At 37.7% G+C, this 135,515-nt stretch overlaps 1 protein-coding gene across 3 annotated transcripts; it reads left to right on the forward strand.

Annotated features, from left to right (window-relative positions):
* Positions 1 to 644: 644 nt before the first annotated feature.
* Positions 645 to 121,581, forward strand: edil3a (EGF-like repeats and discoidin I-like domains 3a). Of its 3 annotated transcripts, none has more exons than XM_052556954.1 (5): positions 645 to 1,214; positions 57,341 to 57,367; positions 68,369 to 68,497; positions 110,466 to 110,579; positions 121,373 to 121,581. In XM_052556954.1, exons 1-5 carry the CDS (start codon positions 1,151 to 1,153, stop codon positions 121,564 to 121,566), a joined length of 528 nt encoding a protein of 175 aa, XP_052412914.1. In that variant the 5' UTR covers positions 645 to 1,150; the 3' UTR covers positions 121,567 to 121,581. The 3 variants fall into 3 exon arrangements, with proteins under 3 accessions (XP_052412914.1, XP_052412915.1, XP_052412913.1); XM_052556953.1 differs by having other exon boundaries at positions 649 to 1,214; positions 57,338 to 57,367; XM_052556955.1 differs by lacking the exon at positions 57,341 to 57,367 and having other exon boundaries at positions 647 to 1,214.
* Positions 121,582 to 135,515: the final 13,934 nt, after the last annotated feature.

The raw sequence follows: 135,515 nt of genomic DNA on the forward strand, positions 1-135,515 counted from the left end.
CACACACACACACATTTGGGAATCATATATTTGGAACCAAAGAGTTTTATTGACCATTGACATTTTTGTTGACCATTGACCTGAAAAAAGAGACTCTTTTATGTTTCAAAGAAGAAAATAAGTCATACTGGTTTGGGATGCCATGAGGTTGAAAAAGTATGACCCTTGTTTTGGATAATAAATAAATAAATACATAAAAAATAAAAAACCTACTGGAAGAAAACATAATTCTTGAGCTCTGCTTTTATGTTTTTGAGACGTTAGCCTCCACATGTATTTCCAGTTATGTGTTATGGTTTAAATTAAGACATTTATTGTTTGTTTGCCCATTATACTTTGAAATTAAACTCTTTGAAATGAAATGGGCTTGGGTCGTAGTGAGGGTTACAATACCATTAAATAAATGCAGCAAATCCAAGAAAATCCATGTTTTTAAGTATTGCAACACAACTCAACCAGGAAGTGAAGGTGGGTTGTAGTACTCGTGCCTTATTTTAATGTGTAGCATAATTTGTAAATATGGGAAGATCACGTCAAAGTTTTGGATAAATAGCGCACGTTAACAACAAATTGTAACAGCCATCCCCCGTCTCCCCAAAAGGGCCATCCCACTATCTCACCTACTAGAGAGAGAGGAGAGAGTGTAATAAATCTGTGAACGGAAGGGAGGTCAGGACAGTTAAGCCGCTGTACCTGTTCTACATCAGAGCAAAAAGCGCGTCTTTCCCGGGGAGAAGTCAAATCCACAGACAGTGCCCCACCCATTTGGATTTTGCCGTTCGTTCCGTGTATTGCAGGCTCCAGGGCTGCTGGGGAGGAGCGAGGCTCGTCTTTATCAGTAAGACAGCGCCGCTGCTTGAGCGCTACACTGACCGTCTGCCGCGCGCAATCACCGTTTGATCGGGACCCGCGCGGAGTCTCTCCGTTATCTCGCCGCGCGCCACTGCAGCAGAAGGGCAAGAGTAACTCCTGAGAGGATCACTTGTTTAATCTCCGCTGACCCTTCCTGGGAGAAAAAAAACACGGACTTAACTGACACCTGTCCTGGGAGATACTTAGTCGAAGACCTTTTCGTGTACCTCAGAAGTTTTAACCGTCTGTACCGTTCAACGTTTGTAACCTTGGAACTCGTTGCTGCTGTTCGGTGAGGATGGGACCGTTGCTTGTCTCCATCGCCCTCTGCGTGCACCTCGCTGTCCCGCATCTCGTCAAAGGTGAGTGGCAGAGCGCAGAATCTCTGTTTTTGTGTATTATGTTGTTTAACTTTCAATTCCAGAAGAACAGGGAGACAATAAGAAATGTTATAATTCAGCACGTCAAGGAACGACGTCTCAAGGAATGATGGAAGTCTCGTTTACAACAAAATGTTTGTTGTGCGTCTCAACATGTCCTAGAATTAACCTCAGAACGCACGACTAGTTGAAAGCAACTATATTTGAGCACAAGTCAGTTGCAGATTTTTTGAAATGCCATTCATTATAGCTCATGCTGTTTTTACTGGACAAGTGAAGGTAAGGGAGACATTATTTACCGGCTATCCCATTGACAAGCTGCTACGGCTTTCCTGATCGTACTCCCACGGTTTTTTATATCTATGGCAAGCTGTTGTAACATTCAAACCGTACAAAACAACAAGTATCGCTTTTATTGTACTATTTATTAGGATTTATTTTCTAATAGTGAATCTTATGTATTTCTTTTTTAACGTTCACCAACTATTCCTTAGGAACTAGTACTTATAGCCTGTCAACAGTGGCTAAATTAGTAGATACTATTCATTCTGCTTAATTTTTTATGCTTATCTACATATTAGTACTTCATTTCAGTCAGTCAATTAATATTTCAAACAACCAAACAGTCAATCCACTTTTTTCAAAGAGCACAAATAAACACATCAATAGTTGCCCAAAGTGGTTATTAATTTCCTGCAAGTCAATTTCAAAATGTTTTTTTTTTTATTTTATGTAATGAGACTTTAGTTGGCCTATGCAAATACTAGCATGCCTTGAAGAAAGTCTGCCAAATGCATAACTGTAAATGTAAAACTGAAATATGCTAGTCACTGTCATACATTCATTGTTATTATCTGATGAATATATATATATATATATATATATATATATATATATATATATATATATATATATATACTTATAAAAGCTAAAAAAGGATACTTGTCTATAATGGGTTGCTTAAAAGTAGGGGTGCACCAATATGAAATTTTACAACCGATATTGATATCTTATTAATCAGAATGATATTAATATATAGCATTAATCATAATAATATTATTATTTCTTGCTGTAAACTACACAGGAAACCCTCTCATTTGATACATTAAAGGTTAAAATGAACAACAACGTTGTTTATATTTTCAAATATAAAAATACTCAAAACCATTTGTATGCATCTCAATTGCACATAAGGTCTATGTGTTAGATTTATTCAAATAGACGAGTGTGTTAGAGAGGATGGGCACTGGATGAGCCAGGGCTGGCGGCGTGTGATGGGGCACACCTGTTGGGAATGGAGCCTCATCATTGCTGCTGTTTAAAAAGCCCAATGCGTCTCTGTTTCACTGGTGTCCTCGTGGGTCCAGGAAGGGATTCCCACGCCACCAGAGACGTGAGCTGAAGGACGCGTGGTCTGGATGAGAACCGCACCCATTTTTACACGGCCATCAGGCCAGGATGCCAAGCCATCTATCTCCGTCAAGTGCCGCGGCCAGTGTGAGGGATGAAGCCACTAGAAGAAGCCGGTGCAACGGACCCGCAGAGGGGAGCGCGTGCGGCCGCCGGACTCCGCCCCTTACCTGGACCCTTCCTCCATGAACACTGCACGATCCATACGGACCCTTCAGCACGACGAGGACACCAGATTTCCTGTTGTTTTGGACACTCATCCACTTTGAACACTTTTATTCCCTCTTTTGCTTTATTTTCTGTTAATAAAAGCCTCTCCGAGGCTTGACGCCATGCCCACTGTGTCTGTCATTTGCTCCTATATGTATATATATATATATATATGTTTGTGTGTGTGTGTGTGTGTGTGTGTGTGTGTGTGTATGTATGTATATTGCTCTTTTGATGATTTTGATTCCTTCCATTGTCCTCATTTGTAAGTCACTTTGGATAAAAGTGTCTGCTAAATGACTTAATATAAATGTAATAATTAGTAATAATTAAGTAATAATCAATCTTATAATATATTTTGGTATTGTACTGTATCTTTTAACTTAACTTCATTCATGTTTATGTCATGCTATAGCTTGTATTAAAGTGGAGGAAACTCACGCTCTACGCTGACACTTAAACTGAAGCTGCTAAAATGTGATCTGTCTTGCCACATTTAAAAGAGGCAAAATGGTTTTGCTGTTTGAATTTTGTGTTAAAATGTTCAGGATTTGAAAGTTGAGACTTTATTTCTTATCAGAAAAAACAAAGCTTAAAGCCCATTGTGATAATCTGATTAGAGGTGCTTTACAAAAAAATAAAAATAAACCTAAGTAGTGGTTGACCAATTTTTTTTTTTTTTTCTTTTTCTTTTTTTGGACCGCACATGCCGATATCTTGGAAAGAACTTATAATTGTATATTTTTATTAATATTTAGGAAATTTGAAATCATTTGAAAATGGAAAAAGGAAGTACACGGTAACCAGCAGATCACTCAGAAGTTTGTGTGCATTGGGGATGAATATGACAGTGGACCAATGCATAAAGCGCAGCATAATTTGAAATCATTAATTTATTGTTTAAAGCATTCAATTTGCAAGGACTGAAAATCAGGCAGAGAACACATGATCATGCAGCATGATCATGCAGGTCACATGCACACTTCACAATATTCCACAACTGGATTTGACTAAGTTTGCAAGGTTTGTAAAATTAAATGTTCGTTAGCCATTCAAAGATTTGTTTAAATGATGTAAATGTGTATTTGTTGAATGATGACAGAAAATTAGAAAGTATTATAATGTTTGCCTTTCTATTACTAATATTATAAAGCAATCATTATAATACTTTTTGTATACATTTCAATTCCTTTGTTTGACAGTTCTATCAGATTATTAGATAGACTTCTATCCTTATTAGACAGAACCGTTAATGACGATGCTGAACAAGAGGGGGAATGTGAGCAGTGTGCGCTCAGGCAACACCACTCTCCTTTTGATAGACAGGAAATAACTGGCCTTGATCATAAGCTGTTTTTAAACAATTGCTTGATGGCTGATAGCGTTGATAATATTTTTTTTTTTTTTTTTTCTGCCAATAATGATTTTTGGTCAATATATTGGTGCATCCCTACTTTAATTTTTTTTTTAAAAAGACAATAATGTTAAAATAGCTTGCCACATTACATCAGTATTTTGAGAAATAGGAGGGGACTGATCAGTTCTCATGCTGAACCGATCCATTTACTGCAGCTCAGTGGATGTTTCTCCCCTTTTGATCTTCAGTCTCTGCCAATGTTTTCTTCTATAGTAGAAATGCGAGTGATGCACATCCGTTTGGATTCAAATACATTGTCACTGTGAGAGTGGACAGGTTTCCTGTCTAATTCTTTTCATAGGGATATTTACATCAACTGGATTTTTATGTTCAACATTGTTCACAGAGCAGCCAGAAGTGCTGGACAACATCTTAAAGGGGTCATCAGATGTCCATTTTCCACAAGTTGATATGATTATTTAGGGTCTTAATAAAAAGTCTGTAATATAGTTTGGTTAAAATTTCTCAATGGTAGGGTAAAACAACACCCTTTTTAACAGTCAAGAAACAGCTCTTTTCAGAGCAAGCAATTTTGTAACATTTTCCTTTAAATGTTAATGAGCTCTGCTGACCCCGCCCCTCTCTTCAGAGCGGCTCTCTGAGGGACTATTTACTTAAATGAAACATTCATTCATCGTGAAACTTGTTAATTAACACATTATTATGAAAGACGATTTGTGATTCATTAAAAACCCCTATCTATACTCAATTCTTCTGTTGGTAAAGCTGGATTACGAATGATTCGCGTGAACATAGACATATTTAGGTAGATCGGGGGAACATTCCCTTCAAAAACGGATATAAACCAGTGCTTCCTCAGCGGCTCAGATGTGGAGAGTAAATGACGACTGCTATGTTCACTATTACATCAAACAACAGAACACCTCAATCCATGGGCATCGCTAGTCCATTTTTAATGTGACTAAATGACTACTCAGCCCCCCTAAAAGTTTGTGATTAGTTCCATAAACTGTAGATGAATTTGTGATCGCCAGTCCAGTCTGTGCTGAAACGCCACAAACTATCATGCGGAGGGGCCTTTCTGATTGACGTCACACGGACAGGCATCTGAGATCGGCTCGATTTGAGAAAAGGGAAACGGTTTAACGAGATAAAAAATAATAATAATAATACTAAAATACACTGTGTGGATATTTATCAAATTTCAGATTTTTCATTTTCACATTTTCATTTATATTACCCACATTTCAGTTCAAACAACTTGTTAAAGTGCATGTACTGTAGCATCCAATGACCCGTTTAAAGATAATGTAAAAAAAAAAATTGTATTGATGTAAAATTTGGCTTAGCCACTGTGACGTATGTTTAACTTAATTTGCACACTATTTTGGATTCTTCAGTGGTGATAAAAAAAAAAAAAAAAATTCTGATTCCTATGCAGTAAAACCCCCAGTCTTATCATGTATTTGGGATAAATGTAGACACACAGTGTATTCTAATGGGAGACTGACCCAGAAGAAAATCTTATTTCTCATAAGTTGCTCTTTCATAGCTTCTCAGATCTCTTTCATATATTTCTCAGATAATTTTAAGAGTTTGATGAGAAATGAATATGAGTTCATATCAGAACTCAGACTTTGATTGCAGACTTTAGTTTCTTGGCAAATCTGAGCACAGTCTCAGACATTGAGATTTCTTCTAAAACCCTGGAGGAGACTTGCTTGAGATTACTGGGGTTGTTTCCTTCTTGAGAAAAACATGAGAAGCTAAATTCTTGAATTTGCTCTCTATTTAATCTCTTTGCAGTCCAGAAGAAACAGTTCTTATGTGTTTTTTTGCTCCCTGAGGGGATGAACCTGTTTTCTGAAAGTGTCTCCTTGAGGCTGCAAGAGCACTGAAGTATATAGCAATGATGGAGCATCATGCAAGTGTTCCTCAAAGGCAGATGCTATCGCTTTCAAAGCTTGGATGCCACTCAGAAGAATGAAGCATAGATGCATCAGTCCAAATTTTCTTCAGCTGACAGTTTTGTTCCTGAATATGAGAGCAGTCCAAAATATGATGAAATAATATATGAAAACAGGCCGCATGCTTGTACCCTTGTTTGTAGCTTCCCAGTCTTCTCAGCTTCACAGGTCTGTGATTTTAAATGTGCTTCCAGTCTATCTGTGCTAGGAGCTATAATTGTAACTGAGCATGGCCTCAGAGCCTCCTGGTGTCAACTCTGCTTCTGCAGCTTGGAGCTACAGCCTCCTCCTTGAATAATGGATTCTTAGCTACAATACCTCAGGGTGCACTTGTTCCTTGGCTTGAAGTGGGAGTGAAATCATCAGTGGCAGTTCTTCAATTAATCACAGCACATTCAGACGTCACACATTCGACATGCTTCAAGGTGTGATTTGGTGGCATGCCTCGCATTGAGTCACATTTCCTTTGTTTCTTACAACAGCAGTTAAGAACTTCAGAGAGTTTCTTTTCTATTAGAGTTAAAGGACGTATGGCAAAGTAAAGGCATAGTCCACTCAGGAAATTAACATTTAGTCATAATTTACTTACCCAGATGTGATTCCATACCTGTATGACTTTCTACTGTGGAACTTATAAGAAAATATTTTGAAGAACATTGGTAACCAAACAGTTTTGGTTCCCATTGGCCAAGATTACATTTGAATACAATGGGAACCAAAACTCAACATACTTCAAAATATAATATTTTGGCATGATGTGAGTAAATGATGAAATTATTTTCTTTTGTTATTATTATCATTATTATTATTTGGGTGAACTTTTAAATCAGTGTTTTTTTTTTTTGTTTGTGTTAAAATATTTGCTATCACAGTTTAATGTAGGTTAACATCCAGTGGTGGAACATTTGCGGTCCAGTGTTTATGTTATGGAAACGTATATAATTTGTGGTCTAACATTTATAGAAGAGTATGAAATGTCTTCCATTATATCATATTTCTTCCATTGTTTGTGGGACTGTGTGGGAGATTTCAGAGGCTGCTTTCATTGATGCATGTGTCTGTCGGGGGGCAATTACAAGCAAACACCCTATTCTCAATGTCAGAGGCCACAGCTGCTAGCTTGAGCGAATCGATGATCTTTCAACATCCCTCACCCGGAAAAGGCTCGTTGCGCATCGTCTCATGCCATTTTGCAATGTATCAGAATGCTGTGTGGCTGATAAAAAGGCATTTTGTTTGTTAAGCTATACCGACGGTCTCAGACAGACCATGAAATAACAGATGCTGATGACAGGGGGCATGTTGCTGTATATTCTGTGGTGTGTGTTGTTTTTTTTTTAGGTTTATATATGTGGACACCTTTATACTTGGGGTCACTGGATTGAAATCAGTTTTTTGCTCAACTACTGGATGGTATCCTGTTTCGGCTAAAATGTTTATTAGTGAGAAAGCATTTCAAATAAGAAATGAAGTCACATTGTGAGAGAAGAAGTCAAAAGAATTGTAAAGCTGCAATAATGAAAAATACACGTGCAGTTACAAAAACTAGCTGCAATTCCATGAAATATATTAGTATTTTAAGATATAGTCACAATTATAGTAATCATAGTTAATGGAAGCAAATGCATATGTGAACTAAAGTTGCATCTTGTGAGATGTAAAATAAGAACTAGAGCCTACATTTGCAAGTTGCGGTTCAAAGAAATAGTCACACAGATATAATGTGAGATATAATGTCATATTTTGAAACATAAAATCACAGTTACAGGAGGAAAAAAAACACAATGATGTGAAATAAAGCTGCAGTTGTTATATATAAAGTGACAATCATGAGACATTCCCATTTCTAAGAAAATCACATTGCGAGAAAGTACGTGGCAATTTGGAGAATGAAAGTCGCAGTTGCAGGAAATCATCATTGTTATGTGAAACAAATCCAGTTATGTGAAATAAAGTTGCAATTGTGAGATGTAAAATTATTGCAGCAGCAACTAATGTTACAGTTCCTGGAATTGCACTTGTGATCTATAAGTCCTTTTTTGAGAGATAAATTCACAATCGAGGATAACCATTTCAGTGATGTCAAATAAAGTTGCTGCTGTAAGATGTAAATTAACAATTATGCAAAATTTTGAGTCAGATTTGTTAGAAATTAAGACTCAATTATAAAGAAATAAAGATGCAGTTTTGAAATTGAATGTCACATTTATCAATATTTTCTTTACTCTAAGGTGGAAATGGTCTTCCACACCTCATTGTAGAGTAAAAGTGATGTTTAGGGTTGGCTCATCGCAATGTTTTTAGGGACAGAAAAATTGTCTAGACATCCTTTACTTATGTGTATATTCTTGTGTGTATTTTGTACTGTAAGTAGTGTATCTCTGCACTATAGTACAGACTTCAAAAGCTTTATATATCAATATTTATTGCATTATATTTTCTGCTTTGTATTGGGCACTCTATCCATGACAGTGTAACTATTTTATCCCAGCTTGAGGACAGGAGTGTGTTTGACAGGGGACCCATGTTGAGAGTGTGAGACAAATTTGTTCTGGTTGGATGAGCCTGTGGGCCCTTAAGCTCCAGTAGTTCAGGTCTTTATCCCGCACACATGAACTGTGCTGTCAGCATCAGCTGGCCACTTCATTAGAACGCCTTCCCAGCGTGAGTCCTGCATGCTGTATTTATTGTGTGACATTTGCGATTACATTGTGGAAAAATTCAAAGCAAGCAACTTAGAGAAACAATCCACTGTAGGCTCTCTGTCTGATGAGGAGACCATAAGCTGTATGAAAAATAAATAAAATTGATTTGCTTATTAAATAGGCCCAGTTAAGATGCAAAACACATTCAGATTCCTTGTTAAAAATGTCAATGTGACCACAGCATTTTCCTAGAGCGAGCTTGCAGAGAAAAATGCTGAGTTAATTGTGATTTTAAATGGCCATGTGTGCTTTTTTATGATGGAGTGCCAGTTTGATTGTTTTCTTAGTTAAGTTTTGTCATTCATTCAATTTTTTATTATTTTATTTTTACCATCACTTTCACTTTCTCTTTAATGAGTGAACAGAGGCCATTCCTTTCTAGATCATTGGTTCGGATAGGCTCACAGATCACAATTAATCATGAATGGGGCAACATGGCTGCTCTGGTGAAACAGAACTCAATCTCTCCATAATGACCTTCCATTCTTATGAGGTGTCATTGAACTTTACTCACTGCTCTTCTTTTCCTGTATGCTGGGATGTAATTGTGGTCATCAGTGTCTGGACTGTGCTCATGCAATCCTGCTAATAATAAAAGATGGATTCATTTTTCACTTGTTTTGACAGACTTATGGCACCATTGGCGTTTGCTGATGAGCAAGACTTGACCTGTATTATCTCATGGTAGGGCACATCCATCGCAGGAATACAATCATGCTAAACTGTGTAAAGAATATTAAGGGGTATTAAGCATTTGGCTCTTTAGCATGGCCTTTTTAGCCCTTTCTCTATTGATGATAGCCTTATTCGGAATATCCTATATAATCGAAATATTGTATAAATACAGTTTTTCTCAGTAACTGTAACTGATTACAAAATAAATATAATAAATTTACAGTCACTGATAAAAAAAAATGTATAATTAAATTACAGTTTATTGTGATAGATGCCAGTGTTTCCTCTCATTTAAAGATTTGATTTCAAGAACATTATTAATATTATTAATTATATTATTAAACTATTTCATGTTTTTTAAAAAGAAGCTGAAAAGAAAAAAATAGGTGCAAAAGTCTGATTTTGTGGTGACTTTAAAATTAAATTATTATAATCTTAAAGGGATAGTTCACCCAAAAATGAAAATTTGATGTTTATCTGCTTAAAACCCCAGGGCATCCAAGATGTTGAAGATTATATGTTTGTCAGTGTGGCACTGAGGATCTGCAAATCATTCGCCGCCGTCATTGTGTGGCACCACATCAGCTAAAGACTGTCTACATTGGACGCAACAAAGCGACCGCTGAAAATCATTTGAAATTTGTGTCAGCACGACATAAATAGAGTGCAGCAGCAGTTTACTGTCAGGGACATGTGGTGTCATGCCGCGCTGCATCCATGTAGACAGCATCACTGATTATAATGAGTTCTATTGACTGATCTATATATAATGAATCTATATTATAGATAAGTGGTTCGATAGTATTTTGTCGCGCCACTCGCATCTGGTGTAGACTCGGTGTTATCCTTATAAGGATTCACGCTTCAGGCACACCCGCGAACTCCAATCCCAACATGCAACCCCATATTTATATATACTGTAACAGTAGAATAATGGTTATTGTCAGTTTCAGCTTGTTTTATATACACACACGCAAGATAAAGATGAAAAGGGCAAACAAAAATAAATACAAAAATCTAACTACATTCTTCTGAGGAGCTGGTATTCAGATGAAAGGGTATGTTAACAGATGTAACGTCTAAGTTTTATAGACCTCCTTTTAGAATTTGAGGAATTTGGGAATGCAATGTTACGGTATGCCTGAGGGGCTATCATCAAATGCCAGAGATTTTAGCATTTTCTCAATAATGGTGACTATGCAAGATGCCCAGAGCTGTGGTTCTTATTGCCTGTGGGGCATTTTGGACTTGGCGGTTTGCATCTGAAGGAGAGATTTCAATGGGGTACTCTTTGTCGCTATGTCTTGCCTTGAGAAAATACAGTGAAAAGGAAGATTGATTGGTGCAGATAAACTTTTTTTATCACCTTTTACTAAATTACAATGAAATATGAGCTTTTTTTTTGTCTGATTTAGGGAGTAAAACATAGCTCTATGTGAAATGCTTATACATCTACCGTTGTAGAATGAGTTATACTGATTCATTGTGTAGCCTACAATAATTGATCTTTGTTGATAACAACCCCTGTGCAAACCTCACCTGCACCCTGCAACTATGAAAAATATAATTAAAGTGGTTAAAAGAGAACTTTGCAATTGTCACTATTTTAAGGGAACTTGTTTGTTTTCTTCTTATGGTCCTTAATTTTCAACGATCTACACTGGAACCTGTGGTTGTGGGAGTTTGGGTAAGTGTGAGTAAGGACCTTGTAGGTAAAAATAAATTATTATGCATCAGACTAATTTATTTTCGGTTCCTTTTGTCATATTTTGTTGGTCTTTTTGACCTATAGTGGGTGTAGTGTGTTATCACCACCTGTGAATGAAAGGACATTCATAATGAGTGATGAATTAGTATAGCAGATGGCAGGAAGTCAGAATGAATAAAGATGATGCCACTCCAAGCAAATAACCCTCTTTCTCTCTAAGGGAAGCAAATCATCCTCTTTTGGAACATTCTATATCTACCTCTCATGGCATCTGTTAACAAGGACCACTGCAGTACATTTACCGGTGTGGCTAAGACTGATGGGATAGAGGGTGGATTGAATCTGGATTGCTGCATACTTAAACAGTTTATTTAAAGCTGTGCTAAAATTACATGTGTAGCAAGTTCTCCTCTTGTTCCCCTAGGTCCATAGCTCTTTAAAGTCATTGGTTTAAAGACTAAAGTTGATTAAAGTTGGCCTTCCAAAGAGATTTTTATTCTCAGATCTGACATCAGCGATTGATACTTATATTTGATTTATTTGAAATGCATGTAGAATATAAAAGTGCACTGCTTCTATGCAAGTACAGCGTTAGTGCATTAGACATCAGGGTTGTGTGCCTTTCAGAACTTAACTGAGAATGCTTTTTGAAATTCCTACGATTTTTAAGACTTTTAATGCTGATTCAAACCGTTCTCATGAGAAACGTGACAATTTTAGTTGCTGGTAAAAATCTTTGTACAGTAAAATTTGTACAGCATATTTTGTTTGTGTATGATGTGTATAAAAATTAAACCTAACCCTTAATGGGGTGTAAGCAGATTGTATGCAAGTGTAAAAATAGATCATACAAATGCATATTAATTTGCTACTGAACACCAAAACATTCAATAGTTGCCATGATAGAGTGTTGGTTGATTTGACAAAGCCTTATTTGAAAGTTCTGAGAAAGTAGAACACGCTTTGAAGGTTTATAAAACTTTTTAGTTGATATATTTCATTATATTTTAAGATATTAACATGCGTTACCTGTTTTATATTTCTTTGAATTGCAGCTCAGCATAATTCTCTCCTTTTCCTTCCATTTCGGCTTCCTGTGGTCTGCGGCCAGTCTAATTCAACACCACACAAGGTAGTGCCACACAAAGGATTATGAATTAAGAAAGAAAGTGCTCACACAGTGCAGTTTCCAATCAGTTAAATGGAGTATTGAGATGGATGTAGTAAAAAGCACAATAACTTAAACATGGATTGCGATTACAGAGACACAAATGTGTCAAATTCTTCAATGTAAACACCATCTATGTCAGGTGCTGGATGTGGATGGGGGAGGAATTAAGAAGGACCTAAACATCAGAGACCATACAGTTATTTCATGTCTAGCCAGGTGCCTCATTAGCAAGTTATTTGGATGTAAACTCAGACTCTTGGCTAGTCTTTGTGCAATACTGGGAGTGGGTGGATTGTTTGGAAATTATTGGCTGAACTCCGGCTGCAATTCTTCTGGGTTATTTCATTTTTTTTTCTTCTTCTAATTAGATTAGCTCCATCACTCAAACGTCTCAAAAGGGTCTAGACAGACTGTAAGATCTGTCCAAATTCTGCACTGACTGCATCTACACACTCTTCTGTACAGACATGCTGTGCTTGGCAGTCGTGATCTCTATAGTACAGCATATTCCACAATTACTTCTGGGTATTCACCATCTTTCTCGCCTCCGCGGGGCCATGAATTACATTATTCAGCCTCTTTACTGACATGAGGTGTAATAAGATTCAGATGCAGGTATCAGTGTCATTTGTCTGGATCCGAGCGAACTGCATTGAATGAAGGCTCCCCAATTACTCTCAGGACAAGGCTGATGCCATGGCTTGTTTATTGATTATCAGAAGATGGAGGTTTAATTTGATACTTAGATGCAAACCTTCAGCCGATTCTATTCCTCATGCACAACCATTTAGTTTAACTTGCTGTCTGTCTGATCTTGAGGCTTACGTCTCCAGTCGTTGGCACGATGCGCTATGACTTTCATCGCCGTATTCTCTGCTCCCAGAAACCCGGTGTTCACAGCATGCCATTGTTAGGCACATTAAGTACATTAACCACAGTCGATATCTGAGGATTTGTCTCTCTTCGCTTGGTTCTGTTCTCAGCGACATCATCTCATGCTCAGTTCCCAGCAATTGCTTTCACCCGACTAGTTCTGATTTAATTTGACGTGTGAAGACCCTTGAATATATGTGCGCCTCTGTCAGGGTCCAGGGGAGAATCATGTATCAAGCGTGTGAATGCATGTGTGTGTTGCCCGTAGTTTTAGCTTTTATTGTGCATGTGTGTTGTTCATTAGCATTCCAGTGAATTTTGTGTGTGTCTACTGTGTGTGCTAAGCAAGTGGATGTGTTTTCTCATAATGAGGTGCTATGTGTGCCATACTCAAAAAGCTTTGAAAGCTAACCCAGAAATGTCATCACAAAAATAAGGGCTTCTTCAAAAGCCAGTGAAGCTTTTTTAGAAACTTCTGCAGCACTTTGTATGACACCATGACTCTCCCAGCACACCTACTCATGTCGAACCTACATGCTCATGCTATGGTTTATTGAAAGTCATAAATCTGATTGGAAGTGCATGTTTCATTAGCAGTTGTATTGGGGGATGAAGCCTCACAGTAAGGGAAACTTATATTCTGATATATTTTGATTTTGTTCTCTAGCTGAAGTCCTTCAAATCCATAGATACACATATCTATGTAAATAAAATGTATTACAATGCCTTCGAAAAAAAAAAAAAAAAATAAGGTTATACAATTACAACTATACAATTAAATTAAAACAATTCTGCTTATTTTTTAAAATTATTATTATATAAAGCCACTGTACTTGTTTACAAGAAATACAAGAAGTTTACAAGAAATAACAATGTTACTGCTTTATGTGGACTATGAGGTGCATTAAGAAAACAAAAAAAATTATAGGTAAACAGGACTGAAGGACTGACTGAATTTTTATTTTAATGCCATTTGCAATCAAAATGTCATTTTATGTCAAATTATGCAAAAAATCTGAATAGTTGATTTGATTTAGGATGCATAAATTCTAGCTATGAAATTAGCTTTAGCAAGACTAAGTTTTTTTTTTCGAAATGCAATTAACAGCTACATTTCTAGAATTCTGCAAACACTTTGGCTTGTTGGAAATTATATTGTAGTAGAAGTTTTCATTACTTTCAGAAAAGAATAATGCAAAAATAGGCAGAGTTTGTCTTTGATTGTTAGGCATTGTCAGTGGACTAATGAAATAATCCAGTGTGAAATATATGGTTCAAGAGAGTTCATTTTCTAAATCCACGGGGGCCAAAAGTGTCCATAGCTGAAGAAACACCATATTACAAAAAGTTCTTTTAAATAATATTCCACTGGCTCAGCCATGAGGACCATAGGTCATGCTGTCACTTGTCATATCATGCATTACAACACCAAACAAATGTTTGAGAATTTTAAGAAGGTTCATTTCGGGTAATCATCGAGACTGGCGCAAACACATCCCCCAAGACCAGAGCAGAGAGTTTGTGAAGAGTTGTCCAACTGTTAGACATTACAGCTCAACCATTCTCTGTCACGCTATCAGTCTCTGTTTCCTGGGTGTCCCCTAGTGAGCGCACTTCTCCTTAGGCACTTCACCATAGGCACTTTAATTCCGCTTGTCTGGTCATGTCGTCACAGTAATTGCACTCCAATTAAATCGCACAGGTGTTGACTATCCTTAGTCATTAGTCTCCCTATATAGAGCTGTCTTTCTCTGTCGTCTTTATGGAGTCCTTACCCTATGTGTGAGTTGTGCTTGTCTTGTGAGTCTTCTCGTTACCTTCTTGTTCATCCGCATTCTTATCCGTTTCATCCGGTTCCCTTTTGTTTGGTTTGTCTCTCTAGACAGTTTTATTTTGTATTTACCTGTTTGTGCAATAAACCTCACCTGCAATTGGATCCTACCTTCTCCTTGTGTTTTTCCCATAACCCAACCGTCACAGAAGGACTCCATCATGCCTAGATCCAGCGGTGTGAGATTTCGAATCTGTTCCCCAGCCACCATGGAGGAACGGAGGGGGAGATTCCGGAACTTAACCACCCTTCATCAAAAGGGAAGCGAGGTGGGTGGCCTGGCGCAAGTGTTTTGGACTTTGGCAGTCGGGTTAGGTTACAATGATGCAGCACTAAAAGATTTGTTTAATAATTGCCTGGATGATCCTTTACCTCAATGGGAGATGAAGGGGTTAGAGATCCTGGACTTTTGGGGGTTTACCAAATACCTGCACCATCGTGCTCAGTGGGATGCAACAACCACACCTGAGTTTCCAGACAAGACTGCCACCTGCCCAGCGCCACAGCACAAGATGGCCACCAGCCTAGCACCACAGCACAGGATGGTCACCAGCCCAGAGCCACAGCTTAAGATGGACGACTCAACGCCTGAGTCTCCAGACAAGGTGCCGCCGACTCGCCATCGTGGAGGACGGAGGAGGAGGAGACAGGCGTCGACCGTCCCTCAAGGCCTGGAGAAAGTCCCAGAGGCCGAGGCTGTTCCCGATGCGGTGCCCGATGCTGTTCCAGAGGCAGTTGCCGAGGCGGTGCCCGATGCCGAGGCGGTGCCCGATGCCGAGGCGGTGCCCGATGCCGAGGCGGTGCCCGAGGTGGTGCCCAATGCCGAGGCGGTGCCCGATGCAGTTCCCGAGGCGGTGCCCGAGGCTGTTCCCGATGCCGAGGCGGTGCCCGAGGTGGTGCCCAATGCCGAGGCGGTGCCCGATGCAGTTCCCGAGGCGGTGCCCGATGCAGTTCCCGAGGCGGTGCCCGATGCCGAGGCGGTGCCCGATGCCGAGGCGGTGCCCGAGGCTGTTCCCGAGGCCGATGCCGATGCTGTTCCCGATGCAGTTCCCGAGGCGGTGCCCGATGCAGTTCCCGAGGCGGTGCCCGATGCAGTTCCCGAGGCGGTGCCCGATGCAGTTCCCGAGGCGGTGCCCGATGCCGAGGCGGTTCCCGAGGCCGATGCTGTTGCCGATGCTGTTCCAGAGGCCGATGCGGTGCCCGATGCCGAGGCGGAGGCCGATGCTGTTCCCGAGGCCGATGCTGTTCCCGAGGCCGATGCGGTGCCCGATGCCGATGCTGTTCCCGAGGCCGATGCTGTTCCCGAGGCCGATGCTGTTCCCGAGGCCGAGGCGGAGGCCGATGCCGTTCCCGAGGCCGATGCCGTTCCCGAGGCCGATGCCGTTCCCGAGGCCGATGCCGTTCCCGAGGCCGATGCCGTTCCCGAGGCCGATGCTGTTCCCGAGGCGGTGCCCAAGGCCGAGGCGGTGTCCGATGCTTTTCCGGAGGCCGAGGCGGGGCCCGAAGCCGATGCTGTTCCCGAGGCCGATGCTGTTGCCGATGCTGTTCCAGAGGCCGATGCGGTGCCCGATGCCGAGGCGGAGCCCGATGCTGTTCCAGAGGCCGAGGCGGAGGCCGATGCTGTTCCCGAGGCCGATGCTGTTCCCGAGGCCGATGCTGTTCCCGAGGCGGTGCCCAATGCAGTTCCCGAGGCGGTGCCCGATGCAGTTCCCGAGGCGGTGCCCGATGCAGTTCCCGAGGCGGTGCCCGATGCCGAGGCGGTGCCCGAGGCCGATGCTGTTCCCAAGGCCGAGGCTGTTGCCGATGCTGTTCCAGAGGCCGATGCGGTGCCCGATGCCGAGGCGGAGCCCGATGCTGTTCCAGAGGCCGATGCGGTGCCCGATGCCAAGGCGGAGCCCGATGCTGTTCCAGAGGCCGAGGCGGAGGCCGATGCTGTTCCCGAGGCCGATGCGGTGCCCGATGCCGAGGCGGAGCCCGATGCTGTTCCAGAGGCCGAGGCGGAGGCCGATGCTGTTCCCGAGGCCGATGCTGTTCCCGAGGCGGTGCCCGATGCTGTTCCCGAGGCCGATGCCGTTCCCGAGGCCGATGCTGTTCCCGAGGCGGTGCCCAAGGCCGAGGCGGTGTCCGATGCTTTTCCGGAGGCCGAGGCGGGGCCCGAAGCCGAGGCGGTGTCCGTTGCGGTTCCGGAGACCGAGGCGGGGTCCGCAACCGTTCCCGATGCGGTGCCGGAGGCCGTTCCCGATGCAGTGCCCGAGACCGCTTCGCCCTGGGGGACTCCGACGGTGACCATGAGGACGTGGTGGTCATCCGCTCCGCCCTGGGAGACTCCGACGGTGACCATGAGGACGTGGTGGTCATCCGCTCCGCCCTGGGGGACTCCGGCGGTGACCAAGAGGACGTGGTGGTCATCCGCTCCGCCCGGGGGGACTTCGGCCGCGACCACGTGGAGGTGGTGGCCTTCCGCTCTGCCCTGGGGGGGCTTCTGCTTTGACCACATGGGTGTGAGGGCCCTCTGTTCCGCCCGGGTGGGCATCACCTAATGTCCTCCATTTACCAATGTTTTTGTTTTCATTTGTTTTTTGTTTTTTCTATTTTCCTCCGTTGGACCTGGCCCTCCGTCCCTCCCCTCTTTCCTTCCGCCGGTCCACCACCCTCCTGGACTCCTTGTTTTGTGTTACACCTTCCTGTCTCTGCCTTTCCATCACGTCTGGTTGTTCCGTCTCTTTTCTTCCATTTTACCTGGTTGTCCTGTCTTTGTCTCTCCTTTTCACCTGGTTGTTTGTCTCTGTTTTCTGACCCTCCGTCCCTCCCCCTAGTCCGCCTCCGCTTCACCTCCCTCCTACCTCTTTTTCTGTTGGGTTTTCCGGGGTTTCAGGTGGAGCATCTGGTAGCTGCTCCGTAGGGGAGGGGGTAATGTCACGCTATCAGTCTCTGTTTCCTGGGTGTCCCCTAGTGAGCGCACTTCTCCTTAGGCACTTCACCATAGGCACTTTAATTCCGCTTGTCTGGTCATGTCGTCACAGTAATTGCACTCCAATTAAATCGCACAGGTGTTGACTATCCTTAGTCATTAGTCTCCCTATATAGAGCTGTCTTTCTCTGTCGTCTTTATGGAGTCCTTACCCTATGTGTGAGTTGTGCTTGTCTTGTGAGTCTTCTCGTTACCTTCTTGTTCATCCGCATTCTTATCCGTTTCATCCGGTTCCCTTTTGTTTGGTTTGTCTCTCTAGACAGTTTTATTTTGTATTTACCTGTTTGTGCAATAAACCTCACCTGCAATTGGATCCTACCTTCTCCTTGTGTTTTTCCCATAACCCAACCGTCACATTCTCATGAGCCGAGACTATGACATTCTGTGAAACCACAAGCACTTCTAAAAACAGACTCGAGTGGATGGAGTGGGATAGTTTGGAGTCTTTTGTCTCCACTGTTGTCCAGATGGGTTTGACACAGTGCGTAATTGGATGGAAGGTTACAGCCTCGTGCACCAGCTCATGATAATTAGAGAAATGCTTGATATTCAGACAAGTTCTAGGAGCTTGCTGGAGGCAATTGGCAGCGTTTCCTTTTGAAGTATGAACAGGTATTTAGAAAACACCTGTTTCCTGCTGGAGACTGAAACATTTCTCAGTTTTGCAACAAGCGGTGTGGTGTGTTTGTACATTACTCTATATAAATACATTTGTGTTCGAACAAACTAAATATCCTCATGCAAATACATTTAAATGAGTCTAAATCTAAAACTACAAATTTTTGTAATATTTCTTGAGATGTTTACCAGTAGATTATGCAGCATTAATCGAGGTTATCGCAATTTTTATCTAAACTGTCTAAAAATAAGAAAGGGTGTTTGTATAGTAATATAGAGAGTAATCTTATGTGGCTGAGAGAAAAATAATCTGATCTTCCAAGAAATTATTTATTCAGAGGGTTTTCCAAAGGTTGCATTTAGGTCAGTGCTTTTAATGCTGAATTGCGTGTTTAATTGATCATGAATCTGTTTGTGGCACTGAATTGTGGATAATTAATTCTTGGTTATTGGAAACTTTCAGCTATGATAGCTCATTATGAATTCAGGTGATAGAAACTCAATGCACTGGCCTTGTTGGAAGCAATATGATGTTATTAAACTCATTATTTATGAAACATTTTGGTCCATCCGCACCCGCTTTCTCTCTTCTGTATTGCCGCTGAGGTTTTAGAATGACTGGAATGTTTTGGCCGATTTCACCTCGACTACATTTCCATATCCTCTCTCTTTCATTTGCTTAATTAAATGAATAAATATGCATTCAGTTTTGCAACCAGTTTACAACTCACCGTTGTTTTCATTTTTCTCAAAAGGCTACTGCATAAATAATCAAGAGTATCATTTCTACCATGCATTTTATTAATCATACTGTGGGTTTTATGTGAGTGCATGTGTTGTGGTGTGCATTTGCATGTATGAACACTGGTGAATAGGTGAAAACGAGAACCGGTTATAATTCAGTATTGGAATGATGTTTAGTTCTATTAATCTCTCTAAAAAATGCAGTCTTCCGCAGATTGTTATTGTTAACTAAAACCGTTTTTCATAGTTGAAATAAATAATAAAACTTAAGTTTAAATTGATATAAGTTAAGACTTTTTAGAGTTTAACTGAAATACTGTAAGAATAAATAAAATCTCAAAAAAAATATTTAGCTAAATAAAAAAATAGATAAAAAACCTAACAAAAATTACACAAGCAAAACAAATTGACTAAAATTTAAACTGAAAGTAAAAATAAAACTCAAAGTTAATTCAAATAAAAATAAAATAAAATAGCTAATTCAATGAGCTAATTCAAATAGCTGGCCTTGTTCAGACTGTCCGCCCAAATCCGATTTAGTGCATATTCGGATGGAATCTTTTTTGAATAACTGTCTACACAGTGTATCGCAGTTGTTAATATCTGATTTGTGTGTCCATAACCGCTCTCTCATTTTACTGAATGTGCGTTGTTTACAATGGCAATGCAGTTGCGTGTTATTGACTACGCTAAAAACAACAATGACATCAATAGACCAACGCTACATTTGCGTCATCGAAGGGTAACGCCCCTTTTTGGGGGGAAACAAACGGATTCCTGATACAGAACTCGCTCCAGGGACCTTTTGTTTTTCATTGTTTCTGATGTGTACAGGCCTGTCAGACACAATTACAAACAGATATTGTATAATATTTATATTGTTTAGTCCTAGCCTGCGAATATTTCAAACTTAAAATCAGTTAACAGCCAAGGTAGCATGCCTAATGAGAGCTAACGTTAATCACGTAGCTACTAGCTGCTTCGTATTTCTAACTACAACAAAACTGTCAATAGTTTAAATCAAGTGAAATATGATCCAAGTAAACCACCGACTCCTCTTGACATGGCCTCATCATCTAGTTTATCATACTGTGAGTGTGTTAATGACAAAAATAGGCTACTTGGTGATTCCACGAGATAATGGCAACGTTAGATGTCCATATTTGGCCACTGCGTGGGGTTATTAATCCAGTTTTCGACAATTTCAAAGGGAAACCTCTGTAAACACCGTATCCAGTAGCTTCTTTAAATACCTCTCACGGTCCTCGGCCCGCAAAGAAATGGTGTATGTTTCTGCCATTTTTGCTATCAAGAAATTAGAGCGAGTTCTGTATCAGGGGAATCCGTTTGTTTTCCCCTAAAATGGGGCGTTAACCTTCGATGACGCAAAAGTAGTGTTGGTCTATACTGTTTACAAGCAGATATTGTCTTACGACATAACATGTTGCCGGTGCACTGGATTATTATTATTATTATTATTATTATTATTATTATTTATTATTATTATTATTATTATTATTATTATTATTATTATTATTATTATTATGGATTTAGTCTTATGAGGCAGTATCAGAGACGCAGGAAGCTGAAATGTGAAACTTTTTTTGTTGCTGCCATTTCCGCTGGTTTCAACACTCAAAGAGGTGAGTATACTAACAGTATATTATCTTTTCCCAATTGACTTACTGTTCGCATCAACACACGCTTATTTCTGCAAAGACATTTATTATGTTTTCTACAAAAACTTTTGACGTGTTTACATTTTACATGGCATGAGAAGATTCGCTGAATCCGATCTGAGTTGTCAGACTGAAACGGATTTCCAAGAATGCAATTTGAATAGGATTCCAAACCACATAAAAATGTAGCTCGAAATGGATTTGCAAAAATTTGATTTCAGGTAGTTTGTTGCCGAATTTCAATCTGATTTGCACATACATTGGATTTGGGTTGACAGTCTAAACAAGGCTTAATAGTATAGAAGTAATACTAAAATAACACTTTTACAATATTTATTTAAAAGTGTCACAGCACCATGACTGAATATAATGCATTGTTATCGTACAATGTGAATGGAGTTGCACTATTTTTTCTCCCTAAAAATACTAAAAGAATCATTAATGGAACAGTCAATAAACTGTTGTGATGAATCTGATCTAGAATCAAGTTCAAAGATTCCCATACCTCTTCTCAAAATCATCAGAAATTATCTGGTGGATTGTGCCAGTCGATTGTGTATTTTGAACATTGGGTATTACTGTAGGTTGTCTTAACTGAAGGCAATATATTTCTGTGTAATTCCTCTCTGCTGTTCAATGGTTTTAAAAATTGTTACTGATGATTCTGGGAAAGAACCCACAATGCATGGCGGTACTTTCAGACACTAGCTAATCGGTAACCACCACAGACATTCTTCAGATATGAGTTTATGTGTTTGTGTAGGTGGGTGAGTGGGTTGATGGTTTCGAATGAATAAGCGAGTCCAGTAGCTTCTTTCCAGTGATGGTTTTGTATGGCAGGGTCAGACTGGAAGAGCTGGAAAATGCTAGCTTTGTGAAATTTAAACTAAAAAACCTTCATAGACAAAACAGACAAAGAACTGAATGCTTGTGTGCTGAACAAGGACCCTAATGGGATAGCAGTGTTTAATAAAGCAGGTGCCTAGAACAATATTCTCCCATTTGTTCATTTTGTTTAGTAACATTTGAAAATTAGCAACATCTGCAGAAAGGAATGCATTCCCCTGTAATGCTCTGACTAATTTAAAGCAGACATTGTTTTCGCTGTTATTCCTTCAGGAGTACTGTATTACAAAGATGTGGTCAGAAGTTGTTAACCCTGTGTGATCTGAACGAGTTATTGGTAACATTTACATATGTTTGTCTTATTTTGCAGTTTGTGTGTATGTTTTTCTGTACACTCTGCCTCCCTAGAAATTATTCATTTTGTGTGTGGAATAATGGGAAAAATACCAATTTATAAGCCAACTGCAGAATCCATTTGACAGATATAAAGAGGGTACATTGCTCATTACATTTAGTAGACAGCTTATATTTTCATTCTGGTAGATATATGCTAGTATTGATAAGTATGCAAAATAAACTGCACTTGGCATTCTGGACTGGTGCTTGTCATCAGTGTATCTAATCATTTTCATCAAGAGACTTTAAACTGATTATTTTGATTGAATGTGTTTAAGTGTGATTGACAGTGGTGTATAAAGTACCTGAAAACCATACTTAAGTAAAAGTACAGATACCAGAAAATGACTTTGGTAGACGTTGAAGTCACCTTTTAGAATATTACTTCATTAAAGTATCTTAAATGTATTGAACTGAAGTACTGTAAGTATTGAAAGAACAAGTAAATGCAAAATGGAAAAGAAGCAAATAAATATAGGCCCTATATTTATATTGTATTTTGGGGTCAGAATAAGAAGCACTTCATCTGGTACTTAATGTCTTTCATTCCAACTTAAGAAAACATTTCTGGAATATGGATCTGAAATAGCATTAAGATGTATTCACATAGTGTATGTATGTCAAAGTGGACTTGGATGCATTTAACCTGCAATAACAAATGCATAAAAAGGCCTAATGTTTTGTTTTTAACATACAATGTTGAATACTTATATTTAAAATATTTTAAAACATAAAAAATTCAAAATGTAAAATTAAAACCGCCAGTAAGAGGAAGCAAGTGACTGTTAATTAAGAGATTCACTGAGATTCAACCGATTCATAAACAAAACAGTTGTCTGTGTTAATGAGTGAATCACTGAATCATTTATTCAACTGATTCATGCAAAAACCTAATTCAAAAACCTAAGTAAACACTGTCCATTTCTCAGAGACGCAAAACAGTGCTGTGATCTTTGTTAGGAACTACTTTTGATAGCAAAATTGAGCAAAAACAAGCAACATTATGTTTAAAATGTAAGTCACTTATTGCTTTACTGAACTTGTATAAAATTATTATTAAATGTGTTCATGCTGATATCTGTAGAAAAATAGTACTCTTTGTGTGATATAGATTAAGTTAACTAAGTTAAATTATATAAATATAAAAAGCATAACAAAGCATTTTTGCTGTCTACAATTTAAAATGAATGAAAATTTGTCAAACCTGATTTCCTGCAGTCTGTGTTCTTCTGACTATTTTGTAATAAGTAACAAATATGCTTCAGGGAAATGTATCGGAGTAAAAGTATACATTTTAATTAGGAAATGGAGTGAAGTAAATGCAAAAGTTGGCTGAGATGTAAAAACTCAAGTAAAGTACAATATAGTCTAATTAAAATAATATTCTAATTCAAATATACACTTTAGCACACATTTTAGTGAACTGGATTGTGCATTGAGCAAATGTGGTTTGCAAATTGCATTATTTTGTGGTCACATTTGCGTTGTTTCCTGATTTAGATAGATATTCATATATAATACAATAAACGAATCAGCTTCTGAAACAACACAGACCGCATGTGTACATAAATGATGCTTTAAGCTGCTGTAATTCATTCTTAGTGACTTTCCCCAAGAGTGTAAAAAATCATTTTGGAAATAAAAAGCCCTGCACAATTGAGAGTTAGTTTCCACAACTTCAATCATTTCAGTTCAAATGCAGAAATTATGTGGCCTTGATTTACCAGACCAAGGGAGCACATTAATCAAACTTGGTCACAAATCAGCAAATTATGGCCAAGTACAGTAAAATACTTAAAATGTTGAAATTTTAATCACAGTTTTGAATAAATGTGTAAATATGAGTCATGATCAAATTATTTCCCCACATCATGTGCAAGGCTTCATAGAAAAAAAATATGTTGACATAAACATAATATTGACTCATAGGGCCCTATCTTGCACCCAGCGCAATTGTCTTTGTACACAGACGCATGTGTCATTCCTATTTTGCACCCGCGCAAAGCGCGCTTTTCCCTCCACAGAAGCACGTCGCTAAACTAGTGAATGAACTTGCGCTCCCTGGGCGGTTCAGCGCAAAAAAGGAGGCGTGTTCCGGCGCAAACAATCCCTGGTGCTATTTTGCTGTTCCATTAAACAATTGCGCCACTGACCAGAAAAAACCTAGTCTAAAGTCAGTGGCGCGTTGTTCATTATGCTATTTTAAGGGCGCATGCTTGACCATAATGTATAGCGTGCACAACGCGCATACACTTTGCTCATGTAATCTACACAGATGCAACAGTTATTTTTGCAAATCATAAATTGTTACACTAAAAAAATATTAACACATGAGATGACGGAAATCATTGTGGTGTGACACGAAGATGTGAAAAAAATAGGTATAAATCTAGCTTACAAATTATTCAGGCTAATTATTCTCCCATCCCCATACAACACAACTTCTCTGTCTTTCACTTCTCTTACAAGAACATCAGTCTCCTCGGCTGTGAACCGCTCCGGGCGTGCGCCTGGTAAATACGCCATAATAATAGCAATCCATAATGGAACTTGCACACCTGCTTTTAAAGGGAATGTTGGATGACGCTCTGATTGGTTTATTTCACGTTACGCCCAAACCACACCTATGAATAATGAAGCTACTTCAGACCAACCCATTTTAGATTTGCGCCGGGCGCAAGAGCCATTTACCCCGCCGGGAAAATAGCAACAGCGCCGAGACCCGCCCACAAAGTTACTTGCTCTTCGCGCTTTGACACTTGCGTTTCAGATCGTTAAAATAGGGCCCATATTGTTTCAATGCACTCTTTTATAGTATTTGCATACATTTATTGAGCTTTTAAGAGCATTTGATACTTATTAAACTATTATATGATCCAACTGTAAATTTCTGTTTGTTTGGATTGTCACACTAAATCCACAGCCAAGTGAGGCATTCACAGATATTAAACAGTGCTTTTCTCAGAAAGGTAGGAATTATTCAAAAGCATGTTCTGTGTTGCCACCTGGCTGCGGTATGAGTTTTTCTCAGCCTTCAAGGTAGTGAAACATCAACCCGTATGGATACAGCTTTAATAAGAACACAGTGACTCATAAAACACAAATCTGTTGTCTTCAGCTTGTGACAAATCTCTGTGTGAGCATGAGTGTTTGTTTGCGCGAATCCATGTGTTTTGAGCGAGTGGCGCCGTTTGATCTCCACTTCGCTCATTGATTGAAACCATGTGAGCACCGCACTCATGGAAGCCTACCATTAGGATCCACGTTTCCCTGCCCTATGATTTCCAAGCACACTCCCCTTAACATCAACAAAGCAGGGCGTCTTGTAAAGCTTGCACATGTTTCGGCTCAGAATTCACACTGCTGCTTTGCACAAACTGTGAAATGGACGAGGCCTCATCTGCTAACCAGTTTTTCACAGTAGCACGTGCCTGCTGGTGGACGCGGTGGGTGGTTGACAAGGGGGGAAAAGTTGGCGGGAGCTCTCGCTGCATCTGTGACATCGATCAGCTTGGCATACCGTCCAGCATAGGAAGGAAGAGTCATCATCAAAAGCTACATCTGTGACAGGCGGCCCTTACGGACTCGGCCAAAAAGGATTTATGGGATGAGGTGGGGGGGATGCTGAAGTAGTTCTTATGGATGGGTGACCTAGTTGAACAGGTTATACTTCTTCGAGAAGAAATATACGAGCCACACAAGAGCTCTGAAAAGCTGTGTGAGTTAAGACAAGCACATGAATAATTTGTTATAACTATATATATATATATATATATATATATATATATATATATATATATTTTTTTTTTTTTTTTTTTTTATGTTTTTGAAAGATCTCTTATACTCACCAAGGCTGCATTTCTTTAATAAAAAATACAGTAAAAACAATCATATTGTGAAATATGTTTACTATTTAAAGGTGCAATATTTGAAAACGCCTTTCACTACAGTGTCACATGGAGTCCCTAAACACACTTGTAGCCAATCAGCAGTAAGAAGGCGTGTCTTGTAATGATAGAGAGAAGAGAAAGCTCTTTTTGAGTGCACAGGATGGATATTAGCAAATCGATTATAGATAGAGAGATGGAAGATGAAAAACTATGAAAATATCAGAGAAACAAAACATTAAAAAGAAGGGTTATGATCAGGCAAGCGGTAGGACCCGAGTAAATATCATATGTTTAAATAATATAAAATGTAATTGCAAGGCTAAATTGTCAGTGGCCATTTCTCCAGTCTTCGGTGTCACATGGCCATCCAGAATCATTCTGATATGCTGATTTGGTGCTCAGGAATAATTGATCATTATTATCAGTATTAAACAGAATTCCTTTGGTGAAGTTCAAAAGAACAGCATCTATTTGAAATATAGAGACCTTTCTAACATGTAAATGCCATTACTGCCATTTGTTTTATTTATTTAATGTGTCCTGCTACATAAACTTACTAATTTATTTTACAGCACATATGTTATCATAAATTTGTAATAAATTGTAAATTATTTTTAGGTTCCTACTTTGTGAGTTTGTGTTTAAAAAGTTGGAGTAAAATACACCGATAAAGCAACAGTTAAACACCTACAGCCCTTTATTTGCTGTTCAGTATCTTCCATTAGTGCTAAAATATTTCTACCTTTATCAGTGAGTGAAAAAGAGAGAAATATGAAATACCTTTGTGAGTCTATTTTATTCTGAATTACCCCTCCAAAAATTCCAGTTTCATTTGGAAATACTTGAATACAGAAGAAGAAGAAAAATAAAGCTTTTAAGTGATTGCATGGTGTCTTGAAGTAAAGTGGGACAAAACAGAAAGTGCAGGCCCTGCAACTGGCTGCTTCAGCTCACTTACTTCCTCTATCATCTCAAATGAAGTGTTCTTGCTGGTGTAAGTGCAGAAATTTCTCTAATCTTGGTTTTCCGTGGCGAAATCATAATCATTAATCATCTCAATCATTATCATGACAGCCAGTTCCACTCAAACAGACCTTCAGGCATTGCTCTGCAAGGTTCCTACTCTCTTTTCCTGGAGTATATGTGAAAAATAAATCGACTCATCTTTAGCAAACCCTCATAGTGACCTGATGTACAGTCTTGTTCAAAATAATAGCAGTACAATGTGACTAACCAGAATAATCAAGGTTTTTAGTATATTTTTTATTGCTACGTGGCAAACAAGTTACCAGTAGGTTCAGTAGATTGTCAGAAAACAAACAAGACCCAGCATTCATGATATGCTCGCTCTTAAGGCTGTGCAATTGGGCAATTAGTTGAAAGGGGTGTGTTCAAAAAAATAGCAGTGTCTACCTTTGACTGTACAAACTCAAAACTATTTTGTACAAACATTTTTTTTTCTGGGATTTAGCAATCCTGTGAATCACTAACTCAATATTTAGTTGTATGACCACAGTTTTTTAAAACTGCTTGACATCTGTGTGGCATGGAGTCAACCAACTTGTGGCACCTCTCAGCTGTTATTCCACTCCATGATTCTTTAACAACATTCCACAATTCATTCACATTTCTTGGTTTTGCTTCAGAAACAGCATTTTTGATATCACCCCACAAGTTCTCAATTGGATTAAGGTCTGGAGATTGGGCTGGCCACTCCATAACATTAATTTTGTTGGTTTGGAACCAAGACTTTGCCCGTTTACTAGTGTGTTTTGGGTCATTGTCTTGTTGAAACAACCATTTCAAGGGCATGTCCTCTTCAGCATAGGGCAACATGACCTCTTCAAGTATTTTAACATATGCAAACTGATCCATGATCCCTGGTATGCGATAAATAGGCCCAACACCATAGTAGGAGAAACATGCCCATATCATGATGCTTGCACCTCCATGCTTCACTGTCTTCACTGTGTACTGTGGCTTGAATTCAGAGTTTGGGGGTCGTCTCACAAACTGCCTGTGGCCCTTGGACCCAAAAAGAACAATTTTACTCTCATCAGTCCACAAAATGTTCCTCCATTTCTCTTTAGGCCAGTTGATGTGTTCTTTGGCAAATTGTAACCTCTTCTGCACATGCCTTTTTTTTAACAGAGGGACTTTGCGGGGGATTCTTGAAAATAGATTAGCTTCACACAGACGTCTTCTAACTGTCACAGTACTTACAGGTAACTCCAGACTGTCTTTGATCATCCTGGAGGTGATCATTGGCTGAGCCTTTGCCATTCTGGTTATTCTTCTATCCATTTTGATGGTTGTCTTCCGTTTTCTTCCACGTCTCTCTGGTTTTGCTCTCCATTTTAAGGCATTGGAGATCATTTTAGCTGAACAGCCTATCATTTTTTGCACCTCTTTATAGGTTTTCCCCTCTCTAATCAACTTTTTAATCAAAGTACGCTGTTCTTCTGAACAATGTCTTGAATGACCCATTTTCCTCAGCTTTCAAATGCATGTTCAACAAGTGTTGGCTTCATCCTTAAATAGGGGCCACCTGATTCACACCTGTTTCTTCACAAAATTGATGACCTCAGTAATTGAATGCCACACTGCTATTTTTTTGAACACACCCCTTTCAACTAATTCAACTAATTGCCCAATTGCACAGCCTTAAGAGCGTGCATATCATGAATGCTGGGTCTCATTTGTTTTCTGACAATCTACTGAACCTACTGGTAACTTGTTTGCCACGTAGCAATAAAAAAATATACGAAAAACCTTGATTATTCTGGTTAGTCACATTGTACTGCTATTATTTTGAACAAGACTGTATATGACTCTTATTTGTCACTATGACAGTATTGGTACAGTATTTGCAGCATTTCCCTGAGCACTTGACTTGCATTTGTACGTGTGCTGATAACTGCCACATATGCAATATGTCGACTTTGACAGTGTCTGCTTAACGTATATATGATAATAAACCTTAATGTTAATATGTTGTATTAACTGAGATGTAGAGAAGGATGGCCAATGGCAAATATAATGCAGATATATGATGTAATTCAATTTAATGATAGTACTCTATATGAGACGACACTAAATTGCCACAAATTAAAAAAATAAAAGTAATATCATTAAATATTATGAATACAGTAAGCTATGCCCTATATAACATTATACATTTTGAGGTTAGTAAGATATTTGTAAAATAAATTCATACTTTTATTCAGCAAGGATGTGTTAAGAATTTATTTTTCAAGTAGATGTTGTTCTTTTAAAATTTCTATTCATCAAAGAATCCTGAAAAAAAGTATCATGGTTTCCACAAAACAAACAAATATGCAGCACAACAGTTTCTAACACTGAGAAGAAATGTTCCTTGAGCACCAAATCAGCATATTAGGATAATTTCTGAAGAATCAGGGACACTGAAGACTGGAGTAATGGCTGCTTAACTAAAATTCAGCTTCACAGGAATAAATTACACTTTAAAATATTTTCAAATAGAAATTAGTTATTTTAAATAGCGAAAATATTTCACAATATTACTGTATTTAGATCAAATAAATGCAGCCTTGGTGAGCATAAGAGACTACAAAGTCCAAACTTTTGTACAGTAGGGTATACACAAATTATAATCTCTAATTTTACTTGAACTACTGTATATCACTCTATCATGGTATTTATATGCATTTCATATGCATCATTCATTTATATTTATGATTATGTCATGAACCGAATTCACCAGTCACTGGAGTATAAAACTATTTAGTGTTTTCCTCATATTAAAAAGTAAGATTAAAATCTTTCTATACGTTTTTATTATTTTGCTTGGAGTTCACAACATGGACATTGTTTTAGCATAACAGAGTTGGATTATAAGGCCAGACAAAAGATATGTCAACAAAAATGTCAAAAAAGACACCAGGACTGACGGTTAGCCATCTTAACAGTTTAAAAAGTTATGAAAAGTATGACCTACTTCACTAAAAGATTCCAGGTTGTATTACACCTTGAGCATGTGGGTGGAATGATGTAGGCTTTGGTTAAGGCAATGCAAATCTTCAACATGACTACAGATGTCTGTCTTTGTCAGATGTAGGAGTTTATTCAGACTGACACAACTTGTGTTTCATGGGATATGTGAAACATTTCAATCAAGTTTTAAAAAATGTTTGCTTCTGCCCTTTGAGAAGTGTTCCCTTTTCCTAGCTAGTGGTCTCTTTTTATGTACTCTCCACTGTTCCGCTGAAGTTGACTTTCCAGTTGTTTAGAAGCTGTTTTCATTATCTACACATCAGCAGAGCAGGTCCCTCTCTCATCATTTTGAAGACTTGCACACTACAAAATGAAAATGTCCTTCTTACTAACAGATTGCAAAGTTTGAAGATGCAGCCAGAGTACAGACAGGAGTTTTTGACAGCTCATTTTTGGATAGGCATCTCACACGATGTACCATGATCTGTCTTAAAAATATTTTTCCAGACAGTCTGGAACTGTTTGCCATTTTTAGAAGTGGTCCCTGCACAGACTGGCCCTTGTGTGGATTAAAGCACTCACTCGGTCGGTTTATGGGCAAGCTTACTCACACAGAGTCTTTGGAGAAACAAGAGAAAGCATCCTCGAGGGACCTGTGGGATGTACCAAATCATATTTTCAGATGTGGATTTTCATAATGGAAAGGATGTTTGTATTTGAACTCCACTGGTTGTGGGTGAAACCACCCACCACACATAAACTGAGGCCGGTCAAGGTCGAACTGTGGGTGGGAATGACATCTTTGCAGGTCTCGAACGTCATGCTCTTTAATCTTTGTTCTTCAAGCCATCACAGGCTCAAATCATGTTTCATCTCCTTGTTTTGAGTTCAGTTGCATACAAATTCACAGTCAGGAGACCATTCATAGAGTCCCTCAGGGGCCCTTAGTCTTCAAAGACTCTCGTGCTTTCTTCACTCGCTGGGATCAGCTCTCCAGACAGTGTCTGTGTCTTTCAAGGCTAAATGTCTTGCCTTTTCGTCTGCTCTACCTGCTATGAGTCTCACTTTGGTAATTTGCATCTTGCTCTTTTTTTCTTCCTCTTCTTGGGTTTTCTTGTTTAGTCTTCACTCTCTGAGCTCTTTATCTCCTGGTGTCGGCTTGTTATAATGGCAGCTGCTTCTAGCACAATTGTCTTGCAGTCTGTGTGTGTGTGTGTGTGTGTGTGTTTATCCTCTGTCTTTTTGGCCACCAGAAGCAAATTCCCCCCAGCCATTATATCCAATTAGCAAGAGGCTTTATTTTCTTCTTTGCCCAATAAGGATTTAAATGGCATTAGAATGCACATTCTGTTGTCTCTCTTTTATGTTTGGAATTCAGGAAAACTAAAGGCATTTCTCAGGACTCTTTACATTACATGTTGATTTCAGTGTGTTATTTGTATGATTACCAAGATTTGTGTGATGTTTGTTTCAAGAGTACCCGCTGTTTGGAGTCATCATCAGTTGACGTTCCTTTTATCAACTGCTGTTTGTTATATAAGTACTGCATTCAATGCCAAAACACATAGTCATATTAAAGAAAATCATGTGAAAGTGTCTGCATGCATTATCAATATTGCAAATGCCCCAACCGACCAATTAGAATCCAGCATTACAAAGTGTTGTGTAATGTACTGTTTTACTTAACGGGCAGCTAAATATGACTTATCTGCATGTTAATTCAGCATTTATTTACTCATTACAAAATACTTAAGTTTATAAATATTTAAAGGACATCTCACTCAACAATGTTAATTTTGTTATCACTTGAATGTTGTTCCAAATCTATATGACTTACTCTTTAGAAAAAATACTTTCAGTGCTATTTTTTTCCCATTCAGTCAAAGTCAATGGGGTCCAGTGCTGTTGTTTGGATTCTTCAAACTCATGTGTCCATGCTCTTGTGTTTTGTTGCATAGTTTAGTTAAAGTGCTAAATTCATTTTCTTTTTCATTTTAACTGTTTACAACAAATTTAAGAATAATTTACTGCAACAAATACTGCTGCAGGGAATGTGTTCAAATTGTTAATATGTTAGTGACTTTCAAATTTCTTGAGCGGTAAGCTATTCAATTTAAAGCTCTTCAGCATGCTTTGCACTTTCACTGCAAAAGCAAAAAGGCCAATCCCAAAACTCCAATCCAGCAAGAGTTCATGCTCAATATTCAAATGCACATGGAGGATACACAGTTGGTCTCACTGACTCACTCTGCTGAACAATGCGTCCCCCATTAAATGACTGCTAACCTACACAGTTCCACTTAAACTCTATATGATTTATGTGCTGTGCAGAGCTGGGAGTCTGTGGAAGAAGGATGTCCTATGAAAACCGCTGCTCGCAACATGCAACTGACTGCGTGTTTTCCATAGGTTAGTTTTAAATTGACTGGTACTCTTTTGGTGTCCTAGTTTCTCTCCATCTAAAACTCTCTGAAATGAGAATTTTCGGCAGCAAATAGGTTATATATTTAGCACATGTGAATTTACACCGGCTTTTCTCAGTGCCGAGATGAGAATGTGGGTGTTTGCAATTTGCATGTCATTTAAATTAATGCATCTACAGTGTAATAAAGTGTGCATTTTCTGAGGCAGATGGTTCTGTTCTGCTGTTGAGTCACTGGTAAGTCATCAGACAGGACTCAGACTGATTCCCTAGCATCCAAATAAGCTACTTTTAGGTGTTGAATGTTTCCTAAGCCTCTTTTCCACTCTAAAGCCTCTTTTCAAACGGAACCCTTGTAAAGAATGAAGGTGCTTGGCTCACAGAGTATCGATGCCTACATTTGGGAGTTTTAGCCAGATTTTGCCTAAACCCAGATGTGGATGGTAACTTACATGAAAAAAACCATGGAAATGATGTTTCTTTTTGCTATCCTGTTAATGGCATGAGCAAATACAGCATATGGTGAGTAAAGGTCAAACACTCTCAGTACAAAATTCTCATAAATTCACTCAACACTCCTGAGAAATTCTCTGAAAGAGTGTTAACAGGATCTTCCCTGGCTCAGTTACCAGTCTTGAATTATGAAAGACTATACTGAGACTATAAGCAATATAACACTTAGAACTCTTTCATAACTAACCACTGTCATTTAATGTTAAGCTTTCAGTTTTTATGAACTATAGTAATCGGAATAAGAATTGTTTAAAACAATATACAGGTCATATATCACTGGAAATATCTCAACTAGCATACAACAAGCAAATTGCGCTATATATAGGCACATTATCAGTTATTGGCTAGTCAGAGAGTATATGAATCAGTTGATATAGGAATACATTTGGAATACATTTGTTGTCATTGAATTGTTAAAGGGGTTATATGACATAACTGCGTAAACATAAAACCATGTCTGCATTTGTGATCGGAGAAAATGCTATTGTACACTGCTCAAAACTCACAATTGAATCATCAGTGGCAAATCCTTTAAATATGAAAACATACTTACAGACTGTGAGTCAGAAGCACCAGAAAGGTTTGAACTGCCCACTTTATAGAAGTAGCCTTTGTGCACAGAACCATTGTAGGCTATGATTTAAGAAACAGTCCATGTGCTCTGTAAAATGTGCTGCACACATCTGAATATTTCGGTTGGACTGTTCTGGAACAGTGTTGTAAATACAACCACTGATTTCTAGTTGCGTTCTCTTTTGGAAGGCTAAACGAAGTAGCTTCACCTTCAAAACTAAACACACAACGTCTCCATGACATGGTGGCTGCAACAGTGAGAATAAAAGTTATGCCTTCTTTCTTTGTGAATATTTGGGTGGAAATATTGCAAATCTTCCCACATCTTGACGTAGACATGTGGTAGCGTGTTAGAACGAGGTGTTTTAGAAAAGCGTGGTTGACTCAAAACATTTAAAAATAATATTTCTTTGTATTTGAGACTTTAGTCTTTGCAAATGTACAGATCTTGTTTATGCACCAATAGCTTGTAACACTCCACAAAGAAAGAAAAAAATTAAATCGCATCATATGACTCATTTAAGAAAACAGATAATTGAATGACATGTTGAATGTAATTTTATCAAATCAAAAAATCTATTATTTTTATACTCTACAAATTGTTGTGATAATTAGCTTTTAGTGTTTTATTTGACTTTTTACTATTTTTCATTTGTAACTTGATATACTGATCAGGGGTGCGTTTCCTAAAAAGATTGTAAGCTACCTATGGTCAATAATTAACTTGATCACTTGCCAACCATAGTTCCTATACCCGCACCTTTGTAAGTTACGTATTATTTAGGCTTTGATTACTACTGAGCTACAGAAATGTTTAACATTTCAGCATTTACATTTATGTTAATCCCCATATATATATATATATATATATATATATATATATATATATATATATATATATATATATATATATTAGGGGTGTAACGATACGCGTATTCGTATTGAACCGTTCGGTACGACGCTTTCGGTTCGGTACGCGGTACGCATTATGTATACCGAACGGTTCGTTGGAGTAATTAATTATATTTGAAAAAAAAAAAAAAAGAGAGAGAGAGAAATATAATGATATGCGTTCAACAAGGTAGCCCAATAACCCAAACAACGTAACAGGCAACGCCCCTGACACTCCCGAAGAAGAAAAAAACACCATCTTATATGTTTATGTTAGGCTACTCAGCAGGCGCTCGCTCACTCAGTACGCGCTGAAGGCTCGTTGCAAAATAGCCAATGCGTTTAACAGACTAGAAATGAGAAGATCCTCCAATAACCAACAGGTCTGGTGTTTGGGTGCACTTTGGATTCCCTTTAAGCTATAATGGTGATGGCAAGAGAGTGGTGGATAAAAAAACAACGGTATGTCGCATCTGCAGCGGGAATAATAAAAAAAAAAAAAACACCAGCGGGGATATATGCGTCAGTACTATCTGGGAAAAGACGAAAAAAAGGAGAAACATGCACGCAGCAAACTATCCCTGCAGCATTTAGAAACTATAGCTTACAGGGAATCCAACCCAAACACCAGACCTGTTGGTTATTTTAGGATCTTATATTTCTGGTCTGTTAAAGGCATTCGACATTTTGCAACGAGCCTTCAGCGCGTGCTGAGTGAGCGAGCGCCTTAGGGGCCGTTCACATATCGTGCCTAAAAACGCATGGAAAACGCTAAGCGCGTCTTTCTCCTCCTTTCCAAAGCGCTTGGGCAGAAGCGCTCATGAGGCGTCTGTCTTTGCTAAGCAACAATGACGTGCTCTCTCCATGAGACGCGGAAATTTCAGCGAAGGATAAATGGATTTGCAGCTCTAAAAATCGCTTGCAGTAGCTCTGCTACTAAATTTATTTCAAAATTGCAATCCATATACAACTATGATCAGCTGATCCTTCATCTTGGCTGAGCTCTCAACGTTGTTACGGGAAAGGATGAAGCTGATTGGTTAGTTCTTGTCACATGACCCGCGGTGCGCTTGCGGCATTCTGAAAAGTTGAGATGTTTTTACATTTTGCTGTATCTAAAACGTATCGAACCGAACCGAACCGAACCGTGACATCAGTGTATCGTATCGAACCGAACCGTGAATTTTGTGAACCGTTACACCCCTAATATATATATATATATATATATATATATATATATATATATATATATATATATATATATATATACATATATTATATTTGTGAATATTGTGTGGCTTCTTAATTCTAGGGCTAATCCTTTAAATAATAAGCATATGTTTATTAGCAGACTTTTTTCAGTCTGGCCTTGTTGAATCACACTCTACCTTTCCTCCTCTGCAAATAACCAGTTTCTCTTCTTTTTCTGAACTGTTGCATGTGTGCCAGTCTGTTCCATCCAGTGGTCCATGTTTTATTTACACACATGAACACTCACACATGCAGCTCAGCAAGCTATAAAAAAGGCTGTGAAGTTGCCCTTTTGCTGGCCCATATGTTCACAATATGCCACCACTGTGATGGTCTAAACTCAACTGCTGGTGTTAGCTAATGGAATTAGTCACTATTTCCCATGTACTGTATAATGGCACACACAGAAACTGAACTCAACCCTAATGGCCAAATACCACACAAAATGATTTAATGAGGACTGCTGAGATATTAATAAGAGCTAAATCACCTACTGTCAATCTATATATTTAATATATACACACACACAAACACACACACGCAGACATGTATATGTACAAATTATTGTAGATATTATTTTGTCTCACAGAAACATTTGACTCTCAATAGTTTGTTGAGATGGGATGCATATGCAAATTTAGTTACAAAGAATAACATTTGTCAATTCAGTGGTGCAGATAATTTTTCAGTTCTGCTTGGTTCAGTAGGTAACACTGTTTCATTTTGCTTTCGGAGTGTTTAACTTGAGGTAGTTCCATGCGAAAGATGAAAAGGCAGAGCATAATAGAGGATGGCAATTTTGTAGTCACACCAGTTCTGCCTTAAACAGACTATTGCTCCACTGACAGGTAAAACAGTTGCAGGTGACCTAGAGTCCTAGATTATTATGTAATGTTTAATTTGACAGTAAATATCCCAATACTTCAAGCTTAAAAGTCCCTTGAAGTGCCTTAAAACAAGCAGTGTTATTCTAGGGCGGGAAATATCGAGCAACCCCGCCCCCTTTTTAAAATAGCCAATAGCGTTTTGATTGTCTGCTCAGGCCAGAGACATTGAGCGCAGTGAAGTCATTTTTGACAGCCACAGTCTAATAGATTACCCCCTAGATTCAATATGAAACTCTTAGTAAAACAAAATAGTGGCCATAATCATGCAGAGGCTGTGTAGTTGTAAAAGTTTTTTTAAAAGCCCAAGTCACGCATATGATCCTCTCCATGCAATCACCTCTCTGGACTGGAGCCAAAGTCCGGATGTGCGCTGTCGCAGTTAGCTTGAAACAACGTGAAAGAATTCTTCATTTGCACCAAATGAAAGCATATTTACACTGTCTGAATCGTTCTCTGTCACCTACACTGTGCACTACGAGGCATTCACTGTACAGGAAATACTACACTGTGAACAAGTGACTGATCTCAGCCGGAGCTTCAGCATCTATAGTAAGTGCAGGAAGCGGGCACTTTGGATTCTAAAGAGCATTTGATTGGTCAGAAGATTTGATGAGAAGATAAAATATGATGTGACGTCAAAAAATTTGTTGAGCCATTTTGGAGGAAGAGATGAACTGCAAGCTTTGAATGCTTATATCTTCTAAATGCAAATTTTGTTAATGTTTTGGGGCACACTGTCTTATAGATAACCTTAAGACCCCAAACTTTAATTTTGATTTAATGTGGATTTTAAGTATGGAAGTCTGTCTCTTTATGATGTGGCTTTTATGGCATTATGTGTGGTTGTGGTTAAACATCTGGGCTGGTATCAGAAATGCTGCAGTTTTAAACCTCACAAGGGTGTTTCAAGATCTTCCATGATTATGCTATTGAGCAAGAACATTTGTCCTGATTGTCTGTCCCTGTAACATGTTCTATAGTCGCTTTGGATAAATGACAAACTTACTGTAATACTCTGATTATGATAAACTTCATTATTAGTTACAAGCCATTGATTTATTCATTCAAAGCCTATTAAATCAAAACTAACAAGAAGGCAAAGGATTCAGCTGTTCCACGAGTTTCTTTTGAATGTTCCTTATGAAAACCTCAAACAGCCACTAATTCTGGCTTTAAAGTTAAGCCATGCATGAAAACGCAACAGCACAGCATTATGAGGGTTTGTGATGTGCTCAGTGCCCTTTTAAATGCTTAGGTAGTGCAATTTGGATCTCTGAGTGTGTGGAGCTGTGCGTGCCAAAGCACTGATCTAAAGAGTAACGTCCCGCTGATAAGCAATAGGTATTTGGCAGGACATTTGAAAACAGATGTGGAAAGCAAGCTGATTAAAATCAAAAGGTGCCGATAGCCATATGTTGCTTTGGGTAATGTGCCTAAGACATGGCATAAATGAACATTGTCTGAACAATAAAGATTTCCTTTGTGCATCGAGGTGGGCTGAAACAGTCAATTAACATTGAGTTGTTGCCTTTTATTTAGAGTGAAGATCCCCAACAGATTTCACAGTATGCTGTTTATTTTGCAACTTTTATGTTAGTAAATAAAGGCCTTTATTAAACTGCACTTTTTCTCTTTCGTAAAGAATACTTTGAAGGAGATATTGTGTACCCTACAAGGTATTAAATATTATCCACATGAGATATGGGAGGCTCGCAGAGCATGTTTTTGCAAGCCCTGTATACCCCCAAGTCACCACATTGGTGTGTGTTATTGTCCGTGACTTCTATAGTCGTTCATTTTCTGCTGAACAGGCAGAAAACAAAAATTAGAATAAACTTGAACTCAAAGGAATACTGTGGCACTGAAATACCTAGATTGAAAAGCAGTTAATGATTCATGTTTTTGTTGCATTTATTCATGGGCTTAGCTCCATTGTGGGTACGGCTGTGTGTGTGCCTGAGGGAGGGAGCAATGTAATAGTGATTAGTGTACATTGTTTAACTGCTGTTGTTTGAAGAATGCATATCTTACTGTAAATACTGAGAATTTCAGGCAATGCCTGCAAGGTTATACGGTGGCCACTGGCTTAATGTATCAAATCAAAAGATACATTTAAATGTAGTTCATACATTGGTATTTTGGGGTGTGAAACCATAATGCCCTGATATCCTAATGAGAAAAGGAAATCTTGAAAATCCTGAAAGAAAGTTATATTGGTATATTGGGTGGTGTGTATATAATTTTATATACTCCTATATTTCATTGACAAATATACTGTACTGTATATAGCTTTACAGGCTAAACCTATTAGTGCATACAATCAGCTTTTGTATACTTTTTCCGGTGATCAAGTCCTGTACACACCATTCTGTCTCTAATAGTATCCAGCTGTTGTCTTATAGAGACGTAATGATGTGTAAGAGGAAGAGAGCAGAAGCGGTCAGCGCTCTGAACCCCTATGCTGTTAATGTTCTACAGAGACATTTTCATCTTTCGAGTGAAGAGTTATTGGAAATAATGTATTGTGCAAGAGACAAAGGTACTACTTATGAAACAGTACAAATCATTCTGTAATGATTTTCAGGCATCTTTCTGTCAAGGTCAGTTGGAACTAGCCTTAAGCTTAAGGCGTCTGTCAGATCTGATTATTTGCTCTCCAGAAAGGTTCTTCTCATTATTGTATCCCTCTTCAGAAGAAGTGTTGCCGTTTGATGTAATTTTCACATTAGTGTATAGAGTATGTAATCCCGACTGTGATGTTATGTAGGTGTAGCATTTAATCCCGATATCCCCTATGTTCTAACCGCCTTCTATCCAACTGTATATCATTTTAATTCTCAAACAATGTCTTAAATGTTACACTGATAAAGGACTAAGCCTAATTGTATTTATCTGTTTGATATTGGATGTATTTACATCTGTTTGACCTCCTGCTACTTCAGTTTTTTCAAGTGTGTGAACAGGTGTATTTTTTTTTAATTAACCTCTTTTTATGAGGACATAGAAGTACAGTATGGGAGCTTGTTTCTGCCATGAGACAGAGAGAGAGAGAAAGAGAGAGATGAATGCGTATTTAGCAGATAATTTTATCCAGAGCCGCTTAGTGTACTTTCAAAGTATATGTTTTATCAGTATATGATTCATTGGGAACCAAGCAGACAACCTTAAAAGCATCATGCTCTACCAGCTGCAGAAAAAAATAAAGTTACTTAAATGGAATGGCTCGATGTCTGTGTCTGCATTAGACAAAGACACTCTCAGAATGAATACACCCCCTGAAGCTGGTGTTTAGTGGGAGGTGACAGGCCTGTCATTCGGAATGCCACTGTGCTAAATGCAGATTAGATCCATTACCCAAATCTGCTCTGACCTTGTCACAATCTGTTGGAAGAGAGATGTGGATGCTGTGTCTGTGACTTCCACAGCACTCAAAATTGCATGCCGCTTTCACACATACACCATGTGCTCATTTAAATTATGATCATTTAGTAATTAACTTTGTCAAGTGATGAGTGCTCTAAGGAGTCTACTTGGAAACTGCATGAAGTTTTCAGATTCATCTTCTTGTGATTCTATAAATTTTCTAAAGAATAATTATTACCTACAAAGCTCTGCTGGAAGGGTATTAGTACATTAGAGGATATTTCCAATTCTGCCTTAAAAGTTATTCATTAAGCCTTTAAAAATATATCATAATGACAGATAGCTCATGATTAGAGAAACTGACTAGTTAAGCAAGGTTTATTTATGTCTTTTATTATTATTATTGTTATTATTATTCTTACAGTTCAAATGTTTGAAGCTGGATAAGATTTATTTATGTTTTGGTGTGCCTATTATTAACATATTGGATGTTTATTAGTGCTTATAAAGCACATATACAATACCTAAAATTAACAACTACCTTACTAAATATCAATAATCAGCAAATTAGGAGTCAGTTGAGGCAAAAGTCATAGTTAATGGTTTTTTATTGATAGCAAGAAGTGGACCTTAAAGTCTGACCATTTGTTGTATGTTTTTATATTTTTGAAAGAAGACTCTTGTGCTTACCAAGGCTGCTTTTATATATTATTTAAATAGGGCATGGGCGATGGTAAAATGAAACTTTTAGCAGCCATTACTCTAGTCTTCAGTGTGACACTATGCTTCAGAAAACATTCTAATATGCTGAAAACATTTTGGTTACGTATGGTAACCCTCGTTACCTGAACGAGGGAACGGCGATGTCACATTATTGACTGATGAACTGGGATATCACTTTGATAGACCAATCTTCTTTGAGTGTAAACTAAACGAGCCAATGTACATTGGCATGCAATTATTGCATCCAGCTGCCTCTGAGTATAATAAGGCAACAGGTGCAATGCATTCCAGGTTTTTGCTGAGGAGCCAAGCCGGTAACCTGGCGTCTCAGCTATGGTACAGCAACCGTGGCAACGGGACATGACAACTCTGTTCCATCCTTCAGGGAACAAGGGTTACCATACAAAACCGAAATGTTTTCTTTTGGTCTGTCACTTGACATCACGTCAGTGATGTAGGCCGGGGACGCGCCGGTGCTCAGAACAAGTAGTTCCACTCACCATTGTCAAAGCACTACCTCACTGTGTGAGACTGGATAACAATGGGGAGATGTACTGGTTCCACTGGGAACAGGGATGCTGTGGAAGCCCCATCCTTTCCTGAAGGAGTTTTTGGAAGATAATACACATATAGTATCCGTTTAGGTGTATATGGAGAAATCGGAGTTGATTGTAACTCTCTTGGAAAGACAGAAGTCTGCTGGGGAAACACGGGCTCTAAGGCTATACTGTGGACTATACACATAGTTGAGAAAGAATTGTACCACATTGATTTTTTTTTTTTTTTATATATATATAACAATACATGAAATCAGTCCCGAAGCAATCTAGAAAAGTAATGGGTTGAAAGTCACATGTCTCATGAGTTTCTATTTCAAATCTGAAGAAGATACCATGAAAAATTAGATTCCTGCAACCATTTTTCTGAGACTATGTCTAATTATTCATATAGACGGTGTTCACATTGATAGCTGTGATTACACCGTAATAGCATGCTGATTTGCACTCAAACATATGGTAATCATGCAGATACAGAGACATTCAACATAAAACACACTCACACATATATGAAAAATGTTGAAAAATAAAGTCATGCCTCCATCAGATGACAGGTGCGTCACAGTGTGCATCACATATTTTATTTTTCCAGTCAGTAGATCCTTCCTCAGAGGAATCAGCCTCAGAGCAATTGGATTGTCTCAAGGAGCACTAGTTCGGGAGCCAGGTCAGTCAAACAAACAGGTCTACCTAAACGGTGCTTGCCTCAAGGTCAGTAGTGGTACAAAGATTTGATAATTTCTGGGTCATGACCACCCTCGTGCATGTCCTTCAGTGCCTTGGCCTGGTGCACCTGCAGTAATGCTGTAGTGTGTAAGAGGTCTGCAGCATCACAGGCCAGACGAGTACCTACAGACCAGGGAGGGGAGGCACGGGTTGCCCTGCTGAGTGGAGGCGGTATTAGGACACAACTGCATCACAACTGAACTCTCCACCAGAGGGACATTGTATACCCCCTCGCTGCACCACCGTTAATGGCGGTGAGGGAGGAGAAACCATCAGGCTGGTTTCTGTCAGTAAAAGCTGCCATCCACAACCTGGTGAACTCCTTATGCACTTCCGGAAAGAAAGTCACAGAGGTGTGGCACTGAGAACCAGTGCGAGCCATCCCAACACACTATTCATCCAACCTTGAAGACTCGGGACATGGTGGATTTTTCTACTCGAGCCCTACCTTCTCAATGGCCCAGGAAAGCATAGCTGACATTTCTGGATCTTATTCAGGCATTGCCACAAACCACGAGGACGGCAGCACAGCATTTATCTTCCTCAGAGAGCTCTCTCTCCAATGCTGATATCGACACCTAGTCAGGAGGAGGTCCACTGGATATCACTGGTACACTCGTTGAAGAGGGCTCAGCACATTCTGCTCCACTTGATTGGAGGTGCTGGAGGAGTTGTGGGCCCCCGAGGGTTGGTTCCCTGAGGGGTTTGTCACCGCTGTAAAACTCAAACTGCCCATGGAGGTAGCCTGCCCAGTCATTTGAGACAACGATCGTGACCATTACCCGGTGCCAAGTAATGACCACACCCAGAAATTCACGGGTGAAATGGCATCCTTGTAAGGACAATCCACCGTCTTTACAACGATGCACCCATTTATTGCTCTTTTAGAGAAATTGTTTTTTTTTAGGGAAATAATCTTTTATGTGCTTGGGCGCACAGGGAAATGGCTTCTTGCAGCACAACAGGGGGTAGTGCAACCTGAAGTGCACAACCCACTCAACACAGGAATGACCACGGCTGAAGAGCAATACCAAAATCTTCCAAGAGCGCATTGAACTCGTATGCTCACTTAAGACACTTGGATGGAGCAGAACGATGTTGTGGTCGGCTCTGAAGCGAAAAGCTGGTAGGCATTGCACCTGCTGCCTTATTATATGCACTCTGTGATCAGAGGCAGCTGGATGCAATAATTGCATGCCAATATGCATTCGCTCATTTAGTTTACGCTCAAAGTAGATTGGTTTATAAAAGCGATATCCCAATTAGCTGGTCAACGACGTAATGTCGAGAGTGACCGACTGAAAGGGAACATATGTTCGTTGGAAAGTTATTTTTTTTTTGTTAATTCTGTAATGAATTGAAAGTATAAAAAAACATCATTTATTTCTAATATAAATAACAATATAAATGTCTTCACTTTCAGCTTTGATCAACTTATTGCGTTGTTGCTGCATAAAAATATGAATTTCATTTTTAAAAAAAATTGTGTGTATATATATCTATATATATATATATATATATATATATATATATATATATATATATATATATATATATATATATATATATAAATATATATATATATACATACACTTTCACACAGTCTTCTGATATATATTTTAGTTTTAATGTTTTGGTCAAGCTTTAATTTGGGGAACAGTTCTCACAATTAACTATTAACTACATATTTTGCCTCAATAAACTCCTAATTTGCTGTTGTTAAGTTTAAGTATGGGGTGGGTTAAGGGATGTAAAATATGCAAATGCAGAATAAGGCATTTATATGTACTTTATATATACTAATAAACAATCAATATGCTAGCAATACATGCCGGTAAGCAACTAGTTAACAGTGAGAATTAGCCTCAAAGTGCTTTTGCACATTTTGATTGTATACATATTGAGTGAATTGCTTCTTTAAACAAATTATTTCTCTACTGGTAAAAACAGTTATTGTTTTAATAGTTTGATTTTATATGTAACTTCCCTCTATTCTTGACTGTAGTTCTGTCTCCCATTCGACTTTTTTTATTTTTTATATCTGACATGAGGCAACAGCTCTCTTTTATATTCCATAAGGATACAGAAGCCCTCAAATCATCAGTTAACCTAAACCCTCCCCAAGCTTCCCTTTAGCTTCCCTACAGAATTATCGAACACACCTGGAATTTATATAACTTATTTGTTCTATTGCTTGAGTACCTGACCCGAGTAAAGGCTTTTATTTCTGGCTTAGGCTTGATCTTTTGATATACAATAGATTTTCAGCAATAAACCTGTGTTTTGCTGGTCACACAGTGCTTTCCTAAAACTGTCTGAAACTAATGCTTTACATTCAAAGCAGTCTGTAATGGATACAATATATATATATATATATATATATATATATATATATATATATATATATATATATATATATATATATATATATATATATATATATATATATATATATATATCTTGACTTTTAATGGACCATAACCAATAACAATTCATCAGTGTTCCCTTAAACCTTTGCAGTTCCTCTGTGCTTGTCACGCTCCCCTATCTTCAGCATGCACCTTTAGGGTGGTATCAGCCTTGTGCTTTCTGTACCTGTTATATTATATTTGGATATTACTTTTCGCAGGATTTCAGTAAGATTAAGTCAATCCGCCCCATGGCTTTGCCTTATCACCCCTGGCCTGGATTATCTACATGAGTAGGGACTGCTCTGTAATAAACCACCATCATGTTTCATTTCATCTTTCCTTTTCTAGAGTTAGATTCAAAGTACATGAAATTAGAAAAGTGTTTTGTGTTTATTTCTTTATTTTTAACAAGAGTCAAATAATTGGCCTGTGTGATTTTTTTTTTTAGACCTTTTGCACTGTCATTCTTTTAATAAAGTTCTTGGGTGGATCAATCACTGATATTGTGTGTTTTTGTTGATTCATGATGCCAAGCATCTGACATTTGTTTGGGAAAATATTTGATTAATTTCCTTCTAAAATGAGCTGGCATGGGTGAGAAATTGGTTTATAGGGAGATGAAAGGGTTTGTGGGAAATCTGAACGGCTCTTTTCCATTCCATAAATCTGTCAGTGCTTTAGAATCACTGTTGCAGGAGTGGACACTCCTTAAACTGTAGAAGAGCTGAACACATGTTGAGAACAAACTCTTGAAAACAATACCAAACTAACTCATGCACACACACACAAACACACACACACACGTTTCCATCCGTAATGCCAAACAGCTGTTGCAGGGATCAGATTATCCAGATGGAAACTCGTAGGGTGAAGAACGGTTTTTGAAGCATTTATTGGATTTTAGTACTTTCATTGGAATTAACATGTTACCATGAGAAACAAACTAAATACCCATAATACTGCGTTTATTTAGCATAATAGTCAGTGGTATTCCATTGAAGTTCTTAGAGTTCGGCCATAAATTCCTTCAAAAAAGACTGGGTGGAGAAGAAACATAGCTTGTCACCTTCAGCTTACAAATATGTCTTTATAAAATTAATTTATTATTTTTTATTTATTTATTTAAACAAAATTAAGATATTTTTAATTAAAAATAACTCAAAATAATTTTGATATGTACACTGTACAACAAGTCGCAAATGAACTTAATCACTGTCTGCTGAATGCATTTGGTTTTGTTGCAGTTTTGCACAGAAAGAGCTCTAAATATGTCAAGGTGCACAGCCATTTAATCAAAATCAGTCTGAAAGCTGTATTAAAATGATTGGCGGGGGCTAACCTGGCATTCATGCCAACAGTTGAAAATACATGCCATTCAAGGTCAGTATGGTCTGTGTAGACATTCTGAAAAAGGCTAATTCAAAAAAAGTGTAATCTATATTTTGAAATGATGTGAAAGAACTGTTATTTAATCCCTAGTAATGTATTATGATCTGTCGCAGACCATGTATTATAGTACTATGACTCATGGCACTCATTCAAACCCCTGTAATTAACTGTCTGTCCATTACAGAAGTATATGATATCTACTATTGACACACATCCACTTCAGAGAATGTGCTTTTGAACTAATAAAATCCTCATTGGCATTGATTAAATTTGCCTGTGGCTGTGTTTTCTAACTAGCTCTTTAGAAATTATCCTTTAAGAATGTGTTTCATAGTTGTAGCATCAGATTGTGAGAAAGGAGTGCTTTACAAAACGATAAACATTATAAAGATAACACTCAGTCTCTGGCGTGATGGCTTATTGCTGAAATAATGTCCATGTCTGGCTTTGTAATTTAAAGATTATGTGTATGTGTGCAAATGTACCATTCATGTGCACTGCTGTTCAAATGTATGGGATTTACATTTTAATGTTTTGTACACTGTAGATATTTGATAAATGTATTTCAAAAATCTGAGAAACATACACGCAACAAACTATCCCCGCAGCATTTAGACCGACATTTCCAACTGATTCAAACAGGGCAAAAGACATCACCGCGGCGATCGGTAGGCTTCATTTACGTTATAGCCGCGGATATGAGACCGTACTATTTACCATTCATTCTGTCATTACCATTATAGCTTACAGGGAATCCAAAGTGCACTCAAATACCAGACCTGTTGGTTATTGGAGGATCTTCTATTTCTGGTCTGTTAAATGCATTAGACATTTCGCAACGAGCCTTCAGCGCGTGCTGAGTGAGCGAGCGCCTTAGGGGCCGTTCACATATCGTGCCTAAAAACGCGTGGAAAACGCTAGCCGCGCCGCTTTCTCCTCCTTTCCAAAGCGCTCGGGCAGAAGCGCTCATGAGGCGTCTGTCTTTGCTAAGCAACAATGACGTGCTCTCTTCATGAGATGCGGAAATTTCAGCAAAGGATAATTGGATTTGCAGCTCTTAAAATCGCTTGCAGTAGCTCTGCTACTAAATTTATTTCAAAGTTGCAATCCATATACAACTATGATCAGCTGTTCCTTCATTTTGGCTGAGCTTTCAATGTTGTTACGGGAAAGGATGAAGCTGATTGGTTAGTTCATGACCCGCGGTGCGCTTGCGGCATTCTGAAAAGTTGAGATGTTTTTACATTTTGCTATATCTAAAACGTACCGAACCGAACCGTGACATCAGTGTATCGTATCGAACCGAACCGTGAATTTTGTGAACCGTTACACCCCTAATATATATATATATATATATATATATATATATATATATATATACTGTATATATATATATATATATATATATATATATATATCTTGCACACACACACATACACACACACACTTTTAACAAAACCCCACCCATTCACTCAACAAATAAAATAAGAATATGGTGACATGCCAATCAGCTACTCAACTCAAACCACCTGCAAAGGTTTCCTGAGCTTTCAAAATTGAAAATTGAAAATTGATTCACCCCCAGTTTGGTTCACTAGGCTACACAATCATGGGGAAGACTGATGATCTGCAGTTGTCCAGAAGAAAATCATTGACACCCTTCACAAAGAGGGTAAGCCTCAAACCTTCATTGCCAAAGAAGCTGGCTGTTCACAGAGTGCTGTATCTAAACATGTTAACGGAAAGTTGAGTGGAAGGAAACAGTGTGGCAGAAAAAGTTGCACAACCAACCGAGAGAACCGCAGCCTTGTGATTATTGTCAACCAAAATCGATTCAAGAACTTGAGCGAACTTCACAAGGAATGGACTGAGGCTGGGGTCAAGGCATGAAGAGCCACCACACACAGACGTGTCAAGGAACTTGCTGAACCACAGACAACGTCAGAGGCGTCTTACCTGGGCTAAGGAGAAGAAGAAATGGACTGTTGCCATTAGTCCAAAGTCCTCTTTTCAGATGAGAGCAAGTTTTGTATTTGATTTGGAAACCAGTGTCCTAGAGTCTGGAGGAAGGGTGGAGAAGCTCATAGCCCAAGTTGCTTGAAGTCCAGTGTTAAGTCTCCACAGTCTATAGTGATTTGGGATGCAATATCATCTGCTGGTGTTGGTACATTGTGTTTTTTGAAAACTTCATGCTTCTTTCTGCTGACCAGCTTTTTGAAGATGCTGATTTCAGTACCTTGCAGGTTTTGGCACCTGCCCACACTGCAAAAAGCACCAAAAATTGGTTAAATGACCAAGGTTTTGGTGTGCTTGACTGGCCAGCAAACTAGACCTGAACCTGGATTGTCAAGAGAAAAATTAGAAACAAGAGACCAAAAAAAATGCAGATGAGCTGAAGGTCACTGTCAAAGAAACCTGGGCTTCCATAACACCTCATCAGTGCCACAAACTGATCACCTCCGAATTAAGGCAGTAATAAACCATCTGACGTCTAAGGGTGTTTTTGGGGCCTGGATAAGTATTGTCATGCCCTGACATTTGTGCTTTTTTCAGTTATTTATAGAAATCTAATGGCTAAAGTCTAATATCACTGTAGTCAGCACAAACTGGGCTATAATAATATGTGAGCAGCTTGTATGTACATGATTTTGTTTTTGAGAAAAAAAAAAAAAATGTTATGCATGGTTATTGAAAAACTAAAAATTTTAAATCACATGAATAAGGCCATAAAACACATACAGAACATTGCTTCCCGGGACTTTTGAGAACTGGAGCTTGTAGCCTAGAATTTTTCTTTCTAAATTATCTGAAAATCATCTTGTTTACTCACTCACAGAAAACAAAATATTGATTTAAATTTTCTAAGACACTTTTTGTTGGTAAAAGTCATATGCGAGTAGGTGTCAACTATCATGAATATCATTGTGATTCAAGCTGCGTGCTTCAGTGAAACATTAGCATTCAGGGCGGGAGCATGGTCGCATTAGACGACAATGAAGGGAGATGTCAAAAATGGACATGGTGCTGTTTTCATATGGATTACTTTATCACAAAATATTTGTTTTTGGGGGCACTTGTTTAGTTTAAAAGTAGACATGTCAAGCTTTCTATAGATATCTCTCTCATGTCTCTTTGTTGAGTATTTACTGAGTTACAGTTCATTTTAATGACACATGTCTAAATGAAGCATATCTAAATTATGTTTTTATTGGTCTTATGAAGTATTCTAATTTGTTGACAGTTGAGCCCAGTGAACCAAATTGAGAGACCATTTTGAAGGCTCAGGAAACCTTTGCAGGTATTTGCCTTTTATCCTGTCTGAAAGAATGAAAAGACAGAGCTGAACGCGGAGCGATTCGACCAATCAGATGAAAGCAGCGTGTCAGCTCCGCCCACATGTGCGAATGAAATATTGAAGCCATAAACCGAAATTATCAAAACGTACACAGACCAACTGTCTGTAATACATTTTCATTTTAATTTTGCAACTTATAAAGAGTTAAAATTTTTAGAATTCAATTAATTATCAGAATTATTAGAATTCATTTTACATATTAAAACTAGTGTGTGAAATAGCAAATGAAAATTATGTAATTTAATTTTCATTTAGCACCAAAGTTGCACAAATGTATTGTAAAATGTAAATGTAAATACAGAAATGCATTGCCATTTTACATATTGCATTTTCATTTTGCATATTACATTCCATATTGAATATTGCTACCCATATGCTTCCATACTTATATTGTTTGTTTCTCTGTGATGTTAATTACTTTACACAAAATTCCAATGTTACAAAACAGGAGTCTAATAACTGGCGGTTGCCATAAGAACACATCTTGTTTATGTGCAGTTTTGTATAGATCTACATCCATGTTCAGTTTCTGCCATTCAGGAGTAGCTCTCTATGACCTCCTCTGCTTTCATCTTTTCAATGAAGTGTTTCGCTGACATTTTTAATTAAGGGGATGATATAAACACTTTTCTCTTGCTAAATCCTAAAAAAAGTCACTTTGAAAAGCAAGGTTATTCTCTCGACAGTAGCATGCGTGTGATAAAAATAATGACGGCTGCTAACAGCCATTTTGGCTAACTACCATTTTACAGTAATTATATAATAGCTCAGATTTTAAATTCTTTCTTAGACCCCAGGGATCTACAGCAGGCTGTGTAAAAAGCTGATGGTCAGATTTTATTTTCAGAATAAGCACTGTTTATCAGGCATTAAATATAGCTGAATTAAAAGGCAGAATTAGCTTTTATGTGTCTTACAATGGTTACACAGAATTAATCAAAGTGTCAGAAGGACAGGGCGGAACAGATACTACACATCAGTTCCAGCACTAATTGAATGAGTCTGTGATGTCTGGCAGCAATGTCTTTCTTCCTGTAATCAGTTTAGCGAGTCTGTGTTCGAGACTGTGTGGTGCCACCATTTGGCTCAGATGCTGTTTGAGCTGCATCAGGAGAAGATGCTGCAAAATTCTTTACCCAGATGTAAAAGATGATCCAACGTCTGCTGATTTATATGAGTGTGTATGTGATGAATTAAAAATAAATTAATAATGTTACTAAATACAGTATGTTGCGTTTAAATGTTGGATGTGATGATACCAAAAGATTTGGATCTGTGTTTGGTTGTGCCCCTGTTTAGGGCTGTGCGATTTCTAAATTGCTTTATATAGCGTGATTTTCCGTGGCCCCAGCCTCCCGCAGTATGTTAACTGAACCAATCAGGATGCAGCGTGCCTAAATGGAGTGCGAGAACAGAGCAGACTGGGCATATGTCTAACTCCAGGTTCACACACTGTCTGTGATGCGTAGCCTTTTTTTTTTTTCAAGCCCATGTTAACGGATCAGGTGCGAAAAGATTTAATATGATCTGAGCACGCGAATCTGGTTTTGTTAACGGAGCAAAGAAAATCTGCATGCGAGCGGATAGATTCGCGCTCGCGCATGATTTTAATGTGCTTTCGCCTTACAATAATGTGCTCTCTTTGCTGCTTCTGAAACGCGTACACATAACTCACTGTTTACGCACTGCAGACGGAGTACGTATGAACCTAGGGCAATAAATATATTGGGCAAAACATATAACACCTGAGGCACCGCTACAGTGAGCTCTATGACCAATGCATGGCAAAAAAAATATAATTAAATAAATCCCTGAACAGGAGTTTTATTTTATTTTTTATTATTATTTTTTGCCATATGTCTAGACATTTTGTTTGACATCTTTACTTAGTGATTATTTTGACTTATGTCTGTTCTAGAGACATGTTACAACATTTTGATGAAGCTCTCATTAGTTTTCTTTTGGAAATATGTTTCAAATTGATACTGAGTGCATTTATGACTGTAAAGCAATTGCTGTAAAGCAAATCACAAAATTGTACAAAAAAATCGTTATAGGTTTGTTTTGACGAGCATAAAGGCCTATGCATTTATTTATTTATGAAGAGAACAGATGAACAGAGACTATGCTTCACTTGTGTTCAACACAACACCCTGCAGTGACACAAGGCCACTAAAAACAACAATTTGTTAGGGCCGGGTAAAACAAAAAACAAGAACAAAAAAAAGATTTTTCTATTTTAATAGATTCTCATTTTTATATTGATTCTTAAATCCCAATCAATGCTGTTTTCAGTTGATGAATGAGCAGTAAATATAGTGTACCTCCAATCCAATAAATCCCAATAGGCTTTTAAGTTTTATGCATTGTTCATTTTGATATTAAACCATGTCACCGATTTCAAATTCTGTCCATTATATAAGGAAATTCAAGCAATAAATACCATTTTGGCACTCTTTAATATGGTGTGAGAGATCACTGTAGTGCCTTGGATCAAGCAAAGCGGCAGCACAAGATGCAAGTGAATTGATCATCTTTTTCACTTTACTACTAGTAGGTACTCACATGTGCATAGTCAAATGCTTAGAAAAAGACTAGTGACAGGCCGATGATCCTGCGCTCTGCAGCCTCACTGGAGCGCATTTACCAACAAATGGACATTGTTGGGATTTACAGTTACAAATAACAATAGATCACCCTCAGTGTATTCTGACGGATGGCCTTCAGATTTTTTCGTCACTGCAAAAAATAATTGCAGAAATTATGGTTAATGTGAGCCCTGTTTGAGACTGAACACAATTGTGACACACACACACACGCACACAACTCAATAGCCTTGTTTTTCATGTTTGGGGCTCCAGGCCAAATCCCCAGTGTACAGCAGTATGTTTCAGAGAGCAGATAACTTAAAACTCAAACAAGGTTCTAGAAACCATACCCAGCAGAAAGAGGGGGAGCAAGAAAGTGGGAAGATGTAGCTTGGGGACTGGCCCTTTCATGTCTGTGAGCTGTCATTATGCTCTGTAAGAGAAAGATAGAGCGGCAAAACACTAGAAAACCACAACAAGATACAGTTCACAGTGGGTGGAGTCAAGAGCTTGTGTGATGTTGTACTTTTGTTCTTGCAGCTCTTTATAACACTACAATACTGTTTTATGGCTATAAATGGTGTAAATAGTTAAAGCAGTGTGTGTTCTTGTGTCTTGAAATTGTTTTATTAACATACAGTAAAAGGCGTGTTTTTACTTGCCAGAAAAAGCTGTGTTTGGCACGCAAAAGTTTGTGTTGTGTCTGCGCATGTCTTTGTAGTTAAACTTCTGTCTTGGCTCAGATAATGATTCTTATGAATGTTATAGAGGAGCAGACATTGGCACTCACCCGAGTAGCTGTGCTGTCGCTGGGTTAGAGCATCCAACTCTCTGTCTTCAGCTTGTTTACATGGACTATTGGGGCTGTGACATTTTCAACATAGTGCCACATCTGTATGAAAATACCAAAGGAAATGAAGTTCAATATCAAATTGATATAGATTTTGTACATATTATTGGAATTGACATGAGAGTACACAGGACAGGAAATGAACTTTTACAGGAAATAACCTTTGTATGTGCTCCACAGCTTGGCATATGTGTCCTACTGTATGTGTATATGGTATGCACTACATCATAGACACATGAAAATAATTTATATTTTGATATATAAGGTCAGTTTATAAACAGCTTGTGCTTGCCATCATATATATACATGTATATAATAATTTATTTTGTGTGAGTGTGTGTGTGTATATATATATATATATATATATATATATATATATATATATACACATACACTCACCTAAAGGATTATCAGGAACATCTGTTCAATTTCTCATTAATGCAATTATTTAATCAACCAATCACATGGCAGTTGCTCCAAACTGAATATCAGAATGGGAAAGAAAGGTGATTTAAGCAATTGTGAGCATGGCATTGTTGTTGGTGCCAGACAGGCCGCTCTGAGTATTTCACAATGTGCTCAGTTACTGGGATTTTCACACACAACCATTTCTAGGGTTTACAAAGAATGGTGTGAAAAGGGAAAAACATCCAGTATGCGGCAGTCCTGTGGGCGAAAATGCCTTGTTGATGCTAGAGGTCAGAGGAGAATGGGCTGACTGATTCAAGCTGATAGAAGAGCAACTTTGACTGAAATAACCACTCGTTACAAACGAGTAATGCAGCAAAACATTTGTGAAATCACAACACGCACAACCTTGAGGCGGATGGGCTATAACAGCAGAAGACCCCACCTTGTACCACTCATCTCCACACAAGCTCACCAAAATTGGACAGTTGAAGACTGGAAAAATGTTGCCTGGTCTGATGGGTCTCGATTTCTGTGGAGACATTCAGATGGTAGAGTCAGAATTTGGTTTCTTGAACATGACAATGAGTTCACTGTACTAAAATGGCCCCCAGTCACCAGATCTCAACCCAATAGAGCAGGGATAGGCAACTCCAGTCCTGGAGGGCCACTATCCTGCAGAGTTTAGCTCCAACCCTAATTAAACACACATGAACAAGGCAATCAGTGTTTTCGGGATTACTAGATTGATGCAGGCAGGTGAGTTTTCATGAGGGTTGAAGCTAAACTCTGCAGGATAGTGGCCCTCCAGGACCGGAGTTGCCTATCCCTGCAATAGAGCATCTTTGGGATGTGGTGGAGCGGGAGATTCGTGCCCTGGATGTGCATCCCACAAATCTCCATCAACTGCAAGATGCTATCCTATCAATATGGGCCAACATTTCTAAAGAATGCTTTCAGCACCTTATTGAATCAGAGCCACGTAGAATTAAAGCAGTTCTGAAGGCAAAAGGGGGTCAAACACAGTACTAATATGGTGTTCCTAATAATCATTTAGGTGAGTGTGTGTGTGTGTGTGTGTGTGTATATATATATATATATATATATATATATATATTAGTGCTGTCAAATGATTAATCAAAATTAATCGCATTCAAAATACAAGTTTTTGTTTGCATATGCGTGTCTACTTTTGTATATTTATTAAGTATATATAAATACACACACATACAGTATATATTTTGAAAATAATTACATGTATTTACATGTATTATATTTATCTTAATCAATAAACATAACATTTTTTCTTTAATATATACATGTACGTTTGTGTATATATGTTTACATAATACATGTACACTGTACTCTCACACATTTATTATGTAAACAAAAACTTTTATTTTGGATGCGATTAATCACGAACACTGTGCCACTGAACCAGTGTTTTTTATTTTATTTTATTATTTATTAAAATGTTTTTTTTTTTTTTTTTTTTTTTCTGGGTGCTTATTCTGAATAGGCCCTTGAACAAACCAGTTAGATGTCTAATGGTACAGAACATTAAGGTTCCTTTAAAGAGAGTTAACCTCCATTTGCTACCAACAACACAAAAACCCAAACAATTCATCATAAACAGCCAATGAGGATAACCTAACCTCAGTTCTGATACCATCAGGACCCATGATAGGCTCCTTTCACAAGGAGATGAATAGGATGAAGATGAAGAGTGAAAGAGAAGAAAAATGAAAGGGTGCCGGGAGTCTTCCTGCTGTAACGTGATCAGGTTGATGGAGGTCGATGATAATGGCTGGAGACGGGCTGGGTTCATCCTTGCCTTTAAGGCCCACAGCACAGCGATTAACAGTCAAACACATGCATGCTCAGCCGGATAATCTGAGAGCTGCTGCTGAATGATAAATACAGGCTGGGCTCCGGCTGAGTGGTCGGCAGGGTCAGACGCAACAGCAACGTTTAGATATTGTATTAAAACTTGCCCTATGAGACTGTCCTAATTCCAAAGAGCCCGACCTTCAGGCGATTACGAGAACGGTCATCGGCTACATTCACACAGCAGCAGCAGTCAGCCGGCCCCATTGGAAGAGAACTAAAATGAGTAATGAGTATGAAAGGAAATGACAATCGCATTATATTCCTCTAATATTCTGCATGTTTTAAGATGCTTCAAATGGATTTTGAGAGTGAGCTCAGTTGATGTGTGCTGTATGAACAGAATGGCAACTAACTGTCCCAGTGTCATGTCACTGATATACGTATGAAATAGGTATGTGCTTCCCGGGGTATTCTTTTGGTCAGTCACTGATGTATAAGGCCCGTCAGCCTTTTATCGGGTTATGAAAAATGGAAATATCATATCTAAATATATATCCTTCTGGACCACAAAACCAGTCATAAGTAGCACAGGTATATTTGTAACAATAGCCAACAATACTGTATGGGTCAAAATTATAGATTTTTTAATTCCAAAAATCATTAGGATTTTAAAGGGGGGGGGGGGGGGGGGGGTGAAATGCTCGTTTTCACTCAATATCCTGTTAATCTTGAGTACCTATAGAGTAGTACTGTATCCTTCATAACTCCAAAAAGTCTTTAGTTTTATTATATTCATAAGAGAAAGATAGTCTGTACCGATTTTTCCCGGAAAAACACGACCGGCTGGAGGGGTGACGTGTGGGCGGAGCTAAAGAATCACAAGCGCCAGTTGGCTTTTGCGTTGCATGTGGAAGCTGTGACATTATCGTGAGGGAAAAACCATCATCCAAAACAAACCATGGCTAACAGTCAGATTCAGCCATTTATTTATGATCCAGAATCAGATCCAGAGGCTGAAACTGAACGAGAGCAGCAGCAGCAACGACTCGCTCCGAGCGGGGCTCGAACCGGGGTCTCCGGCATGGGAGGGGACGCACTAACAAGGAGGCAGAGATATTTTAAGCAGTTTTACTCACCGCCTGCAGTTCCAAGACACGATCATGACCCTTTTTCGTTGGGATTGCATCATCCTTAAGAAATAAACGATACGCAAATCTGTCGTCAAACTGGGCCTTGTTTGTAAAAAAAGCATCTTCGAAATGCAGGGAACAAACAAAAACACTTGCACAACTCCGTTGATGCTCTGTAAAAATAAACTCCATCCACTGGTCCCTTAATGCTGTTTTTTTTTGGTAATCTGTGCAGGGTTGTCTTGCCCTGGCAACCAAAAACACACTTCTTTTGTGACTTTTCGCGACGCTCTCGCTCTGATCAGTGAATCGCTCTGATCAGTGATTGTCTGTGCTCAGCCTCTCAGTGCTCTGCTATACGGGAGCACGCGCTCTTCCGGCAGACGTGCCCTCAGGACCCATATAAGGAAATTCTGCTCCATCTAACATCACACAGAGCCATACTCGAAAAAAAACTTTCCGAAACTTGTGACAAACCGGAAGGAGTATTTTGGGAACAAAAATACTCCTTCAAACGTACAACTTAATTTTTGAAACTTTGTCCATGTTTAGCATGGGAATCCAACTCTTTAACAGTGTAAAAAACTGAGTATGCATGAAATAGCATTTCACCCCCCCTTTAAGTAAGGATCATGTTCCATGAAGATATTTTGTAAATTTCCTACGGCAAATATATCAAAATGTAACTTTTGATTAGTAATATCCATTGCTAAGTCAACTTTGATGGCAATCTATCTATCTATCTATCTATCTATCTATCTATCTATCTATCTATATATATATATATATATATATATATATATATATATATATATATATATATATATATATATATATATATACTATTATTATTATTATTGCACTTTCTGATTATAGATTGTCAAATATTTGTATCTTAGACAAATATTGTCCTATCGTATCCAAACCATATATCAATGATATATACTTACAAAAAAAAACTGTGGTTCAGGGTCACATACACTGCTGTCAGTCCCAAACACTGACTGTGTGTATGTATCCAATGTAGTGTGTGGGATAAAGAACAACATGGCTGTCTTTCGTTGTTTTAATAATTTCTTTATGAACAGCAAATAGCTTTTGTGTTACAAGAGAGGCTATGTGAAAGAGGATTGACCACGTCTCTCTCTTTCTCTCCTTCCTCCCCTCCAATTCCTTCACAACCCTCTATAGCAGCAGATGGTGAGGATCCGACTTCAGCAGGTGGGATATATCTAGATATGGTAATTGTTGTGCTCCCCTCATTTGGCTCATGTATCTCTCTTTGTTGCCCTTCTTTCTACTGTTGTCAGTTTAGGCATGTGTGACCTTCCCTGCATGAAATTGGCACGTCTGTTTTAGAGCTCTTCCCTCACCTGTTTCTTCACACCTTCTCAAGATCTCCTCTGATGTCACATCGTTCTTGCTGTGTTATTCTGTCTTCTCACCATGACGTTGATGCATAGAGCATCTCGAAACCTGCTGCAGAAACCCTCCTGCTTATGATATATCACCCAGTCTCTTTCCAAATATTGCTATTCTGATCGCTCGCTCACAAACGAATTTGGTTGCCGCCACTGGTGATGCATTTTTTCACTTTTTATCAATTTTGATAGCTTTGCACATTTGCTACTGTGCATACACACACATGGTAATATACGCCGTTTTTTTTTCTCCACCTCCTCTCAATCTCCTTGGCTTCTCAGTATCACACCCATTGATCCCTCTCATCGCACATGGTCAGCACTCACTCTCAAACCCACTGATCTCTGTGAGCAAAGCTGCTTTGAACTGTGCTCAGACTCTTCTCTCCTGCCTCGTTGTTTTATCGGGTTCCAAGCTTTCAATAAAATGCTCCAGCCCTTCTTTCTTTATGTTCACGGGTGTTCATCTCATATTGCGGACAAGATACACATCTGTTGCTGTCTGTCACCTGCTTCAGATGGACTTTTGTGTAATTTTAGATTTTTGCGAAATTCATCACGATTAAGATTCTCTTTTATAGCTGTTAAGGTTTGAACACATTTATTATTATTTAGCAAATTTTGCAGGCAACATCTAATCATCAATATGAATCTACACAGTCGCAAATTTCACATAAGATTTTCCAACACAGATTTTCCATCAAATCCTTGTTGGTAGCATGGATTATTTTCTCTAATAACCACACACACACACACACACACACACACACACACATATATATATATATATATATATATATATATATATATATATATATATATATATATATATATATATACACGCACACACACACCCTACTTATACACACACACACATTTTGTTTCTGTGAATTGTGGGGACTTTCCATAGTCTTCTATTTGTCATGGTGTGCCTATGGTGAGGAGAGAAGAATGAGGAATGAGGAAAACGCAAAATCTTTATTGGCATGGAGGAATCACATGTAGGACACAGGATCTACGTTTTAAGAAGCCATGAGGAACTAAGAAATGGTAACACTTAAAATACACAAGACATGACAATGGGATGACAAGAAACACCTGGGGACAAAAAACAATAGGAACAGGAAATAGGAATGAGTAAATATGGTCAAGGAGAGAGAAACTAGGACATGGGGAACATTACAAGACAGAAATGGAGTTTGACATTATACAGGCGAATCCACGCGACACATAACATCCAACTGGGGGGGAAGGTTGGCATTCCCATGGTAGATCAGGCAGTTCAGGGCACCATGGTGGACCAGGTAGTTCAGGGCGCCATGGCGGATCAGGCAGACTAGGAAGCCATGGCAGAGCAGGGAACTCAGGAGGCCATGACGGAGCAGACAGTTTAAGAGTACATGGCATCATAGGGAGCTCGGGGAGCCATGGCAGATCAGGGAACTCAGGGTGCCTGGCCTCAGCACTCAGCCCGGCCTCCCGGACATCAAGGAATCACATGTAGGACACGGGATCGACGTTTAAGACAGCACAAGGAACTAAGAAAAGGAAACAAGACATGACGAGGGGATGAAGAGAAACACCTGGGATCAATAAACATAATAGGAACCGGAAAAAGAAATGACCAAATATGGTCATGCAGGAAGAAACTAGGACAAAGGGAACAAAGAACTGGGGAACAAAGCAAGACTGACACTATTACTTTTATACTGACCAAACAATATTTTGTATCCCCTAACCCTAAACATAACACTTACAGAAAAACTGTTTGCAATGGTACACTTTCAGATAAACATCCTTTACTATTTTTTTTTATGTATTTTTTTTTCCCAGAAAAAAAAGTACAGGTTTTACTATCTTTGTGGGGACATTTGGTCCCCAAGTTGTAGCATAAACAAGTACACACATACACGCACTGGGAAACACTGTTCACTAAAAAAAGGCTTTTGAAATTATGTTGTCAAACTGACTTTCTTAAATATGTTTTGACATATTCAAAGAGTGTGCATGCATCTTCATTTGAGTCTCTGCAAGTGGACCATAATCAGAAAATAAATCCACAGAGCGGATGAATTTAAGATTGTTGTTTGGTATAGTTTTGATGTGTTTCAGCTATAAAGCTCACATATAATCTGGAATTATTTTGGATGATTTAATTTTCTACAATCCACAAGGGTTAGAGCAATGACGTCAGTGGGCATGGAGCATTTGCAGCATTGATTTGAGATTTATGACCTATATTGAAGCCTAAATTATATATTTCATAGTGTTGGTACATGAAGAAATGTTCCTTCATGAGTGTTTGTGTGTGTGCATTTTCATTGGTATACCATACGTCCGGTGTGACACTTGAATCAGTAGCTCCTGCAGTATACTGTTCAGTCAAGACCCCCAGACTGTCAGTTAAATAGCATAGTACATGTTTGATATGATTATATAGATTAAATGAGATCAAAAGCACTATTAAATAGGTAATCATGGATCTGATGTGTACATTTTATATGCAGCTGTAGAACATTCATCGTAGCCCAAACTGCCTTTATTAGTGTAGTTGCTATGGAGGAGTGTGTTGCATGAATAATACACTTTCTTCTTCCTCCTGGGGAGTTTGAGTGATGGAGCGGGTAAATGCAGCAAACATTAGTATGCCATTATATAACTAAAGGTGGGACTGAGTTCACTGGCCAATATTATGACCCCTTCATCATACACTGACATGCTAAAAGCCCTCTTTTTAAATGCCCTGCTTTTGGCCCGAGCACCACTTTTGTAATCTGAGAAACATTATTTCAATTTGCTCTGCAGTGTGTTTCAACTTTGAAATGGAAAGAGGTGGCTTCTGTTCTTGTGCAGGTCCTGTTATACCTGGTAATTGTTAGCATCAAACGGCTGGCAATAATTTGATGGCTTTACTTTAAACATGGCCTTTGGAAAGGCCCAGCATGTACAAGCTCATAATAAAGAGAAGCAGGTTACCAGCACAGTGTATGTTCTTAAAGAAAAAAAAAAAAAATCTGGAGACTGTACTGACTGGAGAACATTTGACAGACATGTTGATCTGTATTATAAAACATTCATAAATATTTCTACTTAAAAATAAACATTAGCTGGCTCTTGAAAACTCTTTTATTTGAAATATAAAGCATACACCTCAGGTAACTTTTACATTTACATTTACTCTTAAAATGAGCTTTATTTTTGCTTGTGTGAACACAAACTCTTTTTTTTTTTTACCTCTCAGTATAATGAACATAGCATAAACTTATGTCTTATCTTCAAACAATTTATATACAATCAGGTAGATCAATATTTACTAAATAGAAACTGTATGATTGCTTGTATTATTGCAGAATGTCAATTCTATTATTGCCAAACTCTAATCTGATAAATGAGACTAGAAGGCATGAAGATATTAAGATATTACAAAGCTGCTTTGAGACAGTGTATTGTTACAGATCTATACAAAAATTTAACTGGACATATCTGACTTATTTATTCGTGAGTTGTGATATTCCTTCAGAAATGCAATTATGTCTTGCTAAAGGATTACAAAATAAGCACCCAAATTGGTTGGTCTATCCAAAGTAAACTGTTGCAGGAGTTTTCATTTGGCCACGTCTGTTCTTATCAGCCCTGCATTCTTGGATGGATGTGAGTTGACAGGAGAGAATCTCTAGGCTGTTCTTCTCCTGCCAGACTGCTATCATGGTGACATTTCCATGACATTTCCTGCCTTGCTTTTACACCCTCACCTTCCATATCCAAAAGACTTTCCAAGGTGAGCTTGAACTAACTTCGGCTGCCCTAAGAGATTATGCTCCCTTGGCATAGAGCTGGATGGCCACAGGTTTATTTATTTTGCCTCTGTTCTGTTTTTTACATTAGCTTGTTGTTGCATCTGTTCAGTTTAGTCCGCATGTCTTGTCATATATCGTGCATGGCGGGATTTAGAGAGGGCTCTTAAAGCCAGTGCTTTTCACTGCCAGCCACAGTTCATAGTGGGAGTGGTGAGTGTACTGGGCAGTAGACGCTGGTAGGAGGCTGATACTGCACTCCCCATAAAGAATGAAGACAGAATTAGGCCACGTACGAGCTGTGTAAGCTCTTACCCTGCAAACTCTGCGAGCTGAACATCTCTTTTAATGTGCCTGCATAGGCATTAATGCGAAAGGTATGGTTATACTGTGGTACAGTGATTCTCGATTAAAGACACAGTGCTCTAAATCACAGAATACCGACACTGCTTCCAACTGAGGGCAGGTGAAATGTGTTCATTTAACTTTTGAAGATTAAAGACACAAGAAACTTAGTGTCTTGTTACCCAAATTATCAGTACATTCTTTTTATTATTATTATTATTGGAGCATTGTGGAATGTGTTTGTCTGTCATCTGTCTTCCTGCCTGCTGTTCTTTGTTCTATCGTTCTTTCTTTCTAATGTTCTATCATTCTATATATCTAGCATTCTCTTTGTAGCCATTATACTTTTTTTTTCTCAAAAACTTTCAAACAAGACTTTGTAAAGCCACTTGATTGTTGAATTATTATTAAAAAAAGCTACATTAATATTCATTTATTTAAATTTAAATTAATATAATTTAGAATTTATTGTATTAAAATCCAAATAGCATGTCAGCATCCTAATTTCTAAATGTAAATTCACGTTGTAAATGGTTATTTTATATGAATTCTAAATTAAATTCTGAATGGCATGTAGCCTTGCAACATACTTTGCAGTTGAAAGGTGAAGCGCAGACAACTTTTTAAATTTCAATACATTTTAATTCTATACAAATTCTATACATCATAGCACATTGTGTCAAAAGCTGAACTGATATTCGCTGAAGACCTTAGTAGTTGGTTTGTCTTCCTGCTTTAAACACAGCAGTGCTTCATCTCTTTCAAATTAATTAGAAATTAGTGTATATTATTATTCCAAAAAATTTGTATGCACCATGAAGTATGAAAGTATGAATGTAATGATGTTATCAATATTGTGATATCCCAATAGCAAAACTGTCTCTATATTATCATGGTCACATGACAATATGAAACGATAGGTCTTCTGGGCGAAAAAAAAAAGTTTTTCAAATTTCAAATAAATTTCAAATTTTAAAATTCTTAGTCTAACATAAGGTCTTTTAAAGTTGTGTTTTGGGCCATTATGCTTTGGCACAGTATCCGTCAAATGAAATAAAACCTAATGCAAATGGCTTAAAGGGATAATTTGATGTTTATCTGCTTACCCCGAGGGCCTCCAAAATCTAGGTGACTTTGTTTCTTCAGTAGAACACAAACTTAGATTTTTAGCTTATACTGTTGCAGTCTATCAGTCTTATAATGTAAGTGAATGGGAATCACAGCTAAATCATACAATAAAACAAAACCAAATTAAACCCTGTGGCTCATGATGATACATTGACGTGTAAAGACACAAAATGATCGGTCTGTGAAAGAAACTGAACAGTATTTATTAAAATTTTTACCTCTGATTCACGCAATGTCCGACCTGTTAGAACTCTCCTAAGCACGTCCTATTGTGCGGGTTTTTAGCAGCAGGCCCATGAGGTGTCATCGTCTTCTTCTTGCTTTATGGAGGATCACAGACCTAACTCTCAAGTGGACCATTGACACTCCTATTTGAGATTGCAGATAGAGTGTCAACGGCCCATTTAAGAGACAGGTGACGGTGATGCACATAAGTCTGGTGGGTAGCTGTTTGTTTCATTGTGAAAGCCAAACTACGTTGTTTGGCATTCCAAAAGAGGATGATATCCGCTTCTCCTGATCCGTGATGGTCGCTGAGGAAATACATCAACTTCACACTGTAGATAGCCTTTCACCGTGGATGAAGCGGATTCCAGCCTGGAGTTGTCACATGTGGTTGTCACAAGCACCCAGCTGCTCCTTCTTTGAATCCGAAGCTGTTCCTAACTCTTGCCCTCGTCTGTTACTCACTTTTTTCAAGGAAAGTGGCGCTTCTGTATTTAAAGAATTTGCCACTGATGATTCAAATGTGAGTTTAGAGCAGTGTAGAGTAGGCTTGTTGTTTGTCATTTCTACAGTCACAAATGCAGACATGGTTTTGTGTTAACATGGCGCGATGCACAACACAACGTGTTTATTATCAGTAATTACCGTATTTTTCGGACTATAAGTCGCACCTGAGTATAAGTTGCATCAGTCCAAAAATACGTCATGTTGAGGAAAAAAACATGTATAAGTCGCATTGGACTATAAGTCACACTGGACGATAAGTCGTGTTTATTTAGAACCAAGAACCAAGAGAAAACATTACCGTCTACAGCCGCGAGAGGGTGCTCTATGCTGCTCAATGTAGACTACAGGAGCAATAAGCAGAACAAGAGTGCCCTCTTGTGGCTGGAGACGGTAATGTTTTCTCTTGGTTCATTTCTGTATGAAATGTCGCACCTCATTTTCAAGTTGCACCTGACTATAAGTCGCTATAAGACTGTAAGACTATAAGTCAATTCACTGACTTTTTGCTCACTCAAGTTTTCTTACCTAAGAGCATGGGTTGGATCTTTTAATTTTGAACTCTCAAAGTGCGTTAGATAGAATTTAAATTTAAAATAAATACTTTTTTTTTCAATTCTTCATTTGTCTTATTTTAAATATTGCAAAAAATGTTGTATTGTGGACTTCATATCATGATAATATCGTATTGTATATATATGAAAGAAAAGACATTTGTGTAAACTAAAAGCATAATTTCAGATGGAACAAGTAGAAGCTTCAGTAGACACAAGAACATCTGATTGTCTGTACAAAGAGTCATCCAAAAAAATATATCAATAAAGGAATTATGTAATAATGATTAGTGATTTGTAAATAGTGCAGACTTTTGTATTGATTTTATAATGGATTTTTTTTTTTTTTTTTTTTTTTTTTTAAGTTTAAAGCTTTTATTTCCGAGCTCAAATAGAAAATCTCAGTTTTTCAGAGTGTGCTCAGTCTGCCAGACCTCACTGTTTAAGTGAATACCTCGCTATAGTGGAAATATATGTATTCTGCAGTCCCCAGACTCTTAAGATACATACTGTACATTGTATCTTAAGTATCTGCCCTCAATGTTTCACTACGCTTGTGCTGTGCTGTGCTTGATTTTAGCTTACAGGAAGTCTGATTTGAGCTCCAGCTGCTCGCTTACCTCTCTACCTCCCAAACGCTCAGCCCAATCTGCTCATGATAACTTAGACACCTAGAGGCTGTCTGAGCCCCTCTCACCTCCATCACCTTCACCTGGAGATCATTTGAGGGAGCAGTAATTAAAACACCTACATTACTTCCTCTGCATGCCAAAGTACAATTATCCAGTGGGATGTTTGTTATATATGATGCTCTATATATGGCGCTGTATGTAATTATCACAGACAGATTGCTTTATTTAGAGACTGCTTTATTTGCATGGACTTCGCTAAAAGTCAAATATAGGGGATTCAATCGATGGCTAAAAGGTTTGTTCAGTGAAAACCCGCAAAGGTTCAGACGGCAAAACTGTAATTATTATAATCCAGCCAAGTGATCACCATATCTCCATATTAATGCATTACGATTTCCATACCATTCAAGTGACATTACCCACAATCTGCATAAATGAATACATTAGGGAGTGTAATGCATTTGGGCTGCTTACCTGTCTCACTTCAATGGCGTTTGAGTTGATTCGTATAAGCGAGAGACTAAAATGAATTCACTTTGGGGAATTTAGTGGGGAGCGTCCATCAGAGAGTGATTAATTGCACAGGAAACATTGGACGATTTGATGTGTTTAACCGCCGCTGAGGTTTTACTATTCTGCATTGGAACGGGGCTCTTCTGATAGATTGGCTTCCATTGTGACTTGTCGGAAAATCGGGATGCGTGCGCCAGCCAACATCAATTACTTTCCTACCACAATCAAACCGCCCAACAACGGCTGACATTCTTGGTGAACCCCCTGACTTGCGCCACAAAAGGGAACAGCACAGAGCACAAAGCTTTGTTTCATCGGCCACAATGCCTGGCAATGTCTCTCAGGAACGTGTGCAAATGTGGCATACGTCCCCCACCCTCCTTCCTTTCTCCCGCTCCCGCTCCCTTTTCTCCTTCTCATACTGTCTCCCTCCTTCCCTGTCTCGCTATCCCCTCTTCTGACTTCCATCTCTCTGGAGATAGAGAGGGGGCTGTCACAAAGCTTTGTGCGGTTATAGATCGTCATGTCAGAATGCAGGCATAGCTGTCACCCTCTCCTTCAGGATGCAGAGGGCTTTTAATAGAGTTCTGGCAAGGTTATTACATGGTGTGTCCCTTTAATTAGCTACTAGTCTCATTATAGCTGAGATGCAGCACTGGAATTCACAAATGTTGATAGAGTTACCCTCTGTGGCACATTTCTCCAAGGTTTTAATTTAGTTTTAATTTATTTCATTTTAGTTATTTTTGCACTTCAAGTTAAATTAAATAGATACAATTTTAATAATAATATAATTAATATATAAATTGAAGTATTGCCTTGATAGCTAGCTGAGCTGTGTTTAATATGCCGATTTGGTGCTCATAAGAAACATTTTTTATTGATTGATTTTATTATTTATATTATTACTAATGTTGAAATAATGCATAATGCTTTTTTCTGAAAACCATGGAGCCTTTTTTATATTTTGTTGAATAGAAAATTCAAATATAGTATGAAAAATATGATTAAATTATTTTTAAACAAATTGGGAGATTATTGAGGCAAAGGTTGTAGTTAATGGTGTGTTAATAGTGAGAATTGGACCTTAAAGTAATGCGTGATGAATAACGGTATTGACATCTATCAATCAATCAAACAACCATGCAATCAATCTTACTGACCGCAGGTTTTTTTTTTTTTTTTACAGTAGTGTTTCCCTCAAAGATCATACTGTCGCATAATCAAAAATTTTCAAGACTCTCATCCAGAGTTGTTCTGCTTAGGACCAAAATTGAATTTGTGTCTTTTGAAATTTACATTTAGTCTGTCTTTGCACTTAAGAGCACATTGATCATGTGTCGCTACATCTCTCTACTCCGCCCATGCTCTCCTGTAGAACTTGCTGCTGATATTTTGAAAGATTAAACTGACTGCCCTGCAATTTCATCAAGAAACGTTTGACAGCATGCAACCCGATGCAGGCACTCTAATGTTTTAAACATCAGTATTGTATTGATAGGCCATGAGATATGGGCCCTCCGGGGGGTTCTTATGAGGTTCACTTGCTTGCAAATGCAGGATTTGGGAAGACTAAGAGATTAGAAACTACTCAGAACTACTAGAACAATCAGTCCAGTGCTTGAATGTTGTTTTAAAAGCTTTTAGTGGAATCAGCATTTTGATTGGTCATTCATGACTTCACAACAGTTTCATTATTTATTTATTTTTTCAGGGCAACAGATGAAATAAAAGTGGATTTTCCATTTGTTCATTTGGAGCAGAGAGACTCAGACCATTAGGAGCCAATATATGAAAACATACAATAGAGTGTTTTTTAACAATATTGTTTAATTAATATAAAACATACAGAAATATTGCCAAATATTTTATTAACATGCATACTAATATGAAAAAAAAATCAAGTAAGCACAACTGTTTTCAATATTGATGATAATAATAATTAATGTTTCTTGTGCACCAAATCAGTATATTAGAATGATCTCTGAAGGATCATGTGACACCGAATACTGGATTAATGATGAAAATTAAACTTTGCATCACAGGAATAATTTTAATTAAATAAATGTAACCTTAACGAGCATAAGATATGTCTTTAATTTTTTAAATTATAAAAAATAAAAATAAAAAAAATTACAGATCCCAAACTTTTGAACGGTAGTATAAATTTATATATTAATAGATAAATATTTCCGAATTACGAAATATTACACAAATACAGTTCAAGTTAAACAACACAGAATTATTTGAATTGAGATTTGAATGTAATTGCACAGAAACAATCTAAATAGACAGTGTAGCTTTTTAAATCCTCTCAGAATATTTACTTATATTAAATCAAGAATTTTTACTCTAAAAAGCCTGCAATCACTTCATATTCTACAGTGTGAAAGATAGATAAAAAACCAGAACCAGTGAAACCAGAATGAGTTAGAGACCATTTTCCTTCCAAATCGCATTACAACAATAGTACATATGCCAGATATGCCAGTTACATAACATATGCCATATGTGCCATACCTTTATTGAATCCATCTTTCACAAAAATGTAATTAAACTTGCATCCTATCAAAGAGCATTGCTCCCATAACCTTACTTTGACCTTTACTCATCTACTAATTTCTGCTGCAAATTAACTCTTTGACTGATTATAACGATTGAGTTAAATGCCAGCACTTGTGCGTGCTCTTTCTTTCAGTCTCTGTCTTTTTCTCTCTCTCTCTCTGTCTGTGTGTTGACACAGTGCCAGGAAAGGTAATACGGTGCCCATGATATCATTTATCCCTCAAGCTGCCCCATGGTGACCTCAGCAAGTGATGCTTATACTTACATTTCTCTCTTTCTCACTGCGACTCTGTCTTGTTTGATTCTTTCCTTATGTGTGCTCAGTCATTTATCTTTTTTCCCCCTCTGTATGTCACAGCAGTTGTTACTTGAACCACTGTAGACAGAGATGCAAGCGCTTACACTGCAGGCCAATTTATAAACTGCTGATGTCTGTTTCTAACACATCTGTTTATCTAACCCATCACGTGGGTTGTGAACACTCACATGCATCAAAAACACTTCAGTTCGCTTGTTCATTTCTGTTTTGTCTGAATTACAGGACCCTGCCATCCAAACCCTTGTCACAATGGAGGCACCTGTGAAATCAGTGAAACATTCAGGGGTGACACATTCATTGGATACGTCTGCAAGTGCCCATCAGGCTTCAACGGAATCCACTGCCAACACAGTAAGTTCATATACTGACTGCATAGCACTGTTTCTGCTTAATTTTAATTAGGGATGGGATGTAAAATGAGTGCTATAGTTGCATTCATTTGAAACACATTCATTTGTACACATGAATGCATTTTATGTAAATGTATTCAATTTCAGATGGATCTGAAACCAGCCTAATAGTGTGTTTACTCTGCAGAGAATGTGTTTAATCTATATTAGGGCCGGGTGATATGATGATATTAACGTATATCGACAATGTTTCAGAAGTACTGTGATGTCAATGTCAACAATATCAACATTATCGAGAGAAAAAAAAAAAGTTGTATGTATATTTATGTAAATATTTTACATTAGCATCATAGTCACCATACAGGTCTTTTTGCATACAATAATGAAATATTTAGTAGGAGAGTTAGGAATCGAAAAGCTATTCCAATTACAATTTAAAAAGATTAAACTGCAAGAAGATGAAAAAGAACTCACTCCTGAATACCGTATTTTCCTCACTATACGGCGCAACAGATTATAAGGCGCACCTTCAATGAATGACCTATTTTAGAACTGTTTTCATGTATAGGGTGCACCGGATTATAAGGCACATAAAATAGAAGATACTGCAGTTAAATGTTTGACTGAGTTTGCGTTATGCATCCACTAGATTGTGGATCCACTAAAGGGATTGTCAACATTTTGACAGAGCGCCTTGATCCATATATAAGGCGCTCCTGTATATCGTTTTTTTTGATAAAATTAAAGGATTTTAAGTGCATCTTATGTTGCGGAAAATACAGTAGGTTAGGTTCTGTTTCGGTTCCGAAAACGGTTATGGTTCGACACGTCACCAAGCGCTGTGAGCAGCCATGCACCGGTGTTCTGACGATTCAGAATTTCCTGTAAAGGACTTATTTAACTTTGAAGCACATGCTGATTGATGGACTAGCATTACTCAACATTACGTACTACATTCCAGCAACACTACATTCAATGAAGGTAAAATTGTAAAAAAAAAAAAAAAACATAATACAAACCCAATTCCAAAAAAGTTGGGACACTGTACAATTTGTGAATAAAAACAGGATGCAATAATGTGGATGTTTCAAGTTTATTATGGTTGTGTAACTGGACAGACAATAGTAATTAAGACTCACAACACAGATTGAGACTGACAACACACAGAGCGCTTGCTGAAATGGCACAAGGCTAATGCCGGCACTGCTTTTAAGCTTTTACATGCTTTTAAGCTTCCTGGTGGATGACGTCATCTTCCTATGACGTCTTGCCTTTCCATTGGGCTTATAACACATGTGATTCAGAGTGTGGTCATGGAGAGGGCATTCCCCATAGCTTTCGAAGCAACTAGAGTTCCTGAAGAGGAACCACAAGAATGACAGGTGTATATTGTCGGGTCTCGGGGCTAATCACCTGCCTTTTGTGTGTGTTTGGGTCTCTTGTCAGCTCACCGCGTCTACCTGTTTGAGTTTTCCCCGCCCTCCTTGTTTCAGTGTTGTGAACCCTAATTAATCACCACCTGTTTTCTATGTTCTTCTAATTTTTTCCCCTTATCAGTCCCCGTGTTTCTCTGTCTATTGTCAGACTGTTGTTACTCGTATCAATATCTCCGATCTTCTAGCTATTCTTGGCACTCACCTTTGTCGTGTCTTGTCCTCAGGCTCCAGTGTGTTTAGCTGTTTTCTCTGCCCCCTGTTCCCCAGCGCAGAGCTCTTGGAAGCTTCAGTGTCATCCCTCCGGTCTCAGTGGTCGTACAAATAACTGTGGAACGTTACTCATCGGTTTGATTCATCTGCTTCGACTATTCTTCCAGTCACTACGAGTAATCCTGTGAACGTGACTCATCTGATCTGCCTCCTCTGCTTTAAATAAAGCCTTGCGTAAACCCGCATCTGAATCCTGCCCATTTTCTCCTGACAGAACAGTCTGACCAGATCATGGATTCAGCGGGATCTGATCCACTCCGCTCGGCTCTCGTGCAGCATGGAGTTTTGTTAGGACAGCATGCCACCCAGCTCAACACCACCGCGCAGGATGTGGACGCTCTCAGTGCCCGAGTCTCCGAGCTCCTCACACGGGTGGACGACCTTCAGCGAGAGGCTACAAACCGGGGGTCCATTCTTCACACCGGTATGGCCCACGAGTCCGAACCTCATGCCAACAATCCGCCGGTCTATGATGGCGATCCTAACGCCTGTCAAGCGTTTCTCTCCCAGTGCTCGCTGGTGTTTTCTCTGCAGCCCCGGCATTACGCAAATGAGGAAGCCAAGGTAGCGTACGTCCTTACACTTCTTTCGGGCCGTGCCCGCGAATGGGGAATTGCCGTATGGAGATCGCGGGCTCCCTGTTGTGCTACCTTCACTGATTTTAGTCGAGAGATGGCAAAGTTATTTGATCGCTCAGCTCAGGGAGACGAGGCGGCGGCCCAGTTGTCGCGTTTGACTCAGGGGAGGAGCTCTGTCACGGATTACGCCATCCAGTTCCAGACTTTAGCGGCGGCGTGTGGCTGGAATGAGAGCGCGCTGCGCGCTCGTTTTCTTGAGGGGTTAGATTTTCACATTTCTGATGAACTTGCGGCCATAGAGCTCCCGCGGGAATTGGATAATCTCATTAATCTCGCGCTCCGTATTGAGGGCCGTCTCAGCCGCCGCCGCAAACAACAGCAAGCGCCCGCCCCGTGGCGCCACCTAGAGTCCTCTTCAGCTAGTTCTGCCGGCCGACAGCCCTCGGAGGAGGAGCCCATGCAGTTGGGTCGTTTACGGCTTACACCACAACAGAAGCAGGAGCGTCTGTCATCGGGGGCGTGTCTATACTGCGGCAGGGGAGGACACTTCGCCCTTCACTGTCCGTTAAAAGCCAGGGTCCACCAGTGAGGCGGAGAGTCCTGGTGGGCACGGTTCTTAATTCAAGCTCTCCCGCAGCACGGACTCAGCTGCCGTTCCAACTCTCTTTCCAGAGTCGATCTCACACTGGGCTCGCCCTTGTGGATTCAGGGGCTGAGGGGAACTTCCTCGATGCTGCTTCTGCTCAACGTTGGAAAATACCGCTTATTCCTCTGGTTAGTCCCGTATCAGCATGGTCTTTAGCTGGCCGTCCCCTCACCACCATCACTCACATCACCCCCAAGATAAGCCTTCATATTGCTGATAGCCATAGCGAGCTGATTGAACTGTTTATTATTGATTCCCCTAAGGCTCCTTTAATCCTGGGGCATCCATGGTTACATAAACACAACCCACACATTGACTGGGTCAACAATGCTGTTTTAGCCTGGAGTCAGTCTTGTCACGTGTCATGTTTGGGTGCTGTTTTTCCTCCTGTCTCTGTGTCTTGTGTTCCTCAGGAGGATCCCTCTGACCTGTCCGGTGTCCCCGCGAAGTACCATGATCTTCGGGCGGTCTTCAGTAAGGCCCGGGCCACCTCGCTACCCCCGCATCGCCCCTACGACTGTGCCATTGATCTTCTCCCGGGCGCTTCTCCGCCTAAGGGTCGGTTATACTCCCTTTCGGGTCCTGAGAGAGAGGCCATGGACAAGTATATACGTGAGTCACTCCAAGCTGGGCTCATCCGCCATTCCTCCTCTCCTGCTGGTGCAGGTTTTTTCTTTGTTCAGAAGAAGGACGGCTCCCTGCGCCCCTGTATTGATTACAGAGGTTTGAATGACATTACTATTAAGAACAGGTACCCCCTACCTTTAATGTCTTCTGCTTTTGAATTATTACAGGGAGCTCGGGTCTTCACCAAGTTAGACCTGCGCAACGCCTACCACTTGGTGCGCATTCGGGAGGGGGATGAGTGGAAGACGGCATTTAACACCCCTTCGGGACACTATGAGTACTTGGTTCTTCCGTTTGGTCTTACCAATGCTCCAGCCGTTTTCCAGGGACTCGTCAATAGCGTGTTGGGTGACATGATCAATCAATTTGTCTTCGTGTATTTGGATGATATCTTGATTTTCTCCTCTTCTCTCCAATTACACACCCAGCATGTCAGACGGGTTCTCCAGCGGTTGTTAGAGAATCAGTTGTTTGTCAAGGCGGAGAAGTGCGAATTCCACGCTGAGTCTGTTACGTTCCTTGGCCACATTATTTCTACGGAGGGGATCAAGCCAGATCCCGCTAAGATTGAAGCTGTTGCCCAGTGGCCGGTTCCTGACTCCCGGAAGGCTCTGCAGCGATTCCTGGGTTTCGCCAACTTCTAGCGGCGATTCATCAGAAATTTTGGTCAGATTGCTGCACCGCTCACAGCCCTAACTTCAACTAAGGTGTCCTTCAGATGGAACAGAGAAGCGCAGGTAGCCTTTGACATTTTAAAGTCCCGTTTTGTCTCTGCACCTGTTCTGTTGGTTCCAGATCCTGAGGCCCAGTTCATTGTTGAGGTTGATGCTTCGGACGTCGGGGTTGGCGCAGTTCTATCTCAGCGTTCCCTCCACGATGGGAAGCTCCACCCTTGTGCATTCTTCTCTCGTCGTCTCAGCCCTGCAGAACGTAACTATGACATCGGCAATAGAGAACTGTTGGCGGTACGATTGGCATCACTGGTTGGAGGGGTCAGTGCAGCCCTTCTTGGTCTGGACGGATTACAAGAACCTGGAATACATCCGTTCAGCCAAGAGGCTGAGCTCGCGCCAGGCCCGTTGGGCACTCTTCTTTGCCAGGTTCAACTTCACCCTCTCGTACCGGCCGGGATCTAAGAACACCAAACCCGACGCCCTCTCTCGTCTGTTCGGTGCTCCAGGGGGGGAGGTTGCGGCCGAGGCCATCCTTCCTGAGGGGGTGGTGGTCGGGGCTCTTTCATGGGGTATCGAGCAGCGAGTTGAGGAGGCCGGTCGAGGGGTGCAAGTGCCAGGGGAGTGTCCGGCGGGCAGGTTGCCGGTGCCGGCTGCGCTGCGCTCTGAGGTCCTTGAGTGGGGTCACTCATCAAGGTTAGTCTACCATCCAGGGATTCGGAGGACGTTGTCTGCCATCCGACAGCGTTTCTGGTGGCCTACTATGGCCGCAGATGTTAGACAGTTTGTGTTGGCCTGCCCCACATGTGCCCAAAGTAAGCCGGTCAATCGCCCTCCTGATGGTCTGCTAAACCCTCTCCCTATCCCTTCCCGCCCTTGGTCACACATTGCCCTTGATTTCGTCTCAGGGCTTCCTCCGTCGAAGGGTAACACTGTTGTTCTCACAGTGGTGGATCGCTTTTCCAAAGCGGTTCACTTCATCCCCCTGCCCAAGCTGCCCTCCGCCCGGGAGACCGCCCAACTGGTGGTGGACCACGTCTTCCGTCTCCATGGGTTTCCGGTGGATGTGGTTTCTGATAGGGGTCCCCAGTTTGTCTCCCGGTTCTGGAGGGAATTTTGTAGACAGATTGGGGCCTCTGCTAGTCTGTCTTCAGGGTTTCATCCCCAGACCAATGGGCAGTGTGAGCGGGCCAACCAGGATCTAGGAAGAATGCTCCGCTGTCTAGCGTCCAACAATCCGAGTTCCTGGTGCCAGCAGCTCTCCTGGGCAGAGTACGCTCATAACACGCTTCCGGTGGCCGCGTCAGGTATGTCCCCCTTTGAGTGTTCTGTTGGTTATAACCCACCTCTGTTCCCGTCACAGGAACCCGACGCAGCGGTTCCATCCGCCCTGGCTTTCGTCCAGCGCTGCCGTCGCACCTGGGAGAAAGTCAGGAGGATTCTGGTCCAAGCCTCTGGCCGAACCAAGACCGCAGCTGATCGTCGCCGGTCCTCTCCTCCTGCCTATGTGTGTGGTCAGCGGGTTTGGCTTTCTACCAAGGATCTGCCTCTCCGGGCGCCTTCTCGTAAGCTGGCACCCAGATTCATTGGGCCATTCCGCATCACCAAGGTGGTTAGTCCGGTGGCGATCAGGCTCAAGCTCCCTCCCACTTTTGGTCGGGTTCATCCGGTGTTTCATGTTTCCAGGGTCAAGCCGGTGTTCTCTTCCCCCCTTAATCCTGCTTGTAGTCGTCCCACCCCCCCGCCCCGTCGTCTTGTGGATGGATCTCCTACCTATACGGTTAAGAGATTACTCGATGAGCGGCGCCGCGGCAGGGGGTTTCAGTATCTTGTGGACTGGGAGGGGTATGGTCCAGAGGAGAGGTGCTGGGTGCCGTCCCGGGACATTCTGGACCACTCGTTGATTGAGGACTTCCGGGCGGCATCGAGGTAGGCCCCTTCCTAGAGCGTAAGGTGACGCTCCTGGGAGGGGGGGTACTGTCGGGTCTCGGGGCTAATCACCTGCCTTTTGTGTGTGTTTGGGTCTCTTGTCAGCTCACCGCGTCTACCTGTTTGAGTTTTCCCCGCCCTCCTTGTTTCAGTGTTGTGAACCCTAATTACTCACCACCTGTTTTCTATGTTCTTCTAATTTTTTCCCCTTATCAGTCCCCGTGTTTCTCTGTCTATTGTCAGACTGTTGTTACTCGTATCAATAGCTCCGATCTTCTAGCTATTCTTGGCACTCACCTTTGTCGTGTCTTGTCCTCAGGCTCCAGTGTGTTTAGCTGTTTTCTCTGCCCCCTGTTCCCCAGCGCAGAGCTCTTGGAAGCTTCAGTGTCATCCCTCCGGTCTCAGTGGTCGTACAAATAACTGTGGAACGTTACTCATCGGTTTGATTCATCTGCTTCGACTATTCTTCCAGTCACTACGAGTAATCCTGTGAACGTGACTCATCTGATCTGCCTCCTCTGCTTTAAATAAAGCCTTGCGTAAACCCGCATCTGAATCCTGCCCATTTTCTCCTGACATATATATATTTAAAAGACACAAACAGCGCACATTTGAGTGTAATATTTTTACAGATTTTTTCAAACCAATATAATAATATAATATAATTGTTTAATTAAGCTGAAATGTAGAACTATAAATTCTGAATTTATTTGCAACATAACTATAAAGTTTTGATGTTTTCTGATCAAGACTTAGCTTTCTCAGCTCGGCCTCGCACGCATTCGGAGTTTCAGCAGCCCAACACTGAATTATATTCTGGGCTTGACGTTTTTACTCAAAATTCTTTTTAATCCTTCCATGATTTTAATCATAGGCCTACATAATGAATATCAAATACATTACAGCTTGATTGCAAGTTTGAAAACAATGCTGCAGTTGTTACAATTAAGGAAATCAAACTTACCATCATGAAATGTGTCTACACAGGCGATAATGCCAAAAAGAAAGAGAAACACCAGAAAATAGGCATATTTTATTTAAGACATTATTATATGTCATCAAATTCTTGTACTGTATTTTTCGGACTATAAGTCGCACCTGAGTATAAGTCGCATCAGTCCAAAAATACGTCATGATGATGAAAAAAACATATATAAGTCGCACTGGACTATAAGTCACATTTATTTAGAACCAAGAACCAATAGAAAACATTACCAACTACAGCTGCGAGAGGGCGCTCTATGTCTTCAGTGTAGACAACAGGAGCAATGAGCAGCATAGAGCACTCAGGGCTGTAGACGGTAATGTTTTCTATTGGTTCATTTCTCTTGGTTCATTTCTCTCGGTTCATGTCAAATTAATTTTGATAAAGTCGCACCTACTACAAGTCGCAGGACCAGCCAAACTATGAAAAAAAGTGTGACTTATAGTCTGGAAAATACGTTATTTATCATTATTACAATCACCGCCAGAATGTCCAACTTCACCATGATGAATTTAAAATTGAGTTCTATTATTAATTTGTCCTTCTCACAAAACTGAATTAATTTCAAAAACAAATTTTATTAAGGGGGAATTATTAAACACCAAAATAACAGCAAAGCTAATGTTTTCTGTTAGTTTAAGCACAAAATAAGAAAAGTAAAACCAAACTTTGTGGCAATAATTAAGAACAAACTGAACATGATGTGTGTTTATGATGCATGTCAGCAATTTTGTCTTGGCGGGGGCGGGGCGAGGTGGAGGTGGGGTTTAGGTAGACAATATTCTTTGCGACATTCTTAGATTTCTTGCGTAACTCCCATTGTTAGTCTAGATATTTTTTTGTTTGTTTTTTTCAGCACATGGTCGATGTATACACACAATGGGCTCTGTGTATAAGATGGTGCCGGTGAGCTTCAGCGATGCGAGTGTATGCATCTGGTCTTGCGATGCTCACATTTACTATAAGGGAAACTTACATACAAAACTTGGCTAGATGTATATAATCAATTACTTTTTAATTTAACAGTGGATAGTGGTATATCAAAGACATGGGGAAACATTCTCCCTACATTTTTTGCGTACTTCTGTGTTGAAATTCATCAAGATACAACGCGGAGATTGCTTTATTTTTCTGTTGATAATGTGGTCAGCGACGCATAGAGATGTCTGATAAAGCATGTTTTATTAACTTTATTTGATAACATAATTTATAACTGTAACTGTACAATTAAACGTAATGTAATTATGATAGGTTTGCATTCATGTGTTTTTATCAATGTTTATTTGTTTTGTGGAAGATCTGCAGCATAAATCATTATCTGACTGACATAAATCATTATCCGAGCAGCGCAGGTATATTGTTATTCGTTTGCATTAATTATCAGATAAAACAGATATCAAAATAAGTCATGTATTAGTTAATTGTGTAAAATAATAAAATATGTTGTGAAAATAATGATGAAAAAAACTGATGTATGTGCACAATTGAGAAATGGATACTGATTAAGATAAATCACAGCCCACGCCTCTCAAGGTAAATATTTCATTAAAAAAATCAATGTAATACAAACTTTTTTGAGAAATAAGTAATTTGTACATTTACATAATTGGTAAGATAAAAATACATTATGTGGCTGTGTATACACACCATGAGTTCAACTTTAATTTTGTGAACAGTACTGTATCAAATTCATTCACCAGACCCAAACATACACAAGTTTCAAATCCACTGGCTCAGTTAACATTTATAGTATAGTAATAATAGCATTGTATACCTTATTTGCATTTGAAGTGATATTATAAATCCTGTAAACATATAGAAGGTAATATTTGGATTTATCCGGTTCTCAGCACTGACGTTTAGCACAAACGGAAATATCTATGCACACACTCGCAAGACCGGAAATCCAAGATGGTGATGATATGCAACTAGCCCATTACAGTTGGAAAGATGATAGCTTTCTTCTTGAATGCCCAAAATAAATATACAGGTCAATTTAGAAACTTTTGTTAATATGGCTACAATGAAAATATCTTTACTGAAATACTTCAATCAATCACCTTTATTTATATAGTGCTTTAAACAAAATACATTGCGTCAAAGCACTGAACAACATTCATTTGAAAAACAGTGTGTCAATAATGCAAAATGATAGTTAAAAGCAGTTCATAATTGAATTCAGTTATGTCATCCCAGTTCAGTTTAAATAGTGTCTGTGCATTTATTTGCAATCAAGTCAATGATATCGCTGTAGATGAAGTGTCCCCAACTAAGCAAGCCAGAGGCGACAGCGGCAAGGAACCAAAACTCCATCAGTGACAGAATGGAGAAAAAAACCTTGGGAGAAACCAGGCTCAGTTGGGGGGCCAGTTCTCCTCTGACCAGACGAAACCAGTAGTTCAATTCCAGGCTGCATCAAAGTCAGATTGTGCAGAAGAATCATCTGTTTCCTGTGGTCTTGTCCTGGTGGTCCTCTGAGACAAGGTCTTTACAGGGGATCTGTATCTGGGGCTCTAGTTGTCCTGGTCTCCGCTGTCTTTCAGGGCAGTAGAGGTCCTTTCTAGGTGCTGATCCACCATCATGTCTGGATACGTACTGGATCCGGGTGACTGCAGTGACCTTCTGGTCTGGATACAGACTGGATCTGGTGGCCACGGTGACCTCGGTACAAGAGAGAAACAGACAAATATTAGCGTAGATGACATTCTTCTAATGATGTAGAAGGTACATGTTATGTGAAGTGTTTCCAGGTTCCGGTTTACCTAATTAATGCAGCCTAAAAATCCTTTAACGGATTTGGATATTAAAAGCATATTAGTATGTTATGTGTATGCCAGGTTAAAGAGATGGGTATTTAATCTAGATTTAAACTGCAAGAGTGTGTCTGCCTCCCGAACAATGTTAGGTAGGTTATTCCAGAGTTTAGGCTCCAGATAGGAAAAGGACCTGCCGCCTGCAGTTGATTTTGATATTCTAGGTATTATCAAATTGCCTGAGTTTTGAGAACGTAGCGGACGTAGAGGAGTATAATGTAAAAGGAGCTCATTCAAATACTGAGGTGCTAAACCATTCAGGGCTTTATAAGTAATAAGCAATATTTTAAAATCTATACGATGTTTGATAGGGAGCCAGTGCAGCGATGACAGGACCGGGCTAATATGGTCATGCTTCCTGGTTCTAGTAAGAACTCTTGCTGCTGCATTTTGGACTAGCTGTAGTTTGTTTACTAAGCGTGCAGAACAACCACCAAATAAAGCATTACAATAATCTAACCTTGAAGTCATAAATGCATGGATTAACATTTCTGCATTTGACATTGAGAGCATAGGCTGTAATTTAGATACATTTTTGAGATGGAAAAATGCAGTTTTTTCTGAATTTAGCAGTAAGAAATTACTCGTCATCCAATTTTTTATATCGACTATGCATTCCATTAGTTTTTCAAATAGGTGTGTTTCACCGGGCAGCGAAGAAATATAGAGCTGAGTATCATCAGCATAAGAGTGAAAGCTAACACCATTTTTCCTGATGATATCTCCCAAGGGTAACATATAAAGCGTGAAGAGTAGCGACCCTAGTACTGAGCGTTGAGGTACTCCATACTGCACTTGTGATCGATATGATACATCTTCATTCACTGCTACAAATTGATGGCGGTCATATAAGTATGATTTAAACCATGCTAATGCACTTCCACTGATGCCAACAAAGTGTTCAAGTCTATGCAAAAAGAATGATGTGGTCAATTGTGTCAAACGCAGCGCTAAGATCCAATAAAACTAATAGAGAGATACACCCACGATCAGATGATAAGAGCAGATCATTTGTAACTCTAAGGAGAGCAGTCTCTGTACTATGATATGGTCTAAATCCTGACTGGAAATCCTCACATATACCATTTTTCTCTAAGGAATATAATTGTGAGGATACCACCTTTTCTAGTATCTTGGACAGAAAAGGGAGATTCGAGATTGGTCTATAATTAATTATTTATTTGGGGTCAAGTTGTGTTTTTTTTTTTTATGAGAGGCTAAATAACAGCCAGTTTGAAGGTTTTGGGGACATATCCTAATGACAATGAGGAATTAATAATAGTCAAAAGAGGACCTATGACTTCTGGAAGTACCTCTTTTAGGAACTTAGATGGTATAGGGTCTAACATACATGTTGTTGGTTTAGATGATTTAACAAGTTTATACAATTCTTCCTCTCCCATGGTAGAGAATGAGTGGAACTGTTCCTCAGGGGGTCTATAGTGCACTGTCTGATGCGATACTGTAGCTGACGGCTGAATGGCTGCAATTTTATCTCTAATATATCGATTTTAGAAGTAAAGTAGTTCATAAAGTCATTACTGCTGTGGTGTTGGGAAATGTCAACACTTGTTGAGGCTTTATTTTTCGTTAATTTAGCAACTGTATTGAATAAATACCTGGGGTTATGTTTGTTTTCTTCTAAAAGAGAAGAAAAGTAATCAGATCTAGCAGTTTTTAAATACTTATTGTATATGTAACTGCAAAGCATCCAAAATATACAGTAAGCAATACAGCACACACTCTAGCACGATGCATTTATTTTTTTATCACTCATGTCATGACAAATGTCATTTCCTGCATCACAAAAATTGGTTGCTTTTATTTATGTTCCTCATTTCTTGGAAGCATTTCTGAACTTTTTGCTGCTTTCAATTCTGTTTCTGGCACAAGAGAGTTACTCAGCTCCCATAGGAAATAATTAAAAATGCCTGCTCTGTAAACTCTCTGTAAGTGTATAGGGATTTTCTTAAGCCTCAATAAAATTGCTATTTAGGGTTTATATATATATATATATATATATATATATATATATATATATATATATATACCAATTCATCACCTCAACAAATTAGAATACTTCATAAAAAAAAAAAAAAAAAAAGTTTAGTGTTTATTGTTGGCCTTCTGGAAAGTATGTTAATTTACTTTACATGTACTCAATACTTGGTAGGGGTTCCTCCTGCTTTAATTACTGCCTCAATTCAGCGTGGCATGGAGGTGATCAGTTTGTGGCACTGCTGAGATGGTATGGAAGCCCGGTTCCTCTTCAGGAACTCAAGCTGCGTCGAACACACTTTGGGGAACGCGTTTAGCGTGAGTGACTCTGAATATCATATCCAATCTGTCTTATAGAAGAGCGTGACGTCACGGGCGGGGTGACGTAAGCGTCCAGGAAGCTATAAAGGCATAAGCCGCACAGCTGGCTTCAGCAATAGTCAAAGAGCAAAGCTAAGACGAGACATCCGAAAGGCGAATCCTGCTACAAGCCAATGTGGACGCTTCGATCCCGGAGGACTCTCTCCAGGGGGAGTCTTCGCCAGTTTTCCTTGTGGTGTCGGTCCCGCTTTCGCTGAGTGGCGCCTGCACTCGCTGGGTTCGCAGATAAGACCTGCTGGAGGGTATGGAGATGGGCGTGTCCCTATCTCCTACCTCACCCGCCAGATCTGCCCGATCTCCGGGTGCGGAAGCCCGAGTGTTGCGGTCCCCCCCCCCCCCCCGAGACAAACAGTTACACAAGCATTAGTTCCACAAGCATATTATGCCTAACTGTATAATGAGCAGCATTAATGAAGAGCGCAGATCGCGCAGTCAGCTCTCTTGAAAAAATAAGGGGGCTGACTGTGCTTCTCGCATATCATTCTCGAGGTTCGGAAGCACGTGCAGCGGTTCCTTCCCCATCTGTGAACTTGCAGCTGCAGCTACTTACATCATTTTCAGTTTTAATGTAAATCTTACCATATCCAGACCGTCTTTACTCGTCTAATTGTTTGTTTGCATTAAATTCCTTGGAATATAATGACATTTATCTCACTCTGAGAAATTATATATACTGGAGCAGCTCTCTCAGTCTATAGTCAGAGTGTTGCTGCCCGCGCTCCCCCTGCGTCGGGACCGGAAGCTTAAGCAACACTCTGAACCAGGGTTTTCACAGCCTTAGGCGGGTTTGCAGTCACGCAGTGCAGTATTGCAGTGTTCCAGGGCGCAGCAATCCCTAGCGAGCATCGTTCTCAGTATTTTCCGCCCTTGCGCATAGCGGGGCTGAGACGCTCGCTGCCCCTGCGGGGGGCCTCTTACACTAGAGGTCAGTCTTGAGAGACTGATTCCCTTAGTAGATTATTTAGCAGCGTGGAAACTACTGGCAAATGTATCTCAATGGGTCCTGCATACAGTAGATAAAGGCTACCGTATTCAGTTCGGCTCTGCAACGCCGATATTCAACGGGGTCATTCTGACGATAGTTGGCCCCAGGCAGGGTCTGGTTATGGAACAGGAAGTGAAAACCCTATTAGAGAAGGAAGCCATCGAGGTGGCCCCTCCTCAAGACAGGGAGTCCGGGTTCTACAGCCGGTATTTCACAGTTCCAAAGAAGGATGGGGGGTTGCGTCCGATTATAGACTTGAGGGTCTTAAATCGTTCAGTTATGAGATTGAAGTTCAAAATGCTCACGATCAAGCATGTTGTAGGTCAGATCAGGTCCGAGGAATGGTCTGTCACAATAGATCTCAAAGATGCATACTTCCACATATCCATCCTTCCACAACACAGGAAGTTTCTGAGATTCGCTTTCGGGGGGCAAAGCCTAACAATATCGAGTACTTCCCTTCGGCCTTGCACTCTCACCCCGCACGTTCACAAAATGTGTAGACTCGGTTCTGGATCCCCTGCGCATGCAGGGCATCCGCATTCTCAACTATATCGATGATTGGTTGATCTTAGCTCAGTCAGAGCAGGTTGCGGCTCGGCATCAAGATGTCATTCTCGCACATATGGGGGTTCTGGGTTTGAGACTGAACGCCAAGAAGAGTGTACTTTCTCCGGTTCAGAGAACCACCTATCTAGGCATAGTATGGGATTCAACGCGATGCAGGCACGATTGTCCTCTGCTCGTATCGAGTCGATCCTCATCTCAGTCGAGAGAGTCAGAGAAGGCCAGTCACTTACTGTCAAACAATTTCAGAGATTGTTGGGTCTGATGGCAGCTGTGTCCAACGTGATACCTCTTGGCCTGCTGTACATGAGACCCCTACAGTGGTGGCTCAAGACCAAGGGATTTTCCCCGAGGGGCAATCTACTTCGCACTATCAAGGTCACGTGGCGCTGCCTCCGTGCCTTAGACATGTGGAATAAACCTTGGTTTTTGAATCAGGAGCTCCTTGTCACCGTGTAATACTAGCGACGGACACATCTCTCACCGGCTCTCATCGCTTACGTCACCCCGCCCGTGACGTCACGCTCTTCTGTAAGACAGATTGGATATGATATTCAGAGTCGCTCACGCTAAACGTGTTCCCCAAAGCTTGTTCGACACAGCATCTCTATCCCTCGAGGAATTAGGGTTACATACGTAACCTAGAGACGGTTTCTTTGACAGTGGCCTTCAGCTTATCTGCATTGTTTGGTCTCTTGTTTCTCATCTTTCTCTTGACAATAGCCCATAGATTATCTATGGGGTTCAGGTCTAGTGAGTTTGCTGGCCATTCAAGTAGACCAACATCATGGTCATTTAGCCAACTTTTGGTTATTTTGGGAGTGTTGGTAGGTGCAAATCCTGCTGGAAAATGAAATCAACATCTTAAAAAAGCTGGTCAGCAGAAGGAAGCATGAAGTGCTCCAAGATTTATTTTTAAACGGGCACAGTGACTTTGGTTTTCAAAAAATACAATGGACCAACACCGGCAGGTGACATTGCACCTCCAAATCACCATAGACTGTGGAAACTTAATACTGGACTTCAAGCAAATTGGGCTATGAGCTTCTCCACCCTTCCTCTAGACTCTAGGCCCTAGGTTTCCAAATGAAATCCAAAAACTTGCTATCATCTGGAAAAAGGACTTTAGACCAATGGCAACAGTCCATTTCTTCTTCTCCTTAGCCCAGGTAAGATGCCTCTGATGTTGTCTGTGGTACAGGAGTGGCTTAACAAGAGGAATACAACTACTGTAGCCAAATTCCTTGACACTTCTGTGTGTGGTGGCTCTTTATGCCTTGACCCCAGCCTCAGTGCATTCCTTGTGAAGTTCTTTAAAATTCTTGAATCCAGTTTGCTTGACAATCCTCATAAGGCTGCGGTTCTCTTGGTTGGTTGTGCATCTTTTTCTTCCACACTTTTTCATTCCACTCAACATTCTGTTAACATTCTTTAATACAGCACTCTGCAAACAATCTTGTGAAGGATGTCAAATGATTGCCAGAGACCATTTTAAAGGCTCAGGAAACCTTTGCAGGTGTTTTGAGTTGATTAGCTGATTGGCATGTCACCGTATTATAATTTGTTGAAATAATGAATTGGCGGGTTTTTGTTAAATGTGAGTAAAAATCATCACAATTAAAAGAACCAAAGACTTAGACTACTTGAGTCTGTGTGCATTGAATTTATTTAATACATGAATTTCACAATTTGAGTTGAATTACTGAAATAAATGAACTTTTCCACGAAATTCTCATTTATTGAGAAGCACCTGTATATAACATCATCATCTTAATCTTTATTGTTATTATTATTATTATTATTATTATTATTATTATTGTTGTTGTTGTTTACTTTTTATTATTTAATGTTAATTTGATCCATTTTGCTTGGGATTATATACAGTATTTCATTTTTCTTGCTAGTTTTTCTCCTTCCAAATATGCATACTTCCCTATACAAAATTCACATTATTCAGAAATACACCTTACTACTACATCCAGTGGGCACTTTTCTAGTCCATGATGTTATGGATAAGTTTTAAATGTCAGTGTTTTAGTAGCTACTTATTATGCGATGTCAGCTTTAAATATTTTCCAATATAATTAATCAGTATTTTGTTGGTAGTATCATATTAAAAGAATAGCAAATACATTTAGCTGTTGGTGTTTTTTTTTTTTTTCGTTGCTGTTGTTTTTTTTTTTTTTTTAGTTTATTTTACAACCCTAAAGTAATTTATGCTTGTATTTATATGCACTCAAATGCAAGTGAACACACTTTGCTTTTTGCTGTGATTATAGCACACAGAGACAGATGTTATTGCCTGATTCATTTTTACTTTTTTATTATTTTCCTCCTCTGCTGAACATATGGTCATAAGCAGTCTGATCTTTTGCCACTCCAGCAGAAAAAGGCAGAAAAATCAACATTTATTCTTGCATAATAAGTGTGTGTATGATTGTGTGTGGATACAAGCTGGAGGATAAACCAGAGATGAAAGGGGATTTGAATATAAGCTCCTTAACTGTTCTACCACTGCAACTCAGTCTCTCTCTCACTTTAATCTTAAAATTATCTCAGTAATAATTGTTTAACCCATGGGGTTCCTTTCTATTGTCTCTTGTACTTTCCAATCAATTGGCATATGTGAGATTTTGTAGTTTTACTGTAATGCACGAAAAACATTAAATGCTGTAGTATCATTGAGATATAACTATTTATCAATTATTTTTCATTCATTCATTCATTCATTTATTCATATATTCCTTTTTATTATTTTTTTTGTTGTTTTAGTACATGATGTTAAACTAAATGAAAATTATAACTGTTGCTTGTGGATGGGTTTCACAAAATAGAGGTAACAAAAATTATTTGTTATATGTCAGTGTTGTGATTTGGTATTAGCTGAAATAAAATGTCCCAGCAGTTGCATTTCCAGCAGGCTTACTAATAAAACGTTTGATTGTAGATGCTAGATTTAAAGATTTTTTTTGTTGGCATGCTTAATAATTACACTGTTGGGATTTTCCTGAAATAAAAAAGCGACTTAATAAGACACTGCATGAGCAGTGAATTTTCACTGATTTTAGCCTGGTGTCCACTCAATAGTGTTCAAGTGTTCATAAAAATTCAGGTCAATAATAATGATGCTTTTCTATTTTGCAGATAATTATATTTAATTGGAATCATAAGTTCAATTGTAAAATCCCTCATCCTGAGTGTCACAATAAAACAGTAAGTGTTTCAATAGAAGTGCAAACTTCATGCCATTTCCAGTGATTGCTTTATACAGTGGTGCCATCCTAGAAAATAATAGCTGTTCACTGTGCCTTCTCAAATTTTCAGAATTAGCTGGATAAAGAGCACCCGTCGTCATGTAACATTTTGGTCAGTATTGGTTTTGGGAACATTTTGGTAGGTATTAGAAGACAGCTATGAATGTTGCTTTCAGATTCTGTAAAAGTAATTATTGTGTGTGTGTGTGTGTGTGTGTGTATATAGGTATATATATATATATACAAACACTTATAAAGCACACATTAGTACCTTATTCTGTATTTTATTTTATGTCCCCTAATTCTACCTTACTAACTACTAATAGGCACTAAATTAAGAGTTTATTGAGGAAAAAAAAGAACATAGTTATTAGTTATAAGTTATATAAGTTAATAGTTATTAGTTATAGTTATAATTTAATAGATTATAGTAGTAATAAGAATCAGAATGAAATAGAATGTGTGAAATAGAGAGAGATAAAAAAAACTGTTAAAGCTCCTAGCAATGTGACTTTTAATGACTTTCAGATCAGCAAGACACTGATGTGAATGAAGTATTATGACTTAAACTTGAAAAGTTTAAACTTTCTATTCCTGAAGAAGCTTGAACTGGACTACATTGTTATTGCAATAAAGCAGGATGCAAGCATTGGCTATAGCATGCTTTTGGATGAGGCTTGTGATACTGATAATGGCAGATGGGGCACAGGTGAGGGGATGGTGGTGGCCAAGAATGGGCAGGTCTGAGCAGAAGCTTGTAAACATTGGTATGGGTGGAGAAAAGGAATACAAATAGATTAGTACTCTAGGAAAGGATGATTAAAATAGTAGGGGAAATCGGAAACAGTAAACTGATGCATGCAACCTCATTTCAAACTGTTTCTCCAGTGCCAAACCCATGCGTCAAAATACAATAACAATTTACTTGACCAAACGTGGCTGTTTGACATTTTAGTATAATTGATGGATTGTTGAGACCTGTGGCTCATTTATTTTACATAATGTTGTAGATGCTTGAAATCTACCAGGTTTTGTGTGTTTACAAGATGTCCCTTGTGCACAGTCATAAACATTCTTCAAAAGATGCAAACATTTCTTCAAAAGTAGATGGTATGACTTATCAAAGGCAGTTTTGAAAGTTTCATGTCATCAGCCTTGTGTGATTAGCTTCAGTTAAGCTGAGTAAAGCTCAGCACTGTCAGTATATTTGTTAAATCTCAAAACAACGGAAGGTCTATAATGGCATTCAATTTCTTTTGCGCTCGCTGAAATGGATTGGCACATATACAGTATCTAAAGACGTTAGGTAACCAAATCTAGTGTCTGGGTAATTCCTGCAATTAAATGATAAAAGGAAAGTGATAATAGAGCCCCAAGAATGACAGCTTAGTGGGCTTTGTTGCAGCCATGTGCAGGCTTTGTAATTGCTGACAGGCTTAATAGGACTGATAAAATTGAGTTAGAGGGATTTTATCAGCAAGAATAAACCTTGTGCTGAATGTTGTCCCTTTGTTACACATGGAAATGATTTTGGAATCAGCATGGAAATGGGAAAAGCACTGTCAGTGAAGCACAAAACGGAAAGAAATCTATATTACCTCACGCTAATTGGCCAACAGACAAAACCTGAACAGATGCAAATCTTTTCCCTTAAAATACATTTTGTCACTGCCCTGTGTTTTAGTGGTCACTCTGCTCTGTTCTCAAGGAAATGTATTTGATTTTACTTTGACACATACAATATCATTCCAAGCAACAATTAGCACTAATCCAGTGTATATAGAATGCTATTATAAAGAAAAAGATACAATCAGTGTGTATAACTGAAATATAGCGCAAGTTCTGGATCCTGCTTAGTTTTATTTTGTTTTTAACTTTCTGAAAGTTGTGCTCTTTAATAGAAAAGCTGTTTGTGAAAAGTCTATGGATTTGTATTTTAATTCCATTAATTCCCTTGGATGTGTAAATTAAATAACATTCCCAGTCTAATGAAATTAGCAAAATGATCACAATTAAAGCAAACCAGCACAGGTACATTCACAATTCTTTGTTAAACATCTTCTTTTTTTGTACTCCATCTTCATTATATTCTGTTGATGCTCAAAATGATCTCAGACATTGTTAGTGGTCTAGTAATGTGACTTCATTTTCCCAGCATGTCACAGGTATTTTCAGCCTACATCTAAATGCATGGCTCAATTGAACTGTGAGCTTCAAGAACAATTTCACAGCTGTGTGCATTATCTTTAGCATGGCCTGCCAATGCAACCTTGCTATTTAGAGCAGTCAGAGCCAACATTACTGGACAAAGAAGATAATAATGCCTGTTTCATAAGCATTATTATGAATAGACATTTTGAGGTCGGATTCAATTACTGGATGGCACCTACAATATGCCGGTCATTATCACAAAATAAATCCTGAAGGGGTTTATTAAAATAGTTAGCACTACATGGTTGTGTTAGTCATTTAATCTTGGATAAGGGGTGTTCTTAGGCTCAGTGAGCAGCGGATAAACTTTAGAGATAATGTCTCGCTCATTACACGGCTACATGCCAAATAAAAAAAAATCAACATGAAAAATTTATTGAATTAATTTTAATTGATTTTCATACACTCTCAGAAAACAACAACAACAATCTTATGACTATTCTCATTTTTTTTATTTTGTATTTATTTATTTTTTTACATTAAGTGTGGTAACTTATTTACTTAATATTAAATACAGTAACTTTTCATTCACTTCTGCTGCCAACTAATTTCAAAGGATTAAATAACGTGAAACAAGACTATACTTTAAAACCTTGCAGTCAATATAATTTTTGTAATTGTTTAACCATTTTATATTTATCCTTTATTCATTGATCTTCAGCGGCAGTGACTAGATCCCTGCACAGGCCTAGCCCGGCCCTGACCCAGCCCATGTCCGATGGCTTATCAGAATTACCGACCTGAGCCTGTCTTTTTCCCCCTTCTACCAAATCAGCTTATACTACTGTTTCAACTATTAATATAGTTAAAGGGTTGGTTCATCCAAAAATGAAAATTATGTAATTAATGACTCACCCTCATGTTGTTTCATCTTCGGAACACAGTTTAAAATATTTAAGATTTAGTCCGAGAGATCTCAGTCCCTCCATTGAAGCTGTACAGTATACTATCCATGTCCAGAAAGGTAATAAAAACATAATCAAATTAGTCCATGTGACATCAGAGGGGTCAGATAGAATTTTTTGAAGCATCGAAAATACATTTTGGTCCAGAAATAACATAATAACATATAATATTACCTTTCTGGACATGGGCAGTATACCTTGTCCAGAAATAGTACATACATTTTCAATGGATGAACAGAAAGCTCTCGGACTAAATCTAAAATATCTTAAACTGTGTTCCGAAGATGTACCGGAGGTCTTACTGGTTTTGAATGGCATGAGGGTGAGTCATTAAGGTTTTTTTTTTTTTTTCATATAAGTAACGACCAAGCGGCTTTTATTTGTGTGCACTTACAATGGTAATTACTTTTGCATGTGCTTTGAGGCAAACTTAAGTCGATATCATGCATTTTAATGCAGAACTGTTCAGCTGCGCTGACAGCATGCTGCTGAGTAACAATAAACACAGTCGAGCCGCTCACGGCTCGCAATAGCACGTCTTGTGTTGTTTCCACAAGTGTGACATTTTTTTTCATCACTAATTGATGGATGTCTGAAATATAAAAATAAGGAGAAGCCATATTGGCCCGTATTTGAAATATGACTTGAAATTTGGCATAAAAAAGTCAGGGACTGTCGGACCCGGGCTAAAATGGAATGCTCTAGCTAAATGTGTGACTAAATGCTCAAACCCCATGCTTGTTACACATGCAAAAACTATGCCTTTATGACAAGTTACATTTGCTTCATCATAGATTGCGACATAATAACTAACTGTATGTTCTCCAAATAAATAAATAAATAAATAAATAAAATAATAAATGAAAGTCATCCAAGTTTGTAGCAACATGAAGGTTAGTTTCATTTATTCCTTTTAACAGTATTTCACTTGTTGTCCAAACTCATGCACATTCATACATTCAGATTTTAGTTTTCAGTTGTAAATTCTCTGAAACTTAGTTACCGTCCTTTTCCATGAACTCTATGGGATTATGAGGCCTGCTGGCGGTTTACTCTATTACCATCATCATTATTATTGGTGTAATCCTGCTTGAATCTCTGCTGTGTTGTCATTACTGGAATGATGCGCTGCCATGCTCTCACTGTGTCAATGGGCAGATTGGCAGGCCAACCGAGGATGGAGAGCAAACAGCCAGTTATTATAATGGCATGTCACGACAAGGTATTGGCAGGCAGAGAAGCATGTTGAAATTGTCAGGCTGGAAAAGGAGGAGAGGGGAATCAGCGTGCATTTGCTATTATTATTATGGTTATAATGCTAACAATCCCCAAATCAAGTCTTGGAAGCCAGTGACTATAAGCCTTTGATGTGATATGCCATGTATTGCATTGTTCATGTCATCACTGAAAGCTCCTTGGATTCCAATTGTGTTTACTTCCCCACTCAGCCAGCTCCTATTCTCACTTGTGCAAGCCTATATAGTCCTCCTGTTTAGAACAGTAAACAATGCAATTCTGTGATAAATAATGTTAATATTATTTAAACATTCATCTGTTTACTGTTGGCCAGGCAAGATTCCTGTGACAAGAATCCACAATCAATTTCTGTTTGTTCAAATTGTTTGATTTCATAGCTGTTATTTATTTGAACATATATTTTTAAATAGAAATTAAGCAGCCAAGAACAAGTTGTACTGGGCAGCAGATACCAAAAAAAAAAACAGACAAAAAAAAACAATAGATTAAAATTAGCTGCATTGCACCTTTGATTAAATAAGTTTATAATAGTGCCTTTCATGCCCAATATCCATTTAAAGTGCTTTAGATATACATGAAAAAAAGTTTAAGTTTAAAGTTACAATGAATCATTTAAAGATTTATAAAATGAGTAAACAATCATTTAAGAATGATGTTTAAAATGTGTGGGAAAAAAAGAAGCTAAATATAATAGATGTATATTTGAGGAGTTTGTTTGAAAAAACTAAAGTCACTTAAAAATAAATAAATAAATAAATTATATATATAGAAATATATATATATATATATACTCTCCATTTGGAATCAAATGGACTACTATTAAGCATTGTTATTTATTTATTTAGTATTATTATTATTTTAACATGAATAGCCAAGAGCTAGATTCTCTGATCTGCGCTGTTATGCACAAACCAATTAATGATAACTTTGTTCTGTTTCTGTCAGGGTTATTAAACTAAAGAACTTTAGCATGCAGGAATGTATTTTTAGATTTGTTTCTTAATGATTGAAGATTGTGTTTTCAGAAAGTTCATCAAATCCAATACAGGCCAAATATGTGGGATATATCAAATGGAATTGCAAACACTGCTGTTCAAATAAAGATTTTTTTTTGTTTGTATTTATTTATTTATTTATTTTATGAAATGCATATAAGAGGAGATAATAAAGCAAGGTTTAAAAGCTTTTCAAGCAGGGGCATCTTGAGTGGGTTGGACTACACTTTGGCTAATTCTCAAAAGATGCCAGCACTTTCATATCTAAGCAAGAAATCTTTGGGTTATTTAATTTGTACTTTGATCAATAAGCAATCTTCGGCTTCTTACGAAATATTCCAGCTGTTACGATGATTGATTTGGATTGAGGGGACATGTGCAAGGTTTTTGGACTTGATCTGTGTTTGATTAAGTATTGACAGGAGCTTGTGTGGCTTGTTTTCTTGGCTGCCTGGTGGGTTTAAAAGAAATATGGCAGTGTGTCTGCAGGGAATAAACTAGTGAATATGTTTTTTTTTAACAGTTTGCAGATGATGTGGAGATGGAACCAGACCTTGCCTCCTCTCAGTCTCAGAAGCATTAAAACAATCTTGGCTAATCCCACGCAAATACAAACAATAAATGCATGCTGTGAGCTCCTTACTATGGAGTTTAAGTAAAGCAGAAGGGTACAGCTGCAACCAAAGCATCTCTTTGCTCTTTTCTTTTAATTTCTTCAATCTTTTTAATAGCCAAAATTGTGCCAGTATTGTGTTTATACAGTGCCTTAAACATTACTGTTGGTTTTCAGAGCTACATCTGCCAGAATGTGTGGGAATGTTTACCTAGATCCACATTGTGATTGTGACTGAGAGCACACGGAGTGGAGATATGCAGGCATGTCGGTGAGAGTTTGTCCTCACACAGCTCTCAGCTCAGCCTCTACCTCATCACCCCCTCAGAGCCAGACACAAACTGCTCCCTATGCTCCGGTAATAAATAGGATCATGCCTGTAGGCACCACTCCGAGGGACAGAGAGAGAGAGAAGGGGTGTGTGTGTGTGTGTGTGTATGTGTGTGTGTCTGTCTGTCTGTGTCACTCTGTGTACTTTTCACTGGCTGCTCTGAAAACTCAAAGGTTACCATTATTACTAGATTTTCTTTAAAGGTGAAGTGTCTCATTTTTTCGATGTTACAATATTTTCTAGGATTCCAGCCTAATAAGCAGAAACAACTATAAAACTAAAAGTAAGTTTTTAACTGATTTACCTGAACCTGAATCTCATTAACAGGCATTTGGTCACTGGTCAGGCTGGGAAACCAGCTGGCTGTTCTAGTATACCAGCTAAATGCCAGGTTGGCAAGGCTAGGAAATCTGCTTAATCCAGCTAAAAAAAAGCAAGCCATCATAGACTGGTTTTAAAGGTTTTGGTTTGTTTTCTAACATGATATTTTGTTTGTTTGAGCATCTTGATCAAACTGACACCATGACACTGGTTCAATCAGTGGTGTGTGAGTTTAGGACAGAACTTTCTGTTTGTTTGACTAATGGAAGACTATTATGCATGAATGTATGTATGTAAGCAGGCAACATTTGCATTCCTGAAGTAAAAATCTCATTCAGTTCCTCCATATGAGAACTGATTTTTAATAATAACTTCACTGACATCTGTGACCCACAAGGTTGTTAATCGGTGTTACAGTAGAGTTTTTTTCTTTTCTTTTCTTTTCTTTTCTTTTCTTTTATTTTCTTTTCTTTTCTTTTTTTACCATTTCTTTAAATTATTTCTTATTTTCTCTTAGCTTGTTTTTTCAGTAATTTTATTTTTTTAAGTTGTTATGTGATCCACACCCTACATGGTTTGGGTTCGTTTCTATATTTCCTCACGAAGTACATTTAAGTTTCCTAAAATATTTATTTATTTATATATATATATATATATATATATATATATATTTTTTTTTTTTTTTTTTTTTGCAGTGAACTTTATTCAACCTTTAGAAAAAAAGGGACAAGGAGGTTGAGATTAGAACCTCTGCTAATTAAAAACAGCTCCCAAGTGTTAGTCATTGTGCCTGAGGTCTGTTTTTGTAGAGTTATTTATTTATGCATTTATTGGATGAGGTAAATTTGCATTAATTGGGATACAGTATATATATAAATAGTTGGACTTATGTTTTTTTTTTTTTTTTTTTTCATAGCTTGAATTGGTATCTGTCTACTATATTCACAAAATGATAAGGGGCACACCTTTTCCTCAATCTTATAATTGAGAGTCTGATGGATTGAGAGCCCATGTCCTTTACATTTTTTTCTTCCACAGTAATACACAGAGACCTTTAGTTGAAGTGTGCTTCTGTGCTGAAATTAGACTCTGAGAGCTTCTGTTGTATTAACCCATGCTATGGACTCAATACTGTAGAAGTGTTCATCAGTGATTACCACAGTGAACTAAATACGGAAGCTCGGTCTTGACATACTTGTCATATTAACATAACAGTGTTTTATTATTAATACTATTATTTAAACATTAGCAGTACACCAACAACCCTTATTCTCATCGCAGCTCTCTCACAATCTGGGTGGCCTTCACACAGAACTCAATGATCCAGCAATGTGTGGAAGCCCAACTCATCTGGAGATCCAAATTACGATCCCATTCCTAAATCCATAGCCCACACACATCACAAACCACTAACACAGCGGAAAACCAGGAGAACAGACAATCAAACCCTTGACAGCACTGAAATCATTCATTGGAGATGGACCATACTATTCATATTTCCTGTTTTTTTATACTGTGTGCAATAGATAGTGCCTCACAAATGCACATGAGATGTCTGTGAATGGGCAGATTATCTGGAAAGCATTAGGTACTGTTTCACGTCATATTTGAGTGCAAACACCTCATTAAAAAAGGAGTATTCACATACTCTCTAAATTATAAACCTTATGAAACATTTGACCACGTCCTAAGAATGACATAGATAACAAATACACACATGGAATATGTGTCTCAATGTCCTAAAAGTGTAACAATATGGAGAGATTGTGTTTGGTGTAAACATAAAGGTGAAAGCACAGAGGAATACTGAAGTTCCCATTGATCACAGGTGCTTCTGATTATAGGCTTCTTGGAACATATAAGTTTAGCCCTACAAACTTAAAAGAGAACCGACTCACATATGCACATTCTTTAAATGCACATTCTTTAAAAAAAATAATAAATCACAAGATTGTGTTCTGCCATTTTAGTAAGCCTAATGCAAAACAGAACTTCTGATAAAAATCTGTCATTCCTGACCATCAAGATATAGCCTACTTTGTAGATCAGATGTTTGGGATAATTTACATTTGTAATGTTTTTTTAAATAAGTCTAATCTCTCTAATGTGTTTATTTGATGAAAAAATAATAATAATAATAATAATAATAATATTGTTAAATAATATTAGTTTAAAATTTAATTTATTTCTATGATGGCAAAGCTGTATTTTCAGCAGCCATTACACCAGGCTTCAGTGTAACTTTTTAAATTTATTTAGAAACCATGACCTTTTCCCCTAAGATTCTTTGATGAATAGAACGCTCAAAAGTTTAAAATAACAACAACAACAACAACAACAATAATAATAATAATAATAACAATAACAATAATAATAATAAACACTTTTATAACATAAAACATTTCTGACACTTGATCAGTTTAATTTATCTTTGCAAAAAATCTTACTTCAAACTTATTTTAGTGTAGTTGTATCACATTTCTATAAAAAATATTAACAGTTTTCAACATTGATAATAAGATTAAATATTTAATGAGCACAAAATCAGCATATTAGAATGACTTCTGAAGGATCATGTGACTCTTAAATCGGAAGTAAAGGCTGCTGAAAATTTGAAAACAAAAAATTGAAAACAGTTTATTTGCACATTTCTTCTTATAACACCCTGATTTTACGGGTATGTCACCAAGATGTCTATTCCATTTGTGCTCTTTCATCTTAAAGATGAAAGTTGTTTGTGAAAGAGTCATGTTGCAATTGTTTTGAGTGTTTTTTAATGCTTGTTTTGTAATGGTTTTAAGGGTTCTTGTGTGTTTTAAGGTTTTAATTAATGCTTTTGTCTTGTACTGTTTCTGTCGCCCATGTTCATCATCTTTCTGTTGCTTGATCTCTCCTGTCATTTGTACTCAGATGTTTCTTGTTTGTTAATTGCTGCATACCGAGGAGATAATACTTTGAGAAAGCTTCCCATTCATCAGACTGCCATGTATTTACAGCATATTTTTTCCAACAGGGCCATACTTACCAGTCTGTTTTTTCTTCTTCTTGTTTTTACTAAAATAAAGCATTTAGCTCCACTATGTTTGCTCTCATGTAGCCCTGCATTACAGGGATTTTCTGCAACACATCACTCAAATGTTCCCTGTTATTTTTAGAATGAGAAGCAGATGTCTTGTGACATTTTTTATCAGATGTTTGTACACACATATGACTTTAAAGTAAAGGTGATGCTTCCCATGGGTTTCACACTTTCAGATGTTTCGGGAACGTTATACATTTAGCATTTACCATTTTACTACTTTGTGAATTTGTCCTTTTTCATTCCATGCTGTCTGAAAAAAAAGAAAAGAAACATGAGTAGTTTAAAAGATATTTCATCACTAAGTAAACACACACACACACACACACACACACACACACACACACACACACACACACACATATATATATATATATATATATATATATATATATATATATATATATATATATATAAATCTCACATCTCACTAGCATAACGAGAGGCTTGCTAATGAAAGTTTATTTGACTGAACTAAGTGTAGCTGGAAGCAAATAGGGTTGCTGTGAAAGATCAGCAATACTTTGTATCTCCACCCTCAAGCTCAGACAATGAATTATTTAAAATAACCTGCAGCTACACTAAGTGGCAATACAAGAAGAAAGAGAATAGCAAGAAAGGGGGTTTGTTCTTCAGTCTGGAGAGAATAGTCCTAACAAATAAGAGTGTGAAAAACAGGTTGTGCACATGCTTGGGGACATTTTTCATTTTTTGCATTTGCTTGTGCATTTGCCTTTTAATTGTGTTTACTTGTATGCGAGTGGTAATATATATTACACTGTATATTACCAAATGAAAAGTCAGTATATTTTAAACCTGATAAATTTCTGTTAAACACTCTTAGAGAGCTTAAATATCAAAGTAACATTCTATTGTACCATAATATGCTGAAACAAACTGTAAACAGGAGACAGGAGACTTAATCAATTGTCCATTGCTCTCCATTTAGTTTCATTTTGTAGGAGAAACAATTAACATATAGTATTACAGATCTCATTAACTGTATAATTATTCTTTCCTCTGGACATGTACTCAATATATTGAGGAGGAACAGATTGCTTCAAAATAAGCTTGCAGGCCACACTTCCTCTCAGCCATCTGATTCTGTCGTGTCTGGAGCTGCTTTTATCTCTAAGCTGTCTAAAGGCATCAGGGAAAACAAACAGCAGGGATAAAGCCTGAATCAGAGAGTTTCATGGGTTGGTGATCCTGGTTTCCAACATCAGTCCTCGTCCAGAAGTCTTGTTCTGTCTAGCCGGCAAACACACGTCCCATAGATCACTGCTGACCTTTTCGTTTTCCATGTGAATGTTTGGCAGGCTGGACAACGCAGATGAACATCACTCATGCCATGCTACAGTGTACTTGTCAATCATGTTGGTGTGTCTGGAAGCTGAGAGTAACACAATCTGAAGGACTGGGGAGGAGGAAGGGAGAAGAGGACGCTCTTATTATACTTACATTTACTGACACTGCAGCCAAGCAAAAAATATCAGCTGGCTTGACATCCACATTTTAACATAAGCCATACATGGATGTAGATTTGAGTATGAATGATTGGAATATGCACCTACCAGAGTTAAGCGACTGATGGGTAATCCCTGTTTGGTCATTTTTATTGAGTACAAGGTAGCGGCCAATTCTCATGTCCTTAAGGGTGAATTGTGTAATTTTTGAATTGCCATGTAGAATTGCAATATTAATTTTTCAAATGGGTTTCCAAAACACTAATCTAATCTGCCATTGGTCAAAAAATTATAAAAAACCACCAACAACAAAAAACACATAACCCCATTGGTTGAGCCAGTGTTGTCAAGCTAATAAATAGAGCACTGTTTAAAAAACACCACAGAGACAAAGTCTTTATGACCCAACAAGCTTAGTTGAAGTATTTAACATAAAACAATGACACACTTTAGTTTTAGAAACTTTACTCACAGTAAAAGTTGCATAATTTGATTATATATATTTAGTGTGTGTGTATTTCAAGACAAAAAGTCTTAGTAGAAGTAAAACAATGGCAAAAAAGTAAGAACAACTGATCATTTGCAACAGACAGAATCATGGCAATAACCACATGATGTAGTATTTTATGTATACTCCATCCTTGATGTACCCAGTGAGGAATTGTAATTCATTTTATTCATAATTAATTTGATTGTTCCTCATACCTACAGCAAATTCATCTCTCTGGCATGACCTAGATATAGTCAGGAACGGTATTGTCACACCACCTGACAATTCTCTGGGTAACCTAGTTTTGTGTGTAGAAAGTGTTTGTTGGTTTTCTTTCCGCTTTGAAAGCGCGCTATCCAAAACATCAATTGATATAATGCTTTTTTAGCGACAAAGCCTCATTGAAGGAGCAAAGTGTAGAGACATTGTATTGTTCTTCCTATTGTTCTACAATCCCATCGAGGCAGAGCTCCACTCTGTGTCCCCTGGTTCTGCCACATTGTCTACCTCTTGACGGTTTCCCTTGATTTTTTTCTTCTTCTTCCACCATTTCCATCTGACCCCAGTACTCTTCTCATTTCTTTCTCTTTTTATTGAATCCCCAGTACTTCTTTTCCCACCCATTTCTCAGCTTTCCTTCGTTTCATCTCATCTCTGTCATTTTCTTCCTTCTCTTCTCTCCTCCCCTTTTTCACCATCTCTCCCCCTTCACTGAAGGTTTATGTGCTTCTTTTGCCTCTTTGTGCTGCAGCCGAGCCTTCATCTCTGCTGCTGGAGTTCCACTGGCAGGCTGCCAAAGCCTGTTAGCACAGAAACCTGCCCATTCCTCAAACACCATCCACTGCACTTGCATTAGGACTCAGCTCATTGTAACAGCCAGGCCATCAGACTGGAATCATCCCATCAGCTTTTTTAAATACTGAGGAGTGAATTCACTAAACAGTTGTGACACTAAAGGATTTCACCACAAATGCCCATGTTTCATTCAATCATCAACTTCAGCCTACACAATATTTACTCTGTTGTAGTACTGTAGAATGAGCTTTTAAACGAGGCCAATGGCATCCTTTTGAGCCCAAATATGTCAGCTTACTTTTCTGCTAAGTACCCTTAAACAAAAGCAAGCGCACCCTTAGATGAAACTGTAATAATTGAATATTGGTGAATCAGATTTGGCAAATGCTCTAGTCTAGTGCATATGCCTGTGTTTGCGGCAGCATCAAATGTTTCTATTTACAAAGTGGCTTTCCAGCATTGAGCACTTGAGTCATTCACAGACATGTCTGTTGATCTCTTGAACCCTCAATACCGCTCAAAGCATCTTAGTTCTGCATGCTCGGGAATCTTCACAGTGAGCAGCTGCATTGACTGAACAGACGTTCTTGTGCAGCAGAACTTTGATTTTATGATTATGAAGAATATGATTAGTGTATAATCAATTCAGAATTTGAATAAAAGGTTTTTTGCTGCTAAGAAAAAAAAAATAAATGTGTGATTCACACTAATAACTGCAATGATTGACATAGTGATAACCATAGCAATGGATGGGGAAAAAATATGTCTAGCCGATATGCATTGATCAAAATAAATTTAGACTTATAGATTCTAATTCTGCCTATGCATTCCATCTACACTTTACAAAAGCATCCCATCTAATTTCAGAAGAAACCTCAGAGATTTGATTCTGGAAGAGGGCCTGCCTCTAGATAACTTTCATACATGACAGATGTTTGGTGTGACACACAGGATGTAATTAAACTCGGGGGTCTGCTATGTGCCATGACAGATCCCGACCCCCAACTGCTCCAGGCACCTGTTAAACAAACGATGGCTGAGGAAAAAATGTGCCCGTTGGAAATAAACCAAAGCCCTGCGATAAACACCTTCAGTTCCTCAGGTCGTCCAGAGAGCTCTTACAGCAATACAGTAGCTCATATAGATTGCCTCAACCTTAATAGACATGGACTAAAAGCCACAAAACTCTCATTTTGATTTCATGGGGTGTGTGATAAGTCCAGTCTTGAGGGAAGAACTCCTTACCAGTTATTTAAATGTACCTATACATATATATCAGTTTGTATTAAAAGTGTCAAGCTTATCAGATTATTTCCTTTCTCAAAAGAACTTACTAGAACATCTGAATTAGCCTTCTCATGTTTCATGTTCATTTGATTATATGTAATGTGTGCACTGAATATATGGACTGTAGACACCCATTATACTCCCAATACTAAGTTATAGCAAAAGGATGTACCACATCATAAAAAAGTGAATAAACCAGACCAAGTTCCACTATTTTAAATAGTCCCTTAGTAAATCATAGCAGTTTGGGCTGAAAGTTAACAAAGTGTCATTTTTATGTCTTAAACCAGCTTAGTGTCTGCTGTTTCTTTCCCACTGAGCTGAGCAGAAGATAAGCTGATAAACTAATGACATACTCTCAGTATGGTTTCAGTCGGCAAACAAACTGCATTTGTCTATGCTTAGTGCAGGAAAAATGAACTGTGTATTTTTATAACTATTTATTGAGACCACTGAGAAACAAGCCCTTTTGCATCAGCCTTCTGTTTGATATATATGAACTGCATGAATTAATAAAATGCCTACAACCATTACATTTTCATTTGCGTTACTGAATCATCACTTGGTGAAGGTCCTCAGAGACTTCCTGCTTCAACTATATAGTTCTGGATCTCATCTGGTGTAGTTCTCAAAGAAGAAAAGTAGGATTCAGAACTTTTATATGCTAGTGTTAAATCGCAAATTCATTCGTAGTAGTTGTGCACCAGTAGTAGCTCTCGTACTGCAGAGGAAATTTAAACCATTCAAAGATATAACAGTATGAAGTGCTATGACAAATAAATAGTACGTGTTTGTATTTTTTTTTTTTTTTTGTAAGGACTGCATTTCCTACTGACCTTCATCAGCTTCACATCTACTACTGGTACATTTAGTACATTCAGTTGAAAAGCAGGCAAGTACAAATGTAGCACCACTTGAGTACAGTATATCATGTAAATACTAGTGCTGTCAAAATTAGCGCGTTAACGCATTCGATTAATTTGAAATATTTAACGCGTTAAAAAAAAATAACGCAATTAACGCGGTTGCAGTTTTTTTTATTTCCAGTTGTGGCCTATGTGTGTTCAACGTGCAAAGAAATATGGATAAGACCAAGGAAGGACTTTTAAACGGAAAGTTTCAGTATAAAACTCTGCCGGATTACTCTTCAGTCTGCCACAAGAAACATTACTCTTCATTTAGTCTGCCACAAGAAACAGCAACATTAAAATCATGAACTCAAATGTCATTGTTTAAAAAAAAAAAACAATGACTGTAACAGTGCGTAAATCAGACCTTTCTGTAACGCTAACGTTAATAAGCTTAAACGAAAATAAAGAAATAATTGTGTAGCGGAGTATTTTTTGTACACAGTGCCGCGAACTGTCAATCACTCCTGTACGCGTGCATCACTGTCCTCCTCGCAGCTGCAGCAACTTGCGCTCTCTCTCTTCATCAAGCTTTAAAACAAAAAGGGGACAAAAAGATCATATTGTCTTTGTGCATAGGCTATAGATTAATTAGATAAATGAATATCTAAATTTGTGCCTTGCCGTCTACGGTATTTTTTTAGAACTTAGAAAAAAGATGCTGCAGCCAATGAACCGCCAGCGGGGGCTGGCTGCAGGACGACTCAACCTCCGCAGACAGTTTTTAATGTTTATCAGACAATAAATACTCAAGATTTTGCTTTAGTATAACTCACAACGAGTTTCACACACCTTCTCCGGCCACGTTGAGTTGTTGACACTTAACAGTGGGAAAAGCGACACATGCGCTATTCACTTGTATAACTTAAGGGTGAATGGGTAATGTAGTTTCTGCTCTGGGTGGGATGAATTAGGAAGCTTGCATTGTGAAGGGCGCTCTGAAAATCGGCAAAAATATTAAAACCTCTATTAAAACAGATGTCCAAATGAGCGTACCGGTACGCTACAAGCACGTTCTGGGCGCACGGAGAGGTGGCGGTACGCTCAAGAGCTATATTTGGAAGTGGCGATACTGAGTACGGTTGCAATACCGGCCCACTTAAAGCACTGGCAATGACTATACTTTGGAATTTTTTTGCAGTCCACTTAGAATTCAACATGGAAATCATTTTTGTTTTTTATTGGCATTGATTGTTTTGAAATTCAAATGGTACTTACATGCCTGTGTTTTTATTTCTGTAATAAATATGGCTTTCAAGTCAACAGTTAATTTGGAGGATATTGATGGTTTATTGCAGGTATGTTGTTTACATGAGAAAATCTGTGTTACAAGTTAAACAAAAATTCCAATAAACAATCATATTTTGAATTTAAATAGTTTCTTTGTCTTGAGTTTACATTAATTATTTACATTTTACATTTACATATCCAAAAAGTTTCAGTCTTTTAATTGCGATTAATCGCGATTAATCGCGATTAATTTTAAAAAATTGTGCGATTAATTAGTTAATTTTTTTTAATCGATTGACAGCACTAGTAAATACATGTCTGTATTTGTTTATACAGCTATATATACAGTACACAATACAAAAAACCTGTACATAAATCTTCTGTTCCATATGTTATTTTTATTAGTTTACTTGTTATATAAAACATCTCCAAAATATTTGTATTGTGTACTTTATTTCCCCATTCAGATAAAATATAGCCAATATTAAAACAAGTATGACTGAACCAATCTGAACCTTAAGAGTCATTGGAAGTAATGGCTGGCAGAAGCACTGACTCAAACATATTTCAGCCCATTGGCATCCATTGAATTACTGGTCATTTTGTAAATGTATGCTTCTGTTCAAATGTATGAGGTCAGTATTATATATATACTCAATAATATATGTTTTTGAATAGACATCTGTTAAAACAGTAATATTGAAAAATGTTATTTAGTGTTCTTTATTACACATATTTTAAATGTAATGTACTCCCATGATGGCAAAGTTTAATTTTCTCCAGTGTTTAGTGTCATACAATCCTTGAGAAATCATCATAATATGCTGATTTTATGTTCGAGATATATTTGTTATAACATTTCTTGATATACATATTTTTCCAGATTTATGATGAACAGAAATGTCAAAAGAACAAGATTTATTTCAACATTATAAATATGTTTACTTAAAAATTCGAACCAATTCCGTGTCCTTGTTGAATATATATATATATATATATATATATATATATATATATATATATATATATATATATATATATATATATATATATATATATATATATATATATATATATATACATATATATATATATATATATATATATATATATATTTTTTTTTTTTTTTTTTTTTTTTTTGCAAACATTCATATCTACAATGACACAGCGTTGATAAACTAAAACATGTATTAATGTATTATTCATCAGTTAGTTCCCGTTCATCAATTTGACTGGATGGGCAACATTCCAAGATTGCTGATATGAAGTCCAGTGCCGAATAACTTGGATAAGGGTCATTCATACATGCTCTTTTACGGTCATTCAGATGGATTGTTAAATATTTATGAAGCTTATTGTTGTGGTGGACACAATATAAACATTACAGAAGACCCGAAATATAGTTTGGTTGCAATCTCCCTCCACGTATTTAAACAGCATAGTATTGATTGTATTCATTTTCGCCTGTTTGTCAATCAAGCAATAGCAGTTGCTTCCTAAATTTGCATGAATCTCAGTTATCAAACTTCCTAACTTCTTTTGTATGGTAACAGACTAAACTGCACTAAGAACAGTCCTGTCCTTTTTTTTTTATTGCACACCTCCAGCCTCTGCAGCCCCCATCTCTAACCCTGTCTCCCACTGCACGCATCTCCTCTGTTCTTCTGCGCGGTAATCCTCATCCGAGCATCTTAGAGGAGCACCAGAGCAGGTGTCCACACAGTAGGGGTCACTGCTGCCTACTGGAAAGGCCATTTCCCCTTCCCTCGGCTCTCTCCCTGGATGTATGGCAACCAATTTAGCACTTACCGTTACAGCCCTTCATGCCGGAGTGCTATTCATCTCTCTCATTATTCCCCGACTGAGAACTGCTTTGAGCCAAACAGGAAAAAGGTTGCAAGACCGTGGGCCACGGCCAATCAGAGTTTGGCCTGAGACTAACTATAACAGCAGATGTTGTTAAAGGCTAGATAAAGGGTTAGGAGGTAGTTATAGGGGAGTGGGGCACACTTGGAAGATTTTTTTAAAAATCCTTCGGTAGTGGTGGAAGCGAGAGAGATTCTGGAGTTATTTTTGGTTCTGGGAGAGGCATGGCGATGAATGTGGATTGGGGGAAGGCTGAAAGCTTAAGAGACATGTACACACGCATGCACCACTGTCACACACACACTCCACCTCCATCCCCTTGCTCTGTGGAAATGGCCCTATGTGCTCTGAACACTAAATCAGGTTAAGCCTCCACTGTCTCCCGGCTAGCAGAGCACTTCATCACTCACACGGCAGACAATGCCACAGCAAAGGACAATCCCTCCTCTCTGTCTGCCTCTGCATGTGCATACTAATAGATATGAGTTGTGAAATCATTCCAACATTTGTGTATCTCTTCAAAACCGCCTGGTGCAGGTTTGAAATGGATTTCACATATGTAATGTTCACAAAAACATGTTTCTGTACAGTTTTGTTTCGCAATCCATGCCCTGAAGGGTAATATCATCCAAACGTATGTGATGTAACACTTATGCTCTATGAGACTGACTTTAGAGATGCCAAACTACATGTTCAACTGACCCAATCAAAGCCAGTAGACAGATATTAACCCTATACAGCTTTCTGGATCATATTTGATGCATGAATATCTAAGCCCTCTAAGATATCAACATGATCAAAATGTTGAAAAAAAAAAATAATTAAATGTGAAATAACAATATAAATGACTATTACATGCGGTCTGCCCTCTGATTCATAGCGTACTTTTTTCTTTTTGCAAATAAAAGGCCTTTTAGTGTAATCTTTACTGTTTTTATAGAGTAAATATAAGAATAACTTCTATATTGTTTGTAATATTTTGAGATGCATTTAAAAAGAGACTGATAAAAAGAGACTGCTACATTCTATAATGTTGTTTTCTAATTAACCTTACTCTGATAAAAGGAGATGCTTCGTGTATGGGTGCAGTGTGTACATCAGTCTGATAATGTTCAAATGCAATGCATTTATTCATGAGCATTCACTGCATTTGTGAGTGACACATTTTTTTAAATTACGCAACATTTTAGACAGAAATAAATCATAAATATTGTAGGTAAAAATTGATAGCCTGAATGCACTGTAAGTCACTTTGGATAAAAGCATCTGCTAAATGCATAAATTAAATTAAATTAATTTATATATATAATTTTATATATATATATATATATATATATATATATATATATATATATATATATATATATATATATATATATATATATATATATATATATATATATATATATATATATATATATCAGGGAAGCACTGGAACACATATTATTTTTATTTTTTTTGTATGCGTTTTGTGTCAAGCTGAAATTTTGTTCATAATGAATGAGTTATTAGATTAGAAAAAAAATTTTTGAATCACCCCAATGTTTAAATATTAAGTATGTTTTCAAGCCCATTGGGTCTCCCAAACCACAAGCAGAACATGAGGGTTAAAAGTAAAACATGAATTTAACAGGTTGACACCTGTGCTCATGTAATTAGAGCATCCACATGTAAAATTTATGAGGTTTTCCTTAAGGGATTACATCGTTAATATTCTTTATGATTAGAGCTTATATGCATTCTGGAGCAGCATGGGTTTAATAAAATTTGCAATCATATTATTTTCAGTATTCCTCATGTCTCAGGGTAGTGTAGCTCACATGAGAGTGTTTGGTCAGAGAGCATGACTTCATTGACTCTGATGGCTTCTAGTTGAGGGATCTTGATGTCAGGTATGGCAGAGTTTTGTTTACTTGACCTTGAGCCTCTCAGTGTCTGTGTCTCCCCGACTGTGTGGATTAGCTACTCTTCCCCTGAGGTAATCCTCTCTATTTCTCGCTCTCCCGCACGCGCTCTGACAAGCACACACACACACACACGCATGCTCACTGACAATCTCACACTCACACATGCACACAACAGATTTAATTGCCTCTCACTGATCTAAAGTCTAACTCCTTAAGCTGCTTTTTAATCCAGGGTGGCTGCACCATCTCAAAAGTCTCTCCAATCTTGCCAGGTTGGATTTGTCTCCATGTTCACCTGAAGTGCCAAACGGCACCTGATCATCTATCTGTCTCGAATTCTGTGAACACAATGGAACAAAGAGCAGGAGTTCTTCCAATAAAGGAGGAGCTGAGACGTATCTGTCATTAAATGTCCACTGAAGGTGCAAGGTCTAATTGTAGCAAATTACAGTGAATGTGCAGCGCAAACCGCAGTGCGACCCACTACGCCCCCACGTTCATTTGAGCAAACGATAAAGCTTTTAATACTTTCTGCTGAGAAAGAGGGTACCATAATTTGAGTATTTTTTGTAGATGTGATTGAAAGGTTAAATGAGTGTATTGTGTGGTCACTGAACACTTGTCATGATTTGAATTGAAGTAAAGGCACAAAGATTCTTATTCGCCCAGGCCTGGGAGCTCTGAAAACACTCTCTTGGTATAGTGGTGAGTCTGAAATGTTTTCATAGCTAGTTTCTAGCTATTTATCAGAGAGTATTTCATCCAGTTTGTCATTCAAGCTGTTTTCTTTCATCATTCAAACTTGATCTACTTGTTTAGGTTTCTTGGGAAGAATGTGCAGAGCAGATGGTGCTACACAAAGCCAGTTTCAATGCTGGGGTATTATCTTTAAGTTGCCAGCCAGAGCCACAATTTTTGATTATATTCAAACAATCTTTCAAGACCCCTGAAAATATTTTGTTGTATAAATATATCAGAATAACGGTTCAAACTAATTATCAGAGATCAGGTTTTAACAGTCATTTAACCATTCATAGGCATTGGCATGTTCTCTGTAAAATCAGGCAGTTTTGATTTGTGTGCTATTGAATGTTTGGTGATAATTTTAGCTTACTTGTGCAGAAACAACTTCTTTCCACTCCTTTTGGTTACACAGACCTTTTTTGCTTGTTTTTGGATCCAGAGATGGTGTACTATTTTTAGAAAGTCGGTAACAGTTTCCCCTAGGTTCTCTAAACACATATTGCCAGAATAACTCATCCATGTGTCATAAATATTGGTTTGGTTAGGTGAAGTTAACAGTTAATGCAAATAACGCAAATTGGCAAATAACGTGTATAAAATAACATGTGTCTGATATCAGAAAGAAAGTTTTAATAGTAGGCTGAAATAATGTACTGTATAAAGATTAAAAATAATTTTATGATTTCCTAGGAGATATGTGTCTCCTTTAACAAATTGACAGATTTTTAAAGCAAACATTAGCCAATTGTGATTTTGAAGTAGCTATTAACTTAATGACAATTTGCCCTTGTCATTGCCAGAAGTGTGCTCTCAGGTCTTTGTTTGTAAAGTTAATGATCTATAATGAGTGCGTTAAGCCTCTCTCACTTGAATTAATTAAAACATAATCCTTGTGATTGTGACAATCTCCTGCTATGACGATGACATTATGTCTGACAAGGACTTGTTTGCGCACCCATGCTAATAAAGCATTTGTTCGCAGAGGAGTGCTTAGAGCATAGTTTTCTAATTTGAAGTTGAATGGTCATTAAGATGTTTGAAGTAATTAAGTAATTGTTGTTGTTGTTGTTGTGTAATTTCAGGCTGTACAGGATGTGTGTTTAAGATGAACTGATATCAAGTGTCAAACCCACAGTACTCAAAAGTATTTTTGTGTAATGTCAGATCTACTGCCCCACTTACTATTGATGGACATTACTTAAATAGAGAAGATAAAGAAATCTGGAACCAGTTGCTGGTACTACCAAAATAAATTCAGATAGGAGCACAAATTAAATGTATGCAAGTTACAGTACTGGCAATTATTTAGTTCAAAAGATATATTAATCTCAATCCAAAACCTAGATGAAATATATATATATATATATATATATATATATATATATATATATATATATATATATATAGGGATTTAATTTACATTTGCATTCAAAGTCTGAAAATACCAGCAGGATTTTAAGTATTTGATTTATTAAGTCCAGATAAGTTTAGCAAAATCAAGGCTGCTTTTAAATTGGAAGCTTATACTCTAAACATCAAAGCTTAGTCCTTCTCGCTGCATGCAACATTTTCAAATGTATTAAGTTCTATGAAATATATCAGGATCACCTTTAAGGTTTATTTCTACAAATCATGTCCTCAAACACATCAATACACATCACACATTTTGTTGTTGAATTTTTTGCTTCAGTATATTTATTTACTGTGATGAATTTCGGTTCAAACGAGGTCTAACCACCTTTCTGAGTCACTAGCATCACAGATTGGAAATGCAAAGACAGTTACTAAATACAAAAAGGTATATTTTCTTACTGTGTTATGCTAAATTATGTAAAAAAAAAAAGCTAATAGAACATATATAAAAGTAACCACCCCCCCCCCCCCCAAAAAAAAAAAAAAAAAAAAAAAAAAAAAAAAAAACATACAATAATACAGAAATTATCTATAGATACAGTAAAGACCAAAAGTTTGGACACACCTTCTCATTCAAAGAGTTTTCTTTATGTTCATGAATATGAAAATTATAGATTCACTCTGAAGGCATCAAAACTATGAATTAACACATGTGGAATTATATATGGAATTATATACATAACAAAAAACTGTGAAACCACTGAAACTATGTCATATTCTAGGTTCTTCAAAGTATCCATCTTTTGCTTTGATTACTGCTTTGCACACTCTTGGCATTCTCTTGATGAGCTTCAAGAGGTAGTCACCTGAAATGGTCTTCCAACAGTCTTGAAGGAGTTCCCCGAGAGATGCTTAGCACTTGTTGGCCCTTTTGCCTTCTGTCTGCGGTCCAGCTCAACCCTAAACCATCTCGACTGGGTTCAGGTCTTGTGACTGTGGAGGCCAGGTCATCTGGCGCAGCACCCCATCATTCTCCTTCTTGGTCAAATAGCCCTTCATGCCTTCAGTGTGACTCTACAATTTTCAGAGTCATGAAAATAAAGAAAACTCTTTGAATGAGAAGGTGTGTCCAAACTTTTGGTCTGTACTGTATATCTAAGGTGACGTGGTGTGATTGCAGTATGGCACTATGTGCATGCAGCTTAATAAAGTCATTTTAAATTTGAATAATGTCATTGTCAGTTGGACAGTTTTCTATCCCATAAGGATAGAGCATAGTTCCACAGGAACTAAACAGTCACCAGATTTGGAAAGAAAACAAAAAAGTGGGTTGTGGGGGGAAACATAATATTTAAAGAATGTGGGGGTCCAACACTGGACCTCACTGACTTTCTTTGTGAACAAAAATACATTTTCAAATTAAAATTCCAAACAAGTCATGCAGAATTGGAATTACATTGGAGTGAGTAAATGATAACAGAACTGACATTTTAACATCCAAAAAGGTACACACTCTAGCTTTCTGCTTTGGCCAGATTCACATGAGTCTGGTCTCCTGGCATGTGGTTTTAGAAAGCTGAGGGCTTCCCTAGACCACACGGCTGGATCATTGTGACTGCTCTTTCTCATCCTTTTAGTCTAACCACAGTGGAATAAAGGAGTGTGCTTTTCATCAGGCTAATTTGTGGTGAAACCCCAGGATGATAGGGTTGCATTTAAATGGGTTACTGCTGTTTGTGAGCTGTGCTAGATACTGAAGTGATGACCCCCCCATCACTGGTGAGCTTGGCAGGTCTTGAAACATATCATTTTCTCTATTTTTTCTGAATAGATTTCAGTTTCTGTCAGTAGCAGGTTTCATCTCACTGTTCAAACACTCTGAGGGCCTTATAATGTGGGCTGATGCTTGGGTCATGTGTCAGTGTAAATGTTTTATTAAAAGAAAATATGTACTCCCAACAAAGCAATGTTTAGCATGGGAGTTGCGTAGGGTTTTACATTAATTTACATTTATATTGATTTTCTTGGCAGGTGTTTTCATTAACTGTAAACTACAAACAGTCATTTCAACAGAAAGTTAACAGTACAAATGTTTAGTGAAATTAATTTGACCATTGTTGAACCTAACCTCAGGTTGCTTCAATACTGCTGTTCCTTTTTTTTAACTATACTTCATGAATATAATTTTAGAATAAACAAAATGTGTAGGTGATCCATTCTGGATATTTTCCAAATCCCACAATCCAGTTCTGTTTTTTTTTTTTTTTTTTTTTTTTTTTTTTTTTGTTCCTGCAGAGTTACCAGTCATTCATGCTAAAATTGCAGAATTAGAATGTTTTCTAAAGGATCATGTGACAATGAAGCTGAAAATTGAGCTTTGTCTTTACGGGAATGAATTACATGTTAAAATGTATTAAATATAAAATAGCTATTTTAAATTGTATTAATATTTCCTTTTTTTCTTTCTTTTTTCTTTCTTTTTTTCTTTTTTTTTTTCTGTTTTTAATCAAATAAATTCAGCCTTAGACGAGCATAAAATACTTTGTCCAAAAACCTTTTAAAAATCTCACTGACAACAAAATTCTGAACTGTAATGTTTCATTATTATTGCTGTTGTTGTTATTTTCTTTTCCTTTTTTATCCATCTGGAAAAGTCAATTGAAAAGTTAAAACTGTCTGTTTTCTGAAATAATTATATATAACAATTTTATGCACTGAAAACATTAGAAGTGATTGTGCATTCCTACAATTTCTCCGTTTTTATTTTTTTGTCTTTCTTTTTCGTCGTCTCTTTTTTGTCTGTTTCAAATGCGACACAGAGTTTTGTGTTCATCAATGTTTAATTCATCAAGGACTTGCTTGTGAGGGGGTGTTATTGCTTTATCATCAATAGTTACCATTTTCAGTCACTATGATTTGATTACATGGCTGGAATGTTCTTCTAAGCTTTGAGAAGAAAAACAAATAACAATCTATACAAAGCTCTACCATTGCATTTGAATGAGAGACGTTTCAATGATTGCCTTTAAGCCTGTAATAAACAATCTCCCCCACCCCCCTTTTTTCTGCAGATGTTAATGAATGTGAAAGAAGTCCCTGTAGAAATGGGGGGATCTGCACAGATCTGGTTGCGAACTATTCCTGTGAATGCCCAGGGGAATATATGGGAAGAAACTGCCAGTACAGTAAGTACATGTTCCTGTTTTTATGGATGCTTCCTTCCCTGTCCCATTTCTTCTCCCTCAGTCCATCCAGTGGGCTTTGTATTAAGTGAATTTTGTGACAGTTCAGAGCATCTGTTTCACCGGGTCCATGGAGAAGCATGCAAGAACAGCTGGGACAGACAGTTAAACCCACACAGAAGACACACTGTGTCAGGGTGAACGCAGAGGGGTACTGTGGGTGTGGCATCTGGCCTCAGAGAGAGATTTATTTAAAATATATATATATATAAATAAACTATTAAAAATAGAGAATAAAATGTTCTTTGGGAATACTGTAAGATAATAAAAGTGGGCGAGGTGTTTCTTGAGGACTTGACAACCATAAAAAGATTAAGTATTAATTTTAAGTTAAACTAATGTTTAAGTAAACATTTTTTGTTTTTGTTTTCATTAAATCAGATCTATAGCCCATAATAGCACTTAGTGATAGCAATAGTGCTTCTAGCAATAGTGCTTCTTTCCTTTTACATCAAAATCATCATATTTGTTTAGAACTGTTTTGGACTGTAGCATTTGTAAACATGCTTAATATATGCATATTTCTCTCCTGATTCAGTCTAGATTAAAAGATTTCACTGGAGAATGCAATATAATGGTTAGAGGACTCATATTTAAGTCAGAAGCAATGGTTTGAACATTTTAATGGTGGATTTGTTCATTACAAACACAGATTTTGATTTCACAAGACGCTGATTGAAAGACTGGAGTTGTCTGGATTTTATGTACTGAATTTCTTCTAATTTGTTCTAATGAAGAAACAAACTCATCTACATATTGGGTGGTCTGAGGGTAAATGTTTTATTAAATGTAATGGCGATAGTGACAAGGTGGTGACGTTTAATTTGTCCCACATCTCTTACTATGAAAACTGAAATCATATGTCATTTAACCTTCCTCCTCACATCAACTCTGATGTACCAGGATGATATTTAAATGTAAGCTGTATGAAAGGAATGAAATACTTTGATTTAGGTATGATCAAACGCTTTGAAGAAGTAGTATTTCATCACCTTTCATCACCATTGTTGCTGTTTTATCTAAATCATTTATATTGCTGCTGCTGTTTTGTTGAATAAATGGCCAGAGCACGTAGAGTAAGATGCAGGCAGATGGAGTGTGACTGAATGACACACACACACACACACACACAGAGACACCATCAGACAGTAAATGTCATTTGTTCAGACTAGATATGCTTTATCACCATGAATCAAAGGGGATATTAGTTTTCTCAGGGTTATTTGAGATATATAAAGACATTTATTAAATAGAGACAAACATCTCTATCATCCTCGGTTTTCAGGGTTATTACTTTAAACACCAGCAATTATATATATATATATATATATATATATATATATATATATATATATATATATATATATATATATATATATATATATATATATATATATATATATATATATATATAAACACAATTATTTATTCCAATGTAATTTTGTTCAAAAACAGCCAGATGGAGCACAACAGAATGGAACAGAATGCTTTCATCTACCACAGCAATGTCATTTTCAATTAATTTAGTTTTTTATTGTTATTATGTGCATAACAATACACAAATTAACAAATAATTTGGCAATGATTTATCTTCATTTTGGGCTTTTATTCTTCTAAAGATTATTTGTGGTATTAATTATGATTTATTTGATTAATCAACATATCATGTCATAAATCCAATTACAAATTTTAATTGATTGACAGCCCTAATAATAGCACACACACACACACACACACACACAAGCAAAGAAAAAATGCTCTAACATACCAAGCCCAGGAAGATGTGTCACAACCTTCCTAGAATGAGTTTGACCAAAGCCCTGTCAGAAAGCCTTCACTCACGTCTTCCCACACTGCTAAAATCGATTGCTGCTAAATTCCTCCAGTCGTTTGACTGACAGTTTCGCTCTATTCATTTCACCTTTTTGTCATGTTGAATCACTGCCACCTCCTTTGCTTTATTATGTGTGGCAACCTGGCACCCTGCAAATCATTTGCATGTTGAAAGTTTAGGGTTTCTCTCTCTCTCTCTCTCTCTCTCTCTCTCTCTCTTTGTGGATTAGGAATGCTTCTATAATAATACAATTGTAATCTATTCTTTAAATTATACTGGGCTCAAAAACAGTATGTGGATTCATACGTCACATTATAATTGCTTTCTTTTTTCATTTATTCATTCTCATTTGATTCCTTTTTTTTTTATTAAATGTCCAAATTCTTTTGGAAGCCATTTTAGATCAGGAGACCTCATACAGTAAATCACATTTCAAATTCCGCAAGTGTGTTGAGAAATTATTAATGGACTGAATTCTGGATGAACTTGTATATCATCTTTGCTCCTACATTTTCAGACTGAATGTTCTTGCACTACAAAGTCTCTTGTACATAAAGCTGTAAATGAGCAGAATATCAATGAAATGTGTACTTGTCTAATGACAGGATTTCTCACTGTTTAAAATGACAAAGTATGCAGCTCACTGCATTTCAGTATTATTGCATACTGCTAGAAGGATCTCACACTGTATTACAAGTCATCTTGATGAGCTGTCAGGGTCAAATCAAAAGGTCAGTCTTTATACAGCGCTGTGTTTACATGCTTTTGTGTACACCATAGACACCATAGACAGCTATTGGCAAGTGTTGGAGGCATTAATTGAAGTCTGCTGCAACATTGTTTATTGTTGTTGTTGGTGTAGCTGTTGTTTTTCAATGAGAATTTGTATTTTTATTTTTAAATTTACTTGCATGCTTGCATTTCATCTGTATGAACTGCATATATTGAACATATTATCAAGATTTGCATGTTTGCAGCTGCCCCCTTGACAAAGGCACTCTGTAAATGGATGGTTACATCTCTGTTGTACTCAATAACTTAAAATTAGTGTTTTAAAGTGTTTAAAGTATTTTAAATGACTGAAAAGTGTTGAGTAATTAGACTTGTTAAAAGCTAAAACAGAACAACTTGGTTTTGACCTTTCTATAAACAAATCAATGGACTTAAACAGGGACAGTTAATTACATTTGCAAAAGGTTTTAATTTTCGCTCCTAGCAAAGTTACCAAAAGATAAATAAATACAATGTTCACATGTACACTGGTATTTTTAGAAACTGAGCTTTTCCTTCTTTTGTTTAAAAAAAAAAAAAAAAAAACTCTGTCAACATGACAAAGCAAAATCATGCTATGGAGCACTGTCAAGAGACTGCCAATCCAATAGGTGGCGATATAATCTCAACCGTAAAGCAATGTTCCTGTCCCATTCGTGTGGACAGGGCTTAAAATTAAAACTTAAAATCATTCCGGAACATACGTTTTCCAAACAGTCTTTCAAACACTTCTGATTCATGATTTATCCAGAATGCAACTTCAAATAATAATAATTTGCATACATTTATTTTTTATTTTTTTATTGAATAGCGCTTTTTACAAGGCATGTCATTGATACAAATGTGTTTAAAAAGAAACCCTTACATTTGTAAAAAGAAAAAAAAAAAAGAAAAAAAAAAAATTATATATTTTCTGGGGTGTCAGAACAATATCTTGTTTAAAGAGGCTGGACAATATTTTCTCCAGATTTTAGGAAATTGACAAAAAGTGTCACTTCTTTATTCCATTTGAACAACTTTGAAGTAAATTGAAGAATTATTGGAATTAAAAAAGTTCCTCCCACCTTAGCCCATTCTAATATTATTAATTGATTGTATAATATCTTGTGTGTATGTGTGTGCACTGATCTGAGTGGTTCACAAAGTCACACATTTGTATAATGACATGGGTATGACAGGTACATTACAATGTAAAGTTGGTTTATGAGGACACTGCCTCACTGCCAATTATGTGGCCATAATTCAAAAAGGAAAATATTTTTTGGAAAATCAAAAAGTGCATAAAGTTTACTGTAAGTAGTAGGTTTAGGTGTAGTGCGATAGAAATGACAGTTTTTGCAACATAAAAACCATTATGTCAATGGGTCCCCGCAAACCACCAATACCAGCGTGTGTGTGTGTGTGTGTGTGTGTGTGTGTGTGTGTGTTTCATAGGAAGTTAAGCAGTTGTCAATAGAAATGAGAGAAAAAAAAGTTGTCAGTGGCATGAATAAAAGCTTCAGCACAGTCAGATAATCCATCTCTTGAGAGAACATTCATCATTTTCATCAGAGTTCTGAAATCAATATTTGGCAGCTTATTTATTCCAGAAGGAGCTCCTTCAGCTTCATAAACATGTATTCTCTGTCCAACCATTAGTCAGTATAGAGTGCCAGTGAATGCATGGAGACAGGGCCATTGCTAAAATTCATGGGGATTGAGTCAAAATATTTATGGATGGATGCCTATTTCCACAGGCTTCATGAGTGCAATATAACATAGAGGACCATAGTGAGCCTAGGACAACCTATGCCAAATTTGTAGAGTAAAATGTGAACTTGAAAAAGAGGATGAATTTGTTTTATGGTCATCAGTGTATTTATGTTTGGCATTCTATTCTTAGTAGTCTGATTAACAGAGGCTGTTAAGAAGGTCTTTGGATACTCATCTCGAGCACATTGGGATGGGCACAACTGTCTGCCTTTGTGTGTGTGTGTGTGTGTGTTGACGTGTGAAGAAGAGTGAAGAAAAAAAAAATCAAATGTCCAGCAAGGAGACTATCTTGGTGAAAATAATAATAATAATAATAATAATAATACTAATAATAATAATAATAATAATAATAATAATAGTAATAGTAATAATAATAATACCCCATGGATATAAAAATTTAAAAAGAAAGTTCTGAAGTTCTTTTTTGTTAAAGGATTATTTTCAGTAAAAGTAACAGATGGGTAATTCAGTGTTCAAAGGACTTGCTAGTTTCAACAGAAGAAATATAGATGTCCCAAATTGGAATAAATTGAGACATTCAGTTAACAGAAAGCACAGCAGGACATTATGGGCAGAAGTGCAATCTTTACCTGCTACAAATGGAAATCACATTATAAATGTACATTTTTAAGAGCACTTTCCTTCACTTCTATAATGACATTCAGATTTATTTTTAGTTTCACAAGTTTCAGTTTTAGAGGTTAAGGTTTGTGATTCTGCTCCAGCCTTTTAGAATTATACCTTACATTTTTACTCGTTTGTTGCATGTATTAAACAAAACCTGAATAATGAAAACTGATTTCTGGTGTTGTGCATGTGGCTGTGTCGCTTTTAATCTTGACAAGTAGGAGCTAAATTCCCAGTTCTTCCTCATTAGCACAAGCGCCAAAGATTGAGGTGGACTTCAACTCAATATATGGATTATTTAAGTAGACCTGCCTAGAAATGGATTTGGCTGTCACACTGCAGCACTAGTGATGGCCACTGTCTGTTGGGCTGTTGATGTATACTGGAGGGTCAGTATAGAAGAGCTGCACACTGCTGGCACCGTGGTGGGCGGCTGGTAGGCAACTTATTCAAGATGGTAGATCACACGCCGTTCCTTGTGTCATCGCAAGTCGCAACGCTGCCAGAGAGAAAATCAGAAAGAGAGAGATCCACTGATGCCCGTACAATGATCGACAGAATCACTGCTGCCAGTAGTCCTTATGCTTCACAATATGTAAGTCACACTGAATGTTGTGTACCAGTAATAATAGGACTGATCCAGTGGTTATGTTTTTTCCCGTATGTTTTTTATCACTAAACTTTAATGTTTTATCCATGGAACACAGAGGACATAGACAAAAGATGAAATAATTACGATTGCAACGGTGAAGATTTAAAAACCACATCATAAGTCGTCATAAAAATAAAGACAAAATCTTCTCTTTTATTAATATCTAAGGTAGCCATTTATAATTGAATTGAAAATGCCTTTTAAATTCCAAACCAGTTCTTTCATTTGCAAGCATTGCTGGCTGGCTGGCTGATGGATGGATGGAGGGAGGGATGGATGGATGGATAGATGAATTGATGGATAGACAGACCAAGGAGGAATGGACAGTTGGATGGATGGATAGACAGAAATATCGACGGATGGGTGGATAGACTGACAGACAGCTAGATGGATAGATGGACAGTAGGGGTGTAACGATACGCGTATTCGTATTGAACCGTTCGGTACGACGCTTTCGGTTCGGTACGCGGTACGCATTATGTATACCGAACGGTTCGTTGGAGTATTTAATTATATTTGAAAAAAAAAAAAAAAGAGAGAGAGAGAAATATAATGATATGCGTTCAACAAGGTAGCCCAATAACCCAAACAACGTAACAGGCAACGCCCCTGACACTCCCGAAGAAGAAAAAAACACCATCTTATATGTTTATGTTAGGCTACTCAGCAGGCGCTCGCTCACTCAGTACGCGCTGAAGGCTCGTTGCTAAATAGCCAATGCGTTTAACAGACTAGAAATGAGAAGATCCTCCAATAACCAACAGGTCTGGTGTTTGGGTGCACTTTGGATTCCCTTTAAGCTATAATGGTGATGGCAAGAGAGTGGTGGATAAAAAAACAACGGTATGTCGCATCTGCAACATGACAGGGTACACCAGCGGGAATACAAAAAAAAAAAAAAAACCCCAGCGGGAATATCTGGGATATATGCGTCAGTACTATCTGGGAAAAGACGAAAAAAAAGGAGAAACATGCACGCAGCAAACTATCCCTGCAGCATTTAGACACTATAGCTTACAGGGAATCCAACCCAAACACCAGACCTGTTGGTTATTTTAGGATCTTATATTTCTGGTCTGTTAAATGCATTCGACATTTTGCAACGAGCCTTCAGCGCGTGCTGAGTGAGCGAGCGCCTTAGGGGCCGTTCACATATCGTGCCTAAAAACGCATGGAAAACGCTAAGCGCGTCTTTCTCCTCCTTTCCAAAGCGCTCGGGCAGAAGCGCTCATGAGGCGTCTGTCTTTGCTAAGCAACAATGACGTGCTCTCTCCATGAGACGCGGAAATTTCAGCGAAGGATAAATGGATTTGCAGCTCTAAAAATCGCTTGCAGTAGCTCTGCTACTAAATTTATTTCAAAATTGCAATCCATATACAACTATGATCAGCTGATCCTTCATCTTGGCTGAGCTCTCAACGTTGTTACGGGAAAGGATGAAGCTGATTGGTTGGTTCTTGTCACATGACCCGCGGTGCGCTTGCGGCATTCTGAAAAGTTGAGATGTTTTTACATTTTGCTGTATCTAAAACGTATCGAACCGAACCGAACCGAACCGTGACATCAGTGTATCGTATCGAACCGAACCGTGAATTTTGTGAACCGTTACACCCCTAATGGACAGACAGAAGGATGAATGGATAGATATAAAGATGAGTAGATGGATAGATAGACAGATGATAGATGAATGGATGGATGGACGGACAGATGAATGTCATAGTTTTTTTTTTTTTTTTTTTTGTGAGTAAATGGAAGCGATCTATGGTACTTTCTATTGCAGGCAATGGGGTTATGTGCTTATAACACAGAGACACAATGGTGATTGAAGATTGGCATGATTCCCCAACCCCCATCCGAGGTTTGAACCAATAAGCTGCAGCTAAGTAACCGGATTTTTAACCACTAAGCGGATAAAATAAGATAAAACTTATGCGCTGTTTCTCAGAGGAATCACTTTTATATTAGTTCAGTCCTTTACCGTTGTGCTTTCAGTCTGCACAGGGCTTAAATGAATACCCCACAGAGAAACGAGAGATCCACAATGATAAAAGATCTGTATGGCATTTGTGAAGCACATCTCTTTGATGTTCAAATTGGGAAAATAAGAAAATCTGTAAGGTATGAAAAAGACATGGCAAGAGAGATAGGTAGAGAGAGAGAAAAGGAGAGAGGATGCATTTTAAGTTGTTTTGTTTTGACATAATTGAACTCTGAATCCAAAGATTCTCAGCGAACCGAAATCTGTTGTGACTGTAGGTGTCATAAGTTTACTCTTGTGATGTGCCTGTTCTTTGATTCCTCACAAAACTGTCTTTGTGATTGAGGGATAAAAAGGGATGAGGCAAAACAGAAACTTCTGACTCCTTCAAAGAGCACCAGGCAATTGAGATGAATCAATTGGGAGCTATAGAGTGCCAAGCCTGGGTAAATATTAGTATTGAGCACCTGGGGTAAAGAAAAGGCACTGGAAATGTCAAAGCCCAAATTGAATTGAAGATGTATATCAACACAGTGTCCTATATGCATCTCCAAACAATCAGTCCAATGCTAGGAAAGTATTTGCTATGCGGGAGGAGATAGATCCTGAAAAATATTAATAGATGTATCTGTGGGGTTGCAACCCGAGCAACATTGTTAAATTACACAGAAATGGAGTGGAAAATGAGGGCGTGTTGTGTGTTGATGCTGTGCATTCAGAACAGGCAGTAGACGGCGGACACCAGGTGTCATCATGCTCATTTCATCAGCTTCATTTTTTTTTTACAACAGATGTATTTCTCTGTTTTTATTTTCAGAATATAACTACATTTTAAAATGATTGCAAATTAAGTTTGTTTACCAACATTTTTTAAATAATAATTAATAGCCTATATATTAATATATATATTTTTTTAATAGAATGTATTAATAAAACAAATGCTTGAATAATTGAATCAGTCCCATAATGCTTACCACATGAAATAATGGTGGAATGTCTTTGCACATTTCAATGTTAAGTGAACAAACACACAGACCTCCTCTCTTTCCCAGGGTTGGGGGAAGTTCATGTTAAGGATGATGATTCAGCATTCAGGTATTGATTTGTTAGAAGGGTGACTAATTGCTGGAATGGGAATGGACAAGGTTCAGTTGTAAGCAGCATAAAGAGGGATGTTTGTTGTAAGGATGTAAGAGCTAAAGATGCTCTGAGTGTTTTAGTAATTCCAGTGGGACAAGAGAGAGAGAGAGAGAGACGCTGGTTTATAGTGCACAAATAGGTTTACCATGTTCTGTATACTAGGGGTCAAACGTCTGGGGTCTTTTTTTTAGAAAGAAAGAAAGAAAGAAAGAAAGAAAGAAAGAAAGAAAGAAAGAAAGAAAGAAAGAAAGAAAGATAGAAAGAAAGAAAGAAAGAAAGAAAGAAAGAAAAATAGAAAGAAAGAAAGAAAGAAAGAAAGAAAGAAAGAAAGAAAGAAAGAAAGAAAGAAAGAAATTATTTAATTCAGCAAGGATGCACTGAATTAACAGTAAATACATCTATATTGTTACAAAATATTTAAATTTTAAATAAATGGTGTTCTTTCAACTTCCTTTTATGTATGTGTATGTGTGACCCTGGACCACAAAACCTGGCCCTAAATCGCACAGGTATATTTTTTAGCAATAGCCAAAAATACATTGCGTGGGTCAAATTTATTGATTTTTCTTGTATGCCAAAAATCATTAGGATATTAATTAAAGATAATGTTTTATTAATATATTTTGTGAATTTCCTGCCATAAATATTTTAAAACCTAATTTTTTATTAATAATATGCATTGCTAAGAACTTCATTTGGACAACTTTAAAGGCGATTTTAATATTTAGATTTTGTGCACCCTCAGATTCCAGATTTTCAAATAGTTGTATCTCAGCAAAATATTATTTATTACTCTAGTCTTCAATGTCAACATTGACTATTATTATTATTATTATTAGAATTGCAATAATGTTTTAGAATATTATTGTTTTACCATATTTTTGATCAAATTTGTAAAACAAACAAAAATGTGTTGCTAAAAACATCCTATTATAGACATTTAAGCTAAATGTAAACAGTCAAATGGAAATATTAAAGCATTGTTTTGGTTTTTTCAGATTTCTCTGTTCTCAGTTTTACTCTGTTCTTTTAATGAAAATGTAGGTGGAAGTTGTTCACCCAATTAGATTTTAACATGTGTGCATAGGTGACAGATGAGAAAGAGATGATGCATTTGAGGCAAGATGCCAAAAAGAGCTAAAATTGATGTTTCGAACCAAGAGTTTCTCTGACACTGTAGAATATCTAATTGCTTAACATTTCCATGGAATTCATGCTTCTCCAATTAAATGTTCTCACATAGGTATTTAAACACACGCAGACATGCAGCCCGTGAAAACACCATGCTGACTTTATAAAATAAGAGCCTAAAACCCTAAAACTCTCTTTTTGGAAGACAATCTTGAGAAGAAATAAATCACACCTTTCAAAGATGAAAATTAGAAGTGCATGGAAACATGTTCACATACAGTGTGGCTTGTTAGGAGCTTTAGTATTTTGAAAATGAGAACACCAAGGCCAGCACTGCCCTTAATAAAAACAACATGCAAAACGTGATTCCTGCGGGTGGAATCATGGCCCCAGGTGGGATGTTGGAAATCAGCTCAGAGTCTAAATGAAAGGAAATCATTTTCGTAATAGAAGATTTTTGTCCATTGGAGAGTTCTCGGAGGAGCATACAAGCAAGGATAGTGATTCCCAGAATGATTCTAACAAGGACGCAGACTCTGGGATGGGCCAAGAAAACATTACAGACAGCACAGAGGCACGTATGTAAACCTCCCCATTTTCGTCCGTCATCAACGTGACATCGCGAGTGACTGACTGAAAGGGAACTGCTATATGTTATTCCAAACTTTTGACCAGTAGTATATGACACCTTCACATAAAATATAAAAAAAATGTACATGCATATAATAAGTTTGTGCTGAAAGCTGTTGTCACTTGTCAAAACCTTGTGATTGTAAAGTTAAGCAATGCTTGCATTTTCTCTGTATCCTTCAAATCTAACCTTTCCATTCGTGTCATTGTGTATTGAGCAGAATGTTCCGGTCCACTGGGCATGGAAGGTGGAATCATCTCCAACCAGCAGATAACAGCCTCCTCCACTCACCGAGCTCTCTTCGGCCTCCAGAAATGGTACCCCTACTTTGCCCGGCTGAATAAGAAGGGTCTTGTGAACGCCTGGACTGCAGCCGAGAATGACAGATGGCCCTGGATTCAGGTAACAGATTGACATGAGCAGATTAAGTCAGGATGGAGATCCATCAAGAGTGAATGAACCTGTAGTTGAGAGAAAAATGTTCTTCCTGTCAGCCTGTTTATCTGAAAAGGATGATCACTGATAGACTATTTTTGTTGTTTGTTTACATACTTTAATAGATATTGCGAAAGCACTGCAGAAATACATATAAGTTTGTTTGTTTCTGATTAATGCCATTTCAGCTTCTGTGGCTATTTTTGTGGAAGGAAATATTATGGCTGAATTATATCATGTTTTTCTAATTTATTTTTGAAACACAAATAAGTAATAATATTAATAATACTAATAATGTTTGATCAATAATATTGGATAATCATTTTGCGCCAAATTATTTCTGAAAGATCATGTGAAACTGTGGCCTGTAGTACGAAGCAGGTATTAGTTTTTACCCAGGTAAATGCAAGTTTAGTTTGAGTTTTGGAGCTCAAGAAGATTGGTTGGTTTTGAGTGGGTTTCGTCACTATGGTACTTTGTGCTACATGGCTACCATTGATGCGTGGGTCAATGTATTAATAACCCACACCCGACCGATGTTTTCAACTAACCCGCCCGCAACTCGGACCGCAAAAAAATAAAAATAAAATATTTTACCCGACCCGCTTCCTGACCCGCATTTTTAAAAAGCAGTAAATGCTCATCGTAGCATCATTGGGTCTTACGAATGTAGGCAAAACTATCTAGGCAAAAAATAAATAAATAAAAACAACAGCAAAACTTTTTAGATTATAATTTTGTCCAAGAATTATACAAAATCATCAGTAAGCTCATAATTTGTACTAAAATATACTAGTCTGGCTATGTCTATTTGTATGTTTCTGCAAGGTCAGCAGACATTGAGGCTCGGGTTTGTTCCGATCCGAGCTTGTGATCGGAGAGCGCATTTCTGAATATCCCCGATCTGCTCTCTCATTTCGTGGGGTCTCGCTCAACCCAGATTGGACTGCTGGTTCGAAAATATGCAAGGAGTCATTTAATTGTTTAGTAATAAACTGGTGTTTTCTGTGTTGCTGCAAAGATGAGTTGACGATGCAGACTTGCCATGAAATGCACATTTCATATGGATTACATACATGGAGCACAAAACCAGTATTAAGTTGCTGGGGTATATTTGTAGCAATAGCCAAAAAAAAAAAAAAAAAAAAAAAAAAAAACACTTGTATTGGTCAGAATTATACATTTTTCTTTTATGCCAAAAATCATTAAAGTTCATGTTCCATGAAGATATTTTGTAAATGTCCTACTTTAAATATATCAAAACTTAAATTTAGATTAATAATATGCATTGCTAAGAATTCATTTGGACAAATTCAAAGGCAATTTTCTCAGTATTTAGATGTTGTTGCACCCTCAGATTCCAGATTTTCAAAAAGTTGTAATTTGGCCAAATATTGTCCAATTCTAATAAACCATACATCAATGGACAGCTTCGGAATTTAGACTGGTTTTGTGGTCCATGATCACATATATCTGATGCCATGAAGCCAGCCCTCCGTATCTCTCACTCCAAATTAAAGCAGTTTACAGTCAAAGAATTTTAGATACAAAATTGGCCGACTTTTGCTGCTACTTATTTATTATGCTTATATTAATTGTAATTGTTTATAATTCATTTATTAATTTAATTATTATATGAAGTGGCAATTAATTTTAAGCTTTGTATTTAAATGTGTAAGCTTAAATATATCCAACTTTCAAAATGCATAGAGATTTATTTTCTTTCTGCTGCCGAAGTGTTTATTGTTGCCTTGTAAATGCATTGAAATGTAAAAGTAAATGTACAAGAAAAGTGCTGACTCTTGCGATAAATGGATCCAAATGATTGCTTTGCTGTTTGCTGCACGTGTCACACATTCAGGTGCACATGCTCCAGAGTTAATCGCAAACTTTGGTTCAAACTTTGAGTTGGGAGAGAAGGTTTATATGAATCTGATCTTCACCAGGTTAGCTTTACTGAGTTTTATCAACTCAAAACTTACTCTGCAACTTTGAGTTTGTTCACCTCGCTTCATGCTACAGGCCACGTGTTAGTCCATTACCATTGATTGATGGTGATGGCAGGCTTACATCTTTGTGTATCAATCAATTTCTTTGAGTTTCTTCAGTGGATGGATTAGTATTCATATGCAGTTTTTTTCAGCAGAGTACATTTGATTGATAATGTAGACAATCACTGTGGATGGAAGTCTCAGTCCATTTACTTCTAGTTTTACGATGAGTAGCCTCATGTCAGCCTCAGATTTATTCTTTGAATGCATGCTGGTAAAAAAAGAGCGACTGAATCTGCGGGTAGTTTGAGCGGTAGCGCAGTGTAAAACTCTGACCTCCGTAAGGAGCTGAGATGAAATTCGGCTGAAGAAATAAAAGATAGGGCGAGTCTGACTGCAGACTTGTGAGCATAAGTTAACCTCTGTTTGTGCACCGCTAGCTGCTTGCAGGTAAAGAGCGAGGATTAGAGGTGGAGAGAGAGTTAGAAAGGGAGACAGGGAGGGGGAAGTAGTGAAAAGGGAGAAATCTAAAGTATTTAGGGAGTTTGTTTGACTTTAATGATGCCTCTTGGGATGAAGCTTTAGGTGCTGTGGAGCTGCTGGGTTAGAACACAGAGAGGTGTGTTAGAAATACCAGATTGGCTTAAGGCGATATGCTGTGGTAGTTGCCACATGACCTCTCTGCAGCTCTAGTCATTTAAATTAGAGGCGACATGCAGTGTGTCTGTTTGTCTTTCTCTCGTTAACACCCTTTTTCTTCACTGTCAGTCTGTCCTGCCATTTCTACCATGGTTTTTTTTCTGTCTTCAAGACATCAGGTGTTGTGGTTGTGAATAAAATGCACATATACTAGCACAATTTAGGGTGGGGTTGATAGAGACATGCCACCACTGCTTGTTTTATTAATATGCAGAATTATGTTGGATGGAGTGGCTTAGAACCCAAAAGCCTCATGCTCAAAGCAAAATGTTATCTGTAAACCAGTGATTCGTCTAAGATTAAGCTGTTGATCCATACATATCCACTGAGCTATAAAATCCTAGGGCTGACAGCAGCAGATGTTGGGATGAAGTTTTGGAATAAAGTTCAATTCCAAAGTTCATTTGAGAACTGGAACTGATGAGTGAGAATGAGCACTCACTCCAGTTGCTGTCTATTCAGGAATTCAAGTTTTAGTGTCATACATTATAATCTCATTTCATTTCTAAATGTAATACTTTTGTTCACAGTTCATTTTTGGGTCTAATGAACTATTCATGGGATCTGTACATAAAAAATGACTATTCTTGATCTAAATTTGTAAAAACTCTTAAATTGCTGAGTGTAACTTGATGCATACATTCATAAACTATCCTTTTGCCATATTGCAATATCAGTTACACATCTGTGCACTTCAACTGTATATCAGTTTTAAAACAAAGTGAAGCCCATAAGCACTAAAAATGAAAAATTAAGTTTTAATAACACTTAAGTCGGTTGCACTTTATTTTACAGTACGTGTACTAACATGTACTTATAGTGTACTTACAGTGTATTTATCTAAGACAGTTCTGGTAATACAAGGTAACTACATGGGGTAGGGTTAGGTTTTGGGGTAGGTTCAGGGTTAGTACCTAGTTATTACATAGTTATTGAAATTACTTTAATAAGTACATAGTATGTACACGAGGAACAGGACTGTAAAATAAAGTCCTACCCTTAAGTCTCTTATGCTTAACAAGGATGAATTTACAGTACTTGATTCAGTAAATACAGTACTATGTAAAAATTAGATCTGTGATGGCAAAGCTGAATTTACTGGATTTATGCTTTGATAATCGTACTGAATATTAGTCAAATGTAGTTTCTGACAAAAATGTGATTTTCTCAGCTTCTTGCTCAAAATAATGCATTTTTATAAAACATAACTACATTCAAGAGTTTATAATGCTTTAAGCTAGAATAAAACAGTTTTTTTTTCTGCTTAAAAGTAGAGGCTCTGATCTTTATTTTGGTGTATTGCATATTCAAATATTCATACAGTAAAATATACTGGAGTTCATCAAATTTGAGTGAAAATCATCAAAATCACTAGCAGTGGATGGCAATTAAAAAAAATGCTGGCAGGGAAAGCGTTAATATTAGTATAAAAGGGGTCATACATGTATGATGCAATTTACATTTTTCCTTTCTCTTTGAAGTGTTGCAAGAGAGATTCTTTATATAAGTTAAGAGTCAACCACTCCTACCTAAAACAGCTCGTTCTAACATGCCTCCAACTTGTCTGTGTCACGATGTGGGAAGATTTGCATTAACACCGCTCAAATGTACACACAAAAAAACGAAGGCGTATCTTTTATTCTTGCTGTTGTCACTGCCGCCATGTTGTGGAGTCGCTGTGTGTTTTGTTGTGAAAGTGAAACTACTTTGTTTGGCCTTCCAAAAGATGAGGCAACTAGACATCAGTGATTGAGTTGTATTTACAGCTCTGTTCCAGAACAGTTCTACTCAAATATTCAGATGTGTACTGCACATTTTCTGGAGGATGAGAACTGTTTCCTTGAGAGTTGCCTACAATGTCGGTGTCTGTTTCTATATAGTGGGGCAATATCAACTATGCAAGGACAGTCTGGCGCTTCTGACTCACAGTCTGTAAGTACGTTTTAATATGTAAAGAATTTCCCACTGATGATTCAAACGCAAGTTTTGAGCAGTGTAAAGTAGCGCTAGTTGGTTGTTGTTTCTCCGATCACAAATACAGACATGGTTTTATGTTTACGCAGCGATACACGCAACACAACGTTTAAAAAGACTGTATAAGTCATTATAATCAGTAATTATGTCCCCACTGGATGCAACAAATGCCTCATTTATAATGATCATCACTGCATGCATCACTGTATGGTGAAGGGCATAACAAACACACGTTCGAGGTATTCAGCCAATCACAACACACTGGATAGCTGGCACACCTCGCTTTTTAGAATTGTACTTTTTGTAAACATTCACGTGTTTCTTAAAGGCAGGGCATAGAGGAGCAAAATTAATGTATATTATATGGATTATTTTAACATAAACACGTTGCATAACACCAAATACACAAAATAATGTCATATGACCCTTTTAATTTCATTTAAATAAATTTTTGCAGGTATATTTGTTTAAAAAAATGTAGAGTGAATGAGCTAGACATGGATTTATTTGGGGGTAGAAGTAGTACATTTGTCAGTAGCACTTGAATCTTGACTTTCTCAGTTGTGTGAAATTGCTTTGTGACACACTTGGGAAATTTCTTTAAGCCCATAGTGGACAAAAGTGTGAGATTTCATAACTGAAGAAGTGGCACTTTTGGACGTGAAGGAAGTTGAATACTCAGCAGCATGCTTTATTCTTTTATTTATTTCGTTTCTTGAGGGGGATCAGGATTTGTCACGTCTCCTCAATATCCGGAATCTCACCATTCATTTAAGTTCTCTACTGTAACATCCAAGGCTTTCGATAGGAAATATCAGCACTTATCCTTGCCAGGCATGTTTTAGTGTAACCTGTCAGAGTCGATTTATGTCTCTTGTCCTCCATTTATCTTTACAAATATTGCAACTACATGACCACTTCAAGTATCTCAAGGTAGACATTTCTAACTGCTGTCAGTTTTGAAAATTTTAACCACATTGTCAGTAACACCCATACTCATTTGATTTAATCAAATATCTGCAAGTGGGTGAATCTTGGTCAAATCTGAAACCCTCTGTGCCTGCTGTCAAATTGAATTGAGTATAAATGACCCCGCCCTTCACTTAACACAGTGTTTTTAGACAATATTTGACCCATCTACACAATCTAATTAACTGCAATAACAATAACAGCACAACTCTTAGCAAGCAGATATTTGCAAGCATACATTACATTGATTAAAAGTCCCAATAGATAGTTTTATAATGTTAAAAATACTTATATAAGATTTCTAATTCAAATAAATGTTGTTCTTTTGAACTCTATATTCATTGAATAACTCTGAAGATAAAAAGAAAATTGTATCATGGTTTCCACAAAAAAAAAAAAAAAAAAAAAAAAAATTAAAAAGCACAACTGGTTTCAATAATGATAATAAGAAGAACTGTGCATTGAGTGCCAAATCAGCATATTAGAATGATTTCTGATGGTTCATGTGACACTGAAAATTAAAATAATAGCTGCTGAATTACATTTTAATATACATTAAATAGTTTAAAATATAAGTCAATGGAAGGATATATTGAGATTAACTGGTATATAATTAACGAGATGGGTTGGCTATGTGAGCAGGAGGAGTAATTTTATATCAAAGTAAAGGTATGTGGAAATAGTTTTCTGATGTAGTTGTTGTTTTTGTTGTTCATCTTCTTCCTCTTCTTCTTTTCCTAAAAAACATATATATTAAGCAGATATGGTAATGGCTGTTTTTTATTTATTTATTTGTTTATTTATGAATAAAATATTTAATCATGCACAACAGCCAAATTCTAATATTATCCATAGAAAAATAAATCTGGCATTAGAACATATTTTGATTTACTGTAGTATACATTTAGCAATATCTCACAACATTACTGTTTTACTGTATTTTTACATAATTTGAAAGATTTCTTTCAAAAACATTATAAAAAATCTTAACAACCCCAGACTTTTAAAAAGTCTGTCTGTCTTTCTCTCTCTAAACTATTAGTATGTTCTGGCAGCTTTGACGACAACGTGGACCAGCTGTCAGTCTGGGTGGACCAGAACTACTCTGGCCCTTATGTGGCCTCTGTCACACTTTGGTCTATGAATTTCACCCAAACTCAACCTAGCTGAACAGTCCAGAATAAAAAGTCACTAACTTCAGTCAGTTTACTCACTTGCCTCACAGTACATACATTTTGATCTGTGAGATTTCATTGGCTGGTTCAGATTTGAGGCGTCTCTTTCTGTTCTTCATCCTCATTTCAACCAGACCTTGCATCCTGCAGTCAACTTTTAATTTCCCATTGGTCTAAAAATCTTTGTTTTTCATGAAACGCTAAAATACTTAAATACACAGTTTTAAATGTAGTTTCTGCTTTGCAGCATGTTCCTTGTACCAAATATATATATATATATATATATATATATATATATATATATATATATATATATATATATATATATATATATATATATATATATATATATATATATATATATATTGTGTGTGTATATATCTCTCTTTGTGTGGCTGTTGGTAAAAAAAAAAAAAAAAAAAAAAAAAAAAAAAAAAAAAAAAAAAACAACAACAACAAAAAAAAATAATACCAGTAGCACGTCATGATATCTTAAAAAATGCACACACCACATCAGAAATCTTTGATGTTTAAGCTGGGATAATTATGGCTGTATGTGACTCAGCAGATTGTGTCATGGTATAGGCTTAATAGGCCGGTTAACCACTTTTGAAGCAGAGGGAGTTCACTATTCATGCATGAGATGAGTCATAGTTCATTATGAGTTAATGAGAAAGGCTGTAAGCCATGCCACTGTCTAGATGGAAGACACTAGTGTTAAGTGTTCACACAGCAGAACACGACTACTCTCATTGCTATATTATATTGTAACACACAGCCTAAACATACAAAACCATTCAAAAGTTTGTGAAAGTCTATTATTCTCACCAAGGCTAAATTTATTTGATTAAAATACTGCAAAAGTTGTAAAACTTTTTTTTCAAAAAAAAAATGCACCATCTCCTGACTGCATTATTATTTGTACAATTATGAAGAGTGGCTTTATGGAGAGTGTGTATACATGGTTATAAGTATAAAAGTTTATATTTCATTAAATTTAGGGAAATGAACAAGAACAAATTAAATACAGGTTCTGTAATTTTTATGTTTATTTTAATGTACAGTATAGAGACAGAATACCAACCAAAAAATCTAGAAAAATACATTATATAAAGGGAAGAAATTGATTTTGCATTTTAGTGAGTGGAATAAATATTTGATCCCCAAAGCAAAACATGACTTAGTCCTTGGTGGAGAAACCCTAGTTGGCAAGCACAGAGGTAAGTTGTTTTTTTGTAGTTGGTGACCAGGTTTGCACACATCTCAGGACTGATTTTGATCCACTCTTCTTTACAATTCTCTCTAAATCCTAAAGGTTTTTTGGCTGTCATTTGGCAACTTGAAGTTTCAGCTCCCTCCACAGATATGACTGAGACTGAGGACTGGAGACTTGCTAGACCACTCCACGGCCTTAATATGCTTCTCCTTGTGCTACTCCTTTGTTGCCTTGGCGGTGTGTTTCAGATCATTGTCATGCTGGAAGACCCATCAATGACCCGTCTTGAGTGTTCTGGCTGAAGGAAGGAGGTTCTTGTCCAAGATTTTACAGTGCATGGCCCGACAATTTTCCCCTCAATGCTGTGAAGTCGTCCTGTACCCTTAGCAGAAAAACCTCAAAGCCCCAAAGCATAATGTTTCCACCTCCGTGCTTGACCGTAGGGATAGTGTTCTTGGGGTCATAGTCAGCATTTCTCTCCCTCCAAACACGGCGAGTCAACTTAATGCCAAAGAGCTCAATTTTGGTCTCATCTGACCACAGCACTTTCTCCCAAGCCTTCTCTGAATCATTATATGTTCTTAAGCAAACTTTAAATGGGCCTGTACATGTGCCTTCTTGAGCAGGGGGACCTTGCAGGCACTGCAGGATTTCAGTCCAGTCCGGCGTAGTGTGTTACCAATGTTTTGCTTGGTGACAGTGGTCCCAACTGCCTTAAGATCATCAACAAGCTCCTCCAGTGTAGTTCGGGGCTGATCCCATGAGGTCAGATCTTTTGCACGGAGCTCCAGACCAAGGCCGATTGATGGTTGTTTTGTATTTCTTCCATTTCCGAATAATCGCACCAACAGTTGTCTCCGTCTCACCTAGCTTCTTGCTGATGGTCTTGTAGCCCATTCAAGCCTTGTGCAGACCTACAATCTTGTCTCGGACATCCATTGACAGCTCTTTGGTCTTGCCCATGGTGGTGGGAGAGGTTGGAATGGAAGATACAGATTGTGTGGACAGGTGTCTTATTCACCTAATGAGCTGACATTAGGAGTAACCTCTTAAAGTGACAGAACTAATCTGTATTCCACATGGGCATGTAACCAATCTGTGGGAGCCAGAATTCTTGTTGGTTGGTAGAGGATCAAATACTTATTTCACTCACTGAAATGCAAAATCAGTTTCTTACCTTCATATAATGTGTTTTTTTTTTTCTGTCTCTATCATTTAAAATAAACATAACCATAAAAATTACAGACCCTTCATTTCTTTGTAAGTGGGCAAACGTACAAAATCAGCATGGGATCAAATAAATATTTCCCCCACTGTATATATAGTCTACAGATTGAAAACAATGATGAACATATTGCATCACATAATTTAATTTGTGGCTAGATTGCAGAAAAAAAAAAAAAAAAAACAATATGAACCCACAAATTACAAATAAATGTAAGACTGAAGATCTGTCATTTACAGACTGTTTACAGGGGAAAACTACCTAACTAAAAGCTAATCTACTTTTAAAAATAAAAACTAAAACCCATGTTTTAGGTGTTTTTAAACTGACCTCTGTGTTCATGAAGGCACAATTTTTTATTATTGAAATCAGTGCCGTCTGCAGTGGTGTGTGAGAGTCTCTTTGTGTGCTTTTGATGTCTGTGCAGGGTTTTCATTCTCCTACCACCCACCACAAAAACTTAAAAACCCTGTCAGTGGCTGGAGAATTGAGATCATGATTGGTAAACGACTCCTGCGTGATTGGGTGTCAGGCTGATAAACGGCCTTCGGGTATTACAGCCATTTTATGTCCACCGTCTGCAACCAAATCAATTTCCACAAAACTGACAAATATTGCCATGCCAGATGTTTCCAGTGGCCCCTCCACACATGGCACCAGTGTGTATCTCCATTTAGCTGAAGTGACTCCAACATCTGTGGTCATTATGAGCATGAAGTATCACCCAGTCATGGCCTTTTAGTCACACGGCTTTAATTGGTCACCCCTGTTTTTGTCTTGTGGAAGTCTATGAAAGGATAGATTGAGATTAATTGGTGTATAATTAACAATATGGGTGTGCTATGTGACCAGAATATTATATCACAGTAACAGTATGTGGAACTACTACTTCTTCTTTTCCTAAGATGACATATATTAAACAGCCATGTGGTGATGAGTGTTTTTTATTTATTTGTGAATCAAATATTCAGTGATGCATGACAGCCTAATTCTAATGTTATCGCATAGCAAATAAATATTGTATCAGAACATATTGTATTATATACTGAGCTGCTTTCAATGTGTCCTATTATTATTATTATTATTATTATTATTATTATTATTATTATTATTATTATTATTATTATTATTATTGTTATTATTATTATTATTATTATTATTATTTATAACATTTTAGTATAGGGACCAATTCTCATTATTAAGTCTTTGCTTATTAGAATGCATCTTTTTAACAATTTCTTAGTAGTAGTTTATTAGTAGTTATAATGCACATATTTTGCATGACCATATTCTACATCCCTAATCCTACCTATACCTAAACTTAACAATTACCTTAATAACTATTAATAAGCAGCACATTTTATTTTATTGAAGCAAAAGTCATAGTTAATGGTTTGTTAATAGCGAGAATTGGACCTTAAAATAAACCACCATTATTATTGGTAGCAGTAGAAATATGGTATTACTTTAGTATAGGGACCAGTTCTCACTATTAACTAGTTGCTTATTTGCATGCCTATTATCAAAATGTTTGTTGTTTATTCATACTTATAAAGCAGATATTCTTCATGACCATATTCTTCATCTCTAATCCCACCCATCATCAGCCTTTCTAGCTATTAATTAGCTGCAAATTTGGAGTTTGAAGAAAAAGCCATAGTTAATGATATGTAAATAGTAAAAATTAGACCTTATAATAAAGTCTGACCATTATGAATATTATTGTTGTTGTTGTTGTAATACTATTGGGACCAAGTCTCACTATTAACTAGTTGCTTATTAGCATGGCCATTATTAACATAGTGTCTGTTTATTAGTAATTATAAAACACATGTTGATAGCGGATATATATATATATATATATATATATATATATATATATATATATATATATATATATATATATATATATATATATATATATATATATATATATATATATATATATATATATATATATATATATATATATATATACATATATGGTCACACTTTATTTTAGGGTACAATTCTCACTATTAGCTAACCATTTACTATGACTTTTGCCTGAATTATCTCCTTATTTGCTGCTTATTATTGTTAAGTTTAGTGTATTGGGTAGGATTATGAATGTCATGCATTATATTTACTTTATAAGCACAAATAAACAGCTAATATGTTAATAATAGACATGCTAATAAGCAACTAGTTATTAGTGTGAATATATATGTATATATATATATATATATATATATATATATATATATATATATATATATATATAGTTGAATACATTATTATTATTTATTTTTTTACATTTCAAGTTTGAATATTTAAATTATTTCTTATGTAAGACAAGTTTCAAAGTTCTGTTAGTAATGTGCAAATGACTGTTATTTCTAATTACCACAGAAGGCTGCAAGCATTTCAGATGACAGGATTTCTCATCAGCGCTATAGAAATTCACAAATGATTGTTCTTTCAAAAACTTGACGTGTTCTCCCAGCATGCACTATAGCCGCTGTCAGTGGTTTAGCAAGTTTTTGATACATCTTCAGTTCAGAGACTTAAAGGCTAGAAGAACAAATTCAGCTCATGATTTGTGTGGCCCCTCAAAATCCCAGCCCATTGCTCATACACAGTAGGATGGTGAATTAGCTGTCATCAAGTGTAGCTGACTGTGAAGCAACACGCACACACACACACACACACTCCCCACTCAGAGATAACATATAAACCCTGTATTATGACTATTACTTTCCCCCCATTTCATGGCTGTCTGTCTGCGAGCCTGAGCTGTCTTCCTTTTCCCTTCCACACTCTGAGCACTCAGCTGCGCTCCATGCCCAGGAGCCTCTCAGACAGCTTTTTACCTCTGGGGAAAACAAAGACTTGACTGACTGCTCTCACTCGCTGTTTGAAGGCTGACTAAATGCCTTAACATAGTCTTGGGTCTCCGAGCATTTCTCCATTAGTTAGACAGAGGAGTAATGCTGAGGAATAGAGTGGGAGTCATTTTGAAAGGCTCATTACGTGCAGATCACCTCTTTGCTCAACAATAGCAGTTTATGTGTACATATGTAGAGTGTGATGGATGGGGTTTTGCCATATGTGTGCAAGTGGATGCATTAATTCACGTGTATGCGTTCAGACAGCAGGAACACAGGCTGTGAGTCAAGTATTAGCGTGCACTCATTTCCATATTGCTCTTGGTGTCCCCTGTCATGAAACCATGCAAGAAGGACATTAATACTTCTCTCTTTCTGGTGCATGCTGGGAGTGTGTAGGATGAAGCTGATTTGAAATGTCTCTGTTTTAATTTAATTTTGCATCCTATTGCATATATTTGCTACATCAGTGGTTTTCAACTGGTGGGTCATGACCCCAAAAATGGCTGTCAGGATTGGTCTGATAGGGTCACAAACAGCAGGGACCGAAAACAATGCTAGGTGCAAAATATAAAATGTAACAAACCATATAATCGTGCCTCGTTAGGATTACAAAATAAAGTGGCTCTAAAAGGGAGGAAGAAAACATATTTTTGTTGCTTAAGACCATGCTTCCAATAAAAGTCTACAATAAATTTGCCTGTAATTGTGTGATATGACTATTGGTAATGTTTAACGTTTGTTTTAAATGTTAGGCTGGTAATTGACTGTTTTTGAATATATATATATATATATATATATATATATATATATATATATATATATATATATATATATATATATATATATATATATATATATATATATATATATATATATATATATATATATATGTATATACACACACACACTGTATATTGTTGTTGTTGTTGTTGTTGTGCTTAGGGCATTTTTTTATTATTATTATTATTAATATAAGTTACATTTCTGATGATGCTTCTGTATTTATCAAATTGTTATGTTAATAATTAAAGTAAGCAAAATAATAATAATAATAATAATAATAATAATAATAATAATAATAATAATAATAATAATAATAAAGTAGTTGTGCTTTGGGTAATATTAATCAATGTCATATTAATAATTTAAATAAATATTATATTAAATTATGCCCTTTCTTGTGCTTAGGGTAATGATAATCAATGTAATGTTTTGAGGGCATTTATGATATCTAATAAAGCGTATTTGTAGTGTTGTTGGGTTACCATCTGAAGTCCAATGGAAATTCTAGGTCCTGAGGCAAAAGCAGATGAGAATCACTGTTTTACATAAATGTATCTCATCCTTTTTTTTTTGTTCTCCCACTAAGCACTTCAATTTAAGTGAAAGTGTCTGTTGTACCAGAGCTGTGCTGCACTGAGTCGTGACCCACACAACAGTTTGGCATGGCATGGTTTCAGTCCCTCTGGGCACGTCCTCCCTCCAGCAGGTTCAGTTGTACTTCAGATTAACGCTAACATCGAGGATGTGCCCTGCTGTGGAAGAGCAAACTGACAATGGTAGCATGAAATGAAGATGGGCTGAAGTGATGAGCCAATTATGTTATGGGTAAACTTGTCTGTCTAGAGCCATTTTAGAGCCAATGTATTTACACAACAGTCACATGTAACACACACTTGCATGTGGATTACTGGTTTGTTTGCAGAGTGGACTTAATACATGATGCAGGTTGATTGACATGACAGAGTGGCAGTGGAAAGACACAGTAGGAGTCTTTGCCAGTCCAGCTGCTTTCCTGTGAACGACAGG

The sequence above is a fragment of the Carassius gibelio genome, chromosome B5 (genome assembly GCF_023724105.1).
Source record: "Carassius gibelio isolate Cgi1373 ecotype wild population from Czech Republic chromosome B5, carGib1.2-hapl.c, whole genome shotgun sequence".
NCBI lineage: Eukaryota > Metazoa > Chordata > Actinopteri > Cypriniformes > Cyprinidae > Carassius > Carassius gibelio.

Coding starts and splice junctions, on each gene's coding strand:
- edil3a (XM_052556953.1), top strand. CDS start 1,151: ATGGGACCGTTGCTTGTCTCCATCGCCCTCTGCGTGCACCTCGCTGTC. Junction 1,215..57,337: donor TGTCCCGCATCTCGTCAAAG/GTGAGTGGCAGA, acceptor AACCCTCTATAG/CAGCAGATGGTGAGGATCCG. Junction 110,580..121,372: donor GGGAAGAAACTGCCAGTACA/GTAAGTACATGT, acceptor TGTATTGAGCAG/AATGTTCCGGTCCACTGGGC.